This window comes from Simochromis diagramma, unplaced genomic scaffold (assembly GCF_900408965.1).
Source record: "Simochromis diagramma unplaced genomic scaffold, fSimDia1.1 OVJJ01000412.1, whole genome shotgun sequence".
Lineage (NCBI taxonomy): Eukaryota > Metazoa > Chordata > Actinopteri > Cichliformes > Cichlidae > Simochromis > Simochromis diagramma.
The window spans coordinates 91,632-235,810 of NW_024387238.1; the positions used below are offsets into that span (position 1 = coordinate 91,632).

Here is a 144,179-nt window from a genome sequence, read left to right on the forward strand (position 1 = left end):
GTGAAGGAAAGGTGTGGAATATGAATGGACAGCACCCAACACAAACAGCCCTCCAACATCCAGTTAATACAGGATCAGCAAGTTTCAGGTCCCACAGTGGAGCTACAGTCGGGGGTAGCAGTGAATATCTCTTAACAGGATGGAGTGATGTCCTTCAGACTGACAGTTTCATGTGAGTTGGACCATGATTCATGCTGACATTTCATGTTTCATGTTTACATCTGTCTTAACAGGAGCACTTATTGTAACTAACTTCTCTGATTTGGATCACTTAAACTACCCTAAAAGTAGCATTACCTGCAAAATGAATACTAGTGTATCACAGTGCAGTAAATTACACCAATACACAATGTAAAATACACCATAGCAACCCTCTCTTGAGTAAGCCAAAATTATAAAAAAATAAATATAATAAAATGGCGCAGGTTTGTATAGCTCAGTTATAGGAAACAACCAGCAGCACTAATACCCTTGTGGGAGGCTGTACTGCTGCTGCGGAGAACGTAGCAATGCAATAAGATCTCCAAACCGCCAGTCTCTTCAGTCAAAGAGCAAAAAATAAATTTATAAACCTCAGCTACATGGTGAAAATGCGCCCCACACTCACCAAATTAGTCCATGCTAACCGGTGTCTTCAGCTCCTTGAGAAGCACAAAGATGAATGAAGTCGTGCATCGATCTCCCGGTCCACAGATATTTGTTTATCCTTTCCCACGTTGGGCAGAAGTACTCTGAGCGACTCAAGGCACTCGGGAGTGACTAATCTGGAGTCCGTCGTTCATTATACCAGTCTGGGCGGCTGTACGATCCTCTGCAACCTTAGCTTGGCTCACTTTTTGCCAAGCAAAGTTAGGAAAACAGCAGTCCACAGTATCCTTATTAGCAGCTTGGGTTCAGCGTCACTCTAAGCTTAAAAACTTACAGCGGCTGCAGAAACAAAATTGGCAGTCCTGCAGCTTCCACTGGAAACATACGTGTCTTTATCCATTAGTGCTGTACAGCACAACTGTGATTTTTGCTTGATGAAATGTCTAAACCACTTTATGGAAATACATCAAAAACATCAAACAACCAACACTATTTTCCAACACTGGCTTGCCGACTACTAGTTTAATATGAACTCTTATACGATCTAATATTGCTGATACTAATTTTTTTGGTCATATTTCTATAAATTAAAAATTTGATTATTTCCATTTTCCACCAAGTTATTTCAATGGTTTGATTCAGTCATTAGATTTGTTCTTTTTTCTAAACTGAACTCGCAATAAACCAAAGAGCAAATGAGAGCTGATAACACAGTGTTCCAGTTTAGGGGCAGTGTCGTGACCCTGACTGCTCTCGTGAAGCCCATTCATATCATAATCTGTCGATGGAAATTACTACTGGTCCAGGAGCTGAGACATCCTCTGAAGTCCCTGACCACACAAGATGCAGTTTTCCACTCAAATGGACAAATCATTTGTCTCCCGAAGGGAACTCTCTACCGGTGCAGAGGGAGGAAGAGCAAACCCAGTTTACTAACAGAGGACAGCCAGCAGGTCAGGATTGGGGAAAAACTGGTCAGTTTAACATGAAGTCAGATAAATTCCTGATTAAGGAGGAGGTGAAGAACAAACGGCATAACATTTTTTTGACTTCATGGTTTCTTATTGTACTTTCTTGAACGTAAACAGCCTCAAACAGGCCTGTGTGATCTGTATCCAAACGGTCTGCTTCTACAGAGGAGAGACGGATCACGTCAGATGTGAGATCCATGGAGGAGACACTGGTGGGATTCTTAGTGGGAGGAGGGAACAAACCGCATGATAACAAGCTCCAAATCAACGTGCCTACAGGCTAGTATTGCTTCATCATCCAAATACAGTGGCAACATCGCTTGTAAGGGCAGAATGAAAGTTCACAGCATGAAACAACAGAGTGGATGCTTCAGTCACACTGACAGTTTCTGACAGTACGTAGAGTCAATAGTTCCATTTAACCTGTAAATAGCTAACAGTTGTAATAAAAACGTGTTTTTTATTAGTACATGTTGATGATTCTTGACATGTTTAGATAGTTCACTCTTACGTTCATCATAAAAATTTGGAGTCAACTTTTAGTGACCATTTGAATCAGAGTTAAGCGACGAAACATTAGAGAAAATCTTTGTGAACAGATCAACCCTGTCTGTCCTCACTGTGTCTCCTCATGGGCTGAGTCCTGGAGCCTCAGTAACTCTGAACTGTGAGGTTGCACATCCGTCGCAGGCTGGAGCCTTCTATGGTATAAAGCTTGTTCCTGATCTATCATGAGAAAATCCTCCAGTTATGAGTGATAACTGATGGCAGGTTTTTTTGGGGGGTGGGGGCTCTGCACGGACTCCTCCATCATTAATGGACAGACACATCACAGCCGGATATGTGTTGCAGAGCTGGAAGAGGAGACCCAGTCGTTACCCACACTGACCACAGTCAACCAAAGTTTGTCTGCGTATTGCAGGTCAGTTTGATTCTGTTTTATCTCTCAATTATCCAATTCTTATTCTTAACTTTCTGTTCACCAATTTTTCACTCAAAATTCAGCTCATTAAATTCACTCATACATTAATGTTTGTGTATATTGACTATTTCCAAATCTCTCAGTATCAAACTGAAATTCTGTTCTTTTTTCTATTTTTGCCTTTCATAATGTGACAATATAAACGGCATATTCACATTTTAAATGTTTTCTCTTTTGCAATAAATCTTTTTAATTTTGTTTTTAAACCTATTTTCTTATTATGCTTGTTATTTTTCAACTAAGATTTTGATAAACACAGAATCTGTTCACTGTGTGAATTTTGAATCCCACATCTGTGCGTTCTGTCTCTTCACTGCATGTTGTTTCCAGACTGTTCATTCAGCAGCGTCTCTCACCGTGAGTCCTGACAGAGTGCAACACTTCACCTCTCGGACTCTGTTTTTTTTTTTTGGTCTCCACTGACTGTGAGGGAACTCACTGTAGTGGAGAGTGAGGAAGTTCCCTGTTATGGACGGCCGACTGTTCTCTCTGACTGTAGGAGATAATGAGGATCCACATGTGACCTCAACACCTCACAGTCAGCTACTGAAGTTGTACTGGTGTGAGTCTGGGATCCAGGAGCGTTCAGCCGTCGCAGTCCACTCATGTACCGAGTATTTTTCTATCATTTTTCTTTATTGGATTTAATGATTGAACATCACATGAACCTTTGTTTCAGCTTTGCTGTGAATGTTATTCTTGTTTATTCTTGTCTGATCGTCATCTCATTTCATTCATTTGCCACTCACCAATTTGCAAAAAAAGTGCCAAGAGCCAAACCGTTCAAATATATCAGGGTTTTTCTAAAGATATAATGTTCGAAAAAGGTTGCAGTCGTATCAAAGGTTTATGCTGTGCAGACGCAGCAAGTCAGGAGTATCAGCTGCAGAAAACTTGCTTATTTTTACTTGCACTGTGCTCATATCCCTGAATACTCTGCCTCCCTCTTGCTCCTGCCAGTGTGCTGAAACTGTTGCACCCTCAGAGGACTGCCTCCAATTCTCCTTTTTCTGCCCCACTTTATTTCTCCCCAGTTCAGGGTTGGCGTTTACAGCAGAATAAGCGTATCATCAGCAAAACTCGCTTCCCCTCCCGTCTCAGACACTGTGTTTTCCGCGCTACTGATTGACATCACTAATCTGATACTCTGACCGCCTGGAGCCAGTAAACTTGTGACTTGACTTGGACTTTTCCACCAATGACCTGGGACTTGAATCTGGGACTTTGAACCGGGTGAATGAAAGACTGAGATTGTCAACCCAAATATAAAATTTCGAACATGAATATTATTCATAGAGATGAAAATTGACGTCATTCAAGGGGTAGAACGCAAAGGATTCTGGGAACCTAGTGCAAGATCGTCGGTTACATAGCGCAGAAGGCTTCAATTGAAATAAGTTTAACAGCGCTAGAAAAAGAAACACAAAAATGGCAAGCGAAGTTGTTGGAGGTATAACATTCGGGGATGCGGGAATGATTTTCAGAAGTTCAAATGACTTTTGTACAAGAACGGTGGCGTATGTGAAGTCATTTTATATGGAGAGAAATATGAAGTTTTTAAAAAATAAGAGAAGATCTTAATGATGAACATCCCTGTAAATATCTGTTCTTATATGTGCGTCAGGCTTATCTAAAAGTGTGGTCCCACAGTTGATGTGACTGAAACAATTGTGTGTGATGGTAGCACAGATGATGGGTACTTGGTCTTATCACTGGTTGAGGCCTGTTCAGAATCTGGACGCGATGGGAGCTTCTGTTAGTCTGGAGCGGCAGTTGAGAACACACAAAATACTTTCCAATGGGTTTTGCTGAGTTTCAAACACACTGAACCAAATTATTAAAAATGATACCCGAGGGGAGTGCAGAGTCTCGCCAGTGTCTCCAAAGTCTGATGCAAGGTTTATACAAGTGTCACAAGTAATCAGGAAGAGAAGTAAGCACCCGAGATGGGATGTCAGTTCAGGTGAGCGGATCACACACCCACTACCTGAGGATTTTATACAATGAATTTGGTCTTAGCTGAAGCCACTCAATTTATTTCTGCTGACACTTGATGAAATTTTCATGAACTATGCAAAAATATAATTAAAGTGTAATAATAAATTTACTGCTAATTTGGTAAAGTAACCATGTCAGGAGCTGACAGCTCATCATCTCCTGTGTGGTGAGGTTGATCGAGGTGTAGAGTCTCTCTCATAGGAGTCTCCTGCTAGGGTGGACGGATGGGGAAGAAAGGCACAAGGTGTGGAAGAGACGCTGTCCGAGTTTAGTATTATTAATATTTACATTAGGAATCTCTAGGGTTACTAAACTAAATGTACGACTTATTGCAGAACTTAAACTGCCGGACAATCCAAATTAAATGAACAGTTGGGAAACCACATTGTCACTACAATCTTAGGCAAACCAACATGAGGAAAGATGTGGACAAAGGCAAAGTGAAACGGAGGCAGTTTATTAACACACATGATATGAGATGATGAGTAAAGTGTGTGAACTCAGGTGGGATAATAACGTCCTCTGTTCCATAGTACTTACTCATAACGAATGCGTTTTCCATCCGACTCAAGTACCACCTAATTGTTGTGGTATCTTCTGTGACCCGTTGTGCGCACACCAGGCCTACATGGTATTTGTCACAAATGATCAACAAATGTGAACAGAACGGAGATGAATACCTGAGGCTCGGTTAGGGGTCATAGACTCGGGGACACGGTTGTTGATTGTGTAGCCATGTCGGGGGCCGGGTGTTCAAAAAGGCCTTAATTGTTTTCGCAACAAGACGCTCTAAAGTCCCTCTCTTTCTTCCCCTCCCCCTTCCCTCTTTTTTCCTTTTCTTCCTTCTACATTTTGACCTCTTACTAGACATGTCATATGTAGCCATTTGTCAATTACTATTATTCTGAAACATCATCACTCCCCTCTTTCTTCTTTGTGTGTGTGTGTGTGTGTGTGTGGTGTGTGTGTGTGTGTGTGTGTGTGTGTGTGTGTGTGTGTGTGTGTATGAAGATTTGTAAAGTTGTGCCTTTAATCTTCATAATATCAAAACTCCTTAAACAACAGCAAAGTGCACCATGGTGAGACTCAGAATCGAAACATTACAGCAAAGCTGAATACACTAGTGTAGATAACACCTGTCAGTGTGGTAAATTGTGCTTAAAGAGCATCTGCATCCCATAAGACCAAGAAGCCAAGAACACCAGCATGCTGTGTGAGAAACATGGATGAAAGTCAGAACACCTCTGGCGTCTTGCCCACAGTCTTGTGGGTTCATGTGGCTAGTGGGTCCTCTCTGTGGCTGACTGGCAGTTAACCCAGTGAGTGAGATTCTCCTGCTGCTCCGACCATATCGCTTTGCTGTACTGAAGGACAGTGCTGCAGCCATGTAGCTCTGCTCATCTCACATGTGGCCTTCTCAGGACTATGGGGGTTGTGGCGGGGTGTGGCTTGCAGGGCCGTGCAGGGAAGGCGGATGCACCTACACGGCATCCACAATCATGCGCCGCTGACTAAGTTGCACTGGGTCCTGTGATTGGGGTTGTTGTTGATATGTGTGCTAAATTTGTCCACCCCCACAAACAGTCACGTGTTAGAGAGCACAGCTCAATGCAGTGAAAACCTTGTGTGCTGTCCATGGTGCTGAAATAATAACAGTATAATGAATTTAACATTACTATTTGTTATGTCGTGTTCAATAATACAAGATTTGGTATCAATCTGATACCAAGTAAATACAGGGCCTGTATCGCTGATACTGATATTAGTACCATTACTTTTTAATAATTAAGGTACATGATCATTGTCACTAGTTCTGAATGAATTTTCATCACCTTTGAGACAGCCAGGTTGCCTCTTTGGTGGAATTGCAGCAGTGCATAAAGGAGAGAAACACAAAGTAAGTATCGAGTTCATTATACTTGTAAGGAGAAAACAACGTGTTGATTGACCAGTTGGACTGGGAGACCATGACAGATACAATAAATTCTAAATGGATCAATGTCTCCCTCTATTGGCCACCAAGCTGTAAACACAGTCCTGTGATTGTACTTGGAAGCTGTTCAGAGTCTGACATGGGAAATATGGGACAAGGAACTATATCTATATATCCACACTGACACTTAACTTTATTTACCATGGGCCACCAGCGGGTGGGCTCATGGTAAATAAAGTTAAAGTTTTTTTTTTCTTCAAACCTCTTCCACCCACTTGATTAGCAGTGGTTGATGAAAGCTGCAAATTACGAGCCCCGCAAGGGACAAAAGAGAAAAAAATTTAAATGACCTAAGATGAACCTTCGTGAGCGCTTGCAGAACTTTTGCGAGATCTTTTGCGAGACCCCGTGCTTACTAACTAACATCACACTCATTCATAGCATGCATAGATGCATCAGAGAGCAACTTAGGAGTTAGTATCTCGCCCAAGGATACTTGGCATGCAGACTGGGGGAGCCAAGGATCGAACTGATCAGTAGATGACCTGCTCTTCCTCCTGAGCTACAGCCACCCCCTGTTCTTCTGAGGAAAGAAATGCTGGCAGCTCTGCTCTGTGTGGCAGGTTAAATATGTTGGCAATGTTGAGGTCTTATTGAGTCAGTAGAGGGCGCTCTGGTTGCCGTTGTGAATTCAACAGACAGCCTGCAGCAGGCTCTGCGCATGTGCAGCTCAGCAGTAAATAAAAAAGCTTCCCAGATTTGGCTACATCTGTGACTTCAGTAACACTTTAACATAAATACTAGTGAGCATTAGTGATGTCTAAGCAAATATTTCCTTAATCTCTCATAAAGCTTTCTCCTCCATTACTACACTTTAGTGTGTAATTTATAAACACGGGTAACCCCATTATTCTTTATTAAAAATATGTATGTTATATGCTTAAGTAATGTCTGATGTTATAAATGATGATGTAATGATTTTTAAATAAAGTATTACATGAAGTACAAACCTATTAATGTGGTTCATGGGGTCATTTTGAATTACCATTTGGACAACAGAAAATGTTACAGACTAAATTTAACATTACAGTCTCCTGTAGTGGAAGCTGCTGTTAACCTCTTGTTGTTAGTTGGGATGAATCTTACACACTGAACCAAATCAACGTAAAACATTCAAATGTAGAAAGACTTTACTCTCTACCTTCTAACTATACACGTAGAAAATTATACATTAGAGAAAAAAAACACAAAACACAAAAAAAAATACATGAAACATATTTATTGCATTTAAATTCATACAGTACCGATCATATCATTTGTATCAATTTAGACCAATAAAGATATTTGTTGTTGCCCATACCAGTACGTCCTAATGTGAGTCGTCCTATCAGATACTAAAGATCACGTTTCAAACTTTCTTCTCACTGCTCTTGAAAAAGTCTTTAACAAAAGTTTTAAGAATGAATATAAGAAATACCTGACTATAACGCACAAAACTCAATATGAATATACCTCCATTTACTTTTTGCTATAAGTAAGTATATGATATTATGATGTAATATTGTAACTGTACATAAAGCTGAGCATGTCTGATATTTGGGCAGCAGAGGAGCAAGAGTGGCTTCATAAAAAGCTTCTTCTTGGCTTTGCTGCTACAGCTCTCCTCACTGACCTGTAAGACAAGCACAAAAAGACAAAGTGATTTCCAACATGTAAAGATATTATGAGCTGAAGACATTTAATAATGTGAAGAATAAATCAGCCTGCATGGCAGCAGAATTACTGAGAGAGCTTCCTGATGTGACTTCAGAATAAACTGCTGCATCAGCTGCAGGACTTGTTTTTCCCGTGAATGAAGATAAGATCATTGAAAACAATAATATCATTAACCAGGAGGAAACTTGATGTCTCCACTAATGCAAAGATAAAAGAGTAGAATTTAAAACGCTGATGAATTGTGAATTCATAAATATAACCTGTAAAATAAACAGCTTTACATTTTAAGAGCAGATAAACATGTTGAACAATATTCAGTGGAGATGATGGCAGACTTTGCTCACCTTGTTTTTCTTGGCTTTTTCTTTTTTGGGCTGTTTGACCTCAGCATACATCAGACTGTCCTCTAAAAGAGACGTCAGAGCTCAGGACACATTTGTTCAGCACAGATATGATGACAAGAACATTACAGAGTAAAAACATGAGAGAAACTGTTTAGTTCGGGGACATATAGATGGACAATACCATACTGTACAATAACAATATCATTCTGTATATGAAGCAGACAAACTTACACTAAACTCTGAACGGCCCTCGATGTGTATAAGATTCAACTTTGCTGATGTGTAGTGTGTAGAAGCTAAGCTTGGTAAGTGTGTTGGAGTCAAATTGTTAAATGTTGTCATTGTGTTACTTAAATTTGTAAGTCTTAGTTCAAGCAGCATGATCAAAGACATTCCTTTGTCTCTGACCAGTTTTTTGGTGGGGGAGACTGTCAGGTTTATATAGTGGATTGTCATTTATGCTTAGAAATATTTACTCATTTATGCTTAGAGTTGTATAATCAATGTCATGTCGGTAGAGGTTTCATCCTTAGTAGTCTGCAAAGACATTGTGTGCATTCCAGTGTTCTGGCATTCACACCCACACCCTGGGAGCATGGGAGAGGTCGTACCTTGTCTTATTGTTTTATGGTAGGATAAACGTAGCTATGTCAGTTTTAGTCTAAGTGCCTTTTGTTTAGATGAACTGCTGGACTTCCAGGCCAGCAGGTTTAGGGAAGTCTTTATGGGGTCACACTCTGACCACACACACACATACACACACACACACACACACATACTTACACAACGCACAGGCAAGGTACTCTTTGTTTGTATGTAGACGTCATATGTTAATGAAGCTATGTATATTCATGTGACCTCAATAAAAGAGCAGTGTTACGGGGGAGCGGACGACAGTCTGACGGAGGCCAAGTGGACATCTGGCTCCGGTTCGGTCTCCCTCATGCATGAGTATCACAACGAACTTTGCCTACTCGTGTCTTGTTTTTGCTGTGTAGTAAATTGTCTTGAACGTTCCAGCGAATAGGTTTATGCTACAAACCTATCAGAGACTGTAGTGTTTTATTGTAGTGACATCTATGTGAGGATTCTGTTTGTTGTTTAGTAGATTTCCTGCTTTTATGATCCTTTTGTGAGCAGGAGGTCACACAAACGCACACACTCAAACACATACACACACCCACACACACACACACACACACACACACACACACACACAAACACATACACACACTCAAACACATACACACACCCACACACACACACACACACACAAACACATTCTCGCACATGCATACACGTGCACATATAGTGCCTTGTCTGTTGTAACTATAGGGGAGGTGCTTGTGTGTACTGTAACTGTTTTCAATAAAAAGCGGCAAGCAGAGGCCTAAGTTGGGGTCATTTTGCGGTTGGATTCAGAGAGCTTTCTGAGACACCGACCAGGGCCTCTCTTGCGCAAGTAAAATAGATCGATCGCTGATTGTCTTTTTTCTTTCATTACAGTTTTTTACAGACGCTAGGACACATTTCCCAATACTTAGGTCACTTTTGCAAAACACTTCACACAATCCTCCTAACTGACCGTCAGCTTGGCAAAGCAGTTCATTTTACATTCAAAATGCACTACAACTACTAAAACACTTTATTCAGGTCTCAAATAAACTCATTCTTCCAGAACACTAGCAAAGGTTGACAGCCGACAAACACACTTTGTCACCCACAAAACAATGACCTAAAAAACACTAACAACATGTAGCATTACACAGTGTTTTCTTGTGTAAAACAAGGACACATCTCTGTTTATAATTTCAATATATGTTACTGGAATGAATCAGACATCATGCAGAATTCGTTAATATTTGTTTATGTATTTTTATTTTTTTGCACTAAGTAATCCCAAAATACAAGAATTTGTATACACACCATCCACTGATACACATACAATAGTAATGCTAATCTACTCGGTCTTCTCCATTTGGCCACAGGTTCTCATCCACATCACATCTTATGTCATCTAGGGCAATACACCTAGGAAAGAATCTTCTGGCATGCCAGAATTGAAGGAGTTGAAAAATTGAAGGAGTACACCTGTGTAGATGTTCATCTACAATGAGAATAAGCTGTGGCTGGTTAAACTGCATTTTTAGATTTAAAATATGTTTCAATAAAATATTGCTGTTGGATTTTGCTGTCTTTTTAAGTTTTGCATTGTGTTATTGTTTTGGCCATAAGTTTAACAGTTTTGAAAACAGTATGTAAGCACATGCAAAATGTCCTGTCCGTACAAAGATTTTTGGCAGTTGTTGTGTCTGAGTGAGAAGATAATTCATGAAATTTGAGAGATGTAGTCATTGAATGCATTTTATGCCAAAAACAATGATAACTGGTCCTCAGTTTAGCCCACATAGACTTCTGTTGTGCTCACTGTGTGAGGAGTTTTGCAAACGTGACCTAAGTATTGAGAAATGTGTCCTAGCGTCTGTAAAAAACTGTAACGAGAATACGTTTCTAAACTAGCGGGGCCTGTGGAAGCGCAGACCAACAAGTGAATAACTAAACTCCATGTTGACCTATAATTACCTGCAATATAATGATGTGATGACACATTCAAGTACAAACACTGAATGAGACTGTTGTGACTGTACCTGCAGCTCCCGTCTTCACCTCAGAGTAAACAGCACTCTGCTCTGGTTTATGATGTTCCCTGTAAAGATGATCAGATTAATGAAAATAATTATTTTTAAATATTGTAAAAACTTTCTAAATGACTTTTTTTCATTTATACTGTCCTGTGTACTCACTCTTCTTTCCGACATTTGTAATATCAATACGAGTGTATGTGACATGGGTGACATCTTGGGGTTCATTTGCAACTAAAATGTAAAAAAAATGTAGTTACTTGTAAATATGTTGCACTTAGTCTCCTCAAATCCAAAATTTGTTTTATTTGTTTTCTATGTCTCTTTCTAATATAAAAAATGTATTTAATCATTTTCAGTGTTTCCTACTTGTGTGACCAATTCATTGAGTTTACCAAACAGAAACATTAACATATTAATCATTTAATAAAATATTAATATGCATATTTCAAAGATAAGTGCAAAAACAGAAGAACCTTCTGTGGTACTGTGTGAGTCAAATCCAGGACTATCAGACATTTTCAGAGCATGAACCCATCATGGTGTTACTGTTTGTGTTGTTCTGATATGAAACAATAACATTTGTGGATTCTTTCAGTCGAGTTAAAGATACAATCAGGTTGTAAAATCCTGTTTGTTTCTGATCTTTTGTGCATGTAGTCAGTTGGTTATTTGGATGTTTGTCCAGCTGGATTTTGATAAATGTTCTTTGAAAAGCTGCTGAGCACAAACTGAACCTAAGAAATGTTCCTGTTAATGGAGACTGAATGAAAAGTCAATATTAATAATGATAATAAAGATCGGTTTAAGTGCTGACCAGGATGAACAGAGTCGTATTCATGAGTTTCATTCTGGTTGACTCCATGATTTGTGGAGGAGCCCGGACTGTGACTCTCAGACTGGATCCACCTGAAACAGGAAATAAACACAATAAACTCAAAAGTAACTGATGTTTGTTTAAAATAATAATAAAAAGTATTTTACCAACCTGGTGAAGCAGGAACCTGTGAAAGAGACAAATGTTATTACACATGTTTGTGATGTGAATTGTTCCATTTCTATTTTGTGTCATGAGATCAGAAAACATGTATATGTGTGAATAATTAAAGTCTATGTATTAAATAAACTCTCTAATACAGCATAAAAAGAAGAGGCTCTTACACTTGGACTGTCTGCAGCGATACAACAAGAGCAGGAGAATAATAATGAGAGAGACTCCACAAACCAGTCCAACCATCAACCACACAGGAGACGAAGAGCTGTCAGCTCCTGACATGGTTACTGTGACAACAAACAATAATACATATATTATTAGTAAACTATACTAATAGTGAAAATTTCATAAAATTGTTATTTAACATTCATTCAAAACAGAGATCTTATTTTCCTTCTCAGTCATCAAACTCATTTATAAAAATCCATCAAATGTTTTGATCCTGCTCACCTTTAACTGACATCCAGCTCTGTGCTGACTCTCTTCCTGAGTACTGACACTTGTAGAAACCTTCATCAGACTTTGACACTGCAGAGATCTTCAGCTCCCCTCGGGGATCATTTTGAATAAGTTTGTCATTGTGATAGAAAAACACATTGGAAAGTATTTTTTGTGTTCTCAAACTGCAGCTCAGACTAACAGAAGCTCCCTCAGTCACAGGATGAACAGGACTCACCAGGATAGGAACATTATCATCATCTGTGACACAATCACACACAATTGTTTCAGTCACATCAGCTGCTGCACACTTTTAGAAAAAGCTGACATTTTTATAAACTACTGTATGTGTCCTATTTTTACCAAATAATTTCTGTAAAACTTGTTTTTGAATTGTGATCTGTGAAACTTCATCTCTTAAGGTCTGGGTTAGTTTTTGCTGCAACAGGAACAACACAGAAGCATTTCACTAAATTAGATGATTATGTTCATGTTCATATGTGACTGCTGTAGCAGTGAGGTGTGGTTTCAGCACAGCTGCAGGAGCAGAGATGGAGCAGAGTATTCATGGATATGAGCACAGTGCAAGTAAAATAATGCAAGTTTGCTGCTCTGATCTCCCTGACTTGCTCTGCACAGCATAACCTTTGATACGACTGCACCTTTTCACATTATAGTCTTTAGAAATAACCCTGATAGATTTGAACGTTTTGGCTCTTGGCACTTTTTTGCAAATTGGTTTATGGCAAGACTGAATAAAAAGAGATGAACGATCAGAACAAAATAAACAAGAATCACATTCACAGCAAAGCTGAAACAAATGTTCATGTGATGTTCAAGTCATTAAAATCCAATAAGAATGTATAATAACATACTCTGTACAGTGATGTTGACTGCACTGCTGAACTCTCCTGATCCAGACTCACACCAGTACACTGCAGTATCTGACTTTGATGTGTTGATGTCACATGTGGATCCAGTCATTCTCCTACAGTTAGAGTACAGTCGGCCGTCCTCAGAGAACTTCCTCACTCTCCACTCAGTGAAGTTTCCCTCACAGGTCAGTGAGACATAGTCATAGGTGAAGTGTTGCACGCTGTCAGGACTCACTGTGAGAGACGCTGCTGAATGAACATCTGGAAACAACATGCAGTGAAGAGACAAAGCTCACAGATGTTAGGATTCAAAATTCAATTTTAAAAAAGTAATATTAGCAAAAACAAAAACAAAAAAACTCTCACTTTATGCCCTATAGAGGTTTTGATGTTTTGATGGACTCAGTCAGGAACAGTTCAAAGCATGATTTGATATCATCAATTGGACAAGACACATTTTACAGGTGCTGTGGTCACCCTGATGGCATTTTCAACTGAACGCTAACTTAATTCTCAGGTGGAGATAAGTTCCCATTCTTTTACTTGAATGTAGCAGCAGACTCAGAATGGCCATCCTCTTCCTCCTCATCAGTCATTTCTTGGTCTGGATTTTATTTTGTTCCATCTTAAGCTTCTGACACTTCCTTATCTAATCCATCCTCACTGTCAGCTTCCTGGCCTGGGTCATCCTCACTAGTGTGGTGATCAAATATGTAATCAAGAGCCTCACAACAGGGTATATCGACCTTCCATGACGTTGCCACACAGTGACCTTTGAGCAAGCCCTCAACAAAGCATTATACACCAAAGCTATGAGAAAAGTTCAGTTCTGTTGAAACAATGTTGCAGCTGTCTGTGAGAAATGCCAACACAGGTGTGTGTGTGTGTGTGTGTGTGTGTGTGTGTGTGTGTGTGTGTGTGTGTATTTCCAGTTTTTAAATCGGTTAAATTTGACTAGAATGCAACACGAGGGTTAAAAATGACAATAAAGTCTGACTACTTGGAAGTAAAATATAAAAAATGAGGACCAGCTCAAGACTTTTACACATTGCTTTCTATTCCCTTCCTCTTTTATGCCATCACTGTAATTAAAAAGGGAAAAGGTAACAAAACAGGAACAAGTAAATTCAGTTTGGCTTGATCATAGTCAGAAATGAAAAGATTGATTCTTCTTCTCAAAATAGTTTTTAAATGGGTTTATCACAGTGAGAGAGATGTTGGTGAATTAAATGATGACATCATATCAGCTCAATGAAACGATAAACAGAAACAAACTGACCTGCAGACCAGACAAACTTTGGCTGACTGTGATCAGTGTGATACTCTGGGTCTCCTCTTCCAGCTCTGCACACATATCCTGCTGTGTGTGTCTGTCCATGAATGATGTAGGAGTCCTGTGCAGTCCCACTGCCATCAGGTAGCAGCTCATAACTGTAGGATTCCTCTGATAGATCAGGAACAGCTTTATACCAGTAGAAGCTCCATCCTGCAAACGGATGTTCAACCTCACAGTTCAGAGTTACTGAGGCTCCAGGACTCAGCCATGATGGAGACACAGTGAGGACAGATCCTGTTGGAAAGTAATGAATCATTTTTTTTTTGTGAAGTTGTGTTTCAGTGCTTTCTCACTGCTCTTTTAGTTGTTGTTTCTATTTGAAAGCTTATTTCTATGTGTTTTCTGTTTGTTCTATTTATCTGTCATGTTTACGTTGTGACTCCTGTTCTACACTACTTGCAGTGTTACTTGTAGAATTGCTACAGAACTAATTGTGAATTTATGTTGATTTGGAGATTTGCTGAAAGTGGTTGTTTCACATTCATAATCCCACCTAGTCTCCCCTCCTTGGATCACATTCCTGACACTGATTCTTTAGACATTTTACACGACTATTCATGTTCAGTCCTAAAACTTCATCTATTCAGCATGGTTGCTAAATCCAAACTCACCATTTTTTTTAATCTTAACTGAGTCGCTGTACTCTGTGTAGTAAACTGGGTTTCCTCTTCCTCCTCTGCACCAGTAGGTTCCTCCCTCTGAGACACTGATTTGTCCATTTGATAGGGAGACAGCATAAACTGGGATATTATCCCTGTACCAGTAGTATTTCCATGCAGATGATGATGATGGGTTCACAGAGCAGGTCAGGGTCACACTGCCCCCTACTGGAACAGCTGTGTTATCAGCTCTCAGTTGGGCCTTTGCTTTATTTACTGCCCAGTTTAGAAAAAGAACAAAAGTCAGTGACTGAATCAGAACAATTTATACAACTAGATGGAAATGTTACAGCAAACTTTGGTGATGGAGTAAAACACGCTGTACAATTGTCACACAAAATACTCATTTTGATCACAACTGTGAACATTTTATATTTGCTTTGCTACAATTCAGTCTGTATGTATGAGAGTTTATTGATCAGTGATGAGAAGATGAGAGTTAAACACTTTGAAATAGTTCTTTTAAATCCTAATGAGTCAGCAGAATTGTGGAAACATGAACATTTCTGAGTTTGTCAGCTTGTAAAAAAAGTCTTCTGACAGTAAAGAGCTGCAACATGAAGTCATAATGTTCAGATCACTGCACATTAAACTCTTTCAGGTTCTTTGATCTACTGTGTTGAGTCGGGACTTTCAGGTTCATATATTTAACATTTTCTGTTTGACTCTCAGGTTTTTTATGGCATTTTGGGTTTTATGCTTTTCAGCAGGTACCTCTGGGTTGGGTTTCTTATGTTATATCCTCAGACTTTCTTATTCTAGTATAGCTACTGGAATCCTGCTCATGGTTATAGTTTGATCACATTTAAGTCGTTGAGCTTTTATTTATATTTATGAAGTTGGAACAAGTCTGCTTAACTTTCATAGACTACTATTTATTTACTAAAAACAAAACCCACAACTTTTCATTGTAACAGAATTTTTCTTGAATCTAGATGCAATATGAGATCGTGGTCGGCATAGAAAAATTGTAAAGTTAATGCTCTTTTTTGTAGCTGATAACAAAAAGGTCTTTTTTGTTATTTAAACCACTGAACGTAACCTTGTTGTGAGCAGGTTATTAGCAGAGTTGTGGTTTAAAATTGGCTGGAAGTTTTCACTGATTCTTTTATTTACAACATGATATAAATGCCATAAATGTAAATTCACTGTTGGACAACTTGTTAAACTGTACCTTACTAACATCACAGCGTTACAGCAACACAAAGCATAAAATGCATAAATGTTTTGGGTTTTTTGAACTTGATTTTAATCTGCTGCTGAGCCTCTTTACTCTGGAACTGCAGCTACAAGAACAAGAATACCTGATCAATCAGTCAATTTAATTTCACTTTGATCTGCAGAGAACGTTAAAGTGATTTTGATTATTAAGCTGTGGGACAGTAACTGATGTTTATTTCTTATTTGATGATGTATTGAAATAAACGTTTCAGAGCTCTGATGTGGAGCTGTCACTTTAGAAAAAACTGCAGCACTGAGAGCGCACTCAGCAATAAATGAGTAAAATAAATAACTTGAATTAAAATGTTTATTTTACACCTCTGGATAACAAATCACTCGATTAATGACTTTTTGCAAGATTATCTGTTTATTAATCAGGTAATCATTGATCACTTGTATTATTTATACAAATGTTGCATTTCATTTTCCCATTTTATTTACTTGATAGTTTTTAATCACAATTTTATCATCGCTTGCAACTTTGACAAAGATAAGCAGAAGAAGGTGGATGGATTTTATGATATTTGTTTCATTGTTTTGTTTGTGTTTTGAGATTTTATTGAGCCAGCTAACCCAAAGAAAGCCTGACTGTTCAACCTAGTTTGTTATAAAGACCACTGGTTAACTTTAACTTTTTTTTTCTTTTTTTTTACCAGCACGTTTCAGTTTGCTGATACCTTTGTGTTGGGTGATAGAGCAGGGTAGTTGTCTCTTTGAGTTGAATCTTTTTAATAAAACCTTTTATTTTGAAAACTGCTCTGTTTGACAGTTTCACCTAAATTGGAGTTTCATCATCCATCTACAGATTTGTACCCAGCTCAGGCAGAATGACCAATTTATACAAAATATAAGAGAACCAGAAAAACAAAGAACAGGATTTAAGTGAAATCTGAGAAGAAAACTCAACAACTGGAGATACTAACAGACTACAATAAAGGCTCCAATAAAATTAGTGCTGTGAGGGGAAAAAGATGCAGTATGCACTGTGACCATAATAACTAAAATCTAAACAAACCTGACTTCTACTATAAAACATTCCTTCTGTGGGCAACAACATGCATGGACGCAGAAAAACATTTCCAGAGTTTAACAATCAGACTGGATGTGGTGGAGCAGCTGATCGCATCTGTAATCTGGAATCGCATCTGTAACCGGAAAGTCGCCGGTTCGATCCCTGGGCTCTCTGTCCTGGTCGTTGTGTCCCTGGGCAAGACACTTTACCCTACGTACCTACTGGTGTTGGCCAGAGGGGCCGATGGCGCGATATGGCAGCCTCGCTTCTGTCAGTCTGCCCCAGAGCAGCTCTGGCTACAACTGTAGTTGCCTCCACCAGTGTGTGAATGTGAGAGTGAATGAATAGTGGTATTGTAAAGCGCTTTGGGTGCTTTGAAAAGCGCTATATAAATCCAATCCATTATTATATATATATATATATATATATATATATATATATATATTAGAGGTGCAACGATACACAAAATTCACGGTTCGGTTCGGTTCGATACTTTGGTGTCACGGTTCGATATTTTTTCGATACAAAAAAAATGTTCATGCATTTTTAATTTGTCATTTATTAAAATTATAAATATATATTTTAACTCAAAAGTACAGTTTTTAAATTTAACCCTAACCCTTGTGCGTGTTTTTTATTTCGACAGCGAATGCGCACCTGCGGACCACTTATGTGCAGCCCTGGTTATTTAGCTCATCATATTGCAGCCACAGAAATTCTTTTGTCCATGAAACCATAAAGCTGCACTTTCTTTTTGCCTTATAGTCTGATTTGTCATAACTTCTCCGTTTTGTGGTAAGCTTTTCTTTGGCTGTCACTTCTTCACCCTGACCTGTCTTATTTGGCTCAGCAGAACTGAAATGCTTTTACACGCTCACTCACATAAGCTCAGCGATTCTCTGCGCGATCAACCTCTCACATGTTTAAGCTTGCTGCGGGAGATTTCACTTGTCATGTTTGCATAGTAAGCTAACGATTAATAAGACGATGTCAGAGGAATTGGTGCACAAATTATCATCACTCACAGATCAGTGCTGTCGCTCTCTATACACAGTTCGCACGATTGCAAAGTGAAAGCAAAAAAAACAAGCGCAAATTCAAACGCGACTTCAATATGTCACATATTGACAGTGGCTCACCGATGCCAATGACATAATTACCCAGCTACATTTCTGAAAGAATGCAAAAGCATTGACATATATTTTTCCTACAATAGCCCGACGGGCAGGGAAGAGATAGATTTTGGTAGCCCGACTGAAAAAATCGCTAGCTCCGGGACGTCGGGCTAGCGATATTGCAAGCCCTGTATCTGATTGAGGAATCACTCATCTTTGGAAAAGAGAGTTTATTACAGAGAAATGTCTCTTTCCAAAATAAAAGCTATACTATCCGCTTCTTCTGGGCTATATTCTCAGCAGCATAAGGAGAATCATGTGCTAACAGCTGTCTAAATGACTCGGCTAAAGTTAGTAGCATGCTTGTTGTTTTTGTCTTTGCACTAGGATGATGTCGGCGTAAATGTGCAGTCATATTCGTTGTGTTCCCACTAGTGCTTTCAGGTTAATCTCGTTGAAATGACCTTAACGCCACAACACGGCAAATCTCCGTTAACGAGCTACCGCCAATCGCTCTGTGCATGGGGCTAGACGGCAAACACGTTAACGAGCTAACTGCGCTAACACACTAGTTCACACCAATGTAATTGAGCATTGCATGGCACATCCAACATACTGTTTTACTTTAGTCCATGACTCGCTTACCTTCAGGGTCATACGTCACATGAAAACCAAAATAATTCCAAACGCCAGATCTGAATGTTGCAAGTAGAGCTTAACTTCTGTCTTGCTAGCTTGCCCTGCGCTCTTCCTTCTGACTATGCTGTCTGTGTTGAGCGCTCAGTGGATCTGCGCTCGACAGTGCAGCCTAGGCGGAGTAGTCGAACGCAGATTCACTGAGCGCTCAACACAGACAGCATCGTCAGAAGGAAAATTGATAAAATAAATTACAAATGTTGTATTGTTCGATACATATGCGTACCGAACCGAAAGCACTGTATCGAACGGTTCAATATCGATACGAATATCGTTGCACCCCTAATATATATATATATATATATATATATATATTTTTTTTTTTAAAGGGTAATATTAAAATATTAATATTAAATATTAAAAAAGGACTGCATGGTGGCAAGATTAAAGAGCCTAAATAATGTAGGTGATATATGTGTTTTGGTCTTCACATGAGTGCCTTCATCTGGATTAGATACATACACAGAAAAGAAACTTCTAGATGAAAGCAACAACCTCTTCAGTAAATACACAGTCTGCTTCATCAATGACTGGAACATCTGCTCATGCAATTACACACTTGGGCTAATTTAACATGTTAATATGTTAAATTAAATAATACATAAGTGCTCCAGCAATATTATACATATTCTATAAAGAGGAAGAAAAGAAAAAATCTCACCTTGAGTATTTCCATAGAAGACTGTACTGAGCACTAAAGTAAAGATGAAAAAGTGATGAGGCTCAAACTGACAGAAAATAATACTCATGATGACCTCGGGCTTTTTGCAAAGGTGAATTTTCATATAATTGCATATAAAGTAATTTTGGGACATTTCAAAATGTAAGGAAACAAAAAAACTAAAAATTTTAAATTAATGTAACAAATTTCAAACAATAAAAATGAGTCAAGTGCAAAACCCAAAGGTGTATCCAACAAAACGCTCCACACTAAACTGAGCCAAGATACAAACCAACATTTTGCTTTGAAAATCATCAAAAAATGCAAATATTCTCAGTTTAAACTCTCAGTTAAACAATTTAAACCAGTGATACACTGTAATTCTAACAAATATTAAATATTTTCATTGATCAATGTGATTCAAACAGTATCAAAAATGTACTTACAGAAAAACCCCGTCATGCAGAGCAAAGTGTGCCCCATCATCTCTGCACTCTGATCCACTCTGATGTGATGCAGATGATCACAAAGTGTTTTGTATGAATAATAAATGTAGAAATAGAAGCTGCAGTTAAAACCAGATACGATCTGCTTTTCACTGACTTTTTTTTCTGTCTGTCACCTCTCTGTGCTTCCTTCGCTTTTACACCTACCTCAAACAGTTTCTGTAGCTTTGACCACAGCAGTTGTTTGACGTGATTAAATTTCCTGTCCATGGCAAACACATATAGGTTTCTTTCACATGTTGCGTTTCACATGCATCATAGTAGATCTATAATATACAAATGTGTTCTTTTGCTTCAAGTCAGTAAGTCACTTCATAGTTTTTGCTATTTTCTTCTGTGAAAACTCTCACGACATTTTTAAAGTGTCCTGTGAAACCATATTAAGTTGCAATGTTCTTCTTCTCTCAGGTCTCTGGAAACTTGGAGTCATCTTACCAGCCAGTATTTTTTATATCTACAGATATTCATAGTGTCATTTTTAAATCTTAAAAATAAATAAATAAATAATCATACTCCTACCTTAGGGACTCTGCAATCACAGCAGTAGTCCTGTTCTGGACTCCATCTGAACACAATGTCTTGGTCTGATCGGACAAAAGTTCATATGTGTTGTTCTTATGCAGTGTCCTTTGTGCTGTCTGAGCTGGAACACAATTTTATTTATTTATTTTTTTAAAGTAACTGTCAGTCAGATCTCTCTCTCTCTCTCTCTCTCTCTCTCTCTCTCTCCCTCCCTCTCTCGCTCTCTCTCTCTCTGAATTCACATTTATACTGTCTTTTCATTTATTTATTTATTTATTCATTTGTTTATTTTAATGTCCAGTGGATAATGGAAATCATAGGTGCATTTTTATTGTTGTTTAAATGGTCACAGGGTTTCTACCTTATAAATATCACAGTTTTGTAGAATTTACAGCTTTGTATTTTTTTGCTTTTGATTGGTTATAACAAGAAATATGTTAAGATTTTTCCTCCATACGTGATAAAAACATATATGATGTATTCTATTGTTAGATTAAATATTCTCATACAGCACTAAAGTGAAAAAGCCTCAGAATAGATCTGTGAATGTTCTCACTTTGTGCTGGAAATTTGTTTAAATTTGGCTGTGACCCCAAACACAGGAAATGGCTCACTGTGTGGCTGAACTGTAGCTAAGGCTTGACACGAAATCTAAAGACAACATTTATATTCACAGTTACATTTATTATCCGACGACATATCAAAGTAACATTAAGCACTGATGCATTTGATCTGAGAACAATTATTTGTCTTGCGTGGACATCAATGTACAGATTAGACCTGAGCATCTGACTAAATGTCAAAAATAAGGAAAGAAAATCTAAATAGGTGATGTGAAAAACTTATTTAAAAGCTGCAATTTAAAAAAAAATGTTTATTTTGAAAACTACATGTTGTGGATCAAGTTTATGTAACTATGTGGAAATTTGAAGTATGCATTTCTAGTATTTAATTAACAAAATGTTTTGAATTAAACATTTTTAAGAAGAATTACATCCTTCTTAAAACTAAACATTGATATTGATTACAAAGATATTGATTACTTCTACAAAACCAAAGTCCAGCACTTTGACCAAACTATTTAATTATGTGTAGAACACCACATCAGAAGCTGCTGTGATGTATTACCTAACTGATGGGGATGACCATATGTCTTGTTCTATAGCCTCATTGTTTTTGTTCAGCCACTGCCAGAGCCACACACCACTTGGCCCGTCGGTAACTATTACTTCTTTCCGGAGTCCCACAGCTTCACCCACCACTTCATCTTGATGGTTCCCTGCACCTCAGGGCATCCAAGAACACAGACACATGTAACTGAGTGATATATGAGCATTTACAGCATGTCCATGCAGAGACTCTTGAGGGCAGCTGCTTTTCAGTTTCTCTTGATGCCCACACAGCTTTTTTTTTTCAGTAATCCACCATGTGTCATCATGACTACAGTTTTTTATCTGTTTTCACAGAATATTATGCATACTTAAATGTAGCAGTGATAATTATTAGTATTATTTCACTACAGATAAATCATATAAAAATCCACACAGAGATCAAAGTGAAACTTCCACTGTGCTTTTTGTATCTTTTGTCAGCTCCCTGTTGTTTGCTGCACGCTGCTCTGTGCTCTTTTTAACAGACCACTTTTGGCTGAAACCACAAGCAGCATTTCCTGTTTTCTAGGTAGCCTGACTCGAAACCATGATGTTTTTCAGTAGATTAAAAATAAGCCTGAGGCAGAATAGATCTTAATCTGCACTTTTACACACATGAAGGCATTGGAGCCTGCTCAGAGGAACAAAGATGTTTCCAGTTCGATCTTTTAATACTGCTTGATATTGCTTCTCATCACTGTGGTTTTTTGTAGATCTGAATTTAATATATTTTTGTTTCATTGTTTTAAAAGTTTTGCACTAGTGAAAAAGTCTACAGTATTCTGTATTTGCAGTTTATATTGAGAGATTTATCTAATGACACAAACAGAGGTCAATACAGTCTGCTCTGGTGCTCAACAGCTCCAAAGTTCTTCATGTGAGCAGTTGCGGTTGTTGATTTTGACCATACACTATGTACTTCACACATGATTGCAGCGCTGCAAATATAGTGCTGCAAAGTAGAAAAGGCAGAAAGAAGGCTGCAAAGGGACACGAGTCACACACACACAAACTCTCCACAATCCATTAAGAATTTGATAATTCAATTAATTTCAAAATACTTTATTAATGAATGGAGCTTCTACTGAGACAAATAGGACATACAATAGGACTTCTGGGGGTGACACTTCATAACACTAGAGGGTGTCTCCCGTTTTGACCCCAGCTTCTATGGATCTTGTGCTCAGAGCTTGTTCCTGTGCTGCCATGATTGGTGCCCCTGTTCAGTCTTTCAGTCCAACTTTGTCCAGCCAATGGTAGGATTTCTGAATGTCAGCCACTTCCTCTATCTGCCAGTGGTACATACCTATCGTGCATACCCAGGGACCTATCGTTCCATGATGGTTCCTCGTCTTACTCCTTTCTTGGGTTTCTGCTGCCTGAGGTATTCACTAAGCATGTGATCCATTGTAGCCATCTTCCTGATGTACTCATGGATGTTTGTTGCCTCATCAGTGGTTCTGGCAGTCCTCTGCCTCCTTTTTTCACTTAGCTTATAGTTTCAGGGTGTTGGACTTGGGGTGAAACTTTCCATGCATGGTCAGGAGCTTCCTTGTCTTGATGTCAGTGGTTTCTGTGTTCTCCTTTGGGTAGCTTATTATTTCAACAGGCTTTCTGATCACCAGCAGGGCATAGGTGTTGATTTCCTGGATCTTGTTCTTTCCATTCAGCTGACTCCACAGGACTTGCCTTATTCTCTATTATTATTATTATTTCCTAGCGTGATTCCCACTGATGTATAGGTACTTGCAGCTGTCCTTGATGTCTACAATGTTGCCTTCTGCAATCCTCTTAGTTCTGACTACATTCCTTCTCTATGTGACCTACTGACTACACTTCTCCAGCCCAAATGACATTCTGATCTAGCTGCTGTAGATCCTGGCATACACCTGGATGTCATCCATGAAGAGGGGGTAGCTTAAAATTGCTCCATTCTGTAGTTGGTATCCGTCTTGTCAATGATCTCAAAGAGGGGGTTCAGGCCTATGCAGAACAGCAGTGGGGACAGGGCTTCTCTTTGGTAGATCCTGCCCTTGATGGCAACTAGTGCAATTGGCTTGAAGTTGGCCTCTGGTATTGTCCAACACATTTCATTTCATTTTTTATTTTGTTTCACACATGGTACAGCAGTAATTCATTTCCTATACACAACCTTCCTTTCAATTAAAGTAACACTGTTTCCATGCATGAAAAGGAGCAGGAAGAAGAATAAATTCTTATTGACACCTGCCCCCTATCTGTGATAGTACAAGTAGGCACTTACAACCAAAATACACTCTGACACTATTCTGCACACAGCAAAACAAAACAAACAGAACAATATACTCAACAATGAGCAGTATCACTAAATATCAAACTAAAAGGATAATTCTTTCTACAATTTGATTCTGTTATTATCAGCTTCTTCTTCGTCCTGCACACCACCCTCAGCCACGTGGACAAGAAACAGGGTAACTATGTGCGAATGCTGTTTGTTGATTACAGTTCAGCGTTTAACACAATAGTGCCCTGCAGACTGTTCACAAAGCTGAGGGATCTGGGACTTAACAGCCGTCTGTGTGCATGGGTGTTGGACTTCCTCACTGGCAGAACTCAGGTGATGAGGGTGGGCAGGTGCTTCTCCAACAGCATCACCATCAACACAGGAGCACCTCAGGGATGTGTCCTCTCGCCACTGCTCTACTCCCTCTACACTTCAGACTGTGTGGCCACCCATGGCTCCAACACCATTGTGAAGTTTGCTGACGACACAGTGGTGTTGGGTGCCATCTCCAACAACAATGAGGCGGCCTACATGGATGAAGTGAATAATCTGGCATCGTGGTGCCAGGACAACCACCTCCAGCTGAACGTCGGCAAGACCAAGGAGCTGGTGGTGGACTTCAGAAGGAGTCAGCACAGAGACTACAAGCCCATTATCATCAATGGAGCTCCAGTGGAGAGGGTGCATCCCTTCAAGTATCTTGGTGTCCACATCTCCTCAGACCTGACATGGGCTGCCCACATTCAGGTCCAGACCAAAAAGGCTAGGCAGCGCCTGTATCACCTACGACAACTGAGGAAGTTCAGGGTCTCTCCAAAGATCCTCAGGATTTTCTATACAGGCGCTGTGGAGAGCATCCTCACACAGAACATGACATCGTGGTTTGGGAACAGCTGTGTGAAGGACCAAAAAGCTCTCCAGAGAGTGATCCGTACAGCAGAACGCTGCTGCAGGATTGCTCTCCCCCCGCTTCAGGACACCTACACCAGGAGATGCCGGACTAGAGCAGCGCAGATACTGAAGGACCCGTCCCATCCTGGCAACAAACTGTTCCAACTTCTGCAATCTGGTAGAAGGTTCCGCATCTTCCGGGCAAGGACAGAGAGACTCAAGAGGAGCTTCTATCCCCAAGCCATCCGTGCCCTAAACACACACACCCGCCCTCTCACATCATCTATAATTGACTGAGACAGGACTCTCTTCCAGACACTAAACCAAGGCACAATGTACATTTCAATTCCTTTAATTTTAAATATGTTTATATTGTCTATCCTGTAAAATAGTCAGATATCTATTCATATTAATGTACAGAATTCACCTGCTTGCTGCTACTACTGCACATTCACCCAATGTATATACTATATATATATATATATAATGTTCTTCCTCTACTCCCCCCCCCCATTTTTGCACATGTCGAGGAGCGTGTCAGGCTACATTTCACTGTGTGTTATACTTGTATAACTATGCGTGTGACAAATAAAGAACCTTGAATCTTCATATTGGTTTATCATTTTATTTTTATAGCAGATTTTAAATTGAGAGACATTTGTACAACCCCTAAGATGATCATGGAGTATTGTTCAACACGTATACCCACTGAATTCCTGATGAATGTTCTTAGGGTCCTTTTGATCTTGTACAGTTCTAGATCATGTGTTGAGCATCGAGACATAGGTTTTCTTGTAGTCAATCCAGGCGGTGCACAGTTTAGTCAGCTGATTTTACAGTCTCGAGCAACTCCTGTGTCGACCAGTGGCTGGTGTTTTTCCCCTCTGGTGTTCCTGCTAATTCCTTTCTGACCACTAGTCATGTATTGAGCCATATCTCTGTTCATGTTAGCTGCTATGATGCCTCACAGGAGAATCCGTTTGGTACTGACGCAGGTTATTGGCTGTAGTTGGGTGGGACCGGACCTTTATGGGGATCCTTGGGGTTCAGGACCAGTGTTCATCAAGTTACTTGATAAAAGTAATTAGTAACTAATTACTGATTACTTCTCCAAAAAAGTAATCCAGTTACTTTACTGATTACTACTCAAAATTAATTAGTTACTTAATTACTCAGTTACTTTTAAATACATGATGCACAACCTGAACAGGTAATACAATAAGAGACACTTCAGCCCAATTCTATTTTTCTGCATAATCCATCATAAAAAATGTAATCGAATAGAAAAGTCTCTTTTTAAAACTTGTTTTATTAGTTTTAATCTTTTAACTTTATGCACATTGCATCAAGCAAAAAATAAATTATGTGCAACAGTCTTTGACTTGAAGAAATTTGTTTAACATTTAAACCTATTTTCTGCATATCACAGCATATAAAATGAAATCATTTTTTGTGTTTTGTCACGACTGGGGCAGCAGCCGTGTGAAGTGTGGAAGGAGGACTCAATTGCAGCACTTAAGATCTGAGGATGGTTTATTAAGAATACTGAACACAAAGTGGGGATGGCAAAACAGAACTAAGGATGAACTAAACTGGGAGAAACTAAACCAAAGAGTAGCAAACCTGAACATGAAGGGAGGACAGCAGGGAGAACACGCAGGGGATTCACAGAGTAATGCAGTGTATGCAGGGTAACACAGAGGATGAACACAGACGACGCGACGAGGAACAGAGGCAAACACACACTATGGCTGTATCCCAATTCAGGGTCTGCAGCCTTAAAGGCCGCATTTTAAGGCCGATTACGTCACAGCGACGCGACGAAGGCTGTCGCAATTTGAAGGCTGCTCAAAATGCGGCCCTCAAATGCGTCCTTCATTTCCCTGAATTTTAAGGCTGTGGCAGTGTAGACTTCGTGGCCCAACATATCCCAGAATGCATAGCGCGGCGGTGGGTGTGGATAATTTTGCCGAAAAAAACCGGCGGATGAGGGCGTGCCGAAGAGTAAACTTTAAGTAAGTACTGAATATTATATCACTTATTTATGTGCAAATGTTTAATAACGAAGAACATTAAAACATTACTGTTGGCCACATGTCGGCAAAGTTATGTGACATTAGTGACGTTTGTACAAACTTGGTTTTAAAGCCTTTACTTTAAAATATACGCCGTTCAATAGCTGACTTTAATCTTACAGAGAATGATCAAAGCTCATGTAGAAACAAACAAACAAATGAACAAAAGATTTTCTCCTTCATTTCTGTCAAACAAAGCTGTATGAAACGTTTCCAGCTGTTAGTATCATGGTTGCTAGGCAACCTGGACAGCGCAACGGAGGCTAGAGCGTCCCATTTCACAAGCCTCGCACTTCCGGCCTTAGCGGTCTATAAGTACGCGGCCCTTGAGGATCGTTGAGGCTGCGTACTTTAAGGCTGTAGATCCTGAATTGGGATACAGCCTATAATACACAGAGGGACACTGGGAAATCACACACAGGTGGGAGACACAGCTGGACCTGATTAACCTGACGAGACAGGGGAACACTAACACCAGAGACTAACAGAGGGAGCACAAACCCAGAAACCCAGTATCTAAAACAACAAACCATCCAAAATAATAATGAAGATAATAACAATAAAAACACCAAACACAAAATCACTGAGTCACGGACTCAGGATCATGACAGTACCCCCCCCCCCTCAAGGGCTGGCTCCCGACAGCCACAGAAAAAACACCACCAGAACCGGGTGGGCAGTAAGGGGTCCAGGACGGAGGGACCGGACCAGGACAAAAATGGAGGCCCAAACAAAATGTTCACAAAACACACAGGGGAGCAGAGACCGAAACATAGTTCAGGTGGCCAGCCTGGGGGCTGATAGCACAGAAGGCCAGATTGGGACAGTCCAGGAGGCCGGCCACGAAGAAGGCCGCGGCGGCGCGCAGACATTTCAGGAGGCCGTCCACGACGGCGAGGACGACCAGCCAGCGGCCTAGAAAATGGCCAGTGATGACGAGGTGCTAGACGTGGACCGGATGGCGGCGTGCCAGCAGCAGAACCAGGCAAGGATGAGAAGAAGGATGAGGCAGAAGCTGCTGCTGAAGCTGAACCAGGCGGGCTGGAGCAGAAGCAGAGGCCGGGCCAGGCGGGGCTGGAGCTGCTGCAGCAGGCGATGATGATGAAGCTGCTGCAGCAGGCGATGATGATGATGAAGCTGCACACACACACATACATGTGTGTGTGTGTGTGCGTGTATATATATATGTATATATATATATATATATATATATATATATATATATATATACACATACAAAATAATTCATTTAAGTTAGAAAGAACAGTAAAACGGTTAGAAATGTTAAATGAGAAGATTTTATTTTGAAGGCAAACTTGCTTATAACCTCACTTCCTGCTGGGTTACCTGTATTGGTTCATTTCCTGTTTACTGACTCTTTCTGGTTGATGCGGTCATGCTCTGAGGCTTATTCACATCCATCCACTTAAACATTGTTCAGGCAACGCCATATGTGTCATGGTCCTGGGCCATGGTGGCCCAGTATTCTTAGTTTTCATGTATTTGTGTGTTGTTCCTTATTTAGGCCATGCTTCCTAGGTTGCTCTGTTACGTTGTTCCTTATGTGTTTTCCCCTTGTGACTCTTACCCTCTGTGTGCCCCTCTGTGTATCTGTGAGCCCTCGTCTCTCCTTGTGTTTTATTCCATGTTTTTCCCCAGCCCGTTATGTCTGTGTTCTCCCCGTGCTCTCTCTCCTCCTGTCTGAACCTCTGTGTGCTTCCTGTTTTACTTTGACAGTCTCCCGTCAGTGTTGCATTTACTCCTGCCGTGTCTTGTTATGATTATCAGTGCCACCTGTGTTCCCACTTCCCTCGTTAACCCTCTGTGTATTTATGTCTGCGTCTCCCTCAGTTCGGTGTCGCGTTCTCCCTCATGACTGTGTGCCCCTCCGTGTGTTTCCTCGTAAGTCAGTTCCTTAGTACTTCCCAGTTCAGTTTCATATTATTTTGTATCGCCGTTATCTTTTGTCAGCAATAAAGCTGTATTTTGAGTTCAGTCCTGTTTTCCCGTGAGTTTGCGTTTGGGTCCTCATCCTGCCTGCACACAGCCTGATCATGACAATATGTGTATATATTTCATGATGAAGGTGTTAAAAAAGCATAAATAGTGGCATGTCTTGTTGCATTCTCAATCATCCAGGTAAGTAAATCTCCAAAAGTTGATTATGTTCATCTGGATGTAGCATTTTCAGCGGGAGAAACGTTTCGTCACTCATCCAAGTGACTCCTTCAGCCTCAGCTGACTGCAGGTTTCCCCAACCTTATAAACAGTACATTGGCATAATGACTGAAACCAGACCACTGAATAAACAACAGGCTGGGAGGTCAGTTCTTTCATCATGATTATGCAAATTCTCATGACCATTGATCAACAACCACTGGCAATGGCCATGAGTACTATTCTCAGAGAGTTGGGGAATGGGTGCAATCACAGCATTGTAAGATGGTGACAGATGTACCCTTAGGCCCCCTCCTCGATTCAGAAATGGCCTCATTCACTGCACGCTCAAACCGGCGTTGCTCCCTGTCCCGGATGTGTGCATCCTCATCATTCAGTGGGCTGGTTTCAGTCATTATGCAAATGTCCTTTTTGACAAGGACACACACACCTCAGCGCTTATCATGGGTGTTACCTCCGTGCAGCCATTCCAGAGGGAGAGAGAGAGCAGCGACCACTCATTAAGATCAGCCAGAAATCTGTTTCAATTTAATCAGTTTTTAAATTGGAATTCAAAATGAATTTTCAAATGCAGAATTTATTCTACAATTCATTATTTAAGCACAGAATTATTTCGATACGTGTGGCTCTTGTGGTCCTTCATACGGACCTCCCTGAGAAAACTAGAAAAACAATATGTTGATCGCTTTAGTTCATTTTAAAGGGTTGTAAGCTGTTTTAAATGACACCGAGTGCCTTTCAATTAATGTTCTATTTCAGTGAATTCATGCACAACACTGAACAGCTGTAACATGTACTCTCAGTCTGACACACAACAACACACTTTATTTATATCACACTTTTATTAACAAAGTTACAAAGTGCTTCACAGAAAGAAATGTGCAATATATCAAAAGTCAAAGAAATAGTTAACAAGATAAAGACAGATCTACAGAACATTAAGGTCAATTAAAATTATTATCTAATAGGAGAGAAACAAGCAAAAAAACCACAGAGTGATTCTTTCTGAAGGAAATATAACCTGAGGCTATCAGGATAATTTCTTTGAATTCTAAATCTTCTCCTTTTCACTTTCACTTTTGGAACATTTAATAGAAAAAAAGATTAAAATAAAGAAAAACAGCTAAAGAGCTTCTGTTAACATTTCAGAGCTGTGGCTGAATTTGGATTTTGACACAATCTGCGGCTGCAGCCTCTGTGGCTTTTTCTGAAGACCCAAACACAGACAACAAGAGGCAAAAATTACAATTTTAAGAGAAAAAAAAAAGAACAATTTAATGCGACTCATAACAAACTTGAACCAAATCAGGTTAAACAAAATATAGACAAAGAACTGACTGAGAGAAAAAGAGAACTAAGAAAGCTAAAACGTAAACATCAGAATAAGAAAACCTGGAACATTGGGAATACCTTGATAAAACTAGAAAGGACAGAGAAAATGGAGATAGGGATAGAGAGGGATTAGCATAAATAAGCAGATGCACTGACAACGGACACAATATACGCACAAGAGCAGTGTTGGGGAGTAACAGAATATATGTACCACTGTTATATTTAATATACAAAATATGAGTAACTGTATTCTGTTACAGTTACCGTTTAAAAACATGGTATTCAGAATACAGTTACTTTGTTGAAATGAATGGATTACACGGCGCTCTTTTCCTATTTCATATGTTAGGCTATGCCCTCTCTATTTTTGGTAATTCCACACCAGTGAAACCCAAATAAAACACACATTAAGAAGCTCTAATGTCTGTGTCTCAATCTCACAGCCCATGTCACCCCTACTTGCGGCCGCATAATGACGTGAAGAAATATTTTTAAAAATTACTATTCAAAAATTTTGTAATATAAAGGCAATAGGAAGAGTGTTACAGGCATAGCCCTAAAGAATGTAGCCTCATGGGCAGTGTAGTCCGTGCTGCAGGGAGCATAAACTGCCACACCCGTTATGTGTCTGTGAGCGCGAGGAGGCAGAAAAAGGAGAGCTGAAAAGTAGAGTTGTCACCGAACAGAAACAGGAGCTGGAAGCATGTAAATATAATAATAACCACTACAGACAAAAAGAGTGCCTGGCGAGCCCAGTTGTAAGTAAGCTGTTAAGACTCGACTGTACACTGTGTTCGTGTTTTCCTCCGAAACAATAAGTTCTGTTGGAGCAGCCTTCCAACGCCTCTCTCTGTGTCTCGCTAGCAAACTTGACCCAGAAAACAAAGTAAAGCCAGTTTTCAGTGACGAGCCCGACACGGAACCGACGTATTAGCCAGAGGTCTCTTTACTACGGTTCGGAGCCGCGGACCTGTTTTATATGCGCACGGAATAGTTTTATATATGAGATCACTGCAAAAAGTGCAGCCTTACCTAATGTCCACCCTACTGTTACTCATTTTATTTATTAAAATGTAAAAATCTAGTTGGTATTGGTATGGCGAGTAACCTTAAGTAATAGTAATACATCACAAATTAAAAGTACATTGACGTAGTTGTAAAAAGCATGATAATATATTAAGTAATCCAAAGTATTCAGAATATGTTACTCTCATTGAGTAACGTAACGGAAGACGTTACAGAATACATTTTGGGGCATGTATTCTGTAATCTGCAGTGGAATACATTTGAAAAGTAACCTTCCCAACACTGCACAAGAGGGTGATCAGGAAAGTGGAAACACATCAGAAAACAGCTCGGATGAGTTAAATGTAATGAGACAGGGAAGCAAAACCAAACACACTGCACATGAGACCAAAGACTGTAAAAATAAAACAGGAAGTACATTAACACAAGAGCTTCATGCAGAAACAGGGATAAACAAGCAGGGACACAAAAGCTGAAACACAAGGAGAAAAACGGGGTAAAAGGTAAGGAAGACAAAACACTACTAAGATACACAGAGGCCAAGGGAGCGTAAACATGGGTCACATGAGAGACTCACACAATAGACACAGGGATGAGACAAAGACACAAGAGGAACCAACCAGAAAATAAAGCATAAACTGGAAATACAAGAAAACTCAGAAACACAGAAAGCACTAAACTCAAGGCTAAACTGTATAAACGTAAACTTAAACCATCTTCACACTATCACAGAGACTCACAAAAGCCAAATAATCTCAGAATGCTGGGTCAAACACCGAGCACCCTGACAGATTGACATTATTGTAGTCAGAGCTCTCCTCTGGGTCACCGCGTTGCCCTGCTGAGGTGATCAAATGAAAGCATTTCAAAACAAACACCCTCTGTTTTGGTCACAAATGCATTTATTATTATTATTATTTTGCATTTTAAATCTCAGATTTTGTGCACTCACTTGTCTTGTTAATGACCTTGAGCTGAATCACAGATGCGACATTGGCGTAAACATCTTCTGCTGGACCTGAAATTATAATCTTACTGACGTTAATGCTCCCTTCTGTGAATCGCTACCTTATCATAGTGGAGGAGTTTGTGTGTCCTAGAGATCCCAGGGGCTGTTGTTGGGTGAGGGTGGGGGTGAGAGGCTCTAGGGGGTGCTCCACTTGAGGACTCCGTTGTCCTACTGGGAGACTTCTACACTCGTGTAAGCAATGACAGTGAGACCTGGACAGCATGCTCGAGAGGAATATCCTGCCAGATCTGAACCCCCACTGTGTTTTGTTACTGGACTTCTATGCAAACCACAGTTTGTATATAACAAACCCCATGTTTAAACATGAGTGTGTCCATTAATACATGTGGCACAAGGACACCAGAGTCTGTAGGTAGATGATCAATTCTATTATTGTATCATTAGATACAATAATAGGTAATAGATCTGCGGGCGTATGTTAATAAGATAAAACAGCTTCGATCTACAGGGAGTGCAGAATTATTAGGCAAATGAGTATTTTGTCCACATCATCCTCTTCATGCATGTTGTCTTACTCCAAGCTGTATAGGCTCGAAAGCCTACTACCAATTAAGCATATTAGGTGATGTGCATCTCTGTAATGAGAAGGGGTGTGGTCTGATGACATCAACACCCTATATCAGGTGTGCATAATTATTAGGCAACGTCCTTTCCTTTGGCAAAATGGGTCAAAAGAAGGACTTGACAGGCTCAGAAAAGTCAAAAATAGTGAGATATCTTGCAGAGGGATGCAGCAGTCTCAAAATTGTAAAGCTTCTGAAGCGTGATCATCGAACAATCAAGCATTTCATTCAAAATAGTCAACAGGGTCGCAAGAAGCGTGTGGAAAAACCAAGGCACAAAATAACTGCCCATGAACTGAGAAAAGTCAAGCGTGCAGCTGCCAAGATGCCACTTGCCACCAGTTTGGCCATATTTCAGAGCTGCAACATCACTGGAGTGCCCAAAAGCACAAGGTGTGCAATACTCAGAGACATGGCCAAGGTAAGAAAGGCTGAAAGACGACCACCACTGAACAAGACACACAAGCTGAAACGTCAAGACTGGGCCAAGAAATATCTCAAGACTGGTTTTTCTAAGGTTTTATGGACTGATGTAATGAGAGTGAGTCTTGATGGGCCAGATGGATGGGCCCGTGGCTGGACTGGTAAAGGGCAGAGAGCTCCAGTCCGACTCAGACGCCAGCAAGGTGGAGGTGGAGTACTGGTTTGGGCTGGTATCATCAAAGATGAGCTTGTGGGGCCTTTTCGGGTTGAGGATGGAGTCAAGCTCAACTCCCAGTCCTACTGCCAGTTTCTGGAAGACACCTTCTTCAAGCAGTGGTACAGGAAGAAGTCTGCATCCTTCAAGAAAAACATGATTTTCCTGCAGGACAATGCTCCATCACACGCGTCCAAGTACTCCACAGCGTGGCTGGCAAGAAAGGGTATAAAAGAAGAAAAACTAATGACATGGCCACCTTGTTCACCTGATCTGAACCCCATTGAGAACCTGTGGTCCATCATCAAATGTGAGATTTACAAGGAGGGAAAACAGTACACCTCTCTGAACAGTGTCTGGGAGGCTGTGGTTGCTGCTGCACGCAATGTTGATGGTGAACAGATCAAAACACTGACAGAATCCATGGATGGCAGGCTTTTGAGTGTCCTTGCAAAGAAAGGTGGCTATATTGGTCGCTGATTTGTTTTTGTTTTGTTTTTGAATGTCAGAAATGTATATTTGTGAATGTGGAGATGTTATATTGGTTTCACTGGTAAAAATAAATAATTGAAATGGGTATATATTTGTTTTTTGTTAAGTTGCCTAATAATTATGCACAGTAATAGTCACCTGCACACACAGATATCCCCCTAAAATAGCTAAAACTAAAAACAAACTAAAAACTACTTCCACAAACATTCAGCTTTGATATTAGTGAGTTTTTTGGGTTCATTGAGAACATGGTTGTTGTTCAATAATAAAATTATTCCTCAAAAATACAACTTGCCTAATAATTCTGCACTCCCTGTATGATCACCCTGCCTTCACATGACGTGTCTAAAATATTCACCTGCTCTGCTGTTTTTGATCAGTTTGAGCCTGTGTGTCTTGATCAGGTGGAGGAAGTATGTAGTGGCACAAAGACATCATCGTGTCCAAATGACATTATTCCAACACATCTTCTAAAAAAGATTTTTAAGGTTGTCAGTTCTGACATTTTAGCTATTTTTAATAGCAGCCTTAACTCAGGTGTTGTGCCAGCCTGTTTTAAACATGCTGTTGTACAGCCTGTACTTAAAAAACCTAATCTTGACTCCTCCGTCCTCACTAACTTCAGGCCTATTTCAAAGCTCCCCTTCCTGTCGAAAATTTTGGAAAAGATTGTGTTTGTTCAGCTGCAATCTTTTCTAAATGGACACAATGTTCTTGAGAGGTTTCAGTCTGGTTTTAAAACTCTTCATAGCACAGAAACTGCACTTTTAAAAGTTCTTAATGATCTTTTATTAGCCACTGACTCAGGTGACTCAGCTGTGCTTCTGCTTTTAGATCTGACCGCTGCCTTCGATACTGTTGACCACAGCATTTTAATCTCACGGTTGGAGCATTGTGGCGTAAAGGGCACCCGATTAGAGTGGTTCAGGTCATACCTGTCTGACAGGACCTTCTCTGTGAGCTTTGGTGATTTTATCTCTTCCTCAGCTCCCCTTACTTGTGGTGTTCCCCAGGGATCTATACTGGGGCCAATATTGTTCTCCATTTATATGTTGCCTTTAGGTCTAATTTTTAGAAAATATAATATTTGTTTTCATTCATATGCTGACGATACTCAGATCTATCTTCAATTGAAGGGAAACAGTCCTTCCTCACTAGATCCCTTACTTCAGTGTCTCGGTGAAGTTAAATCCTGGATGGCCTCTAATTTCCTTAACTTCAATGAGAACAAAACCGAAGTGATCATTTTTGGACCAAGCAGCAATCCCAACACTTAATTTTAACCTGCACAGTCTTGAGCCTTTTGTCAAATCACATGCCAAAAATTTGGGGGTTATATTTGCAGCAATTTCACTTTTGAAAAACAAATTAGCTCAGTCGTACAGCTTTCTACAAACTGAGGCTTTTATCTAAGGTGAGATCATTTTTATCTTTTAAAAACTTTGAACGAGCGATTCATGCTTTCATTATATCCCAGCTGGACTATTGTAACTCCTTATATGCTGGAGTCAGCCAGACCTGCCTGACAAGGCTGCAGTTGGTCCGGAATGCTGCAGCTCGTCTTCTGACACGTACTAAAAGATGTGAACACATTTCCCCGGTACTTGCCTCCCTTCATTGGCTCCCTGTCCGCTTCAGAATTAATTTTAAAATTTTATTGTTGAGTTACAAAGCCCTGAATGGACAGGCTCCCAGGTATTTGTCTGACCTCTTGCAGACTTATACCCCCCTTAGATCTCTTAGATCAAGTGATCTTTTGCTTTTAGCTGTACCAAGGTCGAGGCTGGTTCATAGAGGTGATCGAGCATTTGCAGTCGTAGCGCCTAAGCTGTGGAATAATTTACCCCTACACATCAGACAGGCTCATACTGTCAATCTTTTTAAATCTTATCTTAAAACGCATTTTTATTTACTGGCTTTTAATACAGCATGAGAGTCATTTGTCAATTCATATTCACAACGCATCCACTTAACACACTGTTTGCTGCTACAACTACACATGTTTCTTTTCCAGCTATTTATTTATGAGTGACTTATGTATGTATGTATATATATATGTATATATTGTACTATTCTTAGTTAGTGTATTGTCTGTCTTGTCTTAATGTTGGTTTATAATGGAGCACTGTAACAAAAAATAATTTCCCCCAGGGACCAATAAAGTATTCTGATTCTGATTCTGATTCTGATTTGGCGTTTGCTTTTAATACTCTAAGTTGTTTTATTATGTATGTTGTATTCTTGTACAGCACTTTGGTCAACGCTCCTGTTGTAATTAAATATGCTATATAAATAATTAAACTATTAAACTATTAAACTATGTTCACCTGAAGAAGGAGTCCTAGTGGGCTTGGTTAGCTTGTGGGACTGCCAAAACACCCGATAATTACCACTGTGCAAAATGGAATGCGGCTCAGCCAGTGGTTAAAGCAAATACTTGGGTTTGGGAGGAGTTTGGAGAAGCCGTGGAAAAAGACTTTCAGATTGTCTCGAAGAGATTCTGGCAAACAGTCAGGTGACTCAGAGGGGGAACCATCACGACCCACTGTGAACCCTCAGTGGGTAGTGAGGGCGGAGTGCTGCAAACTTTGACTGAGGACATTGTCGGGCAGTGGAAGGAATACCTCAAGGACCTCCTTAATCACACTAACACATCCTCCGTATGGCAAGGAGAGTCTGGGGACAAGGGGGACAAATCGTAATAACAATAAAGTGTGCTGGAAAGGAGAGCCCATCTGTTAGTCGAACTTTGGATACAGGAAGAAAATGCAGTTTTTCCTCCCTGTTGCCTCATACTAGACCAGCTCATTACTGTTAAACACAGTTATTATATAATCATCCACCTTCCATAAGCTCTGTATTAATGTCTATACTTCACCACTTCCAGTGTTTTCAGATCTTCTGATTATCTCATAGCCACAACGATTTCCTACAGGTCAGAGGAAATCAGTCACTTCATTTCTGTGATACTAATTTAAACCCAACTATTATTGAAAATAACATTTATATGAAAAGCTGTAGGAAATTTAGTAAATACAGTCTTGTTTCAAATAGCATCAAAACATTATAACTAGATGAAAAACTAACCATGAAGAAGAGAGGAGTACACGTGCTGCTGATGATCTTGATTGAGCGTCTGCTCATTAACAGCACCTTCATTAAAAATGTGAAATAATACATTTTGCTTTTAAATGCACCAAATGACGCATTTATGTCTTTGAATGATAAAGAGTTTGTTGTAAGTAAAGGGAAAGGTCTCACTGTTGGTTCTTCTGCAGCGATACAACAAGAGCAGGAGAATAATAATGAGAGAGACTCCACAAACCAGTCCAACAATCAACCACACAGGAGGTGAAGAGCTGTCAGCTCCTGACACAGTTACTGTGACAACAATGATCCGCGTCTTATGAATAAACTATAATAATAGTCAAAATATCATAAAATTGTTATATAATGTTTTTCAAAATCTAATGTACCTTCTCAGTCATTGGTTTAGAAAAATCCATCAAATGTTTTGATCCTGCTCACCTTTAACTGACATCCAGCTCTGTGCTGACTCTCTTCCTGAGTACTGACACTTGTAGAAACCTTCATCAGACTTTGACACTGCAGAGATCTTCAGCTCCCCTCGGGGATCATTTTCAATAAGTTTGTCATTGTGATAGAAAAACACATTGGAAAGTATTTTTTGTGTTCTCAAACTGCAGCTCAGACTAACAGAAGCTCCCTCAGTCACAGGATGAACAGGACTCACCAGGATAGGAACATTATCATCATCTGTGACACAATCACACACAATTGTTTCAGTCACATCAGCTGGTGCACACTTTTAGAAAAAGCTGACAAACAATAATAAGAACAGATTGTACAAATGCTTTTCATCATGAAGATCTGATCTTGTGTATTTAAAACTGCTACTTTTCTCCAGATAAAATGACTTCACATACAGCAAAGCTGGGACAAATGTTCATGTGACATCTAAATCATTCAAATCCAAGTAGTAAATGTACAATAACATACTCTGTACAGTGATGTTGACTGCACTGCTGAACTCTCCTGATCCAGACTCACACCAGTACACTGCAGTATCTGACTTTGATGTGTTGATGTCACATGTGGATCCAGTCATTCTCCTACAGTCAGAGTACAGTCGGCCGTCCTCAGAGAACTTCCTCACTCTCCACTCAGTGAAGTTTCCCTCACAGGTCAGTGAGACAGAGTCAGAGGTGAAGTGTTGCACTCTGTCAGGACTCACTGTGAGAGACGCTGCTGAATGAACATCTGGAAACAACATGCAGTGAAGAGACAAAGCTCACAGATGTTAGGATCAAATTATCAAATTAATATTAAAAAACAAAAACAAATAATGAGCTGAATCTTGGTGGATTACAGTGATGACACAACTTATTAGACAGAATCAAGCTGACCTGCAGACCAGACAAACTTTGGTTGACTGTGATCAGTGTGATACTCTGGGTCTCCTCTTCCAGCTCTGCACACATATCCTGCTGTGTGTGTCTGTCCATGAATGATGTAGGAGTCCTGTGCAGTCCCACTGCCATCAGGTAGCAGCTCATAACTGGAGGATTTCTCTGATAGATCAGGAACAGCTTTATACCAGTAGAAGCTCCATCCTGCAGACGGATGTTCAACCTCACAGTTCAGAGTTACTGAGGCTCCAGGACTCAGCCATGATGGAGACACAGTGAGGACAGGACGGGGTTCATCTGTTCAACAAAGATTTTCTCTCAATGTTTCATCTCTTAACTCTGAATTCAATGTCACTAAAATGTTGACTCACAAATATTTATGATGAACTTTAAGAGTGAGACTATCTAAACATGTCAAATATCTCAACATGTACTAATAAAAACACATTTTTACAAACTGTTTCTATTTCCAGGTTAAATGAACTATGACTCTACTTACTGTCAGAAACTGTCAGTGTGACTGAATCACTCCACTCTGTTGTTTCATGCTGTGAACTTTTCATTCTGCCCTTACAGCGATAGTTTCCACTGTTGGATGATGAAGCAGATCTAATCCTGTATTCATTTTGATTTGGAGCTTTTATCATGCTGTTTGTTTCCCACTCATAATCCCACTCAGTGTCTCCTCCATGGATCTCACATCTGACAGTGATCGTCTCTCCTCTGTATATCTCAGACCAGTTTGGATACAGAGTCACAACAGGCCTGTTTGAGGCTGTTACTGTTCAAGAAAGTACAATAAAAACACATGAATGTCAAAAATGTTAATGCCTTTTGTTCTTCATCTTCCTCCTTAATCAGGAATTTATCTGACTTCATGTTAAACTGACCAGTTTTCCCAATCCTGACTGACTGGCTGTCCTCTGTGTAGTAAACTGGGTTTCCTCTTCCTCCTCTGCACCTGTAGAGTCCTTCCTGTGAGACACTGATTTGTCCATTTGAGTGGAAAACTGCATCTTGTGTGGTCAGGGCTTCAGAGGATTTCTCATCTCTGTACCAGTAGTATTTCCATCCAGATGATGATGATGGGCTCACAGAGCAGGTCAGGGTCACACTGCCCCCTACTGGAACAGCTGTGTTATCAGCTCTCAGTTTGGCCTTTGGTTTATCTGCAGTTCAGTTTAGAAAAAGAACAAAAGTCAATGACTGAATCAAACCAGTTGAAATAACTTGGTGGAAATATGGAAATAATAAATATCACATAACTTTAATGGTGAAGCTACAACAAACTGTACAACTATCACACAAACACAACACTAATCTTTCATATTTAATTTGCTGCATTTCTAAGTTAAAAACACACATGAGGAACAATCAGTGGATTTAATGTTTCTTAGTGGATGTGGTGGAGCAGCTGAGACAGATTCAGCATTTGTTCTGCATTTCATCTTTCATGTATTAGAGCTGCACAGCAGAGAAGTTACTCTCATATGTTTTGTTCTCTTCACTGTGAATAAAAAGCTGCTGTTCAGGTTTTTGTTGTTGGAATAAAAACTAAACATTTTACTGACCAACATGAAAGACAGTTATAAAGCTGTAAGAAAGAAGAAGTGCTTTTTCCTTATTTAGACACTCTGGATGAAAGATCTTACATGACACAGTCAGTGTGATGATATCACTCCACTCTGAGAAGAAATAGTCCCTCCTGCCCCGGCAGCTGTATCCTCCACTGTCAGACTCAGTAGCTCTGATGATTCTGTATTCATTGGATGTTGGAGGTGTGTTTAACTTGGCTGCTCTCCATTCATACGTCCACTGAGCTCCTTCACCTCCCTGAATCTCACATCTGACAGTGACTGTCTCACCGCTGTATATCTGAGTCCAGGATGGCTGCAGGGTCACAGTGGGCTTACTGGGAACTGTTCACAGACAAATATCCAGTTAGAGACAAATAGAAACATAAAAATTCTGATGTTTAAAACATGAGAGTAACGTGAGTGAAAAAAATCAACCTCAAACAGGCTACAGGTTTAAACCACACCTCAGGAAGTCTGACCACTGATAACTGTTTTTGATCACGGCCACATCCCACTTGGTAAAATTGCTACAATCGGCACAAAAACAGTCAAAACCAGGCCACAGGCAGGACTGCTTCATTAGGATGCACTGAGATATTTTCAAACACCCTGACCTGTAGCTGGTTTTTGATAGCATACTGTGCTACATGAAGAACTGTATAGCACAGCTGCACAGTAGCACAGAGGAAATAGCTCCACAGGGTTATACAGGTCACCCAGAGGACAGTCGGCCATCCTTTGCCCTCACTTGAAGAACTGCACAGCTCCCGCAGTCTCAGGAACATGAAGAAAATCCTTCAGGATCCATCTCACCCAGGTCATGCACTGTTTGAACGTCTACCTTCAGGCAGACATTTCAGATCCATAAAGACAAAAACTAACAAACTAAGGAACAGCTTTGATCCCTCAGCCATCACCATGCTGAACACTGAACAATCAGATCCAACACAACTCTCATATACAGTGTTTACATAGTTACAGCCCAGTCTCATGTTTACACCTGCAGGTACGGCTGGTGTTTACATCAACATTGGCAAATGGGAACGAGTGCAATACAGAAACAATAGTGTTGTTGTTGGTTATTAAAGCAAAATCTGAAACTTTTCACGATCTAATTTTTCTCTTCAATTTGAAGTTTCTCACACACCTTTCTTGAAAGGTGTAAATATTTTTGTGTGTTTAAAATTGATGTATTTTGGAGAGCACATTCTCTGTAAGGGTGAGTCCTTAATCTAACAATTTTTGACTTGAATCAAAAATTGTGATTCAATTTTTGACTTTGAATCAAAAATTGTGATCAAATAAAACAACTACACTCACGAGTTTCTTTAACTGTGACGTCACTGCTGTCCTCTGTGTAGTAAACTGGATCTCCTCTCCCTCCTCTGCAGTGGTACAGACCTCCTTGTGAGACACTAATAACTCTGTTTGCTTCATTTCCTCTCATGAGCTGAGCTTTAGAAGAGACTGAATCACGTCTGAACCAGTCAAACTTCCAGCCAGCAGAGCCCTCCACAGAGCAGCTCAGTGTCACACTGCCCCCTGCTGGTATGACTGAACTTTGTGCTGTCAGTGTGGCTCTGGGTTTACTTGCTGGTGAAGAAACAAAAAAAGTAAAACATTAAATCATCCTCAAGAATAAACTTGTTACAGCACTGATCAAACTTTAACATTCACTGATTAATTTATCTACAAACAGAAACAAAGTAGTTTTTGTTGGAGCTCTTCAAAGCACCTGCAAGGACAGCATGCTAATGCTAAGCTAGCCAATAACCAAGAGTGATGAACTTCATCGTAACAAACTGATGAGCAGTCAGGCTGCAGCTCCATTTCTACCTGTTCATGTTTCTACAGTAGAATCACCATGACAACCGATTTAAAGTCTCTTTGTGCTGGTTTTGCGTAAGAACTTTTTTGCTTTACTATTTTTGAGAAATGATCCCAACACTGATCCCAACAAAGAGAGGAAATACCTCCAACATGCACAAACATTTGACCTCACAGCCTCTAATTAATCTGCATGAATGTCTTTGATATTCTGCTCAGAGATGGTGGCGACTCTCAAAGTGGAGCCAATGAGAATCAATAAATTCTTATCAATTCCCATCCCTACCTGCATGTGACACATTAGACTGTTTAACAAACTAAAGATTTCACTGATTTATCATTCTCTTATCAAACTGTCATCTCTGTACATTCCTCTTTACATTGCTGATATTTAAGAGCCTCCATGGTGTCTCTCCTTTCTGTTTGCACAGTGAGAAAAACTGTTGTCCTGAGCTGCCTGCAGACAGCTGGATCATTGTTGGAGTTTTCCTGTTAAGACAGATGTAAAACATGAAAACATTAAATGTCAGCATGAATCATGGTCCAACTCACATGAAACTGTCAGTCTGAAGGCATCACTCCATCCTGTTAAGAGATAGTCACTGCTACCCCAACATCTGTAGTCTCCACTGTGGGACACTGAAACTCTGCTGATCCTGTATTCACTGGATGTTGGAGGGCTGTTTGTGTTGGGTGCTGTCCATTCATATTTCCACACCTTTCCTTCACCTCCCTGAATCTCACATCTGAGAGTGATTGTCTCACCAGTGAATATCTGAGACCAGCTGTGCTGCAGATTCACAATAGCTAAAACTGTTCAACAAACAAAGAAAAACAAATATTTAAAAACAAATCAACAGGAAACAAAGAAATAAAATAAAAATATAGGTAAAAAATGTTATTTTAATTTAATCATGAATTTGTGTTTTATCTCACCACAAAACTTAACCCTCACCTTGTTTCTGAATTGTAACTGCAGCACTGTCCTCTGTGGAGTAAACTGGATCTCCTCTCCCTCCTCTGCAGTAATAGATGCCTCCTTCTGAAATACTGATCGTGTGCTCTGATGTTCCAGCTCCTATTTTCTGAGCACCAGAAAACTCTGAATCACGTCTGAACCAGTCAAACTTCCAGCCAGCAGAGCCCTCCACAGAGCAGCTCAGTGTCACACTGCCCCCTGCTGGCATGACTGAACTTTGTGCTGTCAGTGTGGCTCTGGGTTTACTTGCTGTTGTAGTTACAGAAAAAAGTTCATCAGATTGTCAGATTGTTTCACGAAGGACTTTGTTATATACGAAATGATCAAACTTTACACATTCACTCAGTCATTTAGCTTCTAGCACCAAACAGAAAATATTTACCTGCATGTGACACATTTGAATGAGTGTCTTCATACAAAACTACACTACAGATTCCCTCTGATTTATTCTTCATCTATTCAAAGACAAATGATGCACAAACAAATTACTAATGCTTCGTGTCCTCTCTGCATTTTCCTTCAATAATAGTCTAAAGTGACACTACACTGAATGGTGTCTATTATTGTTAGAGCAACGTGACCATCACTCATCACTGACATGGATCCACATCAAGTTTAGGTAGTTTTCTATCATTTAAAACATAATTTCCAATACTGTAAACAACTGATTTACATAGAAAACTCAACAATCAGAGAGGCTGACACACTCCAATGAGCTCTACAATAAAATAAGACCACACAGAAGTCTGTTAAGTTTTATTCAGCTAAAAAAAAAAAGAAAAAGAGGGAGTCTGTGTTCGTCATGAGACCAAACTAACTAAACACTAAAAATATATGGAGGCTTTTTTTTATTTTATGTTCATATGTGTTAAATTATCCCTTTTTGTAATATGAACACAAACCTTCTGTTATCATGTTTGAAAGTCTACTAGACTAAAAAATGAATTAACATCTGATTTGTGATTTTATTTAATAAGCAGACGACTGATTTTCCCAATTAAAGGTTAGATTAACACAATAAGTAACTTGAAATAATCTGGATAAAGATCTTACATGATACAGTCAGTGTGATGATATCACTCCACTCTGAGAAGAAATAGTCCCTCCTGCCCCGGCAGCTGTATCCTCCACTGTCAGACTCAGTAGCTCTGATGATTCTGTATTCATTGGATGTTGGAGGTGTGTTTAACTTGGCTGCTCTCCATTCACACGTCCACTGAGCTCCTTCACCTCCCTGAATCTCACATCTGACAGTGACTGTCTCACCACTGTATATCTGAGTCCAGGATGGCTGCAGGGTCACAGTGGGCTTACTGGGAACTGTTCACAGGAAAATATCCAGTTAGACACAAATAGAAACACGAAGTCATTTTGAAGCCTGATTTTCTTTTTGCTGTTGTTCAGAGGAGAAAGATTTAATGCATCCTGGTGACACTTTGACTGTAAATGAAGTTGGATTTAAAAATCAGTGTTTACATTTATTTACCGTGTGGTACACGTGTGTGGTGGCCCACTGGTGTATCTGACTCACACAGCCTGTTCTCCACACACTCCACATTTATAAAGTGATCTACAAATCCTAACATTACAGCTAACAGCTGCATTTTCCCTTTGAAGAACCACTTACAGCTACAGAGACAGGGAGTGAAGGTGGACAGTATATCCTTGTTTTTATGGCAACAAATTTACCTTGAAAGTGGTACAACTGTGTATAATATGATTCACAAGCAGAAAGTAAGATTTACAGATGTGTGCAGTGATTTGTGTGCAACTTTTCAGGTCTCCAGTTCACACAAACTATTGTACAAATGTGTCGACACAAACCTGAGTAACTGCTGATCATTGAGGCACAAATTTTAACGTCTGGATTGTTTTTCAGATTTCTTTCTTTAAAATTCATCGTCCATAATTCAGATATTATAATAAATATACTTAATACAATACAAGATGTCTAAATAATAAGAAGAGCTTTTTTACCTTTTAAGAACTTTTTAACAAAAACTTTAAAGAGGAGAAAAACAACACGGGCCTGTGCAGGCCTACTTTAAATAAAGCATCATTCTGCAGGTCTGTTTGAGTTCAGAATAAGTAAATAAAATGTAGCTGTGGTCCAATAATTGTAAAATAAGAAGAATAATCATGAAAACTATTTGTATATAATTATGTCTTCAGTCCATTTCAATGAGCGATCATCTTCTGTTGTTTTCATGCAGCCACGGGCAGCCCTGAGTATAAAATACATCAGCTCAGGGTCGAAAACATAAAGATATTTATTGCACAATAACAGCAGATCTGATGATAATATACCGCTCACGAAACCTTAAATGCGTGTGGATGAATCACCTGGCATGCACAGATCACGTCTCGTGCTCACGTGGGGTTTTGAGTCTAATTTATGTCCTGTTTTCATGTCCACTTAAAGTCAGTTTAAGGTGAAGATGCATTTAGAAAGAGAGGCCAAAAATATTTAACAAAACACAATTTAAAGACTAACAGCAGCTAATGAGCTATAAATATGCAATTTTTCTAGTCTTTTCTTGAGTGGATGCCACAATGTTTATTTCTACATTTGTATGAAACACATAAAAAACTTAAATAACTGAAGGTTTAAAACTCACAAGTCTCCTGAACTGTGACGTCACTGCTGCCCTCTGTGTAGTAAACTGGATCTCCTCTCCCTCCTCTGCAGTGGTACAGACCTCCTTGTGAGACACTAATAACTCTGTTTGCTTCATTTCCTCTCATGAGCTGAGCTTTAGAAGAGACTGAATCACGTCTGAACCAGTCAAACTTCCAGCCAGCAGAGCCCTCCACAGAGCAGCTCAGTGTCACACTGCCCCCTGCTGGTATGACTGAACTTTGTGCTCTCAGTGTGGCTCTGGGTTTACTTGCTGTTGATGTTACAGGAAAGACAAACATCAGACTGTCAGTTGCTTCGGGGAAAAAAACACTGTTATATAACAAATAAAGATTTTAGCATAAAAATGCAATAATCATATTTTTTTTTTAATTCAGTAAGTGCTTAATATGTCACAACCCTTGATAATGGGTTAAGAAGATGGATGGAGTTCAATAATAGATCTCAGGTTTCTCACGTAGGTCGGTCCCTGATCTCAGTGTGATCATCACACTTGATGCAAACAGGCACCAACAGCACAAGAACAAAAAGTGTCTTTAAAACAAATTTGATGAGAATCAACAACTGGCAGCAGCACACATGAGGACAGCACAGGTATCTCAGCTAACTGTTAGCCAGCTAGAGAGCCAGGATCTAACGCTGGATGTATATAACATGATGAAAACTTTATCAGAGTGAATCAAGAATCAGGTGAGACTGTTTTTATGCTCTGCCACCAAACTGTACTCCTAAATGCAGAGACAGGTGAACTATTAACTGTTAGCTGATCTGAGGCCAGCTGTTAAACTGGGATATCTGAGCTTCCACTGTTTACCTGATTTTTTTTTTTTTTAGATAAAGTGAGTGAAAAACAGCTGATTCACAGAAAGAAATTTAGTTTAAAGGAATGAAAATTACATACAAAGTCATAATACAATATAAAGACCTTAAAATATCAGCTTTAAGTAAAATGTTCTAGCATTTCTGTTGTTTAGTTATTTGAAATAAGGTGGAATGAGTATGATTTGCTTTCATAAACTGAACTTGAGGCGAACAAGCAAATCAATGAATTTAATAGAAATAATATCAAAAACTTTAGATTGTAAAAGCTTTTTTTCTTTTTTGTATTAAACCCAGTCATGTGTGTGTTTTAAATCAATTGTAACAAACAGCAGTATTTGATGAGATCATAAGCCAAATTATTTTTATAAAAATTGTAGATTTGTTGTTGTTTCTTGAGGAAGTTTGAAGAACACAATATTTTTTATACTGTTTATTTCTGTCATTCTTGTCCTCAGGTGATGGAGCAGCAGGTCAGCATTGGCGTCTCTATACCAGTTAAAGGTTCATGACACAAAGTGGTGACAAACTGTCTACAATGAGGCTACTATCAGCTGCAGCTCTTTGTCTGACTAACAATGTAACATGCTTTGTAGACCATTGAATTCATCCTGTGCTGACCATTATGACATTTGTCAAATGGAGATCACACAACAAACATGACTTACTTGATACTGACAATGTGAAGGCTTCACTCCACTCTGTTGAAGAATATGAGTCATCTCTGCGTCGACTCTTACACATGTAGTCTCCACTGCTGGACTCAGAAACTCTGAATGTCACATCATTATTGTGTGTCCACTGTGTGGGTGTCCTGGGTCCTCTCCATTCATACTCCCACTCAGTGGTTTCACCTCCTTCCTGCACCTCACATGTCAGAGTGATCGTCTCACCTCTGAATATCTGAGGCCAGTTGGGTTGTTGTTTTACAACAACTTTATTGGAAACTGTTCACACATATTAACAGTTGAGATACAAACAGAAACATGAAATCAACACAGAAAACTTCACATTGTATGTTTGATAATCATGAGTGAATGTATATTTCAAACTAAATGACTGAACTCACAGGTTATCTCAATGGTGACATCATCACTTATATCAGTGTAGTAAACTGGGTTTCCTCTTGTTCCTCTGCAGCTGTAGATTCCTCCTTCAGATACTCTGATATCTCTGTTTTGTTGATCTCTGATTTGAACTTCAGAGGTTGTTTGGGTTCGTCTGAACCACTCATATTTCCATCCATCAGAGCTCTGCACAGAGCAGGTCAGTGTCACACTGCCCCCTACTGGTATGATTGTTGTTCCCGCTGTCAGTGTGGCCCTGGGTTTATCTGCTGTTATGAAAAACAAGGAAAGAAAATATAAGCCATCCATTCGCTTATCCTTTTCAGGGTCGCGGGGGGGCTGGAGCCTATCCCAGCTGTCATACGGTGAAAGGCAGGGTACACCCTGGACAGGTCGCCAGTCTAACACATAGGGACAGACAACCATTCACACCTAGTGGCAATTTGGATTATTCAATTAATCTATCCCCACAAGCTGCATGTCTTTGGACGGTGGGAGGAAGCCGGAGTACCTGGAGAGAACCCACGCAAACACGGGGAGAACATGCAAACTCCACACAGAAAGACCCCAGCCTGATGGTGGAATTGAACTCAGGACCTTCTTGCCGTGCAGCAACAGTGCTAACCACCATGCCACTGTGCTGAATATAATATAAGCCATATTTGTCTAATCTCTTCTGCTTGATTCTTTTCCTTAGTCGTGGTTTCTTAGCAACTATTTGACCATAAAGGCCTGATTCACACAGGTTCCTCTGAACAGTTGATGTAGAGACGTGTCTGCTACTGAAACTCTGTGTGACATTTATCTGGGCTCTAATCTGAAGTGCTGTTAACCTGTAATTTCTGAGGCTGTTGACTTGGATGAATTTATCCTCAGTAGCAGAGGTGACTCTTGGTCTTCCTTTCCTGGGGTGGTCCTCATGTGAGCCAGTTTCATCGTAGCATTTGATGGTTTTTGTGAAACATTAAAAGTTTTAGCAGTTTTCCAGACTGACCAACTTTCAGCTCTTAAAGTAATGATGGACTGTTTTTTTCTGTTTGCTTAGCTAATTGGTTCTTGCCATAAAATAAATTCAAACAGTTGTCAAATCGGGCTGTCAGCTGTGAGCCAACCTGATTTCTGCACAACACAAAATGACAAAAAGCAGGTAAAAACTCCAAAACACATTCAAACTCCAAAACACAACGGAAGTGCTCCAGGACGCTAGGGGCAGTGTTGAGCTTTTCTCTGAGCAAAGCACACTGACTGTTCGCTAACATCTGATTAAAAACAAACAACAACAAAAAACAACAGTTTGCACATTACCTTTAATATAAAGTGTGGTTGTTCTATCCTTGCAGGTGTTTTCTGGCTGCAACACGTTCTCACTCCCAAACAGAGATGGGCAGTAACGCGTAATCCGATTACTTTTTTCAAGTAACGAGTAAAGTAAGGGATTACTATTGCAAAAAAGGTAATTAGATTACTGTTACTTTCCCGTAAGCATGCTGCGTTACTGCGTTACTAAAACTGTGATTTTTTGCGAGAATGTCTCATGACAGTGACATAAGCGAGCGCGACGTTCGTGACAACAGCTGTGTGCAGATCAACAATGGATAATATATCGAGTGCGGGAGAGAGTATGAGCATGCAGCGTTTAAAGCGTGGAAGTACTGACCTTACTTTGAGTTTGATTCCATGAAAAGTGACAAGAACATTAGCGTCCGTTGTGCGTGGGAAGAAAACTTCTTTTTACTGCAAAAAATGGTAAATGGCCTGTATTTGTATAGTGCCCTAAGGACCCCAAAGCGCTTTACACATTCAGTCATCCACCCATTCACACATACTGGTGATGGCAAGCTGCATTGTAGCCACAGCCACCCTGGGGCGCACTGACAGAGGCGAGGCTGCCGGACACTGGCGCTACCGAGCCCTCTGACCACCACCAGTAGGCAACGGGTGAAGTGTCTTGCCCAAGGACACAACAACCGGGACTGACCGAGCAGGGGCTCAAACCGGCAACCTTCCGATTACAAGGCGAACTCCCAACTCTTGAGCCACGATCGCCCCCTTACACACACCTAACTAACCACTCTCTCTTAGATTGATTTAAGACTCATGTTATTATTGGGCAATAGCATGTCACAAAGCTCCCTAACTGCTAATAAATGTTTTCTTTTTTGGTGGCTTCATAATGTGCTAATAATCTCCTTGCAAGCTGTGATCATCCTTAGAATCAGCTCAGATCCAGTTCATGTAAAAAACTTAATGTCTGCGTATTTTCAACTGCTCGAATAACATAACAAGGTAGTGACGTCATTAGAAACGAGGCGTCGTTCACGTGATATTCTGAAAAACTGACAGGCTGCAGGCCTCCACACAGGCTTCATTTGGACACGCCCACTTTACTCCACACAGACCTCGGGGCTTCAGTGTCAGACATAACATCACTAATTTCAGGTGATACATCATGAAGCTCACTGAGAGAAGGCCAAGGGTTCGCAGCACTGTCAATAAGCAAAGGTTTCTTTCAGGAATCTAAAATATAAAACTTTTTTAGACTTATTTTTTCTTTGCTACATAATTGCATATATCTGGCTTCATATATTTGATGTCTTCAGTTTGAATCTACGATGTAGAAAGTAGTAAAAATAAAGAAAAACCATGAAATGAGAAGGTGTGTCCAAACTTTTGACTTGGAGTTTATGTTATAAAGTTGTGGTTTTTTCATTCCAGATTTTTCACTGTGGTGATTACTGTGTATTTGGATCACCACGTTTAATCTTTCTCACTGATTTTGTTACAAAACTAAAACAGAGAACCTTATTACTGAATGAAATGTGTCCAACTTACATGATACAGTCAGTGTGATGATGTCACTGCACCCCGAAAGACTCATGGTGCAGCATTTGTATCCTCCAGTGTCAGACTCAGTAGCTCTGCTGATATTGTGTTCAGATGTTGGCGGTAGGATTAACTTGTCTTCTCTCCAAACAACCAGTGACTGACTTCCTTCACATCTGACAGTGACTGTCTCACTGCTGTATATCTGAGGCCAGGATGGTTCGAGGATCACGGTGGGCTTATTGGGAACTGTTCACATAAACACATCAAGTTAGAGATTGATGGAAGCATCAAGTCATTTTGAAGCTGAACTGATTTTATTGCTGCTGTTAAGATTCAAAAGATTTACTGCATCCTGGTGACATTTGGACTTGAAAATAATAAGATGTGTTTTAATTAAACAAATTAAAGCAAAACAACAGAGTGACTGCACAGACCTGCAGGATTTAACTGACTTCACTATTAATAAACTGATTTTATATCTTAAATAAAATGATGCACAAACAGAGAGATGGGATGTAATTTAAAATGGTGCATGAAATATGAAATATTAGAGCAAAATTATACCTATTTTATAAATGTGAAGAAAAGAAAAAGAAACATTTCTCACCTTCAGCGTTAATGTAGAAGAGAGTATCGAGCACTGCAGTAAAGATTAAACATCATCAGCATCAAACTGACAGAAAATCAAACTCAAGATGAACTAAAGTATTTTTTTAAGATAATTTTTTCACATGACACAGTTACTGCTCATCAAAATATTTCTGTGCATAAAACACTATTAATATATGAACTTGTACACAACAATGAGTCAAGTGCAACAAGCAGCGATGTATCCAACACGATACTCCAGACTAAACTGAACCAAGGAACCAGCCAACATTTGTCTGTAACTTTCATAAACATCACAAATATGCTTTGTTCAAACTCTCACATAAACACTTCAAACCAGTGATACACTCTAATTCTCACACATGAGAAACACTTTCATTAATCAGTGCCATTCAAACAATGTCACAAATGTACTTACACAATAACCCCGTCATGCAGAGCAAAGAGTGCCCCATCCTCACATCCAGCCCTGCTGCACTCTGATCCTCAGCTGATCTCAAACACTTTGACTTTACATCAATAATAAAAAGAGAAGCTGCATTTAATACAGATAAGAGCAGAGTGTTTCTTCTGACTGTGGCCTCTCTGTGCTTCCTTTCCTTTTATACAAACCTCAAACAGCTCCTGTAGCTTTGCCCACAGCAGTTGTGTGACGTGTTCACATTTCCTGTCCACTGCAAACATGCAGGCTTGCTTCTTGTGTTTGCTTCTTACCTTCTGTTGTTTCAGGTCAGGTGACATATTTTACCAGCTCATAATTATGTTTTATTCTCAGAGACTTTTATGTGATTTGTGCAGTGTGCTGTGGATCACCATAATGTTGGAATATTTTATCTTGAGTCATCTTATCAACCAATGTTTCTGAACATCCACAGACATTTATTGTGCGATACATGAATGTTGTCTTCCCAAAATGTATTGTTCTCAGTTTCAGGCCACCACACTCACTCACTCTCCAGGATTATGCACAGACAATGATCTTAAAATATTTAATTTGGTTTTATCTGCTTTCAATATCATATGAAATATTGCTCATTTGAAGATGCCAGTGTTCACATTTTGAAGTGACAAGACCAATAGTTTGAAAGAGGAGTGAAAGAGGCCATCTATGCCCACTGTGAATGACGATCATTGACCAGAAGTGGTGGATTATGGCATCAGCTGTCAGTCACCTACCTTCTTTCCTCAGGTGACCATAATATGTCACATGATAGGGTGAGGCAAGCTCTCACCCTGATCTCACCCAAAATCTTCAGTGGTAATCTCTGAATAAGTCAAAAACATTTAAATTCTGAGTTCCCAGATGTCAGATGTTTTTTCATTGAATGCCCCCTCAACTCGGATTTTCCACTCGGAAAGTCTGAGCAGACAAACATACAGTGAGTTAGTCCAAAAACGTTTAGGTCCATAATGACACACATCTTTTTTCACACCTTGGCTCATGTGATGACACACATGATTAAAAATGGGTGTATAAGGGACAATCTCCCACTAAGATTAAACACTCTGGACTCTCCACCATTTGCTTTTAGAAGTGAAGAAGCCTCTTAGATGAGAGGTGAGACGTCTTCAAGAAACTTAAGGAAGTTTAGTGACTTTCTTTCCAAACTCCTTAGACAACCATGACCTGGATGACTGAGAACCTACACAGATATTAAACAATAAGACAAATGGGTGGCACAGAGGTACAGTGGTTCATACTGTTACCTCACAGGAAGAAGTTTGTGGGTTTGAATCCACCAGCTGGGCTTTTTGTGTGGAGATTGCATGTTCTCCCTCCACCTGTCTGGGTTCTCTCCAGCTACTCTGGCTACTCTGTTAGTCTCCTCTATATGAGCCTACAGTGTACCTCAGGTTTCACTTAATCAAAACACATGGCAATGGCCATTGTCAATATACAGTCTGTAGTATCAATCACAGGTAGAGCACACAAACACAGCCTCCATCCTTCATTCTCAAAAAGTTGATTCTGATCATCTGGATGTAGTTTTCAGTGAGAAATACTTTTCTTCACTCATCCAAGTGACTCCTTCAGTCTCAGCTGACTGCAGGTTTCCCAACATTATAAACAGTGCTGTTTATAATGCTTCACATAAAAGTACTGACCCTTGTATGTGAAGTAGGTGGAATGAAGACACAGTTCCAACAGCAAACACACTTGGTCGGTGCTGAGAGTGGTCCTGTTGCTGAGGTTGGGGTTATCCAGTAATTTCTTACAAACTACCTCCACTGCTCCAGTGACTGGAACACAAGTCCATTGTTTCATCTACCTTCATAATAACACCTCGTACCCTCTCAACAAAATCCAAGGTGTTCTGGATGTGGTGTTTAGACTGCCTATCAACGGGTTGAGGATTAAAGCCAGCTATAACTTTGAGATGTTATAGGTGACCAATTGGATCATACAGACAATTGGTCTTAAAGGCGCAGCATTCATTAAAACATACAGACTTACTGTGGCTTCCCCTGGGTATAGACTGTGGAATGAGGTCAGGTCAGTAGCTTTGTGCTTTTATAACTGCTTCAGACAATCGATCAGCCTCTTTGCTTAACCACAACCTGGGTCTCGTTTCAGGGCCTCATAAGTATTTTGTCACTGACTAGTGCCAAACTCCATCCTACATCCTGTCACTTTCTTACAAAGGTTATGATTAAGGTTTGTTGCAGTATCATCTACACACACTCACAAACATGTTGATATCCAAGTGTTTTATATTGTTTAACAGCAGGTGTGTTTCTCCATCCCTCCACTTTTCTGTGGGAAAGGTAAAAAACATTAAGACATAATGTCCTGTTTTTCGCTTATTTGTAGCTTATACGTTGAAGTAAGTGCAGTGTTTCAGTACATATCAATATTTTAAGAGTTTATCAAGATATAACGTCTAATAAAGCCTAAAAACTTGGGGACTCTGTGATACTGCAGATTCCAGCAGGATAGGGCTGTTCAATATAACGATATGTATCGGATGACGATATAAAAACGTCTATCATTTCCTATTACGCAATATATTACAGCAATATTTTTTTCATCGTTTTAATGGCCACTATAGTGGCTTTATTCATTTCTGAAAGTTCTCTCTTTCTCTTATATTTAATATAACCACACTACGGACGGACAAGCGCCTGTTTTTAAGTGTTGTTGTTACCAAAAATGATGTTAAAACCATTGCGTGGCTCCGCTCTCCGCCAGTTTGTTTTCCATGCAAACCTTTCACAATAAAGCTCAAGACTTTTCAAAATAAACTGATTCACGTGGAAAAGGTATGCAGAGAGTTTACGGATGAGAAGCAAAAAAGATCCGTCAGGTGCTAAAAAATAAACCTTGGCCGTTACAACTTATGTCTAAAAATGTATCGTTTCATGCATCGGTTAAAACACTCATTCCAGGTAAAGGACGCCCAGCTGGAAACACTTCATGCAAGTTGAGTTGCCTGAGATTCATAGAATTTACAGAAAATGTTAAATTTTTGGGATTTATATCGTCGTCAGGATGATAAATGTCTAATATCAGGATATGAGATTTTGGTCAAATAGCACAGCCCCACAGCAGACAGTTTGGAGTCAAACACTGACGTCATCATCACAGGTGTAGGAACCATTTCTGTAACAGCAGCCAAACAGACACATTAGTATCAGTAGGTATAGATGATTTACTGGCTCCTCTGTTGGTTACAAAGCTGTGATTATACTTTGGAGTTTTGTGTTATACTGTGAGGAACTGGCCTGTTTGGAAGTTGCAGTAAGAAAAACATGTCTGTATATGATGTTGTGGACAGAGCAAGTGATGGATGATTTTATTTATTTCAGAGATAAATGAACATTTACAGCACGTCCATGCAGAGACTCTTAAAGACATGAGCGTGAGAAACAAGCTTTTCACCGTTTCTCTTGATGCCCACATGCTTTATTTATTCTTTAGTCCAGCATGTGTCATCACCACAATAAAGCTACTTTTAACCTGTTTTCACACATTGTCATACCTGCACATTTCCACTGTGCTGTGTTGAAAGATGAACGTTAGACTTCAGGCTGAAACCACAGGCTGCATTTCCTCTTTTCTTGGAGGCCCAGACAGAAATTTTGTGGTGTTAGATAAAAATAAACCAAAAACAGTCTTTTACACACATGCAGTCATCACAGTCTGTCCGGAAGGGGGTGGGGGATATTAAAGGGTGACCTGAACCACTAGACATGTCATATGTAGCCATTTGTCAATTACTATTATTCTGAAACATCATCACTCCCCTCTTTCTTCTGTGTGTGTGTGTGTATGAAGATTTGTAAAGTTGTGCCTTTAATCTTCATAATATCAAAACGCCTTAAACAACAGCAAAGTGCACCATGGTGAGACTCAGAATCGAAACATTACAGCAAAGCTGAATACACTAGTGTAGATAACACCTGTCAGTGTGGTAAATTGTGCTCAGAGAGCATCTGCATCCCATAAGACCAAGAAGCCAAGAGCACCAGCATGCTGTGTGAGAAACATGGATGAAAGTCAGAACACCTCTGGTGTCTTGCCCACAGTCTTGTGGGTTCATGTGGCTAGTGGGTCCTCTCTGTGGCTGACTGGCTGTTAACCCAGTGAGTGAGATTCTCCTGCTGCTCCGACCATATCGCTTTGCTGTACTGAAGGACAGTGCTGCAGCCATGTAGCTCTGCTCATCTCACATGTGGCCTTCTCAGGACTATGGGGGTTGTGGCGGGGCGTGGCTTGCAGTGCCGTGCAGGGAAGGCGGATGCACCGACACGGCATCCACAATCATGCCCCTCTGACTGAAGTATTGCACTGGGCCCTGTGATTGGGGTTGTTGTTGATATGTGTGCTAAATTTGTCCACCCCCACAAACAGTCACGTGTTAGAGAGCACAGCTCATGCAGTGAAAACCTTGTGTGCTGTCCATGGTGCTGAAATAATAACAGTATAATGAATTTAACATTACTATTTGTTATGTCGTGTTCAATAATACAAGATTTGGTATCAATCTGATACCAAGTAAATACAGGGCCTGTATCGCTGATACTGATATTAGTACCAATACGTTTTAATCATTAAGGTACATGATCATTGTCACTAGTTCTGAATGAATTTTCATCACCTTTAAGACAGCCAGGTTGCCTCTTTGGTGAAATTGCAGCAGCGTGTACAGGAAAGAAACACAAAGTAAAGTATCAAGTTCATTATACTTGTAAGGAGAAACAACGTGTTGATTGACCAGGTGGACTGGGAGACCATGACAGATACAATAAATTCTAAGTGGATCAATGTCTCCCTCTATTGGCCACCAGCTGTAAACACAGTCCTGTGATTGTACTTGGAAGCTGTTCAGAGTCTGACATGGGAAATATGGGACAAGGAACTATATCTGTATATCCACACTAACACTTAACTTTATTTACCATGGGCCCACCAGCGGGTGGGCTCATGGTAAATAAAGTTAAAGTTTTTTTTTTTTTCTTCAAACCTCTTCCACCCACTTGATTAGCAGTGGTTGATGAAAGCTGCAAATTTACGGAGCCCTGCAAAGGACAAAAAGAGAAAAAAAATTAAGATGACCTAAGATGAACTTTTGTGAGATCTTATGTGAGACCCCGTGCTTACTAACTAACATCACACTCATTCATAGCATGCATAGATGCATCAGAGAGCAACTTAGGGGTTAGTATCTTGCCCAAGGATACTTGGCATGCAGACTGGGGGAGCCAGGGATCGAATTGATCAGTAGATGACCTGCTCTTCCTCCTGAGCTACAGCCACCCCCTGTTCTTCTGAGGAAAGAAATGCTGGCAGCTCTGCTCTGTGTGGCAGGTTAAATATATTGGCAATGTTGAGGTCTTATTGAGTCAGTAGAGGGCGCTCTGGTGCCATTGTGAATTCAACAGACAGCCTGCAGCAGGCTCTGCGCATGTGCAGCACAGCAGTAAATAAAAAAGCTTCCCAGATTTGGCTACATCTGTGACTTCAGTAACATTTTAAATACAAGTGAGCATTAGTGATGTATAAGCAAATATTGACTTAATCTCTCATAAAGCTTTTCTCCTCCATTACTACACTTTAGTGTGTAATTTATAAACACGGGCAACCACATTATTCTTTATTAAAAATATGTATTTTATATGCTTAAGTAATGTCTGATGTTATAAATGATGATGTAATGATTTTTAAATAATGTATTACATGAAGTACAAACCTATTACTGTGGTTCATGGGGTCATTTTGAATTAACATTTGGACAACAGAAAATGTTATAGACTAAATTTAACATTACAGTCTCCTGTAGTGGAAGCTGCTGTTAACCTCTTGTTGTTAGTTTGGGAATAATCTTACACACTGAACCAAAATCAACGTAAAACATTCAAATGTAAAAAGACTTTACTCTCTACCTTCTAACTATACACGTAGAAAATTATAAATTAGAAAAAAAAAACAGAAAAAAAATACATGAAACATATTTATTGCATTTAAATTCATACAGTACCGATCATATCATTTGTATCAGTTTAGACCAATAAAGATATTTGTTGCCCATACCAGTACGTCCTAATGTGAGTCGTCCTATCAGATACTAAAGATCACGTTTCAAACTTTCTTCTCACTGCTCTTGAAAAAGTCTTTAACAAAAGTTTTAAGAATGAATATAAGAAATACCTGACTATAACGCACAAAACTCAAATCTGAATATACCTCCATTTACTTTTTGCTATAAGTAAGTATATGATATTATGATTGAATATTGTAACTGTACATAAAGCTGAGCATGTCTGATATTTGGGCAGCAGAGGAGCAAGAGTGGCTTCATAAAAAGCTTCTTCTTGGCTTTGCTGCTACAGCTCTCCTCACTGACCTGTAAGGCAAGCACAAAGAGACAAAGTGATTTCCAACATGTAAAGATATTATGAGCTGAAGACATTTAATAATGTGAAGAATAAACCAGCCTGCATGGCAGCAGAATTACTGAGAGAGAGTAAAAACATGAGAGAAACTATTTAGTTTGGGGACATATAGATGGACAATACCATATTGTACAATAACAATATCATTATGTATATGAAGCAGACAAACTTACACTAAACTCTGAACGGCCCTCGATGTGTATAAGATCGGTTTAAGTGCTGACCAGGATGAACAGAGTCGTACACATGAGTTTCATTCTGGTTGACTCCATGATTTGTGGAGGAGCCCGGACTGTGACTCTCAGACTGGATCGACCTGAAACATGAAATAAACACAATAAACTCAAAAGTAACTGATGTTTGTTTAAAATTATAATAAAAAGTATTTTACCAACCTGGTGAAGCAGGAACCTGTGAAAGAGACAAATGTTATTACACATGTTTGTGATGTGAATTGTTCGATCAGAATACATGTATATGTGTGAATAATTAAAGTGTATGTAGTAAATAAACTCTCTAATACAGAAAGAAAAGAAGAGGCTCTTACACTTGGACTGTCTGCAGCGATACAACAAGAGCAGGAGAATAATAATGAGAGAGACTCCACAAACCAGTCCAACTATCAACCACACAGGAGACGAAGAGCTGTCAGCTCCTGACATGGTTACTGTAACAACAAACAAAAATTAATTATTAATCAACTTTTTTATGTTTAATATTTCATAACATAACTCTATAAAAGATCCAGTTCATCTGTTTTCCTTGACTAGATTCTGAGTCAACCCCTGCTGTGTTTAAATGACTTGACCCTCCACAGTGAACACATCAACACGAGCCCAGTCTCTTAAAATGTCCTAACAAACTCACAGGTTTTGTTAATCTGAACTTCTTGGCTGTACTCTGTGTAGTAAACTGGGTTTCCTCTTCCTCCTCTGCACCTGTAGAGTCCTTCCTGTGAGACACTGATTTGTCCATTTGAGTGGAAAACTGCATCTTGTGTGGTCAGGGCTTCAGAGTAATTTCCATCTCTGTACCAGTAGTATTTCCATCCAGATGATGATGATGGGTTCACAGAGCAGGTCAGGGTCACACTGCCCCCTACTGGAACAGCTGTGTTATCAGCTCTCAGTTTGGCCTTTGGTTTATCTGCAGTTCAGATTAGACAAAGAACAAACAAATAAATGACTCAATCTAAACAATTTAAACAACTAGATGGAAATGGTGAACATAAACAATAAACTGTAAACTAATTTAGATTGACACTGTGAAACTTTTTTATTTTCTTTGCTTTGATGTTATTGTCCCTGGCTCTCTTTCCCTCCCGCTCTGTTCCTGTGCTACTGGGAGTGTAACTACCGCCCCTCCCCCTACTTCCCAGCAAAGCACAAGGCTCGCGTGCGGAGTGAAGCGGAAAAAAAGTGCGAGAGAGAGGGTGACAGAAAGAAAAAAAAAACACGGCTCGCGATAAGGAGACGACTCGTGTCGTTCACTTCAAAGAGTCGGCTCTAAGAGCCGTTTCGTTCGCGACCGACACATCACTATCTCTCTGCAACCGTGTGTTCCTGGGTGAGAGAGCACCTTTTTTTTTGTTGTTGTTCTGCTAAGCTAATAGGCAGAGTGTTACAGGCATAGCCCTAAAGAATGTAGCCTCATGGACAGTGTAGTCCGTGCAGCAAGGAGAGTGGACTGCCATACCCGTTATGTGTCTGTGAGGGGGAGGAGGGAGAAAAAGGAGAGTGGAAAAGTACGAGTTGTCATCGAGCAGAAATAGGAGCTGGAAGCATGTAAATATAATAATAATCACTGCAGACAAGAAGAGTGCCTGATGAGCCCGGTTGTAAGTAAGCTGTTAAGACTCGACTGTACACTGTGTTCGTGTTTTCCTCAGAAACAATAAGTTCAGTTGGAGCAGTCTTTCAACGCCTCTCTCTGTCTCCCGCTAGCAAACTTGACCCAGACAACAAAGTAAAGCTATTTTTCGGCTACGAGCCCGACACAGAACCTGACATATTAGCCAGAGGTCCCTTTACTATGGTTCGGAGCTGCAGACCTTCAGTAATAGTAATAAATCACATTCATGTAGTTGTAACAGCATGAATATATATTAAGTAATCCAAAGTATTCAGAATACGTTATTCTCATTGAGTAACGTAACGGAATACGTTACAAAATACATTTTTGGGGCATGTATTCTGTAATCTGTAGTGGAATACATTTTAAAAGTAACCTTCCCAACATTAATAACCACCACATGCAGGAGACTCTGACAGCACTGAGCAGCTCCTCCAGTGGCAGGCTGTGGCACCCACAATGTGGGACAGATGTAGGTGTTTCCTTCCTGCTGCTGTCACACTCCACAACAAAGACTTTGCAGCTGACCAAACACACACATCCACACATGTGCAATAACACTAAGTACAATTCTCTTTCTCTGACAACATTGTATTTTACTCAGTTGTATATAGCATTTGTATTCTATTGTTTATAGTATTTTATTTTATTCTATTCTATTGTGTATGGTACAGTGGTCCCTCGCTATAACGCGGGTCAACTTTCGCGCCCCTCTGTTTCGCGGATATTTTTTGTGCAGCTTTCATGCTTTTTTATTTTTATTTTTTATTTTCAGCGCATTGTGTTCTGCGTCCTGATTGCCTGTAGACCATTGTCAGTCAATCTCGTGCAATGTCTCCTGTACAGAATGCATTCAGCTTGTCAAATTTACATAAATCTTTGATCGTTAGCAGTGACTCGGAAGTGCTGTACTGTAGATTTGTAAGTTTTCTCCCCAACAAACACAACAATGTTGATGAAATGTTTTGTACCATCAAAGGCAACCTCAGTATGCTAGCCTCCTACTGTAGGTGACTGGTGGCGGTGAGGATAGTAGTCATAGCAACAGTAATATTATTTTGATGTTTTTCTTTTGACTTCCTTCCCTCGATTCTCCTCCATCTGCTGCTTTGCCCTGAAGCTGGTGTGGCTCCAACCCTGAATATTTTCACTAAAGCTCCAAATCTGATTGGCTTTGTATTAAACCCAGTCATGTGTCTGTTTTATTTTAACAAATGGCAGTGCTTTATGAGATCACAGGGCAGAATGACTTATTCTTTCTTATAAAAATTGTAGATTTGCTGCTATTTGTTGGAAATTATCATTATTATTATTATTAGTAATAGTAATATTAGTATTAGTATTTCTGTTTATTTCTGTAATTATTGTCCTCAGGTGATGTAGCATCGGGGTAGTATTGCCGTCACTATACCAGGTGAAAGGTTCCACTGCTGGACTCCGAAACTCTGAATGTCACATCATTATTGTGTGTCCACTGTGTGGTTTCACCTCCTTCCTGCACCTCACATGTCAGAGTGATCGTCTCACCTCTGAATATCTGAGGCCAGTTGGGTTGTTGTTTTACAACAACTTTATTGGAAACTGTTTACACATATTAACAGTTGAGATACAAACAGAAACATGAAATCAACACAGAAAACTTAACATTGTATGTTAAAAAAAAACATTTTATGTTTGATAATCATGAGTGAATGTATATTTCAAACTAAATGACTGAACTCACAGGTTATCGTAACAGTGGCATCATCACTTCTATCACTGTAGTAAACTGGGTTTCCTCTTGTTCCTCTGCAGCGGTAGATTCCTCCTTCAGATACTCTGATATCTCTGTTTTGTTGACCTCTTATTGGAACTTCAAAGGTTCTTTGGGTTCGTCTGAACCACTCATATTTCCACCCATCAGAGCTCTGCACAGAGCAGGTCAGTGTCACACTGCCCCCTACTGGTATGATTGTTGTTCCTGCTGTCAGTGTGGCCCTGGGTTTATCTGCTGTTATGAAAAAGAAGGGAGGACAATGTACACCTGATCCATTATAAAGATTTAAAAAATCCTAAATTTTAAAAGATTTTTTTTCATTTGACTCAAATTCCAACAAAACAAAATCTCCAAATGTTTTCATTATATTCTAAGGAGCTTGCAAAGAAAAGCATCTGGACTTCTTTGAGTTGCTTGAAGACGTTTCACCTCTCATCTGAGAAGCTTCTTCAGTTCTAAGGTCAAATGGTGGAGAGTCCCAGATTTAAACCCTATGGGAGTTTCCCCCCAAAGAGGGACAAAGAACCCCTGATGATCCTCTACCTAATCACATGAGCCAAGGTGTGAAAGCGGGTGTGGGTCACATTCAGCCAAGGTTTTGGGTGAGCTCATTGTGAAACCTAGCCCCACCCTATCATGTGATTTCCTGAGGTCAGATGGCCCAGAGTGGGCGTTAAGGCGTCTGGGAAGGGATCTCAAAACTGGATTATAGATCGCACACAGTTGGTGTCGTAAACCACCGCCTCTGTTCAAAGATGGTTGCTCACAAACCATCTGTCATGGTTTGAAAGAGGAGTGAAAGAAGCCATTTGGGGGGAAACTCCCACGGGGTTTAAATCTGGGACTCTCCAACATTTTACCCTAGAACTGAAGAAGCTTCTCGGATGAGAGGTGAAACGTCTTCAAGCAACCTAAAAAAGTCCAGACGCTTTTCTTTCCAAGCTCCTTAGACTACGATGACCTGGATGACTGAGAACCTTCACAGACATGTTTTCATTATATTGTTTTTTTTCTCTCCTAGCAGTTTAAGACATTTCAAATGTTTGCCCTTTTTCTGTCTCAACATGGTGACAGAGCTGCAGTAATTCAGGTTGTAGATCTCTAAATAAACACAGTATACATGTTTGTCCAATCTCAGGCCTGAAAAAGTCACACTGGATGTAAACTAATGCAGTTCACTGTTGAAGGAAACACAATGATGGGTTCAGAGGGATCTGCCTAGTTTCAGGTTTAGATAACAGAAACATCATCACCTTAGATTTTATGAAGCTTTTGATGTTTCTTCTTCTCCTTATTTAAAATTAATTTAATCCACAGTTATTCTTGTTATACATTAAAATACACAAATGCAGTAATAATAAATGACAGTCTGTGAGTTTTGTAATACTGTGTATACTATGAGCAAAGTAACCAGTAAAATACAGTAGTTCTTCTTAAAGTTTCTAGTTTCAATGTATCAGAAAAAAACAAGTTTCAGTGACAATATTCATTAAATGTCAGAATTTTATGATTCAAATGATTTTCAACATGAATCATCACATTATTGGTCATTGAGGACTTACCTAATACAGTTATAGAGACAGTGTTACTGATCTTTGTATAATATGATCCCTTCATGCGACCAGAGCACTGATATTCACCACTGTGACTTGAATATTTAATTTCTAATGTGTACTCTTTGATTGTGCTGTAGCGGATTAATTCTCGACCATCCTTGTTGGTTTTGTATTCCCAGTCAGTGTCTTCTCCTTCATTCATGTCACATTTGAAGGTAACAAACTCTCCAATGAAAAAACTGGACCAGCTGGGTTCAATAGTTAGCACAGCATCTAGAATCCAACACAACCACAAAGTTAACAACCTGAAACACATTTATGCACGACACAATCTGTGACAGTATGTTCATACACTGTTCATATACTAAATAATAAAAAATATAAAACACATGTGAACTGTAATTAAGATTTATCTAGTATTTTAAGATGAATATTTAACAAATAAATTAAATAAAAGTGAAAACCTCTCAGTCACCTTGAGCGTGTCCAGTGCAGAGGAGCGTACATAGCACTACAATAAAGACAGAAACTTCAGACATTATCAAACTAAAGACACTCAAATGTGGCTGTTATCGCCTAGGGATGTAAGGAGGTAACATCAGAGACAGCCCCAGTCAGTGTCAAAGGTTTGGGCTTTATTAACAGAGGCAAACACAAAACACACACACAACAGAAAACCGGCAGCGGTCGTGTATTTGACCTCACATGTAAGGAAGCGGCCAGTGCCTGTGTCAGCGCTAACACGCTAGTCACATATCAAGTGAAGGGTCATAATCAGAGTCTCTAGAGGCAACTGGGGGGGGGCAGCCTCAGCACCTCAGCACCTCACAAAGTGCCTGTTTCGCTTGGCACATCATCCTCCTTTTATAACCGTGGAATGCCAGGACTGCCAAAATGAATTAATTAAATACACCGTTAAATAATGAATTTAATGTGTCAATAATTAATTAAAATTAGAATTTATAAATATGTATTTAATTAATTAATTATTGACACATTTAATTGTTTTTTTGACACATTTAATTAATTATTTATTTATTTCACATTTTAATCAATTATTGACACATTTAATTAATTATTTCATGGTGTATTTATTTATTTCATTTTGGCAGTCCTGGCCCTAGAATATCAATATGACCCGTGAATTAGATTCGTATGACCATTTTATTCGTTTGATACTACCGACACTGTTAACCCTGGGTTAACATAACGTGCTCCAGTGTGACATTAAACTTCAGTAAAACTATGCAGTTATGAAACGTAACTTTAATCTGAGCCAAACCGATTTGCTCAGTGTTAAATAAAACAGTGAAGTAAACATGACCCAACAGACAGAACCTGAGTAAATTAAGTCCAGTGTTCATTCGTTTTAAAGCTGTGTGCCAGTGACCAGATATCAGCCGCTGATAAAGTGCTCTGTAGTTTTCCATCGCTCTTGGTTTAAATTGTGTTTGTCGTCTGTAACCCAGGTCAGTCACTGTGAGGGAAACACAAGCACCAGCAGCTCTGAACTAAAAAAAAACAAAACTAATTTACTTGTGCACAATATTGTTACGACATTACGTTATATTGAACTTTAGCTGCCCACATTAAACAGTGAATATCACCAGGTAACGTGGGCGTTTCCTGAATAAGCAGCAGGTGTTAAACAGCTGACAGGTGAGCAGGATGTGTGCTAGAGCGCTGAAGATATCCTGGATATGCTGACCTCGCTCTGTGGTGTACAGGGCTGCAAGGCAGCAAAGTGGGCTTTCAGTTTACCCTCATGATAAATATTCACAATAAAAATATTTGTCGAAAAGCATAAGGTCTGTACGTGTTTCATAGTGTCTAACAAGCTTTGTACAGTTAAACCTAATGGTTACTACATGACTGAAACACCAACGTTATCTCTTTTAATAAAGTTTATGCGTTTATACACAGGTCACGATGATTACTGAACAAAAAGCACAAAGATCTGATGTTAACTGGATTTTTTTGCTCTATCTCCTCCTTAAACATGTCTTTAACATTAGTTATAATTCAGAATTGGTGACTGAAACAAGTATGGCACATACAAACATCAGGAAAAAAAGACTCGATAGATATAACCTCAGTAAATGAAGTCTCTGTTGAACCTCCGAGAGCTGGCAGTCGGGGGGGTTATGACAGCTGTGTATTAGGACCCACGCTTTGTCTGCGGGTCGAGCGGGTCTGTCACACATCTGTGAAGCTTCTCAGTCATCCAGGTCATCGTAGTCTAAGGAGCTTGGAAAGAAACGCGTCTGGACTTCTTTAACGTCTTCACGGAAACTTAAAGAAGTCCAGACGCTTTTCTTTCCAAGCTCCTTAGAGGGACTATCACACACTTTGCTGTGAGACTGGGCGCTCGATATTATTTAATCGTGTATTTGATTAATTCATTTAATGAATGAAATAAATAAATACATCATGAAATAATTAATTAAACATGTCAATAATTAATTAAAATGTGAAATAAATACATACTTAATTCAATGTGTTGATAATTAACAAATTAAATATGTCATAAATATGTATTTAATTAATTAATTTAAATTGTTATTAATTACTGACACATTTAATTAATTATTTAACGGTGTATTTAATTAATTCATTTTGGCAGTCCTGGCAATCCACAGTTCCTCATTGTGTGAGGCATATAAATAGAATAAATAGTCAGTTTATGATCTTCTTAAGGGACAAATGCCATTAGGGTTTAAACTCCAGTCGCTTTCTTACCAAGCTCCTTAAATTGCTTGGAGTCTTATCAGTGTCTAGTACGATTGGTTACATTTTATATTACAATACAAAATGCATCAAATTATCACTGATGGAGAAACAAACTTTTCTTAGATAAACTAAACCAGCTTCACTCTGATCTGAGTCAGTGCACTAAAATCCTCTGATCACATGACCTGAAATGGTACAAATGACTGATGCTCTGTTCTTCTTACTAAAACATGTTTATGGATCAGTATGAATCAAACAATAGGAGTCAGTGATGTACTCACAGAATAGGCCCAGCTCACAGAGCAAAGTGGCTCCCATCCTCACATCCAGCAGTGACACGTCTGAAAACTTCTACAACTTTCTGTAAAGAGAGAGAGTGAAGCAGCAGCACAGCAGATACCAAAGAGCTGTGAAGGAAACTATTTTTTTTTTCAACTCTTCTCTCTGCTTCCTTCCTTTTACACAGAAATAACAACTTAACCTAATCTACAGCATGCTGTCACATGTTTATACTCAGCCACATAACCACAGAACTGGGAAGGAAACCAAGAGTTTTTAAAACTTCTCTCTGCTTCCTTCCTTTTACACAGAAATTAAAACTTAACAAGGTCTGACCATGTTTGTCAGATTTTTATGAAAAGGCCTGTAATATGCAGACTAAACTGACCAATAACAGACAGACAGTACGTTTTATTACACATATGTATAATTTTAATAAATATTTACAAACCTCCAAGCGCACAGATATATGAATGAAAGATAATAAATATCCATAAATAATCTAAACAGTAAAACCAAACTCCTCTCCACCTGCACTCATAAACTGCTGGAACTAATTAAATGTGTTTTTGCCTCTGAAAATTAATTTGAACACACTGGGAGATTAAAATAAATTAACAAATGAATGTCTTAAAACTTGACTGAATGAATTATCAAAATTGGTGCCATTGAAACAACGACAGAAATGTACTTACAGAATAACCCCGTCATGCAGAGCAAAGTATGCCATCCTCACTGACTCTGATTCACTCTGATGTGATGCAGACGATCACAAAGTGTTTTGTATGAATAATAATAAATGCAGAAATAGAAGCTGCACTTAAACCAGATAAGATCAGATTTTCATCTCTCTGTGCTTCTTTCGCTGTTACACTAACCTCAAACAGTACCTGTAGCTTTGACTACAGCAGTTGTTTGACGTGAGTACATTTCCTGTCCATTGCAAACACATATCCGCTTCTTTCACATGTTGTGTTTCATGTCTTTCTCTATGATATATAAATGTGTTGTTTTCCTTCAAGTCAGGAAGTCAGTTTTTGCCTTTTTCTTCTTTGAAAACTCTCACGTCATTTTTGAAGTGAAACACTTTTAAGCTGCAATGTTCCTCTTCTGTCAGGTTTTGTATATCCATAGATGGTGCCATCTATAAATCTAATATATATGTATATGTATATATACATATATATGTATATGTATATATATATATACTAGGGGTGCAACGATATTCGTATCGATATTGAACCATTCGATACAGTGCTTTCGGTTCGGTACGCATATGTATCGAACAATACAACATTTTTAATTTATTTGATCAACTTTTCTTCTGAGGATGCTGTCTGTGTTGAGAGCTCAGTGGATCTGCGTTCGATTACTCCGCCTAGGCTGCACTGTCGAGCCCAGATCCACTGAGCGCAGCGCAAGCTAGCAAGACAGAAGCTAAGCTCATTGCAACATGGCAAATTGAACCTCCCCCACCCTCATTCAGATCTGGCCTTTGGAATTATCTTGGTCTTCATGTGAAGCATGACCCTGAAGGTAAGCGTGTCATGGACAAAAGTAAAACAGTATGTTGGATATGCCACGCAATGCTCAATTACATGGGTGGGAACTAGTGTGTTAGCACAGTTTGCTCGTTAATGTTTTGGCCGTCCAGCCCCAGGCACCGATCTGTGGTAGCTCATAAACGGAGATTTGCCGTGTTGTGGCGTTGACGTCATTTCAGCTTAACGCTGACAGCACTAGTGGGAACAAAATGAATATGACTGCACATTTACACCGACATCATCCTAGTGCAAAGACAAGTGGAAGCAGACAAAAACAACAAGCATGCATGCTACAAACTTTACCCGAGTCATTTAGACAGCCGTTAGCACATGATTCTCCTTATGGAGACCTGATATGTTTAATATGCTGCTGAGAATATAGCCCAGAAGAAGCGTATAGTATAGCTTTTATTTTGGAAAGAGACATTTCTCTGTAATAAACTCTCTTTTCCAAAGATGAGTGATTCCTCAATCAGATAGATTTTTTTTTTATTACTTTGTTGTTTCAGCAACATTCAATTTAAAAACTGTACGTTTGAGTTAAAATATATATTTATTATTTTAATAAATGACAAATTAAAAAAGCATGAACATTTTTTATATCGAAAAAATAGCGAACCATGACACAAAAGTATCGCACCGAACCATGAATTTTGTGTATCGTTGCACCCCTAATGTATATATACATTAGGGGTGCAACATTATATATATATATATATACAGCTACCTAGCAGCTCACCCTTACCACCCTGTTGCATTTCACACTACTTCCAGTCCTAGTTTGTAGTTTTTGGTTTTTCTGCCTATATATATATATATATATATATATATGTTGCACCCCTAATGTATATATACATTAGGGGTGCAACGATACACAAAATTCACGATTCGGTTCGATACTTTGGTGTCACGGTTCGATATTTTTTCGATACAAAAAATGCTCATGCTTTTTTAATTTGTCATTTATTAAAATAATAAATATATATTTTAACTCAAACGTACAGTTTTTAAATTTAATGTTGCTGAAACAACGGCGTCAACACGTTAACAAGCTAACTGCGCTAACGCACTAGTTCCCACCAATTGCGCATTGCGTGGCACATCAGACATACTGTTTAATTTTGTCCATGACGTGCTTACCATCAGGGTCATGCTTCACATGAAAACCAAGATAGTTCCAAACGCTAGATCTGAATGAGGGTGGGGGAGGTTCAGTTTCGGGTAGCGTTGAGGCAGTTGCCATGTTGCAACGAGCTTATCTTCTGTCTTGCTAGATTGCGCTGTGCTCAGTGGATCTGCACTCGATAGTGCAGCCTAGGCGGAGTAGTCGAACGCAGATCCACTGAGAGCTCAACACAGACAGCATCGTCAGAAGAAAAGTTGATAAAATAAATAAAAATGTTGTATTGTTCGATACATATGCGTACCAAACCAAAAACACTGTATCGAACGGTTCAATATTGATACGAGTATTGTTGCTCCCCCTAAAAAAAAAAATATAAAAAAAATTATATATATATATATCTATCAAGCCAAATCTTACTTTTGCAGTTATATGTGTTGTTCTTATGCAGTGAGTGCCCTTTGTATTGTCTGAGACAGAATTTATTTATTTATTTATCTTTTTAAGTAACTGCTAGTCTGATGTATCTCTCTCTCTCTCGTTCTCTCTCTCTCCTTTTTTTTTAGCTTGACCTCACATTTATACTGTATTTTGCATATAGAAGACAGCTCTGGTGAGTTGTAATCTAATTTGTTCTTCATGCACAGATCTTCCTATACCCTTCTCATCTTTCTTAAAACTAAAAATGTGATTTTTGAGTCATTCTGGAGATTCTTTACGTTTTTATGTTGTGATGCCGACCATCAGACTGAGGTGGCAGGTATGAAACTGAGAAAGGTCTGATTCACAGCATGTTTTATTTAAGTATTTAATGCCCGTTGGATAATGGAAATCACAGGTGTATTTTTATTGCTGTTTAAATAGTCACAGGGTTTCTAACTTATGAAGTCTCACCTTTGTTAGAGTTTTGTATCTTTGTAGTCTTTGCTTTTGATTGTTTACAACAGGAAATATGTTAACATCCTTCCTCCATACTTCATAAAAAGATATAAAATATATTTGACTGTTAGATTAAATATTATCATGCAGCACTAAAGTGAAAAAGCTCACTTAACCTCAGAATAGATCTGTGAATGTTCTCTCTTTGTGCTGGAAATATGTTTTAAATTTGGCTGTGACCCCAAACACAGGAAATGACTCACTGTGTGGCTGAACTGAAGCTAAAGCTTAAGATGAAATCTAAAGACAACATTTACATTCACAGTTACATTTATTATCTGACGGCATATCAAAGTAACATTAAGTACTAACACATTTAATCTGAAACGATTATTTGTATTACTTGGACATAAACGTACAGACTAGACCTGAGCATCTGACTAAAGGTCAAAAAATAGTTAAGAAAATCCAAATATGTGATGTGAAATTTTTTTTTTAAAGCTGTAATAAAAAAAGGTTTGTTTTGAAAACTGCATTTGTGGATCAAGTTTATGTAACTCTACCATGTGGGAATGTAAAGTATGCATTTCTAGTATTTAACTTACAAATGTTTTGAATTACATCCTTCATAAAACTAAAGAAATAAACTGTAAACTTATGTATACTTATGTATATTGTATACTTCCATAAAACTAGTTCTACAAAGTCCTGCCCTCTTTCCAAACTATTTAATTGCATGTATAACACCCCATCAGAAGATGTTGTGGTGTATTACCAGCAATATGACTGAATTAACTCTGAACGGTTACCAACACATGATCCTTGAATACATTTTTATTCTAATGTATAGTTTGTTTGTTTTGTTGTTCTTTTTTTTCCTAAAACAAATAACAATTTAGCAAATTTGTTGTCGGAGCTCAAAACAGAGCTACTGTAGAGGTAGAAGTATTCTTTTTACTGGTCAACTGTATCCTCAGTTTAAGTGAGCAGAACCTGGACTATACATTGTGTAAGTAGAGCACCGCTATTCCCTCCTGAGTTGACTGAGGGGTTTTCCAGAATCACTTGGCGATGACAATAAGTCTCGTTCTCTAGCCTTATTGTTTTTGCTTCAGCCACTGCCAGAGCCACACACCATTTGGCCCGTTGGTACCTATCACTTGTTTCCTGCGTCCCACAACTTCACCCACCACTTTAACTTGATGGCTCCATGCACCTCAGGTGTCCACCTTTTGGTTCGTGGATTACCATCACGAGAGAAGAGGAAAAGTGGCTCCCATCCTCACACCAGCAGTGACACGTCTGAAAACTTACAACTTTCTGTAAAGAGAGAGAGTGAAGCAGCAGCACAGCAGATACCAAAGAGCTGTGAAGGAAAACTATTTTTTTTTTCAACTCTTCCTCTGCTTCCTTCCTTTTACACAGAAATAACAACTAACCTAATCTACAGCATGCTGTCACATGTTTATACTCAGCCACATAACCACAGAACTGGGAAGGAAACCAAGAGTTTTTAAAACTTCTCTCTGCTTCCTTCCTTACACAGAAATTAAAATTAACAAGGTCTGACCATGTTTGTCAGATTTTATGAAAAGGCCGTAATATGCAGACTAACGACCAATAACAGACAGACAGTACGTTTTATTACACATATGTATAATTTTAATAAATTTTACAAACCTCCAAGCGCACAGATATATGAATGAAAAGAATAAATATCCATAAATAATCTAAACAGTAAAACCAAACTCCTCTCCACCTGCACTCATAAACTGCTGGAACTAATTAAATGTGTTTTTGCCTCTGAAAATAATTGAACACACTGGGAGATTAAAATAAATTAACAAATGAATGTCTTAAAACTTGACTGAATGAATTATCAAAATTGGTGCTGGAAACACGACAGAAATGTACTTACAGAATACCCCGTCATGCAGAGCAAAGTATGCCATCCTCACTGACTCTGATTCACTCTGATGTGATGCAGACGATCACAAAGTGTTTTGTATGATAATAATAAATGCAGAAATAGAAGCTGCACTTAAACCAATAAGATCAGATTTTCATCTCTCTGTGCTTCTTTCGCGTTACACACTAACCTCAAACAGTACCTGTAGCTTTGACTACAGCAGTTGTTTGACGTGAGTACATTCCTGTCCATGCAAACACATACCGCTTCTTTCACAGTGTGTTTTCAGTCTTTCTCTATGAAATAATGTGTTGTTTTCCTTCAAGTCAGGAAGTCAGTTTTTGCCTTTTTCTCTTTGAAAACTCTCACGTCATTTTGAAGTGAAACACTTTTAAGCTGCAATGTTCCTCTTCTGTTCAGGTTTTGTATATCCATAGATGGTGCCATCAATAAATCTAATAATATGTATATGTATATAACATATAGATTTAGATGTTATAATATATATCCTAGGGGTGCACCGATATCGTATCGATATTGAACCATTCGATACAGTGCTTTCGGTTCGGTACGCATATGTATCGAACAAACAACATTTTAATTTATTTGACAACTTTCTTCTGAGGATGCTGTCTGTGTTGAGAGCTCAGTGGATCTGCGTTCGATTACTCCGCCTAGGCTGCACTGTCGAGCCCAGATCCACTGAGCGCAGCGCAAGCTAGCAAGACAGAAGCTAAGCTCATTGCAACATGGCAAATGAACCTCCCCACCCTCATTCAGATCTGGCCTTTGGAATTATCTGGTCTTCATGTGAAGCATGACCCTGAAGGTAAGCGTGTCATGGACAAAAGTAAAACAGTATGTTGGATATGCCACGCAATGCTCAATTACATGGGTGGGAACTAGGTGTGTAGCACAGTTTGCTCGTTAATGTTTTGGCCGTCCAGCCCCAGGCCGACGTCTGTGGTAGCTCATAAACGGAGATTTGCCGTGTTGTGGCGTTGACGTCATTTCAGCTTAACGCTGACAGCACTAGTGGGAACAAAATGAATATGACTGCACATTTACACCGACATCATCCTAGTGCAAAGAAAAGTGGAAGCAGACAAAAACAACAAGCATGCATGCTACAAACTTTACCGAGTCATTAGACAGCCGTTAGCACATGATTCTCCTTATGGGACTGATATGTTTAATATGCTGCTGAGAAATAGGCCCAGAAGAAGCGATAGTATAGCTTTTATTTGGAAAGAGACTTCTCTGTAATAAACTCTCTTCCAAAGATGAGTGATCCTCAATCAGATAGATTTTTTTTTATTACTTTGTTGTTTCAGCAACATTCAATTTAAAAACTGTACGTTTGAGTTAAAATATATTTATATATTTAATAAATGACAAATTAAAAAGCATGAACATTTTTATACGAAAAAATAGCGAACCATGACACAAAAGTATCGCACCGAACCATGAATTTTGTGTATCGTTGCACCCTAATGTATATATCATGGGGGTGCAACATTATATATATATATATATAACAGCTACCTACAGCTCACCACCACCCTGTTGGCATTTGGCAGAGGAGCGTACATAGCACTACAATAAAGACAGAAACTTCAGACATTATCAAACTAAAGACACTCAAATGTGGCTGTTATCGCCTAGGGATGTAAGGAGGTAACATCAGAGACAGCCCCAGTCAGTGTCAAAGGTTTGGGCTTTATTAACAGAGGCAAACACAAAACACACACACAACAGAAAACCGGCAGCGGTCGTGTATTTGACCTCACATGTAAGGAAGCGGCCAGTGCCTGTGTCAGCGCTAACACGCTAGTCACATATCAAGTGAAGGGTCATAATCAGAGTCTCTAGAGGCAACTGGGGGGGGGGCAGCCTCAGCACCTCAGCACCTCACAAAGTGCCTGTTTCGCTTGGCACATCATCCTCCTTTTATAACCGTGGAATGCCAGGACTGCCAAAATGAATTAATTAAATACACCGTTAAATATTTAATTTAATGTGTCAATAATTAATTAAAATTAGAATTTATAAATATGTATTTAATATAATTATGACCATTAATGTTTTTTGACACATTATTAATATTATTTATTTCAATTTTATCAATTATTGACACATTTAATTAATTATTTCATGGTGTATTTATTTATTTCATTTTGGCAGTCCTGGCCCTAGAATATCAATATGACCCGTGAATTAGATTCGTATGACCATTTTATTCGTTTGATACTACCGACACTGTTAACCCTGGGTTAACATAACGTGCTCCAGTGTGACATTAAACTTCAGTAAAACTATGCAGTTATGAAACGTAACTTTAATCTGAGCCAAACCGATTTGCTCAGTGTTAAATAAAACAGTGAAGTAAACATGACCCAACAGACAGAACCTGAGTAAATTAAGTCCAGTGTTCATTCGTTTTAAAGCTGTGTGCCAGTGACCAGATATCAGCCGCTGATAAAGTGCTCTGTAGTTTTCTAGGTGTCCATCGCTCTTGGTTTAAATTGTGTTTGTCGTCTGTAACCCAGGTCAGTCACTGTGAGGGAAACACAAGCACCAGCAGCTCTGAACTAAAAAAAAACAAAACTAATTTACTTGTGCACAATATTGTTACGACATTACGTTATATTGAACTTTAGCTGCCCACATTAAACAGTGAATATCACCAGGTAACGTGGGCGTTTCCTGAATAAGCAGCAGGTGTTAAACAGCTGACAGGTGAGCAGGATGTGTGCTAGAGCGCTGAAGATATCCTGGATATGCTGACCTCGCTCTGTGGTGTACAGGGCTGCAAGGCAGCAAAGTGGGCTTTCAGTTTACCCTCATGATAAATATTCACAATAAAAATATTTGTCGAAAAGCATAAGGTCTGTACGTGTTTCATAGTGTCTAACAAGCTTTGTACAGTTAAACCTAATGGTTACTACATGACTGAAACACCAACGTTATCTCTTTTAATAAAGTTTATGCGTTTATACACAGGTCACGATGATTACTGAACAAAAAGCACAAAGATCTGATGTTAACTGGATTTTTTTGCTCTATCTCCTCCTTAAACATGTCTTTAACATTAGTTATAATTCAGAATTGGTGACTGAAACAAGTATGGCACATACAAACATCAGGAAAAAAAGACTCGATAGATATAACCTCAGTAAATGAAGTCTCTGTTGAACCTCCGAGAGCTGGCAGTCGGGGGGGTTATGACAGCTGTGTATTAGGACCCACGCTTTGTCTGCGGGTCGAGCGGGTCTGTCACACATCTGTGAAGCTTCTCAGTCATCCAGGTCATCGTAGTCTAAGGAGCTTGGAAAGAAACGCGTCTGGACTTCTTTAACGTCTTCACGGAAACTTAAAGAAGTCCAGACGCTTTTCTTTCCAAGCTCCTTAGAGGGACTATCACACACTTTGCTGTGAGACTGGGCGCTCGATATTATTTAATCGTGTATTTGATTAATTCATTTAATGAATGAAATAAATAAATACATCATGAAATAATTAATTAAACATGTCAATAATTAATTAAAATGTGAAATAAATACATACTTAATTCAATGTGTTGATAATTAACAAATTAAATATGTCATAAATATGTATTTAATTAATTAATTTAAATTGTTATTAATTACTGACACATTTAATTAATTATTTAACGGTGTATTTAATTAATTCATTTTGGCAGTCCTGGCAATCCACAGTTCCTCATTGTGTGAGGCATATAAATAGAATAAATAGTCAGTTTATGATCTTCTTAAGGGACAAATGCCATTAGGGTTTAAACTCCAGTCGCTTTCTTACCAAGCTCCTTAAATTGCTTGGAGTCTTATCAGTGTCTAGTACGATTGGTTACATTTTATATTACAATACAAAATGCATCAAATTATCACTGATGGAGAAACAAACTTTTCTTAGATGAACTAAACCAGCTTCACTCTGATCTGAGTCAGTGCACTAAAATCCTCTGATCACATGACCTGAAATGGTACAAATGACTGATGCTCTGTTCTTCTTACTAAAACATGTTTATGGATCAGTATGAATCAAACAATAGGAGTCAGTGATGTACTCACAGAATAGGCCCAGCTCACAGAGCAAAGTGGCTCCCATCCTCACATCCAGCAGTGACACGTCTGAAAACTTCTACAACTTTCTGTAAAGAGAGAGAGTGAAGCAGCAGCACAGCAGATACCAAAGAGCTGTGAAGGAAACTATTTTTTTTTCAACTCTTCTCTCTGCTTCCTTCCTTTTACACAGAAATAACAACTTAACCTAATCTACAGCATGCTGTCACATGTTTATACTCAGCCACATAACCACAGAACTGGGAAGGAAACCAAGAGTTTTTAAAACTTCTCTCTGCTTCCTTCCTTTTACACAGAAATTAAAACTTAACAAGGTCTGACCATGTTTGTCAGATTTTTATGAAAAGGCCTGTAATATGCAGACTAAACTGACCAATAACAGACAGACAGTACGTTTTATTACACATATGTATAATTTTAATAAATATTTACAAACCTCCAAGCGCACAGATATATGAATGAAAGATAATAAATATCCATAAATAATCTAAACAGTAAAACCAAACTCCTCTCCACCTGCACTCATAAACTGCTGGAACTAATTAAATGTGTTTTTGCCTCTGAAAATTAATTTGAACACACTGGGAGATTAAAATAAATTAACAAATGAATGTCTTAAAACTTGACTGAATGAATTATCAAAATTGGTGCCATTGAAACAACGACAGAAATGTACTTACAGAATAACCCCGTCATGCAGAGCAAAGTATGCCATCCTCACTGACTCTGATTCACTCTGATGTGATGCAGACGATCACAAAGTGTTTTGTATGAATAATAATAAATGCAGAAATAGAAGCTGCACTTAAACCAGATAAGATCAGATTTTCATCTCTCTGTGCTTCTTTCGCTGTTACACTAACCTCAAACAGTACCTGTAGCTTTGACTACAGCAGTTGTTTGACGTGAGTACATTTCCTGTCCATTGCAAACACATATCCGCTTCTTTCACATGTTGTGTTTCATGTCTTTCTCTATGATATATAAATGTGTTGTTTTCCTTCAAGTCAGGAAGTCAGTTTTTGCCTTTTTCTTCTTTGAAAACTCTCACGTCATTTTTGAAGTGAAACACTTTTAAGCTGCAATGTTCCTCTTCTGTCAGGTTTTGTATATCCATAGATGGTGCCATCTATAAATCTAATATATATGTATATGTATATATACATATATATGTATATGTATATATATATATACTAGGGGTGCAACGATATTCGTATCGATATTGAACCATTCGATACAGTGCTTTCGGTTCGGTACGCATATGTATCGAACAATACAACATTTTTAATTTATTTGATCAACTTTTCTTCTGAGGATGCTGTCTGTGTTGAGAGCTCAGTGGATCTGCGTTCGATTACTCCGCCTAGGCTGCACTGTCGAGCCCAGATCCACTGAGCGCAGCGCAAGCTAGCAAGACAGAAGCTAAGCTCATTGCAACATGGCAAATTGAACCTCCCCCACCCTCATTCAGATCTGGCCTTTGGAATTATCTTGGTCTTCATGTGAAGCATGACCCTGAAGGTAAGCGTGTCATGGACAAAAGTAAAACAGTATGTTGGATATGCCACGCAATGCTCAATTACATGGGTGGGAACTAGTGTGTTAGCACAGTTTGCTCGTTAATGTTTTGGCCGTCCAGCCCCAGGCACCGATCTGTGGTAGCTCATAAACGGAGATTTGCCGTGTTGTGGCGTTGACGTCATTTCAGCTTAACGCTGACAGCACTAGTGGGAACAAAATGAATATGACTGCACATTTACACCGACATCATCCTAGTGCAAAGACAAGTGGAAGCAGACAAAAACAACAAGCATGCATGCTACAAACTTTACCCGAGTCATTTAGACAGCCGTTAGCACATGATTCTCCTTATGGAGACCTGATATGTTTAATATGCTGCTGAGAATATAGCCCAGAAGAAGCGTATAGTATAGCTTTTATTTTGGAAAGAGACATTTCTCTGTAATAAACTCTCTTTTCCAAAGATGAGTGATTCCTCAATCAGATAGATTTTTTTTTATTACTTTGTTGTTTCAGCAACATTCAATTTAAAAACTGTACGTTTGAGTTAAAATATATATTTATTATTTTAATAAATGACAAATTAAAAAAGCATGAACATTTTTTATATCGAAAAAATAGCGAACCATGACACAAAAGTATCGCACTGAACCATGAATTTTGTGTATCGTTGCACCCCTAATGTATATATACATTAGGGGTGCAACATTATATATATATATATATATACAGCTACCTAGCAGCTCACCCTTACCACCCTGTTGCATTTCACACTACTTCCAGTCCTAGTTTGTAGTTTTTGGTTTTTCTGCCTATATATATATATATATATATATATATGTTGCACCCCTAATGTATATATACATTAGGGGTGCAACGATACACAAAATTCACGATTCGGTTCGATACTTTGGTGTCACGGTTCGATATTTTTTCGATACAAAAAATGCTCATGCTTTTTTAATTTGTCATTTATTAAAATAATAAATATATATTTTAACTCAAACGTACAGTTTTTAAATTTAATGTTGCTGAAACAACGGCGTCAACACGTTAACAAGCTAACTGCGCTAACGCACTAGTTCCCACCAATTGCGCATTGCGTGGCACATCAGACATACTGTTTAATTTTGTCCATGACGTGCTTACCATCAGGGTCATGCTTCACATGAAAACCAAGATAGTTCCAAACGCTAGATCTGAATGAGGGTGGGGGAGGTTCAGTTTCGGGTAGCGTTGAGGCAGTTGCCATGTTGCAACGAGCTTATCTTCTGTCTTGCTAGATTGCGCTGTGCTCAGTGGATCTGCACTCGATAGTGCAGCCTAGGCGGAGTAGTCGAACGCAGATCCACTGAGAGCTCAACACAGACAGCATCGTCAGAAGAAAAGTTGATAAAATAAATAAAAATGTTGTATTGTTCGATACATATGCGTACCAAACCAAAAACACTGTATCGAACGGTTCAATATTGATACGAGTATTGTTGCTCCCCCTAAAAAAAAAAATATAAAAAAAAATTATATATATATATCTATCAAGCCAAATCTTACTTTTGCAGTTATATGTGTTGTTCTTATGCAGTGAGTGCCCTTTGTATTGTCTGAGACAGAATTTATTTATTTATTTATCTTTTTAAGTAACTGTTAGTCTGATGTATCTCTCTCTCTCTCGTTCTCTCTCTCTCCTTTTTTTTTTAGCTTGACCTCACATTTATACTGTATTTTGCATATAGAAGACAGCTCTGGTGAGTTGTAATCTAATTTGTTCTTCATGCACAGATCTTCCTATACCCTTCTCATCTTTCTTAAAACTAAAAATGTGATTTTTGAGTCATTCTGGAGATTCTTTACGTTTTTATGTTGTGATGCCGACCATCAGACTGAGGTGGCAGGTATGAAACTGAGAAAGGTCTGATTCACAGCATGTTTTATTTAAGTATTTAATGCCCGTTGGATAATGGAAATCACAGGTGTATTTTTATTGCTGTTTAAATAGTCACAGGGTTTCTAACTTATGAAGTATCAAAGTCTCACCTTTGTGAGAGTTTTGTATCTTTGTAGTCTTTGCTTTTGATTGTTTACAACAGGAAATATGTTAACATCCTTCCTCCATACTTCATAAAAAGATATAAAATATATTTGACTGTTAGATTAAATATTATCATGCAGCACTAAAGTGAAAAAGCTCACTTAACCTCAGAATAGATCTGTGAATGTTCTCTCTTTGTGCTGGAAATATGTTTTAAATTTGGCTGTGACCCGAAACACAGGAAATGACTCACTGTGTGGCTGAACTGAAGCTAAAGCTTAAGATGAAATCTAAAGACAACATTTACATTCACAGTTACATTTATTATCTGACGGCATATCAAAGTAACATTAAGTACTAACACATTTAATCTGAAACGATTATTTGTATTACTTGGACATAAACGTACAGACTAGACCTGAGCATCTGACTAAAGGTCAAAAAATAGTTAAGAAAATCCAAATATGTGATGTGAAATTTTTTTTTTAAAGCTGTAATAAAAAAAGGTTTGTTTTGAAAACTGCATTTGTGGATCAAGTTTATGTAACTCTACCATGTGGAAATGTAAAGTATGCATTTCTAGTATTTAACTTACAAATGTTTTGAATTACATCCTTCATAAAACTAAAGAAATAAACTGTAAACTTATGTATACTTATGTATATTGTATACTTCCATAAAACTAGTTCTACAAAGTCCTGCCCTCTTTCCAAACTATTTAATTGCATGTATAACACCCCATCAGAAGATGTTGTGGTGTATTACCAGCAATATGACTGAATTAACTCTGAACGGTTACCAACACATGATCCTTGAATACATTTTTATTCTAATGTATAGTTTGTTTGTTTTGTTGTTCTTTTTTTTCCTAAAACAAATAACAATTTAGCAAATTTGTTGTCGGAGCTCAAAACAGAGCTACTGTAGAGGTAGAAGTATTCTTTTTACTGGTCAACTGTATCCTCAGTTTAAGTGAGCAGAACCTGGACTATACATTGTGTAAGTAGAGCACCGCTATTCCCTCCTGAGTTGACTGAGGGGTTTTCCAGAATCACTTTGGCGATGACAATAAGTCTCGTTCTCTAGCCTTATTGTTTTTGCTTCAGCCACAGCCAGAGCCACACACCATTTGGCCCGTTGGTACCTATCACTTGTTTCCTGCGTCCCACAACTTCACCCACCACTTTAACTTGATGGCTCCATGCACCTCAGGTGTCCACCTTTTGGTTCGTGGATTACCATCACGAGAGACAACAACCACTTTGCAGCCACAATTTAATACAGTAGTTCTGATGCAGAGCACAAGTTATTTGAATCCCATGTCCCCAGTCTCCCTATCGAAACCCTATGCTATCGAAACTGTGCTGGAGGGGAGAATTGAAGACCTTGCCCCCAGCACACCCCCACTTCACAGTTTGGTGTATCAGGCCTGTCTAGCATCCTTTCCCAACATCTGATCCAACTCACCATCAGGTGGTGATCAGCTGACAGCTGAGCTTCTCTCTTTATCAATCATTATTACAGAGCTCAACAGAAGGGATCTAAGAACACAGACACATGTAACTGAGATTTCTATGAGCATTTACATCATGTCAATGCAGAGACTTTTGAGGGCAGTTGCTTATTAACGTGGGAAACAAACTCTGCACAGTTTCTCTTGATGCCCACACAGTTTTTTTCAGTAGTCCACCATGTGTCATCATGACAACAGTTTTTGATCCGTTTTCACTGAATGTTATGCATGCTTACATGTAGCAGTGATAATTATTACTATCATTTCAGTACAGATAAATCATAAACATAAACATGTGCCATCCACACAGAGATCAAAGTGAAACTTCCACGGTGCTTTTTGCAACTTGCTGTTGCTTGCTGCACGCTGCTCTATGCTCTTTTTAACAGACCCCTTTTGGCTGAAACCACAAGCTGCATTTCCTGTTTTCTAGGTAGCCTGACTCGAAACCACGATGTTTTTCAGTAGATTCACAATAAGCCTGAGGCAGAATAGATCATAAGCTACAGTTTGACAGACATGCAGGCATTGGAGCCTGCTCAGAAAAACAAAAAACATTATGCTGCATCTCTATGTTTCCAGTTTGATCTTTTAATGCTTGATATTGCTTCTCAAAACTGTATTTTTAGTAGATCTGGATTTACTGTATTTTTGTTTCATTTTTTTTTTTTTTTTTGCATTAATCAAAAAGTCTACTGTATTCTTTATTTCTCCAAGTGACACAAACAGAGGTCAAAAACAGTCTGCTCTGGTGTCCAACAGCTCCAAAGTTCTTCATGTCAAAAACGAAGGTTGTTGATTTTGAGTAGAAATGTCTAAAACTGATATCATAAAATTGGACATCTGCTGATACTGATATGAATCCAATATAGTGTATTTTATAATCAATAAAAGTCAAGTTTTAAAAAAGAAAACACTAAAGCTATTCTTTTATACCTGTATGCAAAAAATACTCTGCACCAAACGATGTGGGCTTCATAGATAATTGGCAAACCTTCTGGAGGAAACCTGGTCTTGTTAGGAGAGACGGCATCCATCCCACTTTGGATGGAGCAGCTCTCATTTCTAGAAATATGGACAAATTTATTAAACCCCCCAAAATATGACTATCCAGAGTTGGGACCAGGAAGCAGAGTTGCAGTCTTACACGCCTCTCTGCAGCTTCTCTCCTCCTGCTACCCCCCCAAAAACCCATCTCCATAGAGACTGTGTCAGCTCCCAAACAGACAAAAAACAAACTAAAAACCAGCAACAAACAACTTAAACATAAACAATTACAAAGAAAGAACAATACAGTATCCACATCTGAACCAAAGAGTAAAACAGTGAAATGTGGATTATTAAATATTAGGTCTCTCTCCTCCAAGTCTCTGTTAGTACATGACTTAATAATTGATCAACAAATTGATTTACTCTGCCTTACAGAAACCTGGTTGCAGCAGGATGATTATGTTAGTTTAAATGAATCAACACCCCCGAGTCATTCTAACTACCAGAAATCTCGAAGCACAGGCCGAGGGGGCGGTGTGGCAGCAATTTTTCACACCAGCCTATTAATTAATGACAGACCAAGACAGACTTTTAATTCATTTGAAAGCCTGATGCTTCGCCTCGTCCACCCCAGCTGTGAAACTCAGAAACCAGTCTTACTTGTTATCATCTATCGTCCACCTGGGCCTTACACAGAGTTTCTGTCTGATTTCTCAGACTTTATATCTAATTTAGTTCTGAGCTCAGATAAATAAATTATTGTGGGTGATTTTAACATCCATGTAGATGCTAAAAATGACAGCCTCAACATGGCATTTAATCTGTTATTAGACTCAATTGTCTTCTCTCAAAATGTAAAAGAACCCACCCACCACTTTAATCACACTCTAGATCTTGTTTTAACATATGGCATAGAAACTGAACATTTAACAATGTTTCCTGAAAACCATCTCCTGTCTGATCATTTCCTGATAACATTTACATTTACAATAATTGATTACACAGCGGTGGAGAGTAGACTTTATCAAAGTAGATGTCTTTCTGAAAGCGCTGTAACTAAGTTTAAGAATATAATCCACCCACTGTTATCATCTTCAATGCCCTGTACCAACATAGAGCAGAGCAGCTATCTGAACGCTACTCCAACAGAGGTCGATTATCTTGTTAATAATTTCACCTCCTCACTACGTACGACTCTGGATACTGTAGCTCCTGTGAAAACTAAGGTCTCAAATCAGAAGTACCTGACTCCGTGGTATAATTCTCAAACACGTACCCTAAAGCAGATGACTCGTAATCTGGAGAGGAAATGGCGTGTCACAAATTTAGAGGATCATCATTTAGCCTGGAGAAATAGTTTGCTGCTTTATAAGAAAGCCCTCCGCAAAGCCAGAACATCCTACTATTCGTCACTGATTGAAGAAAATAAGAACAACCCCAGGTTTCTCTTCAGCACTGTAGCCAGGCTGACAAAAAGTCAGAGCTCTTTTGAGCCAACAATCCCTTTAATGTTAACTAGTAATGACTTCATGAACTTCTTCACAAATAAAATTTTTATCATTAGAGAAAAAATTACCAGTAATCATCCCACAGATGTAATATTATCTACAGCTACTCTTAGTACCATTGATGTTAAGTTAGACTCTTTTTCTCCAATTGATCTTTCTGAGTTAACTTCAATAATTACTTCCTCCAAGCCATCAACGTGTCTTTTTCAATTCAATTCAATTCAATTTTATTTATATAGCGCCAAATCACAACAAAAGTCGCCTCAAGGCGCTTCATAGATACAGAGAAAAACCCAACAATCATATGACCCCCTATGAGCAAGCACTTTGGCGACAGTGGGAAGGAAAAACTCCCTTTTAACAGGAAGAAACCTCCGGCAGAACCAGGCTCAGGGAGGGGCGGCCATCTGCTGCGACCGGTTGGGGTGAGAGAAGGAAGACAGGATAAAAGACATGTTGTGGAAGAGAGACAGAGGTTAATAACAGATATGATTCAATGCAGAGAGGTCTATTAATACATAGTGAGTGAGAAAGGTGACTGGAAAGGAAAAACTCAATGCATCATGGGAATCCCCCGGCAGCCTACGTCTATTGCAGCATAACTAAGGGAGGATTCAGGGTCACCTGGTCCAGCCCTAACTATATGCTTTAGCAAAAAGGAAAGTTTTAAGCCTAATCTTAAAAGTAGAGATAGTGTCTGTCTCCCGAATCCAAACTGGAAGCTGGTTCCACAGAAGAGGGGCCTGAAAACTGAAGGCTCTCCCTCCCATTCTACTTTTAAATACTCTAGGAACAACAAGTAGGCCTGCAGAGCGAGAGCGAAGTGCTCTAATAGGGTGATATGGTACTACAAGGTCATTAAGATAAGATGGGGCCTGATTATTTAAGACCTTGTATGTGAGGAGCAGGATTTTGAATTCAATTCTGGATTTAACAGGAAGCCAATGAAGGGAAGCCAAAACAGGAGAAATATGCTCTCTCTTTCTAGTCCCTGTCAGGACTCTTGCTGCAGCATTTTGGATTAGCTGAAGGCTTTTCAGTGAGTTTTTTGGACATCCTGATAATAATGAATTACAGTAGTCCAGCCTGGAAGTAATAAATGCATGAACTAGTTTTTCAGCGTCACTCTGAGACAGGATATTTCTAATTTTAGAGATGTTGCGCAAATGGAAGAAAGCAGTCTTACATATTTGTTTAATATGTGCGTTGAAGGACATGTCCTGGTCAAAAATGACTCCAAGGTTCCTCCTGCGTGCTGCACAACAACATTCATTGTTTAGCATTTACTGTTATTTACACTTAGCTAGATCAATGCAATCGTGTTGTGTTTATTATGTTGATCTTTTTTTCTTTCTTTTTTTTGCTTGTTTTCTCTGTTTTTCTTTCAACAGGTGATCTGGGAGATTTATTTTCTCTTTTTAAGTTCCTTTCTCACTGTCCCTCTGCTTCTGTTTCATCTTTCTTTCTCCCCCAGCCACGTCTGTCCCATCTGTAACAACCGAAAATAAACTAAAATAAAGTAAAATAAAATAAAATAATAACAACAAAGGTTGATCAAATGGACCAATATGGCAAGGTCATGATGATCCACTTGGTAAAGTAAATCTGTTGGGTATCTGTGTTCAGACATCAATTCTGACGGCTAAAGAAATGGGACAGGCAAAAAAAGGGGGGAAAAAATAAATGACTGAATCAAAACAGTTTAAATAACTGGAAATGGTGAACATCACCACATTTTGGTGATCTTGAAGAGATACTAACTGTACAGTCGTTTTGATCGAAGCTGTGAAATTTTTATATTTTCTTTGCTGTATTTAAAAAGTACTTGAAGACTGATTAATAAGCTGGTCCCTCTGTAGGACCTGGGAGTTTAAAGGGATCAACCTCAATCAGCCTCCTGCTAAAGGTGAGTGGAAATGACTCAGAGTTGTGAGAATGTTAATCATAGAAACAGTAACATTATTTTTGGTGGTATGTCTGTGTGTGTTTATTTATTTTAAAAGATGGCAGTATTTGATCAGATGATAGTTCAGAATTACTTTTATTATTTGTTTTTATGGAAATTGTAGATCAATTGTTATTTGTTTGAATATATTATTTATTTATCCTGTTTCTGTCATCATTGTCCTCAGGTGATGGAGCAGCAGGTCAGCATTGGCGTCTCTATACCAGCTGAAAGTTGATGACACAAAGTGGTGACAAACTGTCTACAATGAGGCTACTATCAGCTGCAGCTCTTTGTCTGACTAACAATGTAACATGCTTTGTAGACCATTGAATTCATCCTGTGCTGACCATTATGACATTTGTCAAATGGAGATCACACAACAAACATGACTTACTTGATGCTGACAATGTGAAGGCTTCACTCCACTCTGTTGAAGAATATGAGTCATCTCTGCGTCGACTCTTACACATGTAGTCTCCACTGCTGGACTCAGAAACTCTGAATGTCACATCATTATTGTGTGTCCACTGTGTGGCTGTGCTGGGTCCTCTCCATTCATACTCCCACTCAGTGGTTTCACCTCCTTCCTGCACCTCACATGTCAGAGTGATCGTCTCACCTCTGAATATCTGAGGCCAGTTGGGTTGTTGTTTTACAACAACTTTATTGGAAACTGTTCACACATATTAACAGTTGAGATACAAACAGAAACATGAAATCAACACAGAAAACTTCACATTGTATGTTTGATAATCATGAGTGAATGTATATTTCAAACTAAATGACTGAACTCACTGGTTATCTCAATGGTGACATCATCACTTATATCAGTGTAGTAAACTGGGTTTCCTCTTGTTCCTCTGCAGCGGTAGATTCCTCCTTCAGATACTCTGATATCTCTGTTTTGTTGATCTCTGATTTGACCTTCAGAGGTTGTTTGGGTTCGTCTGAACCACTCATATTTCCATCCATCAGAGCTCTGCACAGAGCAGGTCAGTGTCACACTGCCCCCTACTGGTATGATTGTTGTTCCTGCTGTCAGTGTGGCCCTGGGTTTATCTGCAGATATGAAAAAGGAGGAAAAATATATAAACATGCAGATGATTCATTAAAAATGAATAAAAACAAACAATCATACCTAAACAGATCTGAAGATTTTCAGTCAGTGACTCTGAGTAAATGGATACGCTCTAATGATATTATTGTATTTAGCCACTTAGAAGCAATGCTGTAAAGAAGACTAGATCAAAATTTCTCCACAATGATGAGACAAACTGATTAAAAAAAGATTACTTCAAGTCGTTGCTGTTAAAGGAGGTTTTACAAGCTACTGAATCATGAGGTGTGCTTAGTTTTTTCAGGATTGTAGAGACTCATGTGAAAGCTTTCTTTGCAACTTTGCATGTGATACAGTAGATGGAATGCAAAAGACTTTTTTTCCATTCACCCGAGTCTTCCTGAGAGCAAAACTTTGTAATGAGAAAAATTACTGTAGTAATGTGTCTGTAATAAACTGAGGCCATTTTCTGGTCTTTGGTTCGGCTTCTATGACCTGAATAAAGGTGCAGCATCTGGTGCTCATGAGGCCAAACATCTTTCCTGAAAATCTGCACAAACCTCAAACCAAAATACACAAAAAGAACTGGTGACAATTACACAAGCATAGCCCCTGATAATTACAGAAAGAAGAAAATGAAAAAGAAAAATTTCTTACAGTACTAATCACACATTAAACATTCACAGAGTAATTTATCTACAAAATCAAACAATAATTAGTTTCCCTGCATGTGACACATTAAACTGTTTAACTAAAGATTTCAGTGATTTCAGTGAGAAAAACTGTTGTCCTGAGCTGCCTGCAGACAGCTGGATCATTGTTGGAGTTTTCCTGTTAAGACAGATGTAAACATGAAAACATTAAATGTCAGCATGAATCATGGTCCAACTCACATGAAACTGTCAGTCTGAAGGCATCACTCCATCCTGTTAAGAGATAGTCACTGCTACCCCGACATCTGTAGTCTCCACTGTGGGACACTGAAACTCTGCTGATCCTGTATTCACTGGATGTTGGAGGGCTGTTTGTGTTGGGTGCTGTCCATTCATATTTCCACACCTTTCCTTCACCTCCCTGAATCTCACATCTGAGAGTGATTGTGTCACCAGTGAATATCTGAGACCAGCTGCGCTGCACAGTCACTGTGATCCTGTTACGAACTAACAAACGCAAACATCACTGTTTCCAGCAGCAGCTTTTTGTCATACTTGTTTGAATGATTTGTTGTGCATTAATCTTTCAAAATAACCCAAATATCAATGTTCGGATTAACTGTGTAATTGTACAGACACACTTAATAGGTTAACCTGTTAACTACTTTAACATTTTGATAAGCTGTATTTCCGTGTTGGTTCCTCTGCAAGCTGAAATTTCAAAACTTATGGCTTCAATATAATGTATTATATATTATTATAATTTAAAAACAGGTGCAGTGATCTAGGATGAATATGCTATTTTTATGTTTCGTTGTATTTTTTCTGTTCAGATCAATACATTTATATATTGCTATTTCACTGATTACCCTGCATGCTATGTGATTTAATGTTTTTCAGTAACTAAAGGTGTATAAATACTCCATGCAGGTCTTCTAAACATTTTAAAAATCTGTAAAAACATACTGAACAAGAAGAAAAAGACAGAAAACTCAACGCCTCCATCTGTGCCTGTACAGCCACCGTTTAAAATGGATCTCTTCAAGACTTTGTTGTTTTATTTCAAGTGAAATGTTTAAACTCACCAGTTTCCCGAACCGTGACTGAGTCACTTTCTGTTATGGTGACAGTTTTCCCTTCAGCTCTACAGGTGTAATTTCCTCCTTTAAAAACAGAGATCGCTCTGCCTGACTCATCAGTTATTATGGACTTTTCTTCAGATGACGTTTGTCTGAACCACTCATATTTTAAGTCAGTAGATTCCTTCACATCACAGGTCAGTGTCACACTGCCCCCTGCTGGTATGATTGAACTTTGTGCTGTCAGAGTGGCCTTCTCTCTAAATTCTGTAAGTTAGAAATACACACACAAAAAAAGAAAATTACAGTCTCTTTGATATGAAATGTGAATAATGTTAAATCACTTTTTCAGTGTCAGTGATGGTCTGGGCGTCATATCCATGGAGGGAAACACAGAATTCTACAGGCCAGGAAACTCCACCCTGACTTCCATAAGGTACTGCTTGGACCCACTGTCAGACCCTGTGCTAGTGCAGGTGGTCCTGGGTTTCGCCTGGTGCACGACAATGCTAAACCTCCTGTGATGAGACTATACAGGCATATCCTGGAGGATGACCTAAATTCAACTGAACACCTCTGGGGTATTATGTTTCCGTCTATCGGGCACCAAATTATATGATATTTGCACATTTGCAGTTTCCAAGTGTATTTTTCGATTCAAAACTGAGACATTTTTGTTAAATTTGTTTGTATTTATTCTGTTCTTGTTCTACTGAAATAGCACATTCAACATATTTAAACTATTTTCATCACACAGTATTAAGAGCTTTCAGTCATGTTACCGGCTCACTACCCTCGTGGGCAAAACATGATGTCCAATAGTGGACAGTCAGTAATGCTGGTGGGGAAAAGTAGTTTATTTAAATCCCTGGAAATGTTTAAGTCTCTGCCAGAGAATAGCATTCATCCTTGCAATTCACAGATTCCAAGAGTATTTATTTCTATTATTGTCTGTGTATTTTTTTTTTTATAAATACACCTTTGAGTCCTTCAGTTAATACAACAAAAGTACATTGTGATAGTCTGTACCCCAATACATTAAACAGGTGAGGCAATATGTCTGTTCTAGTTTTGACACGAGTGGTACTGGTTTACCAATTCAGTTTGTAAAAATTATTAAATAAATGCACAGAAATAAATCGTATGTCAGAGTGAATCAGTAAATCACACTCTGGCTCTCACCTGGTAGTTTTAAAACTGAAATTTATTACATTTAATTTCAAATGTATCGTATAAAAATAAAATAAATAAAAAGCTCCCTCAACCTCATCCTCCAGTAATTCCCTCTTCCATTTTTCACTTTCTGTTATGTTCCAGTACAGGTGGAGCTTCACGTATGCTGGGAGCACTGCAGCTCCAGCCTTAAACACTGAGACACCTAAATCTCCATACTGGCACATCAAATGCTCAGTTAAATCTTATTCAGTCTGATTCTTACTGAGCCACATCTCTGTCATATATATTGGCCACTTGGCCACACTCAGCTTGCTCACTTCTCCCTTCTACTTCCTGTTTGTAACCCCAAATTTATTCTGACTCAACCTCTTCCTGGTTTTGCTGAAGAAACCAGAACGATACAGAGAGCCAGGGGCTTTCTCTCCATGGATAACCAGCCCTCCACATTTATCACAGTAACCTGCTTGGTATCTATAGAAGTATACTACTTAATAATTTAGGTTCTAAGTTCAATACTGTTAATATAAAAAAGAGCAACAAAAGAAAAAAACACACCTTACCTTCAGCATTTCCACACAAGAGTTTACTGAGCACTAAAATAAAGATTGAAACATCATCAAAGTGACAGAAAATCATCTCATTATGAACTAAAACATTTATAAGAAGGTGAATTTTCAGACGACACATTCCTGCTCATTCTCTAATCGCTGTGCTTGTAGACTTTAAACTGGTAGTGTAAAACAACAGATTGTAGCACTAATCAAATTCTCAAACTTGTTCTCCTGCTCAAAAAAAATAAAAACTGTTTCTTTATTCAGTGCCATATAAATAGAAAAGTAATCAGTAATGTACTTACAGAATAGCCCCAGTACACAGAGTAAAGACCACTTCATCCTCACATCCAGCTCTGCTGCACTCTGATCCACAGCTAATCTTTAAGTGTTTTGGTTTCCAAAAATAATTAAGCAGAAGAAAGAGCTGCTGCACTTAAATATAGATAAGACTGTAACTTCTTCTTCTCAGTGGCCTCCATGCTTCCTTCCCATTAAAACTGAGCTCAAACATCTGCTGTAACTTCAACCGCAGCAGTGTTTGTGTTTCCTGTCCATTCAGAACATACATGTTTGTTCCTTGTGTTGTTCCCTTTCTATTTTCTATTAAAAATGTTCTGTTACAGTTTTTAAAGTCAGACAACATTTTTACTCAGCTTATAGTTTTACTCCTTTCTTTTATAACCAAACTGCTGTGGTCCATTGGATTGTTATCATAGCAGAATATTTGTCAGGTTTTTGGACACTGTCAGCGGTTGGATGTCAGCATATTTGACTCTGACAGTCCTGAAAGGCTTCATGCAAAACATGATGGACTCTAGCTAAAGTGAACACACTTGGTTTGGTCTTTGCTGACTAAAGAATAATCCTACTACGCTGCAGAAAAAGATTTTATTTGACTTGTTATCAGTTCTCACAGTGTGGTATTTTTTCCCAGTACAGGTAGATCATATAAAATGTGCAGTCCACACAGAGAGCAAGTGCAATGCTACAGGGGCACACCTGTAAATTTATATCCCTTTAACTATAAAACGACTTAAACGGAAATTTATATTTGAATTATGTCCATTGAATGGGCTGATTACATCTGTAGAGGGTGAAATAGATGAAGAATAAAAAACAATGTTTGTGTGGAAAACTACACCAATCAAAATGATCCAGTTCTTTTCCAATATGCAACATACTGTGTGTGTGGTTTCCATTTCACAAAGACTTTAACTTGTAGACTCATATACTGCACACACTTACACTGTACACATTTAAACTTAAAACCAGATGACCAACACATGTTCTTTGTTTATGGTTTTATAGTTTGCAGATATTTTTAACTGAATAATAATAATTTAGTGAATTGCAGCAGAAGCTCAAAAAAGCCACATATCAGGACTTATTGAAATCCATCTTTATATGATGTTGAGGGCAGAGAGAGAGAGACAGAGTGTTTTATTTAATTAATGTGAACAATTACAGCAGAGACTCTTACAGGCAGCTGCTTTTCAGCATGAGAAACAAGCTTTTCACAGTTTCTCTTTATGCCCACAGATTTAATGGCCACAGTGACTTTATTTGAAATCTGTTTTCACATAGTGTCATGCAATGTAGCAGTGACAATTATTACTATCACTCCAGTATGGACAGGTCATATAAACACATGTGATGCACACAGAGAGCGAAAAGTGAAATTCCCACTGTGCTCTTTGTCTGAATTCCTTGTTAACTCTCTGCTGTGAGCTGATAACATAAAACAAGACATCTGCTAGAGTCAGATACTAATGATCACATATTTCACACTTTGTTCTCACTGCTGTTGGAACATGTTAGATACAGTCAAGGTTTATTACAAAATGTTTATAAAAAATATATGAATATAAAGAGCATGAATATTAAATAGGAATACACCTGCATTTGTTTTATACTATAAGAGAGTACTATGTCTATATCAGGGGTCGGCAACCTTTCTGATGACGAGTGCCATCTAAAATTTCCTCAGAAGTCAATGTGCCATATGACTGCATTAGCAATAAATTTAACAACGCTCTATATTAACAGTTACACACAATACAGAACCACTTTATAGAATTATATTTGTTTGCAGATGTTGGCGGCTATCAGTGAATAGTTATCAGCTATTTTAAAACAATAAAAAGCCACTTTTTTATCCATAACAGCAAATGAACTGTACAACAGAAAATGCAAAGGCTATTTATGGTCTCCTCACAACAATGATAAGAAAAATAAAATGGGCCGATATGGCATGTTTGTTAATACAGAGACACACATGTTAATGTTATTATTTTTTAATGCACCTTCTCAGATTAACTCACTGCGTGTCGTGCCCAGGGCTGGATTGGGACAAAAAATCGTCCCGGGCATTTTTACTAGAGACCAGCCCACCAGGTATTAAAGCCATAAAGCCTGAATGAAAGCAAACACTGTTGTGACAGTGATGTACAGTCTTGTTGGTATATGTATGATTTCTATACATTTTACATCAGATAAAAACTTTGGTTGTAAGATTCAGATAATTATTTAATAAAAGCTAAATATTTTAAATGAGAATAAGAAAGTATTTCTTTGTGCCCCCCTCTCCCTGTTAATGCCCTACCTAGCCCCCTGGCAACACTTTGCTAGACCCGCCCCTGCACAGTTACCAGCTGTCAGCTACTTAGAAAAGGATCCTGGTGTTATTTGTCTCTCAGAAACAGTTCATAACTTCCCTTCAACTCATCCATGTCACCTAAAAGGTAAACCTGTTTCTCCATCACCTGTTCAGCTCTGATGATTCAGTAAGGACATCTCCTGGTTTCATCTTCATGTTTCCCTCTCACCACATATCCAAACCGATATCATGACCAGCAGCTTTTACAGCTGTGGCTCCAGCAAACATCAGCTGATACTAGAAATTAATATTAAATAAATTCTAACAGCTGATCAAGCTTAAACATGCTGTTGTTTAGCCTGACATCCGGCGGTTTCCTCTTTCTGGTGCAAAGTGGGCGATAAACAAACAAGAGAGAAAAGCCGATCAGCTGATCATTGATCAGTTTCATGATTAAGTAGCAACAGGAGAGAATAAGAGAAGAAGAGGCAGCTGTGCAGCAAAGACACAGAATAAATCCAGGTTTGTGTCTTTTTCCATTGTAGCTGAAGTCCGGGACAAACTGCGTCCCCTCTCAGCTCAACACGAAACGCCTGATATTTTCTCTGAAAATGGGTCTCTCGAGTTATTTTTACACATTGACCAGCATCTGGCCAATCCACCACCTTTCATTGTTTATACCGTTACAAAAAATCATCGGCCCATAAAAACGAAAAATCAACATTGGCCCACCGAGCAAATGTCCGATGGCTAGTCCAGCTATGGTCATGCCATCAGTTAACCCTTCGCGTTCCAGCTGTGGCACGCGTGCCCTGGTTATATATGATATTATGATGTAATATTGTAACTGTACATAAAGCTGAGCATGTCTGATATTTGGGCAGCAGAGGAGCAAGAGTGGCTTCATAAAAAGCTTCTTCTTGGCTTTGCTGCTACAGCTCTCCTCACTGACCTGTAAGACAAGCACAAAAAGACAAAGTGATTTCCAACATGTAAAGATATTATGAGCTGAAGACATTTAATAATGTGAAGAATAAATCAGCCTGCATGGCAGCAGAATTACTGAGAGAGCTTCCTGATGTGACTTCAGAATAAACTGCTGCATCAGCTGCAGGACTTGATGTTCCTGTGAATGAAGAGAAGATCATTGAAAAAAAAAAAAAAAGTGTGCGTATGTATGTACATATATGTACATGTGTGTGTAGATATATATGTATGTATATGTATGTGTGTTTGTTACTTGTAGTTATTACTGCCTGTTACCTGTGGTAATGCAATTTATAATTCTTTATAATATAATTCTGTATTCAGTTATGAAGGCTCTAATTGTTGTTTGCGAGCTGCCGTTTAAATGCTTGTATGTGCCCGGGGCTGTTGATGGGTCTGTATGCAATGATGGGCGTAGCTGCGGGAAGTTTATTGTTTTTTTTTGTTGATGAGTGAGTATAGGGGTGGGATTTATTAAGTTTTCTTCATCCCACTCCTTTTTCAGGCAATTTTTGTTTTTTGTTTTGTGCATTTTATGTTCAATATAGGTGTTTGTTGTGCCTGAAAATGAACAAATAAATGAAATGAAATGAATGAAAACAATAATATCGTTAACCAGGAGGAAACTTAATGTCTGCACTAATGCAAAGATAGAACTAGATTTTATTAACCAAGTAATTAGTACGCATGAAGACCTAAATACAAATATTAATATAAACAGCTTTACATTTTAAGAGCAGATAAACATGATGAACAATATTCAGTGGAGATGATGGCAGACTTTGCTCACCTTTGTTTTTCTTGGCTTTTTCTTTTTTGGGCTGTTTGACCTCAGCATACATCAGACTGTCCTCTAAAAGAGACGTCAGAGCTCAGCACACATTTGTTCAGCACAGATATGATGACAAGAACATTACAGAGTAAAAACATGAGAGAAACTGTTTAGTTTGGGGACATATAGATGGACAATACCATACTGTACAATAACAACATCATTCTGTATATGAAGCAGACAAACTTACACTAAACTCTGAACGGCCCTCGATGTGTATAAGATTCAACTCTGCTGATGTGTAGTGGTCGTATGTAGTAGCTAAGCTTGCTCAGTGAATAACTAAACTCCATGTTGACCTATAATTACCTGCAATATAATGATGTGATGACACATTCAAGTACAAACACTGAATGAGACTGTTGTGACTGTACCTGCAGCTCCCGTCTTCACCTCAGAGTAAACAGCACTCTGCTCTGCTTTATGATGCTTCTCTGTGAAGATGATCAGATAAATGAAAATAATTAATTACTTTTTTATTGTAAAAATTTTCTAAATATCTTTCTGTATTGATTTGCATACTAACCCTTCCTTCTGACATTTGTGATTTCAATAAGAGCATATGTGACATCTTGGGGTTCATCTGCACCTGAAATGTAAAAATCTATAGTTACAGAATTGTAAACATGTTGCACTTACTTTCTTCAAATCAAAAATCTGTTTCTTTTTTAGCTCTTACGTATATTTCAAAATTAAAAAAATCTATTTTATCATTTTCAGTGTTTGCTAATTGTATGTTCGATTCATAGAGGTTAGAAACCAGAAACATGCATATTTAAAAATAAGTGCAAAAACAGAAAAAATGTCTGTGGTGCTGTGTGATCAGATATTTTCAGAGCATGAACCCATCATGGTGTTACTGTTTGTGTTGTTCTGATATGAAACAACAACATTTGTGGATTCTTTCAGTCGAGTTAAAGATACAATCAGGTTGTAAAATCCTGTTTGTTTCTGATCTTTTGTGCATGTAGTCAGTTGGTTATTTGGATGTTTGTCCAGCTGGATTTTGATAAATGTTCTTTGAAAAGCTGCTGAGCACAAACTGAACCTAAGAAATGTTCCTGTTAATGGAGACTGAATGAAAAGTCAATATTAATAATGATAATAAAGATCGGTTTAAGTGCTGACCAGGATGAAGAGAGTTGTGTTCATGAGTTTCATTCTGGTTGACTCCATGATTTGTGGAGGAGCCCGGACTGTGACTCTCAGACTGGATCGACCTGAAACAGGAAATAAACACAATAAACTCAAAAGTAACTGATGTTTGTTTAAAATAATAATTAAAAGTATTTTACCAACCTGGTGAAGCAGGAATCTGTGAAAGAGACAAATGTTAGTACACATGTTTGTGATGTGAATTGTTCCATTTGTATTTTGTGTCATGAGATCAGAATACATGTATATGTGTGAATAATTAAAGTATATGCAGTAAATAAACTCTCTAATACAGCATGAAAAGAAGAGGCTCTTACACTTGGACTGTCTGCAGCGATACAACAAGAGCAGGAGAATAATAATGAGAGAGACGCCACAAACCAGTCCAACCATCAACCACACAGGAGATGAAGAGCTGTCAGCTCCTGACACAGTTACTGTGACAACAAACAATAACACATATATTATTAGTAAACTATACTAATAGTGAAAATTTCATAAAATTGTTATTTAACATTCATTCAAAACAGAGATCTTATTTTCCTTCTCAGTCATCAAACTAATCCATCAAATGTTTTGATCCTGCTCACCTTTAACTGACATCCAGCTCTGTGCTGACTCTCTTCCTGAGTACTGACACTTGTAGAAACCTTCATCAGACTTTGACACTGCAGAGATCTTCAGCTCCCCTCGGGGATCATTTTGAAGAAGTTTGTCATTGTGATAGAAAAACACATTGGAAAGTATTTTTTGTGTTTTCAAACTGCAGCTCAGACTAACAGAAGCTCCCTCAGTCACAGGATGAACAGGACTCACCAGGATAGGACCATTACCATCATCTGTGACACAATCACACACAATTGTTTCAGGCACATCAGCTGCTGCACACTTTTAGAAAAAGCTGACATTTTTATAAACTACTGTATGTGTCCTATTTTTACCAAATAATTTCTGTAAAACTTGTTTTTGAATTGTGATCTGTGAAACTTCATCTCTTAAGGTCTGGGTTAGTTTTTGCTGCAACAGGAACAAAACAGAAGCATTTCACTAAATTAGATGATTATGTTCATGTTCATATGTGACTGCTGTAGCAGTGAGGTGTGGTTTCAGCACAGCTGCAGGAGCAGAGATGGAGCCGAGTATTCATGGATATGAGCACAGTGCAAGTAAAATAATGCAAGTTTGCTGCTCTGATCTCCCTGACTTGCTCTGCACAGCATAACCTTTGATACGACTGCACCTTTTCACATTATAGTCTTTAGAAATAACCCTGATAGATTTGCGCGTTTTGGCTCTTGGCACTTTTTTGCAAATTGGTTTATGGCAAGACTGAATGAAATGAGATGAACAATCAGAACAAAATAAACAAGAATCACATTCACAACAAAGCTGAAACAAATGTTCATGTGATGTTCAAGTCATTAAAATCCAATAAGAAAATGTATAATAACATACTCTGTACAGTGATGTTGACTGCACTGCTGAACTCTCCTGATCCAGACTCACACCAGTACACTGCAGTATCTGACTTTGATGTGTAGATTTTGCATGTGGATCCAGTCATTCTCCTACAGTCAGAGTACAGTCGGCCGTCCTCAGGGAACTTCCTCACTCTCCACTCAGTGAAGTTTCCCTCACAGGTCAGTGAGACATAGTCAGAGGTGAAGTGTTGCACTCTGTCAGGACTCACTGTGAGAGACGCTGCTGAATGAACATCTGGAAACAACATGCAGTGAAGAGACAAAGCTCACAGATGTTAGGATTCAAAATTCTATTTTAAAAAAGTAATATTAGAAAAAACAAAAACAAAAAAACTCTCACTTTATGCCCTATAGAGGTTTTGATGTTTTGATGGACTCAGTCAGGAACAGTTCAAAGCATGATTTGATATCATCAATTGGACAAGACACATTTTACAGGTGCTGTGGTCACCCTGATGGCATTTTCAACTGAACGCTAACTTAATTCTCAGGTGGAGATAAGTTCCCATTCTTTTACTTGAATGCAGCAGCAGACTCAGAATGGCCATCCTCTTCCTCCTCATCAGTCATTTCTTGGTCTGGATTTTATTTTGTTCCATCTTAAGCTTCTGACACTTCCTTATCTAATCCATCCTCACTGTCAGCTTCCTGGCCTGGGTCCTCCTCACTAGTGTGGTGATCAAATATGTAATCAAGAGCCTCACAACGGGGTATATCGACCTTCTATGACGTTGCCACACAGTGACCTTTGAGCAAGCCCTCAACAAAGCAGTATACACCAAAGCTATGAGAAAAGTTCAGTTCTGTTGAAACAATGTTGCAGCTGTCTGTGAGAAATGGCAACACAGGTGTGTGTGTGTGTGTGTCTGTGTGTGTGTGTCTGTGTGCGTGTGTGTGTGTGTGTGTGTGTCTGTGTGCGTGTGTGTGTGTGCGTGTGTGTGTGTGTGTCTGTGTGCGTGTGTGTGTGTGTGTGCGTGTGTGTGTGTGTGTGTGTGTGTCTGTGTGTGTGTGTGCGTGTGTGTGTGTGCGTGTGTGTGTAGGTGTTAAGGTGTAGGTGTGTGTGTGTCATGGTCCTGCGACCATGACTCAGTGACTTTATGTTTATGTACTTATTGTTATTACTTTCATTATTATTCATGGCTGTTTTGGGATGGTTTGTGTTTGGGATTTTAGACACTGGGTTCTGGGTTTGTGCTCCCTCTGTTGGTCCCTGGTGTTAGTGTTCCCCTGTCTCGTCAGGTTAATCAGGTCCAGCTGTTTCCCCCACCTGTGTGTGATTTCCCAGTGTCTCTTTGTGTATTTATAGTGTGTGATTTCCTCTGCTCCTCGTCGCGTCGTCTGTGTACATACCCTGTGTTCATCCTCTGTGTTATCCTGCGTACTCTGCATCTACCCTGTGAAATCCTCTGCGTGCTCTCCCTGCTGTTCTCCCTTCGTGTTCAGGTTTGCCACTCCTTTGTGTAGTTTCACCCAGTTTAGTTCATCCGTAGTTCTGTTTTGCCTCTCCTCTTTATGTTTGTTATTATCAATAAATCACCCTCACACCTGAATAAGTGCTGCACTTTGAGTCCTCCTTCCACTCTCCACACGGCCGCTGCCCCGGACCGTGACAGTGTGTGCGTATTTCCAGTTTTCAAATCGGTTAAATTTGACTAGAATGCAACACGAGGGTTAAAAATGACAAAGTCTGACTACTTGGAAGTAAAATATAAAAAATGAGGACCAGCTCAAGACTCTTACACATTGCTTTCTATTCCCTTCCTCTTTTATGCCATCACTGTAATTAAAAAGGGAAAAGGTAACAAAACAGGAACAAGTAAATTCAGTTTGGCTTGATCATAGTCAGAAATGAAAAGATTGATTCTTCTTCTCAAAATAGTTTTTAAATGGGTTTATCACAGTGAGAGAGATGTTGGTGAATTAAATGATGACATCATATCAGCTCAATGAAACGATAAACAGAAACAAACTGACCTGCAGACCAGACAAACTTTGGTCGACTGTGATCAGTGTGATTCTCTGGGTCTCCTCTTCCAGCTCTGCACACATATCCTGCTGTGTGTGTCTGTCCATGAATGATGTAGGAGTCCTGTGCAGTCCCACTGCCATCAGGTAGCAGCTCATAACTGTAGGATTCCTCTGATAGATCAGGAACAGCTTTATACCAGTAGAAGCTCCATCCTGCAGACGGATGTTCAACCTCACAGTTCAGAGTTACTGAGACTCCAGGACTCAGCCATGATGGAGACACAGTGAGGACAGATCCTGTTGGAAAGTAATGAATCATTTTTTTTTTGTGAAGTTGTGTTTCAGTGCTTTCTCACTGCTCTTTTAGTTGTTGTTTCTATTTGAAAGCTTATTTCTATGTGTTTTCTGTTTGTTCTATTTATCTGTCATGTTTACGTTGTGACTCCTGTTCTACACTACTTGCAGTCTTACTTGTAGAATTGCTACAGAACTAATTGTGAATTTATGTTGATTTGGAGATTTGCTGAAAGTGGTTGTTTCACATTTATAATCCCACCTAGTCTCCCCTCCTTGGATCACATTCCTGACACTGATTCTTTAGACATTTTACACGACTATTCATGTTCAATCCTAAAGCTTCATCTATTCAGCATGGTTGCTAAATCCAAACTCACCATTTTTTTTAATCTTAACTGAGTCGCTGTACTCTGTGTAGTAAACTGGGTTTCCTCTTCCTCCTCTGCACCAGTAGGTTCCTCCCTCTGAGACACTGATTTGTCCATTTGATAGGGAGACAGCATAAACTGGGATATTATCTCTGTACCAGTAGTATTTCCATCCAGATGATGATGGGTTCACAGAGCAGGTCAGAGTCACACTGCCCCCTACTGGAACAGCTGTGTTATCAGCTCTCAGTTGGGCCTTTGGTTTATATGCTGCCCAGTTTAGAAAAAGAACAAAAGTCAGTGACTGAATCAGAACAATTTATACAACTAGATGGAAATGTTACACCAAACTTTGATGATGGAGTAAAACACGCTGTACAATTGTCACACAAAATACTCATTTTGATCACAACCGTGAACATTTTATATTTGCTTTGCTACAATTCAGTCTGTATGTATGAGAGTTTATTGATCAGTGATGAGAAGATGAGAGTTAAACACTTTGAAATAGTTCTTTTAAATCCTAATGAGTCAGCAGAATTGTGGAAACATGAACATTTCTGAGTTTGTCAGCTTGTAAAAAAAAAGTCTTCTGACAGTAAAGAACTGCAACATGAAGTCATAATGTTCAGATCACTGCTGTGATGCACACATTAAACTCTTTCAGGTTCTTTGATCTACTGTGTTGAGTCGGGACTTTCAGGTTCATATATTTAACATTTTCTGTTTGACTCTCAGCTTTTTTATGGCATTTTGGGTTTTATGCTTTTCAGCAGGTACCTCTGGGTTGGGTTTCTTATGTTATATCCTCAGACTTTCTTATTCTAGTATAGCTACTGGAATCCTGCTCATGGTTATAGTTTGATCACATTTAAGTCGTTGAGCTTTTATTTATATTTATGAAGTTGGAACAAGTCTGCTTAACTTTCATAGACTACTATTTATTTACTAAAAACAAAACCCACAACTTTTCATTGTAACAGAATTTTTCTTGAATCTAGATGCAATATGAGATCGTGGTCGGCATAGAAAAATTGTAAAGTTAATGCTCTTTTTTGTAGCTGATAACAAAAAGGTCTTTTTTGTTATTTAAACCACTGAACGTAACCTTGTTGTGAGCAGGTTATTAGCAGAGTTGTGGTTTAAAATTGGCTGGAAGTTTTCACTGATTCTTTTATTTACAACATGATATAAATGGCATAAATGTAAATTCACTGTTGGACAACTTGTTAAACTGTACCTTACTAACATCACAGCGTTACAGCAACACAAAGCATAAAATGCATAAATGTTTTGGGTTTTTTGAACTTGATTTTAATCTGCTGCTGAGCCTCTTTACTCTGGAACTGCAGCTACAAGAACAAGAATACCTGATCAATCAGTCAATTTAATTTCACTTTGATCTGCAGAGAACGTTAAAGTGATTTTGATTATTAAGCTGTGGGACAGTAACTGATGTTTATTTCTTATTTGATGATGTATTGAAATAAACGTTTCAGAGCTCTGATGTGGAGCTGTCACTTTAGAAAAAACTGCAGCACTGAGAGTGCACTCAGCAATAAATGAGTAAAATAAATAACTTGAATTAAAATGTTTATTTTACACCTCTGGATAACAAATCACTCAATCAATGACTTTCTGCAAGATTATCTGTTTATTAATCAGGTAATCATTGATCACTTGTATTATTTATACAAATGTTGCATTTCATTTTCCCATTTTATTTACTTGATAGTTTTTAATCACAATTTTATCATCGTTTGCAACTTTGACAAAGATAAGCAGAAGAAGGTGGATGGATTTTATGATATTTGTTTTATTGTTTTGTTTGTGTTTTGAGATTTTATTGAGCCAGCTAACCCAAAGAAAGCCTGACTGTTCAACCTAGTTTGTTATAAAGACCACTGGTTAACTTTAACTTTTTTTTTTTTTACCAGGTATCAGTTTGCTGATACCTTTGTGTTGGGTGATAGAGCAGGGTAGTTGTCTCTTTGAGTTGAATCTTTTTAATAAAACCTTTTATTTTGAAAACTGCTCTGTTTGACAGTTTCACCTAAATTGGAGTTTCATCATCCATCTACAGATTTGTACCCAGCTCAGGCAGAATGACCAATTTATACAAAATACAAGAGAACCAGAAAAACAAAGAACAGGATTTAAGTGAAATCTGAGAAGAAAACTCAACAACTGGAGATACTAACAGACTACAATAAAGGCTCCAATAAAATTAGTGCTGTGAGGGGAAAAAAGATGCAGTATGCACTGTGACCAGAATAACTAAAATCTGAACAAACCTGACTTCTACTATAAAACATTCCTTCTGTGGGCAACAACATGCATGGACACAGAAAAACATTTCCAGAGTTTAACAATCAGACTGGATGTGGTGGAGCAGCTGAGGCAGATCCAACATGTGTTCTGTATTTCATCTTTCATGCATTGAAGCTGCAAAGCAGCTCTGATATGGTTTGTTCTGTCCTGGAAGTTTCACTGTGAGTGTATTCTTTCTTTTTTAAAAGCTGCTTTATAAAGAGTCTATGGATATAAATTGTTGAACTTACATGATACAGTCAGTGTGATGATATCACTCCACTCTGTGAAGAAACTGTCCCTTTTGCCCCGGCAGCTGTATCCTCCACTGTCAGACATAGTAGCTCTGATGATTCTGTATTCATTGGATGTTGGAGGTGTGTTTAACTTGGCAGGACTCCATTCATACGTCCACTGAGCTCCTTCACCTCCCTGAATCTCACATCTGACAGTGACTGTTTCACTCCAGTATATCAGAATTGAGTTTGGTTGCAGGATCACAGTGGGCCTAATGGGAACTGTTCTCATAAAAAATAGGAGATTATAAAGTCATTATAAAGGCATCATGATTTTTATGTGTATTGCTAATGACAATCAAATCTATTGTGTCCCCTGCCAACAAATGAATGCAGGTAACATCAGGGTGACTCTGACTCAATTTTCTCTCTTTTATTTTTTGAACTTACAGTAAATGCCAAGGCAACCCTGACAACAGACAGCACATTCATACCAGCAGGAGGCAGCTTTACACTGAGCTGTGCTGTAAAGAGCTCTGCTGATTTAGTATGTGATTGGTTCAGACAGACAACATCTAGAAATAAAATACAGGTTAGCTGTTGGATCAAATAGTGATCACAATCTCTAAAGTAAGAAACTACAACTCAAGCACATTTTAGTCAGAAGTCTGCAGGACAAGAAAAAAACACAACTACGGGGTGTCAAGTCCGGCTGTGTGGTAGGCAAATTAGGAGCCAATTGCAGGACTCAGAGATGAAGGGGTAATCTGAAAGAGGCAGCATTATTGTTGTAGGCTCTAAACTCAAAAATACAAAAACCACATAAGGCAGAAATTAAAAAATGGGGGACCAGGAAGTTTGGAAACCACAAGGAAAAACAGAATTCTCAACATGAGGGGACAATGCAACAAAGAACAACAAAGCAACAAAGAACAGGGCGAGACACAGACAATATACACAGGAGGAAATTAAGGCAGTGTAGACACATCTGGGGGACACAGCTAAACAGAGTCAGACTGACAAGACAGGGGAAGGGAAAGTTAACATAATACACAAGAGACTGGAGATTATCAAAATAAAACACACAAACTGAGACTCAGACTACAACACGTAGACTTGACACTGGGACTGAGGAAACAACATAGAAAAGAAGCACAAAAGATGATAATGCTCAGAGAAACTAGGAATATAGAACATTAACAGAAGACTTGAGCTCAAACTTTCACTCATCATAACCAAGAAAATAACATTCAAAAGTTGTCAGACAGTACAATAAATAAATCATCACAATATTAGTTGTTAAGTTTTTAATTTTTTTTTTTATTGTTAAAGAACTCTGAAGAACTGAGTTCTTCTTGTAAACGTGAAAATGCAGAAGTAACTGGTCAAAGTAAATAGCTGTCATTTGATTACAAAACTTCCTGCTGCAAGCTACTTACAAAGGCAAATAACATATAGTGACTGTGTGTTTATGTGCTCACTGTCAGTCTTACAAACAGCTTTGGTTTGTGTGCATCTGTTTATTTTGCAGTCACTTTGCTGCTATCGAAGGAATTATTGCTTTAATTTGTGTCATGAAAGCAAAACTTTTTTTTTACATTTGTAAGTCAAATTGTCACTGATAAACAACAGATGTTATTGTGCTGTTACAAATTAAACTGGACTCAGTTTTGTCAGTTACTCTTCCTTTTTCTTTAAGTTCCCATTCATCTGATTTATAGTGTTTTATAACTACTATTAACTGTTTAAGGCAGGGGTGTCAAACTCAAATACACAGTGGGCCAAAATTCAAAACTCGAAGAAAGTCGCGGGCTAACATTAATATTTATTGGAAAAAAAATCTTCCTTCAGATATAAGAATGAATCTTTTCTTATGGACTCAAATAGTTTTGCTGGAAAACTGAATATGGAACAAGCAAAGCTCAATACTAAACAATATATATATTAGCTGTATAATACCAGTAGGCCAGCTCTAATAGTAATTTGGTATGGCTTCGCGGGCCAAATGTAATTAGGCTGCGGACCAAATTTGGCCCGCGGGCCAGAGTTTGACACCTATGGTTTAAGGCTAATATATATATATATATATATATATATATATATATATATATATATATATATTCTTTTTTTTTAAAGGGTAATATTAAAATATTAATATTAAATATTAAAAAAGGACTGCATGGTGGCAAGATTAAAGAGCCTAAATAGTGTAGGTGATATATGTGTTTTGGTCTTCACATGAGTGCCTTCATCTGGATTAGATACATACACAGAAAAGAAACTTCTAGATGAAAGCAACAACCTCTTCAGTAAATACACAGTCTGCTTCATCAATGACTGGAACATCTGCTCATGCAATTAAACACTTGGGCTCATTTAACATGTTAATATGTTAAATTAAATAATACATAAGTGCTCCAGAAATATTATACATGTTCTATAAAGAGGAAGAAAAGAAAAAAATCTCACCTTGAGTATTTCCATAGAAGACTGTACTGAGCACTAAAGTAAAGATGAAAAAGTGATGAGGCTCAAACTGACAGAAAATAATACTCACGATGACCTCGGGCTTTTTGCAAAGGTGAATTTTCAAAGTTCATCAAAAAGTTTCTGTGCATATAAAGTAATTTTGGGACATTTCAAAATGTAAGGAAACAAAAAAACTAAAATTTTAAATTAATGTAACAAATTTCAAACAATAAAAACGAGTCAAGTGCAAAACCCAAAGGTGTATCCAACAAAACGCTCCACACTAAACTGAGCCAAGATACAAACCAACATTTTGCTTTGAAAATCATCAAAAAATGCAAATATTCTCAGTTTAAACTCTCAGTTAAACAATTTAAACCAGTGATACACTGTGATTCTAACAAATATTAAATATTTTCATTGATCAGTGTGATTCAAACAGTATCAAAAATGTACTTACAGAAAAACCCCGTCATGCAGAGCAAAGTGTGCCCCATCATCTCTGCACTCTGATCCACTCTGATGTGATGCAGATGATCACAAAGTGTTTTGTATGAATAATAAATGTAGAAATAGAAGCTGCAGTTAAAACCAGATATGATCTGCTTTTCACTGACTTTTTTTTCTGTCTGTCACCTCTCTGTGGTTCCTTTGCTTTTACACCTACCTCAAACAGTTCCTGTAGCTTTGACCACAGCAGTTGTTTGACGTGATTAAATTTCCTGTCCATGGCAAACACATATAGGTTTCTTTCACATGTTGCGTTTCACATGCATCATAGTAGATCTATAATATACAAATGTGTTCTTTTGCTTCAAGTCAGTAAGTCACTTCATAGTTTTTGCCTTTTACTTCTGTGAAAACTCTCACGACATTTTTAAAGTGTCCTGTGAAACCATATTAAGTTTCAATGTTCTTCTTCTCTCAGGTCTCTGGAAACTTGGAGTCATCTTACCAGCCAGTATTTTTATATCTACAGATATTCATAGTGTCATTTTTAAATCTTAAAAATAAATAAATAAATAATCATACTCCTACCTTAGGGACTCTGCAATCACAGCAGTAGCCCTGTTCTGGACTCCATCTGAACACAATGTCTTGGTCTGATCGGACAAAAGTTCATATGTGTTGTTCTTATGCAGTGTCCTTTGTGCTGACTGAGCTGTAACTCAATTTTATTTATTTATTTTTTTAAAGTAAATGTCAGTCAGATGTATCTCTCTCTCTCTTTCTCTCTCTCTCTCTCTCTTTCTCTCTCTCTCTCTCTCTCTCTGAATTCACATTTATACTGCCTTTTCATTTATTTATTTATTTATTCATTTATTTATTTTAATGTCCAACAACCAAATCATAGTTGCATTTTTATTGTTGTTTAAATGGTCACAGGTTTTCTACCTTATAAATATCACAGTTTTGTAGAATTTACAGCTTTGTATTTTTTTTGCTTTTGATTGGTTATAACAAGAAATATGTTAAGATTTTTCCTCCATATGTGATAAAAACACATATGATGTATTCCATTGTTAGATAAAATATTCTCATACAGCACTAAAGTGAAAAAGCCTCAGAATAGATCTGTGAATGTTCTCACTTTGTGCTGGAAATTTGTTTAAATTTGGCTGTGACCCCAAACACAGGAAATGACTCACTGTGTGGCTGAACTGTAGCTAAGGCTTGACACGAAATCTAAAGACAAACATTTAGATTCACAGTTACATTTATTATCCGACGACATATCAAAGTAACATTAAGCACTGACACATTTGATCTGAGAACAATTATTTGTCTTGCGTGGACATCAATGTACAGATTAGACCTGAGCATCTGACTAAATGTCAAAAATAAGGAAAGAAAATCTAAATAGGTGATGTGAAAACTTATTTAAAAGCTGCAATTAAAAAAAAAAAGTTTATTTTGAAAACTACATGTTGTGGATCAAGTTTATGTAACTATGTGGAAATTTGAAGTATGCATTTCTAGTATTTAATTAACAAAATGTTTTGAATTACATCCTTCTTAAAACTAAACATTGATATTGATTACAAAGATATTGATTACTTCTACAAAACCAAAGTCCAGCACTTTGACCAAACTATTTAATTATGTGTAGAACACCACATCAGAAGCTGCTGTGATGTATTACCTAACTGATGGGGATGACCATATGTCTTGTTCTATAGCCTCATTGTTTTTGTTCAGCCACTGCCAGAGCCACACACCACTTGGCCCGTCAGTAACTATTACTTCTTTCCGGAGTCCCACAGCTTCACCCACCACTTCATCTTGATGGTTCCCTGCACCTCAGGGCATCCAAGAACACAGACACATGTAACTGAGTGATATATGAGCATTTACAGCATGTCCATGCAGAGACTCTTGAGGACAGCTGCTTTTCAGTTTCTCTTGATGCCCACACAGCTTTTTTTTTTCAGTAATCCACCATGTGTCATCATGACAACAGTTTTTTATCTGTTTTCACAGAATACTATGCATACTTAAATGTAGCAGTGATAATTATTAGTATTATTTCACTACAGATAAATCATATAAAAATCCACACAGAGATCAAAGTGAAACTTCCACTGTGCTTTTTGTATCTTTTGTCAGCTCCCTGTTGTTTGCTGCATGCTGCTCTGTGCTCTTTTTAACAGACCACTTTTGGCTGAAAACCACAAGCAGCATTTCCTGTTTTCTAGGTAGCCTGACTCGAACCATGATGTTTTTCAGTAGATTAAAAATAAGCCTGAGGCAGAATAGATCTTAATCTGCACTTTTACACACATGCAGGCATTGGAGCCTGCTCAGAGGAACAAAGACGTTTCCAGTTCGATCTTTTAATACTGCTTGATATTGCTTCTCATCACTGTGGTTTTTTGTAGATCTGAATTTAATGTATTTTTGTTTCATTGTTTTAAAAGTTTTGCATTAGTGAAAAAGTCTACAGTATTCCTGTATTTGCAGTTTATATTGAGAGATTTATCTAATGACACAAACAGATTGTCAATACAGTCTGCTCTGGTGCTCAACAGCTCCAAAGTTCTTCATGTGAGCAGTTGCGGTTGTTGATTTTGACCATACACTATGTACTTCACACATGATTGCCAGCGCTGCAAATATAGTGCTGCAAAGTAGAAAAGGCAGAAAGAAGGCTGCAAAGGGACAAGAGTCACACACACACAAACTCTTCACAATCCATTAACAATTCAATCATTCAATTAATTTCAAAATACTTTATTAATGAATGGAGCTTCTACTGAGACAAATAGGACATACAATAGGACTTCTGGGGGTGACACTTCATGACACTAGGGGGTGTCTCCCGTTTTGACCCCAGCTTCTATGAATCTTGTGCTCAGAGCTTGTTCCTGTGCTGCCATGATTGGTGCCCCTGTTCAGTCTTTCAGTCCAACTTTGTCCAGCCAATGGTAGGATTTCTGAATGTCAGCCACTTCCTCTATCTGCCAGTGGTACATACCTATCGTATATACCCAGGGACCTATCGTTCCATGATGGTTCCTCGTCTTACTCCTTTCTTGGGTTTCTGCTGCCTGAGGTATTCACTAAGCATGTGATCCATTGTAGCCATCTTCCTGATGTACTCATGGATGTTTGTTGCCTCATCAGTGGTTCTGGCAGTCCTCTGCCTCCTTTTTCGTTTAGCTTATAGTTTCAGGGTGTTGGACTTGGGGTGAAACTTTCCATGCATGGTCAGGAGCTTCCTTGTCTTGATGTCAGTGGTTTCTGTGTTCTCCTTTGGTAGCTTATATTTCAACAGGCTTTCTGATCACCAGCAGGGCATAGGTGTTGATTTCCTGGATCTTGTTCTTTCCATTCAGCTGACTCCACAGGACTTGCCTTATTCTCTATTATTATTATTATTTCCTAGCGTGATTCTCACTGAAATATAGGTACTTGCAGCTGTCCTTGATGTCTACAATGTTGCCTTCTGCAATCCTCTTAGTTCTGACTAAATTCCTTCTCTATATGACCTACTGATTACACTTCTCCAGCCCAAATGACATTCTGATCTAGCTGCTGTAGATCCTGGCATACACCTTGATGTCATCCATGAAGAGGGGGTTAGCTTAAATTGCTCCATTCTGTAGTGGTATCCGTCTTGTCAATGATCTCAAAGAGGGGGTTCAGGCCTATGCAGAACAGCAGTGGGGACAGGGCTTCTCTTTGGTAGATCCTGCCCTTGACTGGCAACTAGTGCAATTGGCTTGAAGTTGGCCTCTGGTATTGTCCAACACATTCATTTCATTTCATTTTGTATTTTGTTTCACACATGGTACAGCAGTAATTCATTTCCTATTACACAACCTTCCTTTCAATTAAAAGTAACACTGTTTCCATGAATGAAAAAGGCGCAGGAAGAAGAATAATTCTTATTGACACCTGCCCCCTATCTGTGATAGTACAAGTAGGCACTTACAACCAAAATACACTCTGACACTATTCTGCACACAGCAAAACAAAACAAACAGAACAATATACTCAACAATGAGCAGTATTCACTAAATATCAAACTAAAAGGGATAATTCTTTCTACAATTTGATTCTGTTATTATCAGCTTCTTCTTCGGTCCTGCACAACACCCTCAGCAACAGGGACAAGAAACAGGGGGTAACTATGTGCGAATGCTGTTTGTTGATTACAGTTCAGCGTTTAACACAATAGTGCCCTGCAGATTGTTCACAAAGCTGAGGGATCTGGGACTTAACAGCCGTCTGTGTGCATGGGTGTTGGACTTCCTCACTGGCAGAACTCAGGTGGTGAGGGTGGGCAGGTGCTTCTCCAACAGCATCACCATCAACACAGGAGCACCTCAGGGATGTGTCCTCTCGCCACTGCTCTACTCCCTCTACACTTCAGACTGTGTGGCCACCCATGGCTCCAACACCATTGTGAAGTTTGCTGACGACACAGTGGTGTTGGGTGCCATCTCCAACAACGATGCGGCGGCCTACATGGATGAAGTGAAGAATCTGGCATCGTGGTGCCAGGACAACCACCTCCAGCTGAACGTCGGCAAGACCAAGGAGCTGGTGGTGGACTTCAGAAGGAGTCAGCACAGAGACTACAAGCCCATTATCATCAATGGAGCTCCAGTGGAGAGGGTGCATCCCTTCAAGTATCTTGGTGTCCACATCTCCTCAGACCTGACATGGGCTGCCCACATTCAGGTCCAGACCAAAAAGGCTAGGCAGCGCCTGTATCACCTACGACAACTGAGGAAGTTCAGGGTCTCTCCAAAGATCCTCAGGATTTTCTATACAGGCGCTGTGGAGAGCATCCTCACACAGAACATGACATCGTGGTTTGGGAACAGCTGTGTGAAGGACCAAAAAGCTCTCCAGAGAGTGATCCGTACAGCAGAACGCTGCTGCAGGATTGCTCTCCCCCCGCTTCAGGACACCTACACCAGGAGATGCCGGACTAGAGCAGCGCAGATACTGAAGGACCCGTCCCATCCTGGCAACAAACTGTTCCAACTTCTGCAATCTGGTAGAAGGTTCCGCATCATCCGGGCAAGGACAGAGAGACTCAAGAGGAGCTTCTATCCCCAAGCCATCCGGCCCTAAACACACACACCCGCCCTCTCACATCATCTATAATTGACTGAGACAGGACTCTTCCAGACACTAAACCAAGGCACAATGTACATTTCAAATTCCTTTAATTTTAAATATGTTTATATTGTCTATCCTGTAAAATAGTCAGATGTCTATTCATATTAATGTAGAAGGGCAAGGGATCGAAACTAGAAACCATAGAATAACCACCGACAAGTACAATAATACAAACAAAAAAGAAACTAAAAACGCTTGGTCAGGAGACCCAGGACCGTGAAACAAAAGTGTTTTTTCTTATGTAGATACGCGGGATGAAAGATCTTACATGATACCAGTCAGTGTGATGATATCACTCCACTCTGATAGAAATAGTCCTCTCTGCCCCGGCAGCTGTATCCTCCACGTCAGCTCAGTAGCTCTGATGGATCTGTATTCATGGATGTGGAGGTGTGTTTTAACTTGGCTGCTCTCCATCATAGGTCACTGAGCTATCCCGCCGTGCATCTCACATCTGACAGTGCTGTCTCACAGCTGTAGAGCTGAGCCGATGGCGGAAGGGTCACAGTGGGCTTACTGGGAACTGTTCACAGAAAAATATCCAGTTAGGAGACAAATAGAAACATATGATGAACAGAAAAATATCATGATTTCTATTCTATTCTTTCATGAACCAAGAGGAGCGTCGGCTTTCATCAACATTTGTCTGGGAGGGAGACAAGTCGAGGACGAGCCCCTCAACTCCAGACCTGGGCCCGCTGAAGGTTGCGAGGGATTGGCAGATGCACGTGGACTTGGATCAGAGGCTAATTTTTCCCACAGAGATTGTAGCAGCTACTCTGCGACCAGACCTCGTCCTTTGGTCTAACTCCCAAAAACTTGTGTACGTCATTGAGCTGATGGTACCATGGGAGGAAGCAACTGAGGAAGGATTCAAGCGTAAGAAAGCTGCAGTATGCCAACTTGGCAGCTGAGGCAGAGGACAGAGGCTGGAAGATCAAAGTGCACCCGGTGGAAGTGGGGTGCAGGGGCTTTGTTGCCAGAACAACAGCAAAAGCGGTTTAGAGAGGTTGGTATCAGAGGACAGGCACAACAGCAGGCTATAAGAGAATTAGCTAAGACTGCTGAGAGGACCAGTCACTTGTTATGGCTAAAAAGGGCTGACGTCACTTGGGCAGCTAAGGTAGTCACCTAGCCATGTGAGAAAAGAAAATATTCCGCTCTTCTTCCCTTTTCTGGGAGGCAGTGGGGAGGTCGAGCATACAGCCCGATCGGTAGGGAGGTGTGGGAAGCCAGATCGGGCGCCCCCCTTCCAGTTCTCCTCTCTGCTCTCTCCTATCTTATCTTACTTGTCTTACTTCTCTCTATCACCTTTTCTGTCCCTTTGAAGAAATGAGGCTCCATAAATGCTAAAGAGGTAAGTATTTCTCAGTTGCAGTGAGTAGATAGAATAAAATAAACTGTAGAAAACTAAACAGCAGAAAGAAGAAGAGAAATTACAATTTTGACAATAAACCACTGACACAATCCAGGGCCTGATCAACGCTGGAAGAGCCTCCTTGGATGAGGGTGTCTAGTGATAATGGCCGAAACACCCGATGAATCCAAGGTCCACTACTGACGATGTGTCCCAAATTTTAAAATCAGATCAGATCTCTAATCCCTAAACCTAATCAAGGAAAAATGTCAGGTTAGCCTGGGCAAAAGACCGAAGGTTGAGGCATACAACGATGTGTGCTACTGGTAAAGTTTCTGGGCTGCTTTTCCTCATAACAGCCATCCCCCAAGATTTTCTCCATTTAAAGAATGCATTGTCAGGGATTGTAACATCTAGTGCTTTTACTGAATCATACAATAATAATAACAAATGTGCTGTTAGAATCGATTCACTTAGAGACAAATAGAAATATAAAGATCAAACATAAGACTGAATAAATCTATTTTTCTATTCCCACCTTCACAAATAATCTTAATGAACAGAAAACTCAGAGTTTGCCTCATCTCAAGGTTAAAAAACTCACAGGTGTGAGATGAAGCTGTTATCAAAGATCACATTATGATCTCTCAGCTTGGCAGAAATAAAAAAAAAAGTAAACTCACGTGTTTCCTGAACTGTGACGTCACTGCTGTCCTCTGTGTAGTAAACTGGATCTCCTCTCCCTCCTCTGCAGTGGTACAGACCTCCTTGTGAGACACTAATAACTCTGTTTGCTTCATTTCCTCTCATGAGCTGAGCTTTAGAAGAGACTGAATCACGTCTGAACCAGTCAAACTTCCAGCCAGCAGAGCCCTCCACAGAGCAGCTCAGTGTCACACTGCCCCCTGCTGGTATGACTGAACTTTGTGCTGTCAGTGTGGCTCTGGGTTTACTTGCTGCTGAAGAAACAAAATAGGTAAACATTAAATCGTCACCACGAATACGTTTCTTACAGTACAGATCACACTTTAAACATTCACAGAGTAATTTATCTACAAACACAAAAAGAAATTAGTTTCCCTGCATGTGACACATTGGACTGTTTAACAAACTAAATATTTCACTGATTTATGATTCTCTTATCAAACTGTCATCTCTGTACGTTCCTCTTTAACCCTCATGTTGTGTTCATTTTCTGTTAAACAATTTGTTCTGTCAAAAATGGCCGTTCCATTGAGATCATCATAAAAATTTCAAGCAAAAAAATCCAAGCATTTCACTACATATCGTACTGTGTATGACTGTGTACGTGACAAATAAAAAATTTGAAAAAAAATTATAAAAACATAAAACTATAATAATAGATTTATTATCACCACTTGTTGTGTTTGGTCTTTTTATCAACTTAAGTTCTTGTGAACATTACAGTTTTTGAACGTCTGTTATTTATGGTCTGTTTGTCTCTTAATCTGAGTTTATGCACCTTTGAGTTGTGAAAAACATCATTTTCAGGTTATTTTGACTATAATAAATAACCAGATAAAAGATAATATGCTGTTTATCACAGACTCATTTGGGTCAAAGTTACCAAGAACATTTGTTTTTTAAACCATTTAAAATGTATATACAGTCACAAAGTGACACCTGTGGTTTTGCTGGTCAAACTGATGAGGCATATTTCATTTGTTTGTAGAGGAAACGATCCCAAAGTTAAACTTGCTTCTGACACAGCTCCTGACCAAGAGCGTAGGAGATGAAGAAATTATCAACTTATGTCACTGAGACCTCCAATCATCTTCAGATCCACATACTTCACTTGGTTCTTTTCAGCAACACCGTCTGCAGGTTTCCCAGTATAAACCTGCATGTTCCAGGTACAACTTGTCCTGGCATCACATGTTGCCCAAATCTTTATGCCATATTTAGAAGCTTGTTTGGCATATACTGTTTGAAAGGGCAGCATCCCCTAAAGCAACCGGACGCACATCCACTGTCACGTTTAGACTTGGGATATGGATGAGTGGCTGCTGCTCCACACTTGTCCCAAACCTTTCTGATCACTGCAGATTTGTCTTGTCAACAACGCCGTGGTCTTGTATCACTGTTGTCAAAGTTAATCACCCGCAACAACATGTAAAACTTCTCTGGTGACATGATGGCCTGAAAAATTGTCCCACTACTCTGCATCTCATAAACTGCTGGTAAATTAATTTCTGGATCTGTACACATCACTCAAAATCAAAAGACCCATATATGCTGTAACAGTCACAATGGTGTGGTGTCTCTTTAAGACAACCCAAGTCGAGGGTTAATGTTGTCATCAGTATGCGCCACTGCTCTCTGTGATTGTGTGGACATGTGCTTGCACGCTAGTGCATGAGGAGGGACGGATTTTATGTTTTACCTCTCCAGACACCTTTGTTTGCAACGTTATGGGTTGTATGAACACTGCACGCTATGTTTGTTAAGCTGCAGCCGTTCAACCGGGCTTATATGGTTGACGAAGAGAAGGGTTATTAAAGAACATGCTGTGGAATTCCCAACGCCAGTGTGAGTGTGTATTCTTTTGACTCTCCTGCTAAGTGTTTTTGCCGCCTCCTCTCAACCACTAAACACAACCCAACGTTACAGTGCTTTAGTGTCTTTCTGGGTTACCCCCTTCCAACTAGCTTTGTAAATCTGTTTCCTCTCCAAGTTGCTCAAGTTTACCTCTTTGGTTTTGATAGACAGTTAGAAACCATTCAAAGGGAGATTTGATGTCCTCAAGGATACAGAACATTTTGTAGGTCCTGTAATGAAAGCCCATCTTGAATTTCAGGTGGGGACAGGTGTGTGTGTGTGTGTGTGTGTGTGTATATGCATTGTCTTGTTGTGTCCTCCATCCATTTCTAATGATTGAACATTTTTGACCAGGAACACATGTAATGCAGATTTTTAGTGTCTGCTGAAATCCTCTTTGTGGACAAAGTTATGGAATTTTAGGTCAATCTGCTCAAATTAAATAAATTTCCCAGCGATAAAACTTTCAATTCGGTAACATTTGACCGGAACACAACATGATGGTTAAACTGCTGATACTTTAAGAGCCTCCATGGTGTCTCTCCTTTCTGTTTGCACAGTGAGAAAAACTGTTGTCCTGAGCTGCCTGCAGACAGCTGGATCATTGTTGGAGTTTTCCTGTTAAGACTGTCACGGTCCTGAGTCTGTGGACTCAGTGTTTTCCTGTTTGTATTAGTTATCCTTGATTTCATGATGTGTTTTGATTCTCTTGGTTTTGATTTCCATCGCTAGTATTCCTAGCTCTTTAGTTCCTTGGCATTTTTTGTTTATGTATTCCCAGTTTTGTCGCACCAGCAAATAAAGCTGCCATTTAAGTTAATGTTTTGTCTCCGAGTCCTGCACTTGGGTCCAGCCACACAACTCATCGTGACAAAGACAGATGTAAACATGAAAACATTAAATGCCAGCATGAATCATGGTCCAACTCACATGAACCTGTCAGTCTGAAGGCATCACTCCATCCTGTTAAGAGATAGTCACTGCTACCCCGACATCTGTAGTCTCCACTGTGGGACACTGAAACTCTGCTGATCCTGTATTCACTGGATGTTGGAGGGCTGTTTGTGTTGGGTGCTGTCCATTCATATTTCCACACCTTTCCTTCACCTCCCTGAATCTCACATCTGAGAGTGATTGTCTCACCAGTGAATATCTGAGACCAGCTGTGCTGCAGTTTCACAGCAGCCCAAACTGTTCAACAAACACAAATAAACATTAAACAGAAACAAATCATGTGGGACCAAAAATAAATTTAAATATATTAAGTCTTACTTTAATTTAAACATGAATTTGTTTTATTTCACAACAAAATTTCACCCTCACCTTGTTTCTGAATTGTAACTGCAGCACTGTCCTCTGTGGAGAAAACTGGATCTCCTCTCCCTCCTCTGCAGTAATAGATGCCTCCTTCTGAAATACTGATCGTGTGCTCTGATGTTCCAGCTCCTATTTTCTGAGCTCCAGAAAACTGTGAATCACGTCTGAACCAGTCAAACTTCCAGCCAGCAGAGCCCTCCACAGAGCAGCTCAGTGTCATACTGCCCCCTGCTGGTATGACTGAACTCTGTGCTGTCAGTGTGGCTCTGGGTTTACTTGCTGTACAGGTTACAGGAAAAGAGAAAGCATCAGATTGTCACTTGCTTCAGGAATAATGTCTTTATAGTGAATTACGTTTTAAAAGAAAAAGTAAGAATTCAAGAAAAATAAAGAAGTTTGTAATATGTTGAATTCAGTAAGTGCTTAAGAGCTCACAACTGTGTGTTAAGAAAATGGATGGATGGAAGGAAACAACTGTCTTCAAAGCAAATTTGATGAGAATCAACAACTGGCAGCAGCACACATGAGGACAGCACAGGTATCTCAGCTAACTGTTAGCCAGCTAGAGAGCCAGGAGCTAACACTGGATGTATATAACATGATGAAAATCAGAGTGAATCAAGAATCAGGTGAGACTGTTTTTACGCTCTGCCACCAAACTGTACTCCTGAATGCAGAGATAACTGTTAGCTGATCTGAGGTCAGTTGATCGTGGATGCTCTTAGCATCAAGATTTTTTGTTAATCTGCCTTTTTGTTAAATATCCGACTTGTTTTAAGGATCATGATCACATAAATATATATGCATAAAGATTGATAACCATTGGACAGTCAGCAGCATTTATCAGTCATCATAATTCATACAGATGTTTTTCATACTGTATGCTATCCCCGACCCCAACCAGGGCTGTGATGTGATAACAGAACTCTTCTCTGTTGATGATCAGCCTTTTCTTTTTTCAGCATCTGTATTTTCAAACAGCTGCTCTGCTCATTCTGTATTTATTGATCATGTTTGTTCAGCTTAAAATAAATTTTAAAAACAAACAAATACAATAATTGTGTCATAATTCAGAGCTGCAGTGGTGGAAACCACACACATGCACATATTGAAGACACTGAGTTCATTACATCTGTGTTTAATATTTATGTTACAAAGTTTTTTCACTCTGGTGATAACTGTGTTTTTTTATCACCACATTTAAAACTGTTTCTCACTGATTTTGCTACTAAGATAAAACAGATAAAACAGAGAACAATATTACTGAATGAAATGTGTCCAACTTACATGATACAGTCAGTGTGATGATGTCACCGCACAATGTAAAAGTGCAGCATCTGTATTCTCCACTGTGAGACTCTGTAGCTCTGCTGATTCTGTATTCAGATGTTGACGGTGGTTCTAACTTGGCTGATGACATTATAAACATCCAATGGCTTCCATCACTTTCCTGAATCTCACATCTGACAGTGACTGTCTCACTGCTGTATATCTGAGTCAAGGGTGGTTCAAGGATCACGGTGGGCTTACTGGGAACTGTTCATATAGAAACATCAAGTTAGAGATTGATGGAAGCATATAGTCAATTTGAAGATGTCCTGATTTTTATTTCTGCTGTTAAGAGTCAAAAGATTTACTGCATCCTGGTGATGTTTGGACTTGAAAATAATAAGATGTGTTTTCATGAAACAAATTAAACCATATAAATATTCTGAATAAAACAACAGAGTGACTGCACAGATCTGTGAGGCTGAGATCAACACATAAACACACAAAGTCAGAGTTTGTAATTGTCCGTGTGAGCTGTCCACTTTTAAATTGTAACAGGAAGTTTTATTTTATTAACGTTGAGCCGTTATTTTTGCATTTTCATCTTTACATTTATGACCACAGTTTTCATGAGTTCTTGAGGACTTTTTAAACATACTCATTTATTAATATTATGAGGATTCAGTTACTTAACAGTGTCTCAGCTAATCGAGACACTTGCCTGTAGTTTAAACATGATAATCCCCTGTAGTTGCCTTTTATGTCTTATCCTGAACACTTCACAGCTGAAAACACATGATTGAATATTTTCTGTATCAGGGAAAGGAGCACAAATAACACGAGAAGTGGCTGCAGATATTCAAATGTAAAATTCTTGAAACAAGTAAAGTCATCCTCAAATACACAAATGTGTCTACGCATGAACTGAAGATAGCATCAAGAAGATTTACTGAACTTACATCATTCAGTGAACTGTGCACATTTACAGCTGGTATAAACGCTGGTTTCTAAATCAATCTCCTCGTCTGTTTGGAGAATCTTTTTTTTTCTGAATTTATAAACTCAGCAGTTTCCTGAATGATGATTACATCACTTTATTCTATGACTGACCCTGTTGTGTTCTTGTGCGGTGTACCCATGCCTGTGTATCCTTGGAAAGAGCAGTGGCCACCACATCAACACATGTCATACCATGAGCTCTATGAACTCTTCCAATCTGGCTTCAGAACACGACACAGCACTGAGACTGTTCTTATCCTCATCCTCCTGGACCTCTCTGCAGCCCTCACACCATCCTTCCTTCCTGCGTAATCAATCATCATCTTCTCACTGGTACCGTGCTCTCTTGCTATCAGTCAAACCTCTCCAACAGAACACAGTTTGTCTTTGTCACCATGGGAGACTTCAGCTCCACCTCTGCTCCAGTTAACCACTGTGTGCCCCAAGGTTCTGAGCTTACTTACAAATCCCTCAATGCCCTGGCATCTTAGTATCTCTGACCTGCTGCAACTACACAGTCTTGGATGCTATGGTCCTAAGCCAAGAGTCTGCTCTCTGTCCCTCACACAAGCCTCAATGCCTTTGGGACAGAGTCTTCAGTGCAGCACCCCCCACCTAGGGGAACTCTCTTCCATATGAGATCTGTAATTCCCTGTAACTGGAATCCTTAAAAAACTTCTCGAAACTCACCTCTTCAGCAAAATCCTAAACCTCTAACTTTTTATTATTGTTATTGTTATTATTATTATTGTTGTTGTTGTTGTTGATGATGATGTTATTGATTCAAAATCGCAACCAGGAAAATTGTGATTACAGTATCTGACTTACTTCATTGTTAATATACTGATTTTGTGCCGTAAATAAAACGATGCAACAGAGAGACAGGATGTGATTTCAAATGGTGCATGAAATATGAAATATCGGAGCAAAATTATACATATTTTATAAATGTGAAGAAAAGAAAGAAACATTTCTCACCTTCAGCATTAATGTAGAAGAGAGTATCGAGCACTAAAGTAAAGATTAAACATCATCAGGATCAAACTGACAGAAAATCAAAGTCAAAATGAACAAAAGTATTTTTAAAGATTAATTTTCACATGACACAGTTACTGCTCATCACAATCTTTCTGTGCACATTTAGTATTTGTATTAATTTAGTAACAAGTTTGAAACATAAAAAACTATTATAACATTTTTAGTACCCTATAAAATTGTATATATTTGTAAAACAATATGAATATATGAACTTGTACACAACAGTGAGTCAAGTGCAACAAGCAGTGATGTATCCAACACGATACTCAGACTAAACTGAACCAAGGAACCAGCCAACATTTGTCTGTAACTTTCATAAACATCACAAATATGCTTTGTTCAAACTCTCACATAAACACTTCAAACCAGTGATACACTCTAATTCTCACACATGAGAAACACTTTCATTAATCAGTGCCATTCAAACAATGTCACAAATGTACTTACACAATAACCCCGTCATGCAGAGCAAAGAGTGCCCCATCCTCACATCCAGCCCTGCTGCACTCTGATCCTCAGCTGATCTCAAACACTTTGACTTTACATCAATAATAAAAAGAGAAGCTGCATTTAATACAGATAAGAGCAGAGTGTTTCTTCTGACTGTGGCCTCTCTGTGCTTCCTTTCCTTTTATACAAACCTCAAACAGCTCCTGTAGCTTTGACCACAGCAGTCGTGTGACGTGTTCACATTTCCTGTCCACTGCAAACATGCAGGCTTGCTTCTTGTGTTTGCTTCTTACCTTCTGTTGTTTCAGGTCAGGTGACATATTTTACCAGCTCATAATTATGTTTTATTCTCAGAGGCTGTCAGTCACCTACCTTCTTTCCTCAGGTGACCATAATATGTCACATGATAGGGTGAGGCAAGCTCTCACCCTGATCTCACCCAAAATCTCCAGTGGTAATCTCTGAATAAGTCAAAAACATTTAAATTCTGAGTTCCCAGATGTCAGATGTTTTTTCATTGAATGCCCCCTCAACTCGGATTTTCCACTCAGAAAGTCTGAGCAGACAAACATACAGTGAGTTAGTCCAAAAACGTTTAGGTCCATAATGACGCACATCTTTTTTCACACCTTGGCTCATGGGATGACACACATGATTAAAAATGGGTGTATAACCCTCTTAGGGGACAATCTCCCACTAAGATTAAACACTCGGGACTCTCCACCATTTGCTTTTAGAAGTGAAGAAGCCTCTTAGATGAGAGGTGAGACGTCTTCAAGAAACTTAAGGAAGTTTAGTGACTTTCTTTCCAAACTCCTTAGACAACCATGACCTGGATGACTGAGAACCTACACAGATATTAAACAATAAGACAAATGGGTGGCACAGAGGTACAGTGGTTCATACTGTTACCTCACAGGAAGAAGTTTGTCGGTTTGAATCCACCAGCTGGGCTTTTTGTGTGGAGATTGCATGTTCTCCCTCCACCTGTCTGGGTTCTCTCCAGCTACTCTGGCTACTCTGTTAGTCTCCTCTATATGAGCCTACAGTGTACCTCAGTTTTCACTCGATCAAAACACATGGCAATGGCCATTGTCAATATACAGTCTGTAGTATCAATCACAGGTAAAGCACACAAACACAGCCTCCATCCTTCATTCTCAAAAAGTTGATTCGGATCATCTGGATGTAGTTTTCAGTGAGAAATACTTTTCTCACTCATCCAAGTGACTCCTTCAGTCTCAGCTGACTGCAGGTTTCCCCAACATTATAAACAGTGCTGTTTATAATGCTTCACATAAAAGTACTGACCCTTGTATGTGAAGTAGGTGGAATGAAGACACAGTTCCAACAGCAAACACACTTGGTCGGTGCTGAGAGTGGTCCTGTTGCTGAGGTTGGGGTTATCCAGTAATCTCTTACAAACTATCTCCACTGCTCCAGTGACTGGAACACAAGTCCATTGTGTTATCTACCTTCATAATAACATCTCGTACCCTCTCAAAAAAATCCAAGGTGTTCTGGATGTGGTGTTTAGGCTGCCTATCAACGGGTTGAGGATTAAAGCCAGCTATAACTTTGAGATGTTATAGGTGACCAACTGGATCATACAGACAATTGTTCTTAAAGGCTCAGCATTCATTAAAACATACAGACTTGGTGTGGCTTCCCCTGGGTATAGACTGTGGAATGAGGTCAGGTCAGTAGCTTTGTGCTCTTATAACTGCTTCAGACAATCGATCAGCCTCTTTGCTTAACCACAACCTGGGTCTTGTTTCAGGGCCTCACAAGTATTTTGTCACTGAGTAGTGCCAAACTCCATCCTACATCCTGTCACTTTCTTAAAAAGGTTATGATTAAGGTTTGTTGCAGTATCATCTACACACACTCACAAACAGGTTGATATCCAAGTGTTTTATATTGTTTAACAGCAGGTGTGTTTCTCCATCCCTCCACTTTTCTGTGGGAAAGGTAAAATACATTAAGACTTAACGTCCTGTTTTTAGCTTATTTGTAGCTTATACGTTGAAGTAAGTGCAGTGTTTCAGTACATATCAATATTTTAAGAGTTTATAATGCTTCAAGATATAACGTCTAATAAAGCCTAAAAACTTGGGGACTCTGTGATACTGCAGATTCCAGCAGGATAGGGCTGTTCAATATAACGATATGTATCGGATGACGATATAAAAACGTCTATCGTTTCCTATTACGCAATATATTACAGCAATATTTTATTCATCGTTTTAATGGCCACTATAGTGGCTTTATTCATTTCTTAAAGTTCTCTCTTTCTCTTATATTTAATATAACCACACTACGGACGGACAAGCGCCTGTTTTTAAGTGTTGTCGTTACTAAAAATGATGTTAAAACCATTGCGTGGCTCCGCTCTCCGCCAGTTGGTTTTCCACGCGAACCTTTCACAATAAAGGTCAAGACTTTTCAAAATAAATTGATTCACGTAGAAAAAGTATGCAGAGAGTTTACGGATGAGAAGCAAAAAAGATCCGTCAGGTGCTAAAAAATAAACCTTGGCCGTTACAACTTATGTCTAAAAATGTATCGTTTCATGCATCGGTTAAAACACTCATTCCAGGTAAAGGACGCCCAGCTGGAAACACTTCATGCAAGTTGAGTTGCCTGAGATTCATAGAATTAACAGAAAATGTTAAATTTTTGGGATTTATATCGTCGTCAGGATGATAAATGTCTAATATCAGGATATGAGATTTTGGTCAAATAGCACAGCCCCGCAGCAGACAGTTTGGAGTCAAACACTGACGTCATCATCACAGGTGTAGGAACCATTTCTGTAACAGCAGCCAAACAGACACATTAGTATCAGTAGGTTTAGATGATTTACTGGCTCCTCTGCTGGTTACAAAGCAGTGATTATACTTTGGAGTTTTGTGTTATACTGTGAGGAACTGGCCTGTTTGGAAGTTGCAGTAAGAAAAACATGTCTGTATATGATTTTGTTCACAGAGCGAGTGATGGAAGATTTTATTTATTTCAGAGATAAATGAACATTTACAGCACGTCCATGCAGAGACTCTTAAAGACATGAGCGTGAGAAACAAGCTTTTCACCGTTTCTCTTGATGCCCACATGCTTTATTTATCCTTTAGTCCAGCATGTGTCATCACCACAATAAAGCTGCTTTTAACCTGTTTTCACACATTGTCATACCTGCACATTTCCACTGTGCTGTGTTGAAAGATGAACGTTAGAATTCAGGCTGAAACCACAGGCTGCACTTCCTCTTTTCTTGGAGGCCCAGACAGAAATTTTGTGGTGTCTGATTTTCAGCAGATAAAAATAAACCAAAAACAGTCTTTTACACACGCAGTCATCACAGTCTGTTCGGAGGGGGGTGGGGGATATTAAAGGGTGACCTGAACCACTAGACATGTCATATGTAGTTGAGCCATTTGTCAATTACTATTATTCTGAAACATCATCACTCCCCTCTTTCTTCTGTGTGTGTGTGTGTGTGTATGAAGATTTGTAAAGTTGTGCCTTTAATCTTCATAATATCAAAACCCATGAAACACCAGCAAAGTGCACCATGGTGATACTCAGAATCGAAACGTTACAGCAAAGCTGAATACACTAGTGTAGACAACACCTGTCAGTGTGGTAAATTGTGCTTAGAGAGCATCTGCATCCCATAAGACCAAGAAGCCAAGAGTACCAGCATGCTGTGTGAGAAACATGGATGAAAGTCAGAACACCTCTGGTGTCTTGCCCACAGTCTTGTGGGTTCATGTGGCTAGTGGGTCCTCTCTGTGGCTGACTGGCAGTTAACCCAGTGAGTGAGATTCTCCTGCTGCTCCGACCATATCGCTTTGCTGTACTGAAGGACAGTGCTGCAGACATGTAGCTCTGCTCATCTCACATGTGGCCTTCTCAGGACTATGGAGGTTGTGGCGGGGCGTGGCTTGCAGTGCCGTGCAGGGAAGGCGGATGCACCTACACGGCATCCACAATCATGCCCCGCTGACTAAAGTATTGTACTGGGTCCTGTGATTGGGGTTTTTGTTGATATGTGTGCTAAATTTGTCCACCACTACAAACAGTCACGTGTTAGAGAGCACAGCTCATGCAGTGAAAACCTTGTGTGCTATCCATGGTGCTGAAATAATAACAGTATAGGGCTTTGAAGCGTGATGTCACGGGGGTGGGCGTGGAAAGAATTTTGGCCCGATCTGCCATTTTGGGGGTCTAAACAAAGCGAAAAGGGAGCGAAGGCACACACAACAGCCACCGTTCATATTTGCTGTGTGGTCGGCTGCAATGTTAGATCGCACGACCGGCAAGAAAATAAGCTTGAAAAGGGTTTGTCTTTTCATTCTTTCCCAACCTGGAAGCAACATGAGGCAGCTCGTGTATAGATGTTACCAAACGAAGGCGTCCAGCCTGGATAGCAGCTGTGAGACGAGCTGACGTGCAGTTCTCTTCCATCTCCAAATATCTGTTGGTGCTCCAGACATTTTCATTCCAGTAAGTTCTAAATATGTTCATATCACTCTTTATAGCCTATTAGTTTTATTTTCGATGCACTCTGAGCTCATAGCAAATTAGAACAAACATCCTACTGAGTGATTTTGCAGAACTACCTTTTATTTATAGAGTTGCTAATTATTTGGCATTATTGCAGCAAACTAGTCTATGAAATGGATGAAACATCGTGACTGGGTTCCAGCGCTACACAATGGACCTGCTTCAAACATACCACCATGCCAATCAGATTACTTCTTCCATGTGAGGGTGAAGAGGTGACCCTTCTGGATAAGATGGTGAAGGTTTGCTGCCGTTTGTTGAAAATGGTGCCGCGCTCCCACAATGCATTGCTGCGTGACGTCAACTCCAAAGCCCTATAGTGAATTTAACATTACTATTTGTTTGGAGTCTTCTCTCACCCCCGTTCTCTGCGACCTGCTGGAGCAGAGGGGCTAGGAGGAGGAGTTGGCCGTCCGACTGCGGTCTGGAGTGTGGCGCCTCCCTGCTGCGCGGAGTCGGGGCGGTCTGCCTCCCCCCACCGCAGGGAAAAGGGTAACACCACCTGGGTCTGGGTGCAGTTCCCCCCTCCAGGGGCAAGGGTACCTAGACCCGGTTTGTAGAGTACGCTTGGGGAGTGTGATCGTGTGTACAGCGTCTCTTTATGTCTGTCTCCACGTTGGTTGAGTGTGGAGTAAGTGCATATGAGAGCATGAGGGTGGGAATGGATGTTTGTATATGTGTGTGCCTGTATGTCTGTGTCTATATGTCAGGTTGGGTATCAGACGTCACCTCTCTGGGGACATCTCAGGCCCTCCAAGGTTTGGAGGCCTATCTCCCCCTACCACCACTTCCCCTGCCAGTGGCGGACTCCCTCAGACATCGGTGCGTTGGTGGTTCTTTGTGTCCGGGGATGGGCGTCCGGGTACACACCGGCTCACTCCTTGGCGGCCGCTTATCGGGGCCTGGAGCCTGGGGCTCGCTCGGGCCACTTCGGAGGTGGGGTGCCCCCGGCCTCTCGGCCTGGGGCTCGGTCACTCAGGCACGGCTGGCTGCCGGCGGAGCTCACTGCAACTCCCCCTGGCTTCTGCTCCGCGGCTGCTGAGTGAGCCCTCATCTGGGACTCTCCTCAGCTCTTTCTGGGACAGTGGCGCAGCTGCCCCTCTGTTGGTCTTCCTTGGTCTCTTGTGTTCTGGGGGCCTCTGGATGTCTGGAGTTTTGATCTCCTCCATACCTGCTTCATACCCTGGAGGACGGGGCTGTGGCCCCCCCACACCCTCTAGCAGATCATTACATGAAGGAACCTTTTAAAAACAAGCGCGTCCATGCTCACAGGTGTACACATGGGTGATCACACCCACAAACTACACCCTTTTTGGCTCCTACCTCAAAGCACACTGTGTTCTGTTGATCTTATGTGCTGCACAATAATGTTTAATATTTAGTATTTACTGTCATATTCCCATATATCATTGTGATGTTGTTTATTCTATTACTCTTGTTCTCTTCTGCTTGTTTTCTTTTTTCTTTCTCAGCAGGTGATCCAGGTGATTGATATATGCATTTTTTTTTTAATTTTTTTTTATTTTTTTGCTCATTCTGTTGGTTTTTGTTTTTTGCCCTTCTCCCCCGTCCCTCTTCTCAGCTGTTTCTCTTTCCCTCTTTCTCTCTCCCCTTCTTTCCCCCAGTCAAGTCTGTCCCGTATTCAGTAAGTGAAAATAAAATAAACAATAAAAGGTGAATCAAATGGACCATTACGGCAAGGCTGGGATGGTCAATTTGGTAAAGTAAATCCGTTGGGCATCTTTCTTTGCCTTTAGACAACAATTCTGATGGCAAAAGAGCCAAACGGGACAGGCAAAAAAAAAAAGAAAAACATTACTATTTGTTATGTCGTGTTCAATAATACAAGATTTGGTATCAATCTGATACCAAGTAAATACAGGGCCTGTATCGCTGATACTGATATTAGTACCATTACTTTTTAATAATTAAGGTACATGATCATTGTCACTAGTTCTGAATGAATTTTCATCACCTTTAAGACAGCCAGGTTGCCTCTTTGGTGAAATTGCAGCAGTGCATACAGGAAAGAAACACAAAGTAAAGTATCGAGTTCATTATACTTGTAAGGAGAAACAACGTGTTGATTGACGAGGTGGACTGGGAGACCATGACAGATACAATAAATTCTAAGTGGATCAATGTCTCCCTCTATTGGCCACCAGCTGTAAACACAGTCCTGTGATTGTACTTGGAAGCTGTTCAGAGTCTGACATGGGAAATATGGGACAAGGAACTATATCTATATATCCACACTGACACTTAACTTTATTTACCATGAGCCCACCAGCGGGTGGGCCCATGGTAAATAAAGTTAAAGTTTTTTTTTTCTTCAAACCTCTTCCACCCACTTGATTAGCAGTGGTTGATGAAAGCTGCAAATTACGGAGCCCCGCAAGGGACAAAAAGAGAAAAAAAATTAAAATGACCTAAGATGAACCTTTGTGAGCGCTCGCAGAACTTTTGCGAGATCTTTTGCGAGACCCCGTGCTTACTAACTGACATCACACTCATTCATAGCATGCATAGATGCATCAGAGAGCAACTTAGGGGTTAGTATCTTACCCAAGGATACTTGGCATGCAGACTGGGGGAGCCAGGGATCGAATTGATCAGTAGATGACCTGCTCTTCCTCCTGAGCTACAGCCACCCCCTGTTCTTCTGAGGAAAGAAATGCTGGCAGCTCTGCTCTGTGTGGCAGGTTAAATATATTGGCAATGTTGAGGTCTTATTGAGTCAGTAGAGGGCGCTCTGGTGCCATTGTGAATTCAACAGACAGCCTGCAGCAGACTGCGCATGTGCAGCACAGCAGTAAATAAAAAAAGCTTCCCAGATTTGGCTACATCTGTGACTTCAGTAACACTTTAAATACTAGTGAGCATTAGTGATGTATAAGCAAATATTTCCTTAATCTCTCATAAAGCTTTTCTCCTCCATTACTACACTTTAGTGTGTAATTTATAAACACGGGCAACCACATTATTCTTTATTAAAAATATGTATGTTATATGCTTAAGTAATGTCTGATGTTATAAATGATGATGTAATGATTTTTAAATAAAGTATTACATGAAGTACAAACCTATTAATGTGGTTCATGGGGTCAGTTTGAATTAACATTTGGACAACAGAAAATGTTATAGACTAAATTTAACATTACAGTCTCCTGTAGTGGAAGCTGCTGTTAACCTCTTGTTGTTAGTTTGGGAATAATCTTACACACTGAACCAAAATCAACGTAAAACATTCAAATGTAAAAAGACTTTACTCTATACCTTCTAACTATACACGTAGAAAATTATAAATTAGGAAAAAAAAAAAACAGAAAAAAAATACATGAAACATATTTATTGCATTTAAATTCATACAGTACCGATCATATCATTTGTATCAATTTAGACCAATAAAGATATTTGTTGTTGCCCATACCAGTACGTCCTAATGTGAGTCGTCCTATCAGATACTAAAGATCACGTTTCAAACTTTCTTCTCACTGCTCTTGAAAAAGTCTTTAACAAAAGTTTTAAGAATGAATATAAGAAATACCTGACTATAAACAGAACTCAAATCTGAATATACCTCCATTTACTTTTTGCTATAAGTAAGTATATGATATTATGATGTAATATTGTAACTGCACATAAAGCTGAGCATGTCTGATATTTGGGCAGCAGAGGAGCAAGAGTGGCTTCATAAAAAGCTTCTTCTTGGCTTTGCTGCTACAGCTCTCCTCACTGACCTGTAAGACAAGCACAAAAAGACAAAGTGATTTCCAACATGTAAAGATATTATGAGCTGAAGACATTTAATAATGTGAAGAATAAATCAGCCTGCATGGCAGCAGAATTACTGAGAGAGCTTCCTGATGTGACTTCAGAATAAACTGCTGCATCAGCTGCAGGACTTGATGTTCCTGTGAATGAAGAGAAGATCATTGAAAACAATAATATCATTAACCAGGAGGAAACTTGATGTCTCCACTAATGCAAAGAGTAAGATAGATTTTATTAACCAGGTAATTAATACATAAATATAAATATTAATATAAACAGCTTTACATTTTAAGAGCAGATAAACATGTTGAACAATATTCAGTGGAGATGATGGCAGACTTTGCTCACCTTTGTTTTTCTTGGCTTTTTCTTTTTTGGGCTGTTTGACCTCAGCATACATCAGACTGTCCTCTAAAAGAGACGTCAGAGCTCAGGACACATTTGTTCAGCACAGATATGATGACAAGAACATTACAGAGTAAAAACATGAGAGAAACTGTTTAGTTTGGGGACATATAGATGGACAATACCATACTGTACAATAACAATATCATTCTGTATATGAAGCAGACAAACTTACACTAAACTCTGAACGGCCCTCGGTGTGTATAAGATTCAACTCTGCTGATGTGTAGTGGTCGTATGTAGTAGCTAAGCTTGGTCAGTGAATAACTAAACTCCATGTTGACCTATAATTACCTGCAATATAATGATGTGATGACACATTCAAGTACAAACACTGAATGAGACTGTTGTGACTGTACCTGCAGCTCCCGTCTTCACCTCAGAGTAAACAGCACTCTGCTCTGCTTTTTGATGCTTCTCTGTGAAGATGAGCAAATAAACAAAATAAAGTCATTAATATTGAAGCAAAACCCTTTCTAGCCTTTCTTTTCCATATTGAACAAATAAACAAATAAATTCAAATAATTATTTATTTAAAAAAAATCTATATTGTTTTCGACACTCACTCTTTTTTCTGACGTTTTTAAATTTGATAAGAGCATATGTGACATCTTGGGGTTCATCTGCACCTGGAATGTAAAAATGTTGCACTTAGTTTCTTCTTTTCTTACATGCCTCTCAAAATATAGAAAAAACTGTATTTGATCATTTTCAGTGTTTCCTACTTGATTCATAAAAGTTAGCAAACCAGTGGTGCTGTCTGTGGTGCTGTGTGATCAGATATTTTCAGAGCATGAACCCATCATGGTGTTACTGTTTGTGTTGCTCTGATATGAAACAATAACATTTGTGGATTCTTTCAGTCGAGTTAAAGATACAATCAGGTTGTAAAATCCTGTTTGTTTCTGATCTTTTGTGCATGTAGTCAGTTGGTTATTTGGATGTTTGTCCAGCTGGATTTTGATAAATGTTCTTTGAAAAGCTGCTGAGCACAAACTGAACCTAAGAAATGTTCCTGTTAATGGAGACTGAATGAAAAGTCAATATTAATAATGATAATAAAGATCGGTTTAAGTGCTGACCAGGATGAAGAGAGTTGTGTTCATGAGTTTCATTCTGGTTGACTCCATGATTTGAGGAGGAGCCCGGACTGTGACTCTCAGACTGGATCGACCTGAAACAGGAAATAAACACAATAAACTCAAAAGTAACTGATGTTTGTTTAAAATAATAATAAAAAGTATTTTACCAACCTGGTGAAGCAGGAACCTGTGAAAGAGAGAAATGTTATTACACATGTTTGTGATGTGAATTGTTCCATTTGTGTTTTGTGTCATGAGATCAGAATACATGTATATGTGTGAATAATTAAAGTGTTTAGTAAATAAACTCTCTAACGCAGCATGAAAAGAAGAGGCTCTTACACTTGGACTGTCTGCAGCGATACAACAAGAGCAGGAGAATAATAATGAGAGAGACTCCACAAACCAGTCCAACCATCAACCACAGAGGAGATGAAGAGCTGTCAGCTCCTGACACAGTTACTGTGACAACAAACAATAATACATATATTATTAGTAAACTATAATGATATTAAAATTTCATAAAATTGTTATTTAACATCCTTTCAAAACAGAGATCTTATTTTCCTTCTCAGTCATCAAACTCATTTATAAAACTCCATCAGATGTTTTGATCCTGCTCACCTTTAACTGACATCCAGCTCTGTGCTGACTCTCTTCCTGAGTACTGACACTTGTAGAAACCTTCATCAGACTTTGACACTGCAGAGATCTTCAGCTCCCCTCGGGGATCATTTTCAATAAGTTTGTCATTGTGATAGAAAAACACATTGGAAAGTATTTTTTGTGTTCTCAAGCTGCAGCTCAGACTAACAGAAGCTCCCTCAGTCACAGGATGAACAGGACTCACCAGGATAGGACCATTATAATCATCTGTGACACAATCACACACAATTGTTTCAGTCACATCAGCTGGTGCACACTTTTAGAAAAAGCTGACATTGCATGTGTCCTATTTTTACCAAATAATTTCTGTAAAACTTGTTTTTGAATTGTGATCTGTGAAACTTCATCTCTTAAGGTCTGGGTTAGTTTTTGCTGCAACAGGAACAACACAGAAGCATTTCACTAAATTAGATGATTATGTTCATGTTCATATGTGACTGCTGTAGCAGTGAGGTGTGGTTTCAGCACAGCTGCAGGAGCAGAGATGGAGCAGAGTATTCATGGATATGAGCACAGTGCAAGTAAAATAATGCAAGTTTGCTGCTCTGATCTCCCTGACTTGCTCTGCACAGCATAACCTTTGATACGACTGCACCTTTTCACATTATAGTCTTTAGGAATAACCCTGATAGATTTGAGCGTTTTGGCTCTTGGCACTTTTTTGCAAATTGGTTTATGGCAAGACTGAATGAAATGAGATGAACAATCAGAACAAAATAAACAAGAATCACATTCACAGCAAAGCTGAAACAAATGTTCATGTGATGTTCAAGTCATTAAAATCCAATAAGTAAATGTATAATAACATACTCTGTACAGTGATGTTGACTGCACTGCTGAACTCTCCTGATCCAGACTCACACCAGTACACTGCAGTATCTGACTTTGATGTGTTGATGTCACATGTGGATCCAGTCATTCTCCTACAGTTAGAGTTCCGCTCACCGTCCTCAGGGAACTTCCTCACTCTCCACTCAGTGAAGTTTCCCTCACAGGTCAGTGAGACATAGTCATAGGTGAAGTGTTGCACGCTGTCAGGACTCACTGTGAGAGACGCTGCTGAATGAACATCTGGAAACAACATGCAGTGAAGAGACAAAGCTCACAGATGTTAGGATTCAAAATTCTATTTTAAAAAAGTAATATTAGCAAAAACAAAAACAAAAACAACCCCTCACTTTATGCCCTATAGAGGTTTTGATGTTTTGATGGACTCAGTCAGGAACAGTTCAAAGCATGATTTGATATCATCAATTGGACAAGACACATTTTGCAGGTGCTGTGGTCACCCTGATGGCATTTTCAACCGGATGCTAACTTAATTCTCAGGTGGAGATAAGTTCCCATTCTTTTACTTGAATGCAGCAGCAGACTCAGAATGGCCATCCTCTTCCTCCTCATCAGTCATTTCTTGGTCTGGATTTTATTTTGTTCCATCTTAAGCTTCTGACACTTCCTTATCTAATCCCTCCTCACTGTCAGCTTCCTGGCCTGGGTCCTCCTCACTAGTGTGGTGATCAAATATGTAATCAAGAGCCTCACAACAGGGTATATCGACCTTCCATGACGTTGCCACACAGTGACCTTTGAGCAAGCCCTGAACAAAGCAGTATACACCAAAGCTATGAGAAAAGTTCAGTGCTGTTGAAACAATGTTGCAGCTGTCTGTGAGAAATGGCAACACAGGTGTGTGTGTGTGTGTGTCTGTGTGTGTGTGTGTGTGTCTGTGTGTGCGCGTGTATGTGTGCGTGTGTGTGTGTGTGTGTGTGCGCGTGTCTGTGTGCGTGTGTGTGTGTGTGTGTGTGCGCGTGTGTGTGTAGGTGTTAAGGTGTAGTTGTGTGTGTGCGTATTTCCAGTTTTTAAATCTGTTAAATTTGACTAGAATGCAACACGAGGGTTAAAAATGACAATAAAGTCTGACTACTTGGAAGTAAAATATAAAAAATGAGGACCAGCTCAAGACTTTTACACATTGCTTTCTATTCCCTTCCTCTTTATGCCATCACTGTAATTAAAAAGGAAAAGGTAACAAAACAGGAACAAGTAAATTCAGTTTGGCTTGATCATAGTCAGAAATGAAAAGATTGATTCTTCTTCTCAAAATAGTTTTTAAATGGGTTTATCACAGTGAGAGAGATGTTGGTGAATTAAATGATGACATCATATCAGCTCAATGAAACGATAAACAGAAACAAACTGACCTGCAGACCAGACAAACTTTGGCTGACTGTGATCAGTGTGATACTCTGGGTCTCCTCTTCCAGCTCTGCACACATATCCTGCTGTGTGTGTCTGTCCATGAATGATGTAGGAGTCCTGTGCAGTCCCACTGCCATCAGGTAGCAGCTCATAACTGGAGGATTTCTCTGATAGATCAGGAACAGCTTTATACCAGTAGAAGCTCCATCCTGCAGACGGATGTTCAACCTCACAGTTCAGAGTTACTGAGGCTCCAGGACTCAGCCATGATGGAGACACAGTGAGGACAGATCCTGTTGGAAAGTAATGAATCATTTTTTTGTGAAGTTGTGTTTCAGTGCTTTCTCACTGCTCTTTTAGTTGTTGTTTCTATTTGAAAGCTTATTTCTATGTGTTTTCTGTTTGTTCTATTTATCTGTCATGTTTACGTTGTGACTCCTGTTCTACACTACTTGCAGTGTTACTTGTAGAGTTGCTGCATAACTAATTGTGAATTTATGTTGTTTTGGAGATTTGCTGAAAGTGGTTGTTTCACATTCATAATCCCACCTAGTCTCCCCTCCTTGGATCACATTCCTGACACTGATTCTTTAGACATTTTACACGACTATTCATGTTCAATCCTAAAGCTTCATCTATTCAGCATGGTTGCTAAATCCAAACTCACCAATTTTTTTAATCTTAACTGAGTCGCTGTACTCTGTGTAGTAAACTGGGTTTCCTCTCCTCCTCTGCACCAGTAGGTTCCTCCCTCTGAGACACTGATTTGTCCATTTGATAGGGAGACAGCATAAACTGGGTAATTATCTCTGTACCAGTAGTATTTCCATCCAGATGATGATGGGTTCACAGAGCAGGTCAGGTCACACTGCCCCCTACTGGAACAGCTGTGTTATCAGCTCTCAGTTGGGCCTTTGGTTTATCTGCTGCCCCGTTTAGAAAAAGAACAAAAGTCAGTGACTGAATCAGAACAATTTATACAACTAGATGGAAATGTTACAAGCAAACTTTGATGATGGAGTAAAACACGATGTACAAATGTCACACAAAATACTCATTTGATCACAACCGTGAACATTTATATTTGCTTTGCTACAATCAGTCTGTATGTATGAGAGTTTATTGATCAGTGATGAGAAGATGAGAGTTAAACACTTTGAAATAGTTCTTTTAAATCCTAATGAGTCAGCAGAATTGTGGAAACATGAACATTTCTGAGTTTGTCAGCTTGTAAAAAAAGTCTTCTGACAGTAAAGAGCCTGCAACATGAAGTCATAATGTTCAGATCACTGCACATTAAACTCTTTCAGGTTCTTTGATCTACTGTGTTGAGTCGGACTTTCAGGTTCATATATTTAACATTTTCTGTTTGACTCTCAGGTTTTTTATGGCATTTTGGGTTTTTATGCTTTTCAGCAGGTACCCTCTGGGTTGGGTTTCTTATGTTACATCCTCAGACTTTCTTATTCTAGTATAGCTACTGAATCCTGCTCATGGTTATAGTTTGATCACATTTAAGTCGTGAGCTTTTATTTATATTTATGAAGTTGGAACAAGTCTGCTTTAACTTTCATAGACTACTATTTATTTACTAAAAACAAAACCCACAACTTTTCATTGTAACAGAATTTTTCTTGAATCTAGATGCAATATGAGATCGTGGTCGGCATAGAAAAATTGTAAAGTTAATGCTCTTTTTTGTAGCTGATAACAAAAATGTCTTTTTGTCCTTTAAACCGCTGAATGTAACCTTGTTGTGAGCAGGTTATTAGCAGAGTTGTGGTTTAAAATTGGCTGGAAGTTTTCACTGATTCTTTTATTTACAACATGATATAAATGCCATAAATGTAAATTCACTGTTGGACAACTTGTTAAACTGTACCTTACTAACATCACAGCGTTACAGCAACACAAAGCATAAAATGCATAAATGTTTTGGTTTTTTGAACTTGATTTTAATCTGCTGCTGAGCCTCTTTACTCTGGAACTGCAGCTACAAGAACAGAATACCTGATTAATCAGTCAATTTAATTTCACTTTGATCTGCAGAGAACATTAAAGTGATTTTGATTATTAAGCTGTGGGACAGTAACTGATGTTTATTTCTTATTTGATGATGTATTGAAATAAACGTTTCAGAGCTCTGATGTGGAGCTGTCACTTTAGAAAAAACTGCAGCACTGAGAACGCACTCAGCAATAAATGAGTAAAATAAATAACTTGAATTAAAATGTTTATTTTACACCTCTGGATAACAAATCACTCGATTAATGACTTTTTGCAAGATTATCTGTTTATTAATCAGGTAATCATTGATCACTTGTATTATTTATACAAATGTTGCATTTCATTTTCCCATTTTATTTACTTGATAGTTTTTAATCACAATTTTATCATCGTTTGCAACTTTGACAAAGATAAGCAGAAGAAGGTGGATGGATTTTATGATATTTGTTTTATTGTTTTGTTTGTGTTTTGAGATTTTATTGAGCCAGCTAACCCAAAGAAAGCCTGACTGTTCAACCTAGTTTGTTATAAAGACCACTGGTTAACTTTAACTTTTTTTTCTTTTTTTTTACCAGCACTTTTCAGTTTGCTGATACCTTTGTGTTGGGTGATGGAGCAGGGTAGTTGTCTCTTTGAGTTGAATCTTTTTAATAAAACCTTTTATTTTGAAAACTGCTCTGTTTGACAGTTTCACCTAAATTGGAGTTTCATCATCCATCCACAGATTTGTACCCAGCTCAGGCAGAATGACCAATTTATACAAAATACAAGAGAACCAGAAAAAACAAAGAACAGGATTTAAGTGAAATCTGAGAAGAAAACTCAACAACTGGAGATACTAACAGACTACATAAAGGCTCCAATAAAATTAGTGCTGTGAGGGGAAAAAAGATTGCAGTATGCACTGTGACCAGAATAACTAAAATCTGAACAAACCTGACTTCTACTATAAAACATTCCTTCTGTGGGCAACAACATGCATGGACACAGAAAAACATTTCCAGAGTTTAACAATCAGACTGGATGTGGTGGAGCAGCTGAGGCAGATCCAACATGTGTTCTGTATTTCATCTTTCATGTATTAAAGCTGCAAAGCAGCTTTGATAGGGTTTGTTCTGTCCTGGAAGTTTCACTGTGAGTGTATTTTTTATTTTTTAAAAGCTGCTTTATAAAGAGTCTATGGATATAAATTGTTGAACTTACATGATACAGTCAGTGTGATGATATCACTCCACTCTGTTGAAGAAACTAGTCCCTTCTGCCCCGGCAGCTGTATCCTCCACTGTCAGACTCAGTAGCTCTGATGGTTCTGTATTCATTGGATGTTGGAGGTGTGTTTAACTTGGCAGGACTCCATTCATACGTCCACTGAGCTCCTTCACCTCCCTGAATCTCACATCTGACAGTGACTGTTTCACTCCATGTATATCAGAATTGAGTTTGGTTGCAGGATCACAGTGGGCCTAATGGGAACTGTTCTCATAAAAATAGGAGATTATAAAGTCATTATAAAGGCATCATGATTTTTATGTGTATTGCTAATGACAATCAAATCTATTGTGCCCCCTGCCAACAAATGAATGCAGGTAACATCAGGGTGACTCTGACTCAATTTTCTCTCTTTTATTTTTGAACTTACAGTAAATGCCAAGGCAACCCTGACAACAGACAGCACATTCATACCAGCAGGAGGCAGCTTTACAACTGAGCTGTGCTGTAAAGAGCTCTGCTGACTTAGTATGTGATTGGTTCAGACAGACAACATCTAGAAATAAAATACAGGATTAGCTGTTGGATCAAATAGTGATCACAATCTCTAAAGTAAGAAACTACAACTCAAGCACATTTTAGTCAGAAGTCTGCAGGACAAGAAAAAAACACAACTACGGGGTGTCAAGTCCGCTGTGTGGTAGGGGCAAATTAGGAGCCAATTGCAGGACTCAGAGATGAAGGGGTAATCTGAAAGAGGGCAGCATTATTGTTGTAGGCTCTAAACTCAAAAATACAAAAACCACATAAGGCAGAAATTAGAAAATGGGGGACCAGTAAGTTTGGAAACCACAAGGAAAAACAGAATTCTCAACATGAGGGGACAATGCAACAAAGAACAACAAAGCAACAAAGAACAGAGCGAGACACAGACAATATACACAGGAGGAAATTAAGGCAGTGTAGACACATCTGGGGAACACAGCTAAACAGAGTCAGACTGACAAGACAGGGGAAGGGAAAGTTAACATAATACACAAGAGACTGGAGATTATCAAAATAAAACACACAAACTGAGACTCAGACTACGACACGTAGACTTGACACTGGGACTGAGGAAACAACATAGAAAAGAAGCACAAAAGATGATAATGCTCAGAGAAACTAGGAATATAGAACATTAACAGAAGACTTGAGCTCAAACTTTCACTCATCATAACCAAGAAAATAACATTCAAAAGTTGTCAGACAGTACAATAAATAAATCATCACAATGTTAGTTGTTAAGTTTTAAATTTTTTTTTTTTATTGTTAAAGAACTCTGAAGAACTGAGTTCTTCTTGTAAACGTGAAAATGCAGAAGTAACTGGTCAAAGTAAATAGCTGTCATTTGATTACAAAACTTCCTGCTGCAAGCTACTTACAAAGGCACATAACATATAGTGACTGTGTGTTTATGTGCTCACTGTCAGTCTTACAAACAGCTTTGGTTTGTGTGCATCTGTTTATTTTGCAGTCACTTTGCTGCTATCGAAGGAATTATTGCTTTAATTTGTGTCATGAAAGCAAAACTTTTTTTTTACATTTGTAAGTCAAATTGTCACTGATAAACAATGGATGTTATTGTGCTGTTACAAATTAAACTGGACTCAGTTTTGTCAGTTTACTCTTCCTTTTTCTTTAAGTTCCCACACATCTGATTTATAGTGTTTTATAACTACTATTAACTGTTTAAGGCAGGGGTGTCAAACTCAAATACACAGTGGGCCAAAATTCAAAACTCGAAGAAAGTCGCGGGCTAACATTAATATTTATTGGAAAAAAAATCTTCCTTCAGATATAAGAATGAATCTTTTCTTATGGACTCAAATAGGTTTTGCTGGAAAACTGAATATGGAACAAGCAAAGCTCAATACTAAACAATATATATATTAGCTGTATAATACCAGTAGGCCAGCTCTAATAGTAATTTGGTATGGCTTCGCGGGCCAAATGTAATTAGGCTGCGGACCAAATTTGGCCCGCGGGCCAGAGTTTGACACCTATGGTTTAAGGCTAATATATATATATATATATATATATATATATATATATATATATATTGTAAGTCAAATTGTCACTATATATATTCTTTTTTTTTAAAGGGTAATATTAAAATATTAATATTAAATATTAAAAAAGGACTGCATGGTGGCAAGATTAAAGAGCCTAAATAATGTAGGTGATATATGTGTTTTGGTCTTCACATAAGTGCCTTCATCTGGATTAGATACGTACACAGAAAAGAAACTTCTAGATGAAAGCAACAACCTCTTCAGTAAATACACAGTCTGCTTCATCAATGACTGGAACATCCGCTCATGCAATTACACACTTGGGCTCATTTAACATGTTAATATGTTAATTAAATAATACATAAGTGCTCCAGCAATATTATACATATTCTATAAAGAGGAAGAAAAGAAAAAATCTCACCTTGAGTATTTCCATAGAGACTGTACTGAGCACTAAAGTAAAGATGAAAAAGTGATGAGGCTCAAACTGACAGAAAATAATACTCACGATGACCTCGGGCTTTTTGCAAAGGTGAATTTTCAAAGTTCATCAAAAAGTTTCTGTGCATATAAAGTAATTTTGGGACATTTCAAAATGTAAGGAAACAAAAAAACTAAAATTTTAAATTAATGTAACAAATTTCAAACAATAAAAATGAGTCAAGTGCAAAACCCAAAGGTGTATCCAACAAAACGCTCCACACTAAACTGAGCCAAGATACAAACCAACATTTTGCTTTGAAAATCATCAAAAAATGCAAATATTCTCAGTTTAAACTCTCAGTTAAACAATTTAAACCAGTGATACACTGTAATTCTAACAAATATTAAATATTTTCATTGATCAGTGTGATTCAAACAGTATCAAAAATGTACTTACAGAAAAACCCCGTCATGCAGAGCAAAGTGTGCCCCATCATCTCTGCACTCTGATCCACTCTGATGTGATGCAGATGATCACAAAGTGTTTTGTATGAATAATAAATGTAGAAATAGAAGCTGCAGTTAAAACCAGATACGATCTGCTTTTCACTGACTTTTTTTTCTGTCTGTCATCTCTCTGTGCTTCCTTTGCTTTTACACCTACCTCAAACAGTTCCTGTAGCTTTGACCACAGCAGTTGTTTGACGTGATTAAATTTCCTGTCCATGGCAAACACATATAGGTTTCTTTCACATGTTGCGTTTCACATGCATCATAGTAGATCTATAATATACAAATGTGTTCTTTTGCTTCAAGTCAGTAAGTCACTTCATAGTTTTTGCCTTTTACTTCTGTGAAAACTCTCACGACATTTTTTAAAGTGTCCTGTGAAACCATATTAAGTTGCAATGTTCTTCTTCTCTCAGGTCTCTGGAAAACTTGGAGTCATCTTACCAGCCAGTATTTTTATATCTACAGATATTCATAGTGTCATTTTTAAATCTTAAAAATAAATAAATAAATAATCATACTCCTACCTTAGGGACTCTGCAATCACAGCAGTAGCCCTGTTCTGGACTCCATCTGAACACAATGTCTTGGTCTGATCAGACAAAAGTTCATATGTGTTGTTCTTATGCAGTGTCCTTTGTGCTGTCTGAGCTGTAACTCAATTTTATTTATTTATTTTTTTAAAGTAAATGTCAGTCAGATGTATCTCTCTCTCTCTCTCTCTCTCTCTCTCTCTCTTTCTCTCTCGCTCTCTCTCTCTCTGAATTCACATTTATACTGTCTTTTCATTTATTTATTTATTTATTCATTTATTTATTTTAATGTCCAACAACCAAATCATAGTTGCATTTTTATTGTTGTTTAAATGGTCACAGGTTTTCTACCTTATAAATATCACAGTTTTGTAGAATTTACAGCTTTGTATTTTTTTTGCTTTTGATTGGTTATAACAAGAAATATGTTAAGATTTTTCCTCCATACGTGATAAAAACATATATGATGTATTCCATTGTTAGATTAAATATTCTCATACAGCACTAAAGTGAAAAAGCCTCAGAATAGATCTGTGAATGTTTTCACTTTGTGCTGGAAATTTGTTTAAATTTGGCTGTGACCCCAAACACAGGAAATGACTCACTGTGTGGCTGAACTGTAGCTAAGGCTTGACACGAAATCTAAAGACAACATTTAGATTCACAGTTACATTTATTATCCGACGACATATCAAAGTAACATTAAGCACTGACACTGTTGATCTGAGAACAATTATTTGTCTTGCGTGGACATCAATGTAAAGATTAGACCTGAGCATCTGACTAAATGTCAAAAATAAGGAAAGGAAATCCAAATAGATGATGTGAAAAACTTATTTAAAAGCTGCAATTAAAAAAAAAAAAGTTTCTTTTGAAAACGACATGTTGTGGATCAAGTTTATGTAACTATGTGGAAATTTGAAGTATGCATTTCTAGTATTTAATTTACAAAATGTTTTGAATTAAACATTTTTAAGAAGAATTACATCCTTCTTAATACTAAACATTGATATTGATTACAAAGATATCGATTACTTCTACAAAACCAAAGTCCAGCCCTTTGACCAAACTATTTAATTATGTGTAGAACACCACATCAGAAGATGCTGTGATGTATTACCTAACTGATGGGGATGACCATATGTCTTGTTCTATAGCCTCATTGTTTTTGTTCAGCCACTGCCAGAGCCACACACCATTTGACCCGTCGGTAACTATTACTTCTTTCCGGAGTCCCACAGCTTCACCCACCACTTCATCTTGATGGTTCCCTGCACCTCAGGGCATCCAAGAACACAGACACATGTAACTGAGTGATATATGAGCATTTACAGCATGTCCATGCAGAGACTCTTGAGGGCAGCTGCTTTTCAGTTTCTCTTGATGCCCACACAGCTTTTTTTTTTTCAGTAATCCACCATGTGTCATCATGACTACAGTTTTTTATCTGTTTTCACAGAATATTATGCATACTTAAATGTAGCAGTGATAATTATTAGTATTATTTCACTACAGATAAATCATATAAAAATCCACACAGAGATCAAAGTGAAACTTCCACTGTGCTTTTTGTATCTTTTGTCAGCTCCCTGTTGTTTGCTGCACGCTGCTCTGTGCTCTTTTTAACAGACCACTTTTGGCTGAAACCACAAGCAGCATTTCCTGTTTTCTAGGTAGCCTGACTCGAAACCATGATGTTTTTCAGTAGATTAAAAATAAGCCTGAGGCAGAATAGATCTTAATCTGCACTTTTACACACATGCAGGCATTGGAGCCTGCTCAGAGGAACAAAGATGTTTCCAGTTTGATCTTTTAATACTGCTTGATATTGCTTCTCATCACTGTGGTTTTTTGTAGATCTGAATTTAATATATTTTTGTTTCATTGTTTTAAAAGTTTTGCAGTAGTGAAAAAGTCTACAGTATTCTGTATTTGCAGTTTATATTGAGAGATTTATCTAATGACACAAACATATGTTAAAAACAGTCTGCTCTGGTGCTCAACAGCTCCAAAGTTCTTCATGTGAGCAGTTGCGGTTGTTGATTTTGACCATACACTATGTACTTCACACATGATTGCAGCGCTGCAAATATAGTGCTGCAAAGTAGAAAAGGCAGAAAGGCAGCTGCAAAGGGACAAGAGTCACACACACACAAACTCTCCACAATCCATTAAGAATTTGATAATTCAATTAATTTCAAAATACTTTATTAATGAATGGAACTTCTACTGAGACAAATAGGACATACAATAGGACTTCTGGGGGTGACACTTCATGACACTAGGGGGTGTCTCCCGTTTTGACCCCAGCTTCTATGGATCTTGTGCTCAGAGCGTGTTCCTGTGCTGCCATGGTGCCCCTGTTCAGTCTTTCAGTCCAACTTTGTCCAGCCAATGGTAGGATTTCTGAATGTCAGCCACTTCCTCTATCTGCCAGTGGTACATACCTCTCGTACATACCCAGGGACCTATCGTTCCATGATGGTTCCTTGTCTTACTCCTTTCTTGGGTTTCTGCTGCCTGAGGTATTCACTAAGCATGTGATCCATTGTAGCCATCTTCCTGATGTACTCATGGATGTTTGTTGCCTCATCAGTGGTTCTGGCAGTCCTCTGCCTCCTTTTTCGTTTAGCTTATAGTTTCAGGGTGTTGGACTTGGGGTGAAACTTTCCATGCATGGTCAGGAGCTTCCTTGTCTTGATGTCAGTGGTTTCTGTGTTCTCCTTTGGGTAGCTTATTATTTCAACAGGCTTTCTGATCACCAGCAGGGCATAGGTGTGGATTTCCTGGATCTTGTTCTTTCCATTCAGCTGACTCCACAGGACTTGCCTTATTCTCTATTATTATTATTATTTCCTAGCGTGATTCCCACTGACATATAGGTACTTGCAGCTGTCGTTGATGTCTACAATGTTGCCTTCTGCAATCCTCTTAGTTCTGACTACATTCCTTCTCTATGTGACCTACTGACTACACTTCTCCAGTCCAAATGACATTCTGATCTAGCTGCTGTAGATCCTGGCATACACCTGGATGTCATCCATGAAGAGGGGGTAGCTTAAAATTGCTCCATTCTGTAGTTGGTATCCGTCTTGTCAATGATCTCAAAGAGGGGGTTCAGGCCTATGCAGAACAGCAGTGGGGACAGGGCTTCTCTTTGGTAGATCCTGCCCTTGACGGCAACTAGTGCAATTGGCTTGAAGTTGGCCTCTGGTATTGTCCAACACATTTCATTTCATTTCATTTTTTATTTTGTTTCACACATGGTACAGCAGTAATTCATTTCCTATACACAACCTTCCTTTCAATTAAAGTAACACTGTTTCCATGCATGAAAAGGAGCAGGAAGAAGAATAAATTCTTATTGACACCTGCCCCCTATCTGTGATAGTACAAGTAGGCACTTACAACCAAAATACACTCTGACGCTATTCTGCACACAGCAAAACAAAACAAACAGAACAATATACTCAACAATGAGCAGTATCACTAAATATCAAACTAAAAGGATAATTCTTTCTACAATTTGATTCTGTTATTATCAGCTTCTTCTTCGTCCTGCACACCACCCTCAGCCACGTGGACAAGAAACAGGGTAACTATGTGCGAATGCTGTTTGTTGATTACAGTTCAGCGTTTAACACAATAGTGCCCTGCAGATTGTTCACAAAGCTGAGGGATCTGGGACTTAACAGCCGTCTGTGTGCATGGGTGTTGGACTTCCTCACTGGCAGAACTCAGGTGGTGAGGGTGGGTAGATGCGTCTCTAACAGCATCACCATCAACACAGGAGCACCTCAGGGATGTGTCCTCTCGCCACTGCTCTACTCCCTCTACACTTCAGACTGTGTGGCCACCCATGGCTCCAACACCATTGTGAAGTTTGCTGACGACACAGTGGTGTTGGGCGCCATCTCCAACAACGATGAGGCGGCCTACATGGATGAAGTGAAGAATCTGGCATCGTGGTGCCAGGACAACCACCTCCAGCTGAACGTCGGCAAGACCAAGGAGCTGGTGGTGGACTTCAGAAGGAGTCAGCACAGAGACTACAAGCCCATTATCATCAATGGAGCTCCAGTGGAGAGGGTGCAGTCCTTCAAGTATCTTGGTGTCCACATCTCCTCAGACCTGACATGGGCTGCCCACATTCAGGTCCAGACCAAAAAGGCTAGGCAGCGCCTGTATCACCTACGACAACTGAGGAAGTTCAGGGTGTCTCCAAAGATCCTCAGGATTTTCTATACAGGCGCTGTGGAGAGCATCCTCACACAGAACATGACATCGTGGTTTGGGAACAGCTGTCTGAAGGACCAAAAAGCTCTCCAGAGAGTGATCTGTACAGCAGAACTCTGCTGCAGGATTGCTCTCCCCCCCGCTTCAGGACACCTACACCAGGAGATGCCGGACTAGAGCAGCGCAGATACTGAAGGACCCATCCCATCCTGGCAACAAACTGTTCCAACTTCTGCAATCTGGTAGAAGGTTCCGCATCATCCGGGCAAAGACAGAGAGACTCAAGAGGAGCTTCTATCCCCAAGCCATCCGTGCCCTAAACACACACACCCGCCCTCTCACATCATCTATAATTGACTGAGACAGGACTCTTCCAGACACTCTAAACCCAGACACAATGTACATTCCAAATTCCTTTAATTTTAAATATGTTTATATTGTCTATCCTGTAAAATAGTCAATGTCTATTCTTATTAATGTACAGAATTCACCTGCTTGCTGCTACTACTGCACATTCACTCAATGTGTATATATATATATATATATATATATATATAATATATATATAATACACATACACACACACACACACATACATATATATATATATATATATATATATACACACATATATAGAGCACTAGGTGTGGTGACTCCCAAGCTAGGCGAGTGGCTCCAGCAGATCCCGGGAATAACATCGGAGATCTCTGTCCAGAAGAGCGCAGTCCTGGGAACAGCTAAGATACTGCGCAGGACCCTCAAGCTCCCAGGCCTCTGGTAGAGGACCCGAGCTGAAGGGATAAACCGCCCGCAGGGCGTGCTGGGTGTTTTTATAATGTTCTCCTCTACCCCCCCCCCCCCCCCCCCCTCCCATTTTTGCACATGTCGAGGAGCGTGTCAGGCTGCATTTCACTGTGTTATA

At 39.0% G+C, this 144,179-nt stretch overlaps 5 protein-coding genes and 1 long non-coding RNA gene across 7 annotated transcripts; all 6 read right to left on the minus strand.

Moving 5' to 3' along the window:
- Positions 1-7,736: 7,736 nt before the first annotated feature.
- LOC120746998 lies at positions 7,737-8,338 on the minus strand. Its single transcript, XR_005699011.1, has 2 exons — positions 8,256-8,338; positions 7,737-8,144 (listed from the first exon to the last, which is right to left on the minus strand). It is a non-coding gene; the product is annotated as an uncharacterized LOC120746998 (long non-coding RNA).
- A 3,352-nt stretch (positions 8,339-11,690) lies between these two features.
- Positions 11,691-13,753, minus strand: LOC120746996 (low affinity immunoglobulin gamma Fc region receptor II-like). 2 transcript variants are annotated; one of them, XM_040052574.1, is made up of 5 exons: positions 13,482-13,753; positions 12,619-12,867; positions 12,336-12,443; positions 12,163-12,178; positions 11,691-12,083 (listed from the first exon to the last, which is right to left on the minus strand). In XM_040052574.1, exons 1-5 carry the CDS (start codon positions 13,588-13,590, stop codon positions 11,912-11,914), a joined length of 654 nt encoding a protein of 217 aa, XP_039908508.1. In that variant the 5' UTR covers positions 13,591-13,753; the 3' UTR covers positions 11,691-11,911. The 2 variants fall into 2 exon arrangements, with proteins under 2 accessions (XP_039908508.1, XP_039908507.1); XM_040052573.1 differs by having other exon boundaries at positions 12,336-12,455; positions 13,482-13,752.
- An 18,603-nt stretch (positions 13,754-32,356) lies between these two features.
- LOC120746993 (Fc receptor-like protein 5) lies at positions 32,357-90,625 on the minus strand. The gene is made up of 18 exons (XM_040052568.1): positions 90,574-90,625; positions 90,278-90,310; positions 88,548-88,808; positions 87,703-87,969; positions 86,548-86,811; positions 86,147-86,425; positions 48,187-48,450; positions 47,786-48,064; positions 40,168-40,446; positions 39,777-40,058; positions 39,275-39,574; positions 38,868-39,128; positions 38,376-38,624; positions 38,109-38,216; positions 37,935-38,000; positions 37,726-37,776; positions 33,078-33,143; positions 32,357-32,966 (listed from the first exon to the last, which is right to left on the minus strand). Exons 1-18 carry the CDS (start codon positions 90,608-90,610, stop codon positions 32,881-32,883), a joined length of 3,432 nt encoding a protein of 1,143 aa, XP_039908502.1. The 5' UTR covers positions 90,611-90,625; the 3' UTR covers positions 32,357-32,880.
- A 2,869-nt stretch (positions 90,626-93,494) lies between these two features.
- LOC120746989 (B-cell receptor CD22-like) lies at positions 93,495-100,274 on the minus strand (the record flags this gene model as incomplete). Its single annotated transcript, XM_040052564.1, has 11 exons — positions 93,495-93,993; positions 94,645-94,707; positions 95,061-95,120; positions 95,213-95,275; positions 95,815-95,906; positions 95,986-96,001; positions 96,159-96,278; positions 96,432-96,680; positions 97,297-97,557; positions 99,297-99,587; positions 99,965-100,274. Coding segments are annotated over 11 exons (1,650 nt in total), but the record flags the coding sequence as incomplete, so codon positions are not given.
- Positions 100,275-107,210: 6,936 nt separating this feature from the next.
- On the minus strand, positions 107,211-116,075 carry LOC120746990 (Fc receptor-like protein 5). Its single transcript, XM_040052565.1, has 5 exons — positions 115,844-116,075; positions 115,451-115,711; positions 112,645-112,917; positions 111,057-111,127; positions 107,211-107,264 (listed from the first exon to the last, which is right to left on the minus strand). The coding sequence occupies exons 1-5, from the start codon at positions 116,055-116,057 to the stop codon at positions 107,211-107,213; spliced, it is 873 nt and encodes a 290-aa protein (XP_039908499.1). The 5' UTR covers positions 116,058-116,075.
- Positions 116,076-127,493: 11,418 nt separating this feature from the next.
- LOC120746991 (low affinity immunoglobulin gamma Fc region receptor II-like) lies at positions 127,494-131,472 on the minus strand. The gene is made up of 11 exons (XM_040052566.1): positions 131,442-131,472; positions 130,897-131,157; positions 130,045-130,293; positions 129,763-129,882; positions 129,592-129,607; positions 129,421-129,512; positions 128,905-128,967; positions 128,698-128,757; positions 128,282-128,344; positions 128,011-128,073; positions 127,494-127,899 (listed from the first exon to the last, which is right to left on the minus strand). The coding sequence occupies exons 1-11, from the start codon at positions 131,470-131,472 to the stop codon at positions 127,892-127,894; spliced, it is 1,026 nt and encodes a 341-aa protein (XP_039908500.1). The 3' UTR covers positions 127,494-127,891.
- Positions 131,473-144,179: the final 12,707 nt, after the last annotated feature.

Bases quoted from the DNA above. Each gene is read 5' to 3' on its own strand.
- LOC120746996 (XM_040052573.1), bottom strand. From the start codon at position 13,590: ATGACTGGATCCACATGTGACATCAACACATCAAAGTCAGATACTGCA. The intron at 12,868-13,481 runs GTATGTTATTAT...ATTGTGTCACAG, and splicing joins AGTCAACATCACTGTACAGA to ATGATGATAATGTTCCTATC. The intron at 12,456-12,618 runs GTGAGCAGGATC...TTGTTGTCACAG, and splicing joins GAGCTGGATGTCAGTTAAAG to TAACCATGTCAGGAGCTGAC.
- LOC120746990 (XM_040052565.1), bottom strand. From the start codon at position 116,057: ATGACACTGAGCTGCTCTGTGGAGGGCTCTGCTGGCTGGAAGTTTGAC. The intron at 115,712-115,843 runs GTGAGGGTGAAA...TTTGTTGAACAG, and splicing joins AGTTACAATTCAGAAACAAG to TTTGGGCTGCTGTGAAACTG. The intron at 107,265-111,056 runs GTGAGATGCACG...CCTGAGGTGCAG, and splicing joins GTGAGACAGCACTGTCAGAT to GGAACCATCAAGATGAAGTG.
- LOC120746993 (XM_040052568.1), bottom strand. From the start codon at position 90,610: ATGAAGTGGTCTTTACTCTGTGTACTGGGGCTATTCT. The intron at 87,970-88,547 runs GTGAGTTTAAAC...TGCGTTTGTTAG, and splicing joins AGTCACGGTTCGGGAAACTG to TTCGTAACAGGATCACAGTG. The intron at 40,059-40,167 runs GTCAGTTTAACA...TTTCTTGAACAG, and splicing joins AGTCAGGATTGGGAAAACTG to TAACAGCCTCAAACAGGCCT.
- LOC120746991 (XM_040052566.1), bottom strand. From the start codon at position 131,472: ATGGCCATTCTGAGTCTGCTGCTGCATTCAA. The intron at 131,158-131,441 runs GTAAAAGAATGG...TGTTGTTTCCAG, and splicing joins GAGTCTGCTGCTGCATTCAA to ATGTTCATTCAGCAGCGTCT. The intron at 129,883-130,044 runs GTGAGCAGGATC...TTGTTGTCACAG, and splicing joins GAGCTGGATGTCAGTTAAAG to TAACTGTGTCAGGAGCTGAC.